The sequence below is a fragment of the Misgurnus anguillicaudatus genome, chromosome 4 (genome assembly GCF_027580225.2).
Source record: "Misgurnus anguillicaudatus chromosome 4, ASM2758022v2, whole genome shotgun sequence".
NCBI classification, from domain to species: domain Eukaryota; kingdom Metazoa; phylum Chordata; class Actinopteri; order Cypriniformes; family Cobitidae; genus Misgurnus; species Misgurnus anguillicaudatus.
Window position 1 is genome coordinate 34,247,018 of NC_073340.2, and position 135,545 is coordinate 34,382,562.

A 135,545-nucleotide genomic window follows, 5' to 3' on the forward strand; every position below is an offset into this window, starting at 1 on the left:
GTTTGTAAAAACTACCTAAATGTTCTAATATAACTAAGGTTTAGTCCTGGATTAATCTAAACCAGTGGTCTCCAACATGGTGCACGGTTGCCTGCACAGAGTCTGTGAGTTGCCCACCAAAGTACATTCTGCCTAATTTTAATATTTATTTATTACATATTTTTTAAATAGCTTGGCTTCTTTTATGTGTGTTAACATTTTAAATAATGATGATACTCAACAAGTAAAATAAAATAAAATCAACAAGTAAAACAAAAAAGGTTTGAGAATATCCAAAACGTAGCTCTCCCTTGCTCAGAAAAAGGTTGGCGACCCCTGATCTAAACCCTGTCTGCGAAACTGCCCTTATGGGGTGGTTTCCTAGACCGGGCTTATCCTAGTCCCAGACTAAAATTAATGTTTGAGCTGCTTTAATTTCAAAACACCTCAATCAATTCAAAATTTTGATTTCACAACAAAATGTTATTAATTTATTTGTGTGCATGGTACAATATTCAGCTTTATTTCTTTTTCGTGTCTTTTTCTATAAATAGTTTTTTGTGTCCGTGGCACGACTTTCTTTTTCGTGTCATTTTATGTATTGTTTTATAATTTTTTCCCCTATTTTTAAATCATTGTCACTTGGGATTGGGGTTAGATTTGGGGTTTGGGTTAGGATGTACTTTTATGTATTGGTTTCTACTTGTTTTTCTTCTGGTTTTAAAACTATTCATGAAGTTGGAGTTAGTTGGGGTTTGGGTTAGGATGTCTAAAAATTTAACAAAAAGTGATTCTAACCCCAACCCCAAGCGACAATGGTAAGAAAATAGAAAAAAAAACAATACATAAAATGACATGAAAAAGTCGTGCCACAGACATGAAAAACTATTTATAGAAATTTGTGCGAGTGACAGGAAAAAGAGTTGAAAAAAGAAAAAAGTTGAATTTCGTACAAACCAAAATCAAATTTTTTGTGACTATAACCAGACTGCCAGACTGATCATGAAATTGTTTCAATATGCACACCAGTATAGTTTTTTGTAAAGTTCGTTTTGTAAAAACTTCTAAAAATGCCCTAATATAACTAAGCTCTAGTCCTGGATTAACCTAAAGTCTGTCCGAGAAACTGCCCCTGTAAGTTTACATTTATTCTGGACTCTTATTGGCTGCATTTTCTTTATTGTTTGGTCCAAGAATTCAATTTAAAAAATATATATTTTTACATAAATATTTTCTGATATTTTTATTTAAAAAACCTTTACATTCAAATAATTTTATGATCATGAAAGCATTTCAATTAATTAAATCAATTTATTAATGTTCATATAATCTATTCATCCAATGTAACTAGTGATCTCTCTCAAGATCTTCCATAGATTTTGTCTTGACCTGTGACATAGCTTGACCAATTCTTCTGTCTCACAGGTAAAAAAAAACGATCTGTTCAGCTATAGGAAATGTCTTTCACACCTCCTAGCATGCAACAGTATCCTCCAGTTATTCAACAGCTTAATATGGGTCTCTCTCTCTCTCTCTCTCTCTCTCTCTCTCTCTCTCTCTCTCTCTCTCTCTCTCTCTCTCTCTCGTTGAGTGACTGCACTTCCCCAGGCAGAATCTTATCTGCGTGGACAGAAACACGATTCCTCAAGAGGCGCACATCTCCACCAAACCATTTGTCTTTTTAAACTTACTGATCAAGCGCTAAGCACCTGATCTTTGAACTATTTATCTATTAAAATTGTGTTTTTTTTCTAAATGTGAGTGACGTATGGCAACTATCCCAGGCAAAATAAATCATATATGATTTATATACAATTTCAGATAACTGCTAGTTGACAAAACATCCTTTTCCACCGTTTCAAGACAAGGATAAAAAGTGTCAGATGTCAGTAGAAAGTGATATTTCCTCTTCCTCTGCTCTGGAAAACAGGATTAGATTAGATTAGATCAGATTATCAGTTGGGATTAGATTAGAATAATCCTAAAACCTAAACTTTTGCTCTGAAGTCAAAGCGGCCAGTGTTATGAAGGAGCACTAGTTTGGGTTGCAGGGTGACTAAAGAGTTTAAATCGCTGATTATGGTTTTACCTCTGGAGGGGGACTGGAAGAACATCACCACCCTTTGAGACCCCCACGGAGAGGCATGCTGGCCAATCCCTGCCCCAGGGCACCTTCACATCACGGACAGAGGCCTGGCACCTGAGAGATGGTAAAGGTGAAGGGTGAGGGCCTCAGGCACCCCGTTAGTCTGGTCAGAACATTCAGCAATGTTATAAGAATAAAACATATTCAATCTCCAAGTCTCATCCATCTGTGAGAGAGATAGCCAAGATTACAACATAACATAAATAGTGGTAGGTCACAAAAAGGGAAACATAAACATTTTGAACATTGAAAATTATAAACAAATGGTCTTTTAAATGCAATAAGAAAGTTACTTTTAAAAAACCACATAATTCTGCATGTTTTTATATATTTATTTAATATGTACTTTAGTAGTTATGCAAATTACGCATTATATAGGCTACATTTACAGATATGTAATATGGGTCTTATTATGAATAAGCTCAGTCTGTCACTAGTGTTTTCAGACAAGAGCACATGGCTTAAACGATAGTGTTCTTTAACTAATGTTTTGCATTTTCATTTCCATTACAAAAACAGCGCAGAAAGTGCGATTATTGTCGTGAAGTTTCGATGTTTAAAGATTCTGGTATCAATCTGTACATCTGAACAGAATATTCACAGGTGCCTGTCACTGCATTTGTACAATTATGCATGCAAATGGAAACTGTTTTCAGGTCGTGTAGCAGAATGATTTTCCGTTATTTTTGTTACAGTATTGCATGTTTATTTATGTGCAATGCGTCGTGTAAAAAAAAATTCCCCATCTTTTACGCATTTGATTGTTTAAAGTAGGGTTGAATCTACATATCAACCCATTCTCATGACTTGCGTAAAAACAACGCGCCTTTTGAAAAGTCGTGTAATACATAGGCTACGATAATGTCCAATTTTGCCTGCATATGATACGCCAGTCCTTTCCCTTCACCACGAATCTTTTCGTGTCATTTTATGTATTGGTTTATATATATATATATATATATATATATATATATATATATATATATATATATATATATATATATATATATATATATATATATATATATATATATATAATTTTAACTATTGTCGGTTGGGCTAGGGGTTACATTTGGGTTAGGATGTCGTTTTATGTAACAGAAACTTGTTCTAACCCCAACTTAACTGACAATGGTAAAAAAAAATAGATGCGCGGTATCATGGAAAACTGAACTAAAATGTGCGCTATTTATACGAAATTCAGGAATGTATTACCCTATTTCTGAGTATTACGCGTAATGTATTTCCCAATGTACTTAAGGAACAAGAATGTGGACTATTAGAATAAAGGCATGTGGAGGCAAATGCGCTGTAAATGCTTTATAATTTGTTCCCAGATCTGCGCTCTTATGTTTTCTGTGGAGGGCAGCAGGGGTCTCTGGTGATGCCAGATACTTTTGTGTTCCAGAATCTCCTGTCACTTCTGCTTTATTCGATTCCCATTGCGCATTCAATTGTAAAGCCATTACGAGGTGTTTCTTTTAGATTTATGTCTTTGAAGAGAGCTGGATTAACTGATTTGTTTTAGCCTAAGAACATTTTTGTTAAATTCTTAAAGCAGACACGAAATTTGGTTGGTCATATAAACGCCAGGGTTTAGGTGCAAACGTTATGAAATATAGAAAATAACCAATTACAGTTTTTATTATTGTTATTTAACAGTTGCACTCGTAAAAATAAAGTTTTTTTCAGGCTGTTTGGTTCCATAAAGAACCTTCAACATCCACAGAACCTTTCTGTTGCACAAAAGTTTACTGTTCTGGAGAAAGGGTAAACAGACTATAAAAACGTAAGATTGTTTTTTAAGAGCCTTTAAATGAATGTTTCTTTGGGAAATAAAAATGGTTCTTACTGCAAATAATCTCTTTTAACATCCTTTATTTTAGTAGTGTGCGAGGTTGAAAATATTCAAATTTGGACATAAATAAAAACTTTTGTTGATCAAATAGAAGATAAACAGTTTAATATTTGAACTGTCGAGACTGTAAAGTAACAAGCGGCAAACTCAATCTCTCACCTACTGGTTTTATGCAGCTTACTGGAATGAATCCCTGGAGCTGTACCTCTGGAAACATCACCCCCAGATCAAGGTTATTACACTATCACTCAGTTCAGTCTGTTGTGTGTAGTAAAAAAACAGGCTGCGGTGCTGAAAACTCAACTACAGTGTATAATGAGTAGCCTACATAGAATAATGAGACAATGAACAGTTAAATGTGTCGAGCTGTTTGTAGAAAGCAATTAGAGGAGCGCGCAGCAGGGGCGCGGATTCATTTAAACGCTCGATTAAACTTGAAATTCTTTTGATAAATGATTGTCAACTAAATATGTTTGCTGAAGCTGATATGTTATGAAAAGGGATAGGTAGTTACAAAACAAAATCTTTTAAATCTTTTTAAAATAAGACATTTTCAGTGCATACTCCAACATTTATATAATTACAGATTTTAAAAGTTTCTGTTTACAAATAAACACAATAGTTTACTGTAGTTAAGATCAATTGATTGCAACAGATACAAACTAAATTATTACAACTAACTATACTGTAAACAAATGGCATGTGTGCGCAAACATTTCTTAATGACTGTTTCGGGTTGGTGCATCTCTGTGGCCACCCGTGGGAAAACCCTGAAATGCACGAGGTGTTTGTGTTTGTTTTGCCTACCCAGTCTCCATTGAGCAAAGCAACAGACAAGTTGATGCATATGGTGTTTAGATCAGCACAGAGTAGGTTAGATAAAAAGGAATTGATGCATACGGACGTTTCAAGTGTAGTCACGTTTTATTTACAAATCAGTCACATTCCATTTAAATAAAATATATCTACATTTCTTATACAAAAACAGCAATCTGGAAAGCAACTGTCATTGCATAGTGTCTGGACATGTTTGCATGTTTACATGGACAAACTATGCAAACTCAAACCATACAATAAAACAGCGAAATGAATTGAAATAAGGCGCAAGCTGCATGCGTCTCTGGTAGAAAAGTGTGTAGAAATGCAGTTGCATTGGTAAATTAACTGTTAATAGAAACAACATCATGTCCATATGTGCTCACAGAGCACATAAAAGTTTAAACAAACTCTAGAATCTCTACACTTCTGTTCCCTCCCGGGTGTATATGAGATTATTAACACTGAAATGGTTGGAGAGTGAGTTGATCAAGCCGCTGTTATTATGGGATGCAGTGTAGTAGTTTAGTCTGTTGGTGTTGAGATGACTATGTTCTGATGGAGGTGCCACCTCATGTCCAGACATGCCATGCGTAAAATCCCCTAAAGGTCCAGAGGAGACGTCTCTGCTTCTGATCCCACTGCTGTTTCCTGCCATTATTGAGTTCATGTTACCAATAAAGTTGTTAAAACAGGGGCTGTGCTCCGCGGACGGCGAAGGAGAGGATTTAGATTCGCTGGAAGTTGGAGAGTTTTGGAGACTCTGCGGTGAAGGGCTCATCAGGCTTGCGGTATCCGCCAATTTGAGCGCGTCCTCGGTTTTGACTGATAGACTGGCGCTTCCATTGTTTCCATCAGATCTTCTCTTTCTCTTCCTTCTGAAGTTTCCATTGTCGAACATTTTTTCGCAGTTGGGGTCCAGAGTCCAGTAATTTCCTTTGCCTAAAAAAAAGATTTTGGTGAGTTCATACACAGTGTAATAAACCTTCAAAATAAAATGAAGCTTGGGAAACTAAATGGCACCACATCTCAGGTTTGTTGCACTAATAAAAACTAACACACTATCTTTTGTAAGAACTATCAGACTTACCAGGGTCGTCCTCATCTCTCGCAACTTTCTTGAAGCAATCGTTCAATGACAAATTGTGTCTAATGGAGTTTTGCCACCCAGCTTTGCTTTTCTTGTAAAATGGAAAATTGTCAGCCACATATTGATAAATCTGACTGAGCGTCAGTTTTTTGTCCTGTGCGTTCTGGATAGCCATGGCAATGAGTGCTGAGTAGGAATAAGGTGGTCTGACCATCTTGAAAAGTTCTTGCTGGCTTGAAATGGAGAGCCACCCGAGATCCGCGCTTCCAAATCCCGTGGGAGGAGGAAGAAACTGCCGCTGGTTCGACCCAAATCCCGACTGAATGTAGGACCCTCCGTTCGGACCCGAGAGGTATGGGGAAGAGGCAATACCCGGACCGTTCATCCACAGGTAAGGGTTGGTTCCGGGTGATGCGTACTCGCCAAGTCCATAGCCGGATGGGTGCGCAGGTGGCCTTTGCGAGTGATGATGGTGGAGGTTCTGTTGGTACATGCTGAAGTTGGTGTCGCAGTACACGGTCATGTCCAGGATGTCCTGCGCGTTATGATGCTGAAGGGGCTGCTGATTCGTCGGCTGCTGCCCAAACGCGTTCATAATCCGTTCTCCCTCTAAAAACATGAAGTAAAGCTGGAGTACAGTGATAGGACCTGCTGGGTGTGCTCGTCACTAAAGAGTGCCTAACTGCGCGCCTGGGGAGGGTTATTTAACCTCTCCGGGAGCGCATGTAATGAATGAACAACCCCACCCACTGTCACGCGTCTCTTCGATTAACTTCATCCAATATGCATCAATTTGGCGTCAAGATCTTTTATGCGATAAGCATGCTTGAAAAGTGCCACAAAGGTGTTCGAAAAATTACATAATTATTTTACTTGTGCAAATGATGGAATGAAATGTTTTATGCGTTTTATTTGTTAAGACGCATTTGCATTTTTGTGTGTATTTTGTTTACCGTAAGATTTAAAAAATAGGCCACATATAGATTAAGTTAAAATAGGCTACAGATAAAACCACAAAAGGACTCTATACGTTAAATGTATTTTACAATTTTGCATTCTTGCAAAGCAGCTTCACGGAAAATAATTTTTAGAAAACAGTAGACAAAAACAATTAAAGACATTTTTAAAACACAGAATAGTAATTATAAAATACATATAATAAACAGGTGACTGTAGCAAAACAAAGTTTAATGTTCCTGGGAAAACTGATAGTCAAACAGATATATGGATGAGACTGTACAGATGATAATGATGTGTTATATCACTCAATATAAAGTGAGTCTAAAGAGACTAAAAAAACTTCATCCCCAGATTATTTAAATATTATAACAATCAGAGTAACCACAAACAGTATCACCTGAATTTACATATACTTGCAGGCTTAAAATACTTCAGTAAACTATTAAACATTATCTTACTCATTTAATTCTTTATCGTTATATATTAAAATCACAATTTGCTTCACTTTGTTATAAAGCATGTGCTTATTGTTAATAAAATCAGAATAATAAAAAATAACAATTATATTTATATTATAAACTGCACCCAATTTATTACACTTATATACAATTATTTTTATATAATATACAATTATATACAATTTATTATTTATTACAATTATACAATTATATTATTATACATTTAATAATGAAAATATTAAGATTTATTAAAATCAGCTTGTTTTATGCAAATAAACTTTTAAGCTTAATGTCATGATTTACTATAACAGTTTGACAGGCAGGCATCTCTTTCACTTACTCTTTTGTCTCCCCCTTGTGGTCAACAAAGGAAAATGCATCTATCAGTTTAAACAAATTAACATAAATTAACTCATGCACAGACACTCATGCACACACACAGACAGGCAGGCAGACAAACACACAACTAGTAAAAGTTATATGAGCCAACTAAAATGATCACAGTTTATTATAAAGTGATTATAAAATGATTATAAGACCAAAGTTGTTTAAAGAAAATGTCATTACTTTATTATAACAGTTTAACAGGTGGGCACCCCAATCTTACTAATCTTTTGTCCCCCCCCCTTGTGGTCAACAGAGAGAAATGCATCTATCTATCAATTTAAATAAATTAATATTAGCACACGCACTCATGCAGACGCACCCATGCACACACTTACAGACAGACAGACAGACAGACAGACAGACAGACACAGACACACAGACACAGACACGCAGACACACACACGCAGACACACACACGCAGACACACACACGCAGACACACACACGCAGACACACACACACACACACACACACACACACACACACACACACACACACACACACACACACACACACACACACACACACACACACACACACACACAGTTATAGTAAAAAGTAAAACGTTATATAGTAAAATGTTATATAGGCCAAATAAAATTATTTATTATAGTTCATTATAAAATGATTATAAAATGATTATAAGACCTACGTTGATTAAAGAAAATGTCATTGATTTATTTTAACAGTCTAAAAGGCGGACATCTCAATCTTACTAATCTTTTGTCTCCCCCTTGTGGCAACAAAGAGAAATGCATCTATTAATTTAAATAGCCTACACAGGCACGCACGCACGCACGCACGCACCCCCCAAACACAACAAAAAGTTATTTGTAACTAAAATTACTAGTTGATTATAAAATAATTATAAAATAATTATAAGACATTCCTTTAAAAAAAAAAAAAGACACGGCAGAAAACATATGAGAAAATTACTGGAAAAAATCATGTAAAGTTATATTGTTGTTGTGCTGCAAAATGCTAAACACATGTGCATAGCAAAAGTGGAACACCACTACAATCATGATGTGAGGGTTTATCTTCTGTTTACTGGGCTGGCAATGGACAAAGTTATCTGTGATGTGGATAAAGTCTTGTGCCTGGACCAGCATAGAAACGAGATGCTTAGACAATTTTTTTTTTCACTGACTTTGGTTTTGCAGTTGTACATTGTTGAGTAGGACTATTGTAACATGCTTTTTATTAGATTTTTGCAATTTTGCAGTTGGACTGCTGACTTTTTTAAGGATGCAAGTGTTGCATATATAGACATTTAAAATGTACTATTACTTGCTTAACATATAGACATATTCACTGAACAAACTTGTGATACAGTTTTTTTTTTAAGTATTTGAAAGTGTGTTGTTATAACGTTCATATATCTGTAACCAGATGCCCCGGATGCTGTTTTCCAATTATTATTTATAGATTTATATGATGTAGCATCTAAAGAATGCTCTTTAGTGTTTTACTGGGTGTTGGACTTGGTGTGTGTGATTCGAAAGCATTGTTTAATTTTGAGTCAGGGGTTCTTTGAATGGAGTTTGAAGATTTGTTTTTTGTGTGAAAGTGACCAAAAATGCTTTAGCAAAAAAGTCAAAGCCACAAGTCCAACAAAGTTTTGTGCTGAGCTTGAGTTTATATAACAACAAAAGGTTACGACTGTAACTTTTAGTTGCTGGACCACCTGAGGCCACAAGGGGGCACCAATTATCTTATGGTGATTTATAAGTTCCCTTGTTTACTTCATAACACACAACGAGACGATTTTTATACTCTTCTTTAACTTGTATCTTTCTAATACTATAATGGATGTTGTGTTATAATTCTTTAACATGAAAATCAAATTCCCAGTGACCTAAACCCATTTGTCAAATCATTCACTCTTTTGGGAAAACCAAAAACATGTTTAGAAAGTCAGACACTATTTGCAAAGCACGTGCCCTTTTTTGCAAGCTTCTTGCTCACTGAAGCACATTTTTGACAGTGCAATACACTTGTTTTGTGTTAATAATAATATACTTATTAAGGTTGCTACTGTATAAAACTTTTAGTTGCTGTACCACACAAGGCCACTAGGGGGACCGATTTGTTTTCAACCTTCTATGATTTTGCTTTTTTTTATGATGCAGTGTCTTGTCATTAATTAATCAAGATTGGATTATAATTTATATGTAAAGGCTAGTGCCAGTTATTATATAAAAATGCAATTTAATTTAATTTGTGTGTAGTTTTTACCATGATTACAGCATATAATTTAATAAATTATAATTCTAAACATGGCTTGATTTGAAATAACAACAATACAATAATACAAATAGAAACGGTTCAGTCTGCAACATGTGCTAAAATGAATGGGGGATGAAAGATGATGTGCACCTTCAAATTAATATAACTTTGATCTAGAAGCAAAATCTGGGGTCTCTTTTTAAAGAAGACACTTATATAGTTTTTTTTCACTGTGACTGGAGTTATGAAAATGAAATAAAAAATTGTTATAGCAGTTTAAGTTTATCTAGAAAATAAAATAATGCAATAAAGTATATATTTTATATTTAAAACCCATAAAAATGAAAATGTTTTACTAACAAAGGCCACAAGGTGTCAACAGTTTGCTGCATACTCACAAATCACAAATTTGCACAAATCGCTGCATCATTATTAATGGTTTTGAAAGCTTTCTAATGATATATAGTTTGTCAAGATTTTGGAAGATTTATAAATATATAATAATATATAATAATTAAAAATTTGTATTTATTCCTTTATTTAACCAAGAGAAATTATATTGAGACTATAGTCTCTTTTTCAAATGATCGGCAAGAAAGGCAGCACTTAAAATGTATCAGCACCCCATACACCATATTACAACCTAACAAAGACAAAAGTTAATACAAATAATAATAATAATAACATCATAACCAAGACACTCAAGACAGTCAGAAGCAGGCGGTTTTAAACATGGTTTGAAAGTGTGGCTTAGGTGCCAAACATAGTTATTATGAATGAATGATTTTTGTGCGATAAGTTGACGCTTGTTCTTTCCCTTTGCCCTTAGGGACCACAATTAAAATAAGTCTTTGGGCTCTATTGCGTTATGCCTGACTATTTATGTATTTTAATGTATGACTCAGAGCACTGTTTCATATTCTATATTTAAGTGGTCAAATACAATCAATCAATCAATCAATCAATCAATCAATCAATCATGCGACAGGCAGAAACAAAACAAGACAGCAAGCTTAATCACAAATATAGCTGAAGGTGCAGTGACATATCATTTAAAATCATTAAGTGATATAATAGTGCCTAACTTCAACTGTTTCTGCAAAGCATTCCAGGTTAAGGGGGCATAATTACGAAAATAAATTTTCCCAAATTTAGATTTCACAGCAGGTATAGTAAAAAGAATGCTGCTTTTTGACCTAAGATTGCATTTATTGTTTTCTACCAAAGATAAAACTCATAAATAAGAATGTAAATAGTTAAATAGTTAATACACCTGTTACTGAACATAGCATAAACATGTTTTTCATAAATCCCATAAAGATGCCATCCCTCACTGATAGTTTAGTTTCACTATCTAAAAGTACAACAAATATTATGATTATCTCCATCGAAACGCCATAGTAAAAACATGTAGGTATTTAAATACAATGTGGGTCTCGTAAATTGAATGAGACAAGAGGAACAGGTTTATTTAGCCATTTTAGAAACAGATAACACACAAATAACTCTGAGTTGAGATCAAATGTGATTATGTGAGCTGATTTGGAGACATGCTGAAAAGAAAGATGTCTTTTAAGCATGTTTTATACTGCTGATTAAAGTGTGAAGGATGAGTTACACATCTTTCGACTGTTTTTGCATAACTATGTGTCTGTGTAGATGGTGTATGTTATCTACGTGAGAGACAGAAGGCGAAATATGTGAATGTTTCCCTTCCTGCAGAGCAACATTCCTTATCCGGAGATACTCGTGTTAAATAAAAAAACTGCATGTCATTGCAAAATTAAATGTAGCCTAATTATCAATTTGGTCATTTTTGATAATAACAGTACATGAATAATCATTTACTAATATCTAAATTCATAATCACTTAATCGTACGATAATTTAAGTAATGTACTAATCAGAAACCAACCGTATGTCACGAGTCACATGAATTCATGCATGAATAACAGCAACCTACACTGTAAAAAAAATCTGCAGAAACCACAGTGCCACCGCAGCTGGGCCGCCGGCAAATCACCGCAGATTCAAAATGATGTTATTTACTGGCAAGAGTTTGCTCCAAACACCAACAAGTCCCCATCTTCACAGAACAAAACCACACAACAACAGCCTCATGCAAAGCACTCCGGGAATCAGAAATCATCATCAAACTTTTTCTGTTTTTTGCTTCAGATTTTGTTCCCCAGAATGTTTTGCTTGATGCTGTTTTTCTAGTTTTATTCTGTAAAGGTTGATGATGATTTCTGGTTCCCAGAATGCTCTGCACGAGGCCGCCACTGCACAATTCCATTCTGCAAAGATAAAGACTTGTTAATATTTAAAACAAACTCTTGCCAGTAAACAACATAAATCCAAATCCACGGCAAGTTACCGGCAACCCAGCTGCAACAACACTGCAATTTCCACAGATTCTTTCCACAGTGAACCATTGACTTCCATAGTGTTTGTTTTTCCTACTATTGAAATCAATGGTGCACCTGTTTTCTGCTTTCTTACAAATATCTTCATTTGTGTTTAGTAGAACAAAACAAATCTATATTTCGTTTTTGGGTGAACTGTCCCTTTAATTGCAGCATTGAGATGAGATTTAATCATGAATACATCACGGGACATTTAATGCAGTTGACTGTAATATTGCATGAAATCCAATGCAGTGCACTTGAAACACAACTGCAGGGGCCAATTTTGTATTTTTGCATTAGAAACCTAAACATTGTTCATACAAGTTATTTTTCTAGAGCATGTTTGATTTGGGTTACCAAAAAAAAGTGTGACTTGATACTTTAAGCATGTATTAATATGAAGTGGTTGCTGTTATTCATGCATGAATTCATATGACTCATCATGACATAGTTATGGTTAGTTCCTGGTTAGCACATGGCTCATTATTAGTTCATATCAAAGTGATAATTACTTTAAGTATTAGTACATGATTATTCAGGTACTGTTATTGTAAAGTGTAAATGAAAAAAAAATTCTGTTGTATGATACTGATATTAAGGCTTCATTTTTTCCACTCTTCTTAAATTCAGCTCCACGCTGCTTGGAAGACCTTGATGAACCAGCTCCTGTTTTATCTGAAAATCACACAAAGAGTTAGCATTTTCTTAAGCAAAAGATAAAAAGGGCACGCCTGTGCATTACACATAAAAAATGTGTGTCATGTCATTGTGAGTATGACATACTTTTTCCATAACGTACGCAACGTTTTGAATCTCTGCTAGATCTGAATATGAGATAACTCTCATCTGAAGTCCAATGACAGTTTCTAAAGAATGAAAATGAAAGATATAAGAACATGTTAGATTTAATCAGATATATTTGACCTGCTCATTGCTGTTACACAACATTTTGAAAGAAGGAATTCTTTTTGTAACTTGATACTGTGTTTCAATGCATATATAATAGCATATAATAAACAAACAGATTTTTACAGTTTACAAACATGTAGGCCTACCTATGTTTTGATCTGCTTTACCGTCCACCCTTAAGACCCAACGACCAGGAACGTTTACATTACTGGAGTACTTAAGATTTGAAATGGAGCTCCCATTGTTTGACTCAGGAATAAGAAAATAATTTGTAGAGTTTATTGTGTCATAACCAGCCTGCACAAACAAACACAAAAAAAGAAGGAAAATATTTTATAGATTATATTATCATTCATGTGTATAGTGTACAAGACATGTTTTTTTTTGGTAACACCATATTTCAATAGTCCACTTTAGGCATGTTATTTAGACTTTAGACACGAGGAACGCATGACGCAAATGTCATCATCAGAACAGTTCACGTGTACTGTACATACAGGCATATGTAGGGCAGGAGAGGTATTGCAATTTGTCGCAATGCGTCTGGTGTCTGGATCTCACGTTCGCATCTTTCTAAGCAAAAGTTCAAATAGGCGCTATCAATCGACTGCAGATTTGAACATTATACATATATATTATCTTAAAACTACACTTTGTGACCAAGAAACGGTAATATTAAGAAACGGCTGGGATTCAGATCATCATAACCTTCGCGTCGTGCCTAACAACGCCCTTCAGCCGTTACTTATTCACGATACAGCACTTGCCTCGAGTACCTTATTGCTTTTATAAAACGGTTACCACACAAAATTAAAGTAAAAAAATATTCATGCAACTTTCATGAAGTTAAATCAATTAAAGCATTCCTTCCGCTAGAAAAAATAGTCCCTGACTGCGAAAAACAACATGAAAGCTCAAATAAAAACAACAAACTGTTCTCAGACTTTGTCTCATTATATGTTTATGTGTTGCTAAGGGTGTTGCTAAGGGCGCAGTGATATTATATAGAACCATTGGGTGAAGCGGTCATAGCAGTGTTTTATCGTGAATAAAGCACACCTATTGACCAATCAGAATCAAGGATTGGAACTAACCGTTTTATAAAGAGCTATATCACACTCCTACTCAAGCAATATTGTAAAGCATGTGAATTACCTCTGTGTATAAAGACGTGCCTTATCTATTAGTAGACTGTAGACTGATTAGTAGACTACCCCTACCCCTAACAATCTACTAATAATGAGCTGACATGTAGTTGCAAAGTTACTAAGGGGGTGTGCACTAGTGATGCGCAGGTCTGTGTTTTTTCCAACCTGCTGGTCCTGCTTTTATGTAATAATTGGCCCGTCCCAACCCGCTGCCGCACCACTGTATCTATTTTTACAACCCGCACCACCCCGCACCCGCGACCATTAAAATAGACATATTTGTAATGTAAATATAAAGAGGCTTTATTTCAGCCTTAAAGTGCTTGGAAACAGCCATTACGTTACATCACCCAGTAAACTGGCAACAACATACGTGAATGAACCATAGAAACCAGCATGGTCATATTTATATAGAGATAGGATAATGATAAACATTTTCAACATTCACAAAGCAGCGTTTGTATTAACGAAAAAACATGCGCATCACTACTGTGCACACAAAAGCTTTAAAGCCTGTAGCCGGCGTATCTTTTCAATTGTTTCCAATAAAAGCTCTGTGTTTTTCAAAAAACCCAGCAGCTGACGTTTAATATTACGCGCTCAAAGACTGCCATCAAAAGTCACTTTACAGCTACTTTTAAGTAAAAAGAATGATAATAGTGGATTTGAAATAATGAATTTATCGATAAAAGTAACAAAATATATCGTCGCTGTCCGATGAAAACCACGTATGTCCATTTTGCAGATTCTGAGATTTTATGACGGATTGAATGTCCAGGTTCATTTCCGTATACAGTATGCTTCACATACCTAAATGGCCAATGAAAAGTTTGAAATCATGTCATTTGATTTTCACGTATATCCATTTGGTGTCAAAGCTGTCAATCACGCCGCATAACTCCCGCCCTGTTGAAGCATCTCGCCGCTCTCGTGAAGTTTCATCGAAGTTCAGCCCTGGATAGCCGAATAAATATAGCCTGGTGAGACAATGACTTTCCTTCATCGAGGTAAATGTCCCCCCCCCCAACGCCAGACGTACATCTAGGAGTGACAAAACTATGGTAGGACTGTGCAAACAAAGTATCTGTCTAGCATCACCATGTCAGTGTATTGATTCATTGTCCCTTCATAGTTTGCAAGATACATTTATTACATTTATAATTCATATTAAATAAACTAAGTGTATTTAATAAACTAAGACGTAGGCTATTTAATAAACTGAGTGTATTCATCTGTCAATATAAAACGCGCCTTGGCCATTCTAATGTATGATCGGAAGAATGCCTATCAACCACCGTTACTGTAAAATTTGCACGTATGTCCATTTAAATTATTATATTATTACACTGGCAAGAATATGGTTACATGTAAAGATGCCGTCCCAAGTATAACCAGGTTACATTCAACTGCTTTTGAAATACCGTGTTTTTTCACTTCCTGAAGTTACCGTTGTTGGACATACGTGAGTTTCATCGGGCAGCGACAATATGAGATAAAATGCCAAACTTATCAGATATATACAGAAATATGCTTTTTCCGCCATCTTGAATTATTTTCATAGACTCGGCCACAGACCTACGTCATGCTGCCTCTTCACTCCGATTGGTAGTCGCTTTGTTGCATCGCTCAGCATTTGCATAAAATAGCCGCCTTGTCTATTTTGGCCCCACCAAAGCTCGTCGCTTGTCGCTGGCAAACGGCCACTCCCATTGAAAATGAATGGTGGCCTGTCGCTCTGTCTCTTGTAGCTAATGTGACTGGGGGGTTATACTTAGAAGTGTAAAGTGAACTGTTTCAGTTTGTTTACCTGCACTATATTTGCTGTCACAGCAATGTCACCATAATTCATCATAATAAAAGACAAATTGCCGTCTGAAATTAAAACCACTTGAAAGGAGGTTTCCTGAAAAGGTGAGAAAAGTTTCCTTGTCAGTAAGTTTCAAGACATAACCTCACTGTGATCTTGCATCTGTGTCTGTCATCACAATCCATCAGATAAAACAAACAACTTACCGTGCCCGAGTGATAATAATATGCCACTTTATCCCATGTTGCAACAAAGACGCAAGTTGCGGTAAAGCTCAGATCAGGGAAATACTGGTTTATGTCTTGAGTAGCTTGGGTGAGGACACTTCCAGTTGTGTACTCTTGATATGAAATATTACCATTTTGACTGATGTCAATGTCCGTCCAGAGAGCGGCAATGACATCTTCACTTCCATTACTGGGCAGAGAATCAGGAACGAACACCGGTGAAGGGTGGTTGAATGTAAGATGCCCATTACTATTGATCTGCATTAAGTAATATGAGATACCAGTGAAAAGCCATCAAACAAAAAAGACAATATTCACTTAAAATGAATTCTTACGTATATCTGGTTGTACATGCGGCCAAAGAAAACAAATGGACTTAACAGGCCAACATAAGTTGAGTTTTCGTCTTCAATACCAATATTATTAACGTCTCCTGCATCTGAGCCAAATGGATAGAAAATCCCTGGGGCACAAAAATTAAAACATTATTCAATGATAATTTGAATCATTCATGCATAAATGGAGCAGTTCATGGTTCATGTACACTGTGTATGTTGTTTTGTTTTGTTGCATGTACTAGAGGTTAAACTGGTTTTAGTTCAGATGTCTGTTTTTACCTGTCTGGCCTGTTGTCACACTATCTGTTAAAGAAGAAGAAGTATATTTTAATGCAATGTCAAATGATTATTGAATGGTATTTAAACAGATAATAAATACAGACTCACTCATTGACAGGATTGATATTAACATCAGGATAATTTTCATGATGACTTCTGTTGTTAGACACCGCCAAAGTAAAAGACAAAATATTCGGGCTCCTTATGCTGTAAATAGAAAGAGCTTTAGTATTTTTACAATTTTTCCACGTCTGCATAATGACAATGGCTACATTAAGAAATAATAAAACCACTGCAGTTTTGACTTTAACTCTTTCCCCGCCATAGACGAGTTGCCTCGACAATTAAGAGAAAACGCTTCCCGGCTGCCAAATACGAGTTTTTAGGCAATCCATATATTCGCTTTTATCCTCCACCTGGTTCTTATAAAACACTGAAGCATCCACTGATCCGAAAACTCAGTGTATGTTTTAATCATCGCTCTGAATCTGATTTCTATTACAAGTCCTTTACAAAAATGCTATTATCTCAGCTTTTTACAAAAAAAGAAATATTTTACATAAACCTACCCTTATTTGAGAGGGGGGGAAAAGAGAACAAACGAAGATACACTGTTTCTATGCACAAAATTTTGTCAATCCGATTGGATTTAATACGATTGAAGGTTACGACGATACCGTTTACATGCACCCTAAACATTGCAATCTGATTAAAATGTTTGTTTACATGTACATTCTATAGAATCCAAAGCGAATGCCTGCGCAAGCGCAAAGCCAGGGTTGCCAGATTCGCGTATCAGAACCATCCCAAATGGACATTCAAAACTAGCCCAAAAGCCTCCCAATGACTATTCACAGCACAAATACCAATAACTAATGAACGAAATACTTTCATCTTTAACACGCAGAAAAAAAGCAACTGGTGGAAACAGTTTAAGCTCAAATCTAAACTCAAAAAAAAAGGAGAGGACTTGGCAACACCTCGCTGGGAACAGCATCTCTTGTCGAGTTCAGGCTTTATTTGTTATTGCCACTGATCTATATAAATGACTGGATTGCGCATAGAACGCTTAACGTAACAGCGTGAGGTGAAGCCAGCGCAGAGTTCGAGCCGCCATCTTGGTATACCCAACCGGCAGACGGCGTCATTGACTTCCATTCAAAAACATGTTTTAAATTTACCCGCTTTACAGCGTATCAGTCACGCAAGATTATTTTTAGGATATGTGTACGTACATTAACTGTTAATTCTGGTGTTATTTGCAATGTTTATGTTTTAATCGGGCAGGAAAACGGATTTATAAAAAACGTTAAGGTGAGTGTGTCTGCTGCGTTCTGTTAATGACACGGGTATAAATAAAGTTTTTTTTGACATACAGCTACACGGTCAGCGTCATTTCTCTAAATAAGTTTAGGTAACTTATAGATAACATAAAACCAGCAAATTATTGCATGCACATACGGTACAAAGTATGATTATTTATTTAGATTCCAGAATGAGCACGTTTGTCATTAATACTAAATATGCTGCGGTCTGTCTGCTGATCTGATACTGTAATGAAGATGAATGTATAATAACTGATTAAAAACTAAAATGTACAACTTTCAGTAAATAACTATGTACATGCTTAGGACGTTTGTATTGTAATAATGTACAGGGTAACTTAAGATATAAAAACAAAGACTAGTAAAGTGATGTTTTATCATTAAAATCTGATCGCGTCCATTGATTTAATAGAATGTTTGGGTATACCAACATGGCGGCACGGTGGCTTCACAGTTGTGACGTCATGCGCAATAAGTCATTTATATAGATCAGTAGTTATTGCGTGTTTCTGTTACGAGAATCATGTGATATAAGAGTTTAAAATGTTCTGTGCATGTGCACAATGTATTTTTGCATCCGATTGAGAAAATATTACGATTCGCGTTTACATGCGTACTTTTCTCCTGCGGATCGGATCACAGTTCGGAGTACACCACCCCCTTCAATACGATCCAAATTTGCATCCAATCGTCCTGCTGCATCCAAGCTGATGGTCCGTTTCTTTCATTTGATATATTGTAAGTCACTCAACAGAAAAAGTAAACAGCTGAGAGCATGACAAGACCCAAAAGGATGTGATAAATGAAAAATTTGAAAACATTGTTTTCTCAGCAGTATTGAAAATCGGAAAACACTGCATCTTTTTTGCTATTTTGACCACGTTTTCCCCATTTCAATTTTCGGTAAATAAATGCAAATATAAAAATTTTTATTAAGAATTTGGCAGAAATGTTGTCGGTTGTTGACAGAATGAAACAAAAAAAAACATTATTTTATTTAAAACACGTACCTATAAATAGTAAATTAATTGAAATGGTCTCTTAATTTTTCAGCGGCTGTATATACACAATCTGTTAAAAGTTTACGGTCACTGATTCTTTATTAATATTTATATCACTGGTTTGTTAAATGCTTTATTCTGATTGATTGAGAAATGTTCAATGGGTGTTGATCATTTTTCTGTAAACCGCACACCTTCCTTGTCAAATGTCTTAAAATAACCCCCACAGCAATGTTTGTGGTATAAGTGGGTATTGACTCTGGTACTTTGAATTATTAGAAAATAATACACACCCACAGTGTGCCGCATTACCACACTGGGTGTGCATTATTAAAGTATAATTTAATTATTTTCTGACTTCATTTTTTACAGTATGTTTTAGAAGAGTTTGCAGAAATATACTCAATTATCATTTCATCAAGTAGCGTCTTGAGATCTCAAAATCAGATGCTTTATAAACAGTATTGAAAAATTCTTATCTATTCTGTAATCTTTCAGATTTTTGCATATTTCAAAAACATAAAAAATAATTAAAACATTTAAACCTTTAAATTCAAATATTTTTAAGATCCTAAGAAACCACTGTGATCCTGTGTGTGTGTGTGTGTGTGTATGTGTGTGTGTGTGTGTGTGTGTGATTTCATTTCATTGCTAAGAATAAATGATTCAAGAGGTTATAAATTGATCGTACCTCCGACAGCTTCTTCGACCGACTGTTTCAACTGCTGGAAGTGAAATTCATAACACAACCACAAAATGTGACACTTATTTTATTTGTTTTATAACAATGGAGGGAGGGACACCAAAACTAGAGAACAAACCAGAAGCTTAAAGGAATTTGCAGCAGTATTATACTCAATAACTTTTGTGAGTTTAAAGAAATATCTGTGCAAACATACTGTAAGTTATCTGTAGACAGCATCTGTGGATGTCAGCTGCTCATACTTCAGTTTGACAAACACAAATTTGAGAGATGCACAATGTAAGCCTTTGAGACAAGTGCACGACAGTAACATCCATGTGGCTCCTTAAAGTTTTAAAGCTCAAAACTTCTACCACAAATATTTGTTTCTTAAAAAAATATGATTATATGGCAAGCAGATGTCATAAATAAATAAATGATGAACCATAATGAATTAGGCTAGTTTTGGAGTGTATTGAACCTTTTCATATGAGTAATTAAACATAAAATGAAAAGAAATTATCTTCTTCATTTATTTCTTCAGCTATAATTCTTTTAAAGCAATTTAAAAAGGGAAAAAGGCAGGGCATTTAATAGAACAGAAATAGTGATCAACAACATTTTACAATTATGCTTTATGATTTAAACATGAATCTAAAAACATAGTAGTTGTCAGGGTGTTTAAAAAAAAGTTAATTGTTAGGATGAATGTGCTTCAGATGTTATCTGATTTGAATTGTGTGTGTGTACCATACACTCAGCTAAAGGATTATTAAGAACATCTGTTCAATTTCTCATTAATGCAATCTATCTAATCAACCAATCACATGGCAGTTGCTTCAATGCATTTAGGGGTGTGGTCCTGGTCAAGACAATCTCCTGAACCACAAACTGAATGTCAGAATGGGAAAGAAAGGTGATTTAAGAAAGTTTAAGCGTGGCATGGTTGTTGGTGCCAGACGGGTGGTCTGAGTATTTCACAATCTGCTCAGTTACTGGGATTTTTACGCACAGCCATTTCTAGGGTTTACAAAGAATGGTGTGAAAAAGGAAAAACATCCAGTATGCGGCAGTCCTGTGGGTGAAAATACCTTGTTGATGCTAGAGGTCAGAGGAGAATGGGCCGATTGATTCAAGCTGATAGAAGAGCAACTTTGACTGAAATAACCACTTGGTACAACTGAGGTATGCAGCAAAGCATTTGTGAAGCAACAACACGCACAACCTTGAGGCAGATGGGCTACAACAGCAGAAGACCCCACCGGGTACCACTCATCTGCACTACAAATAGGAAAAAGAGGCTACAATTTGTACGAGCTCACCAACATTAGACAGTTGAAGACTGGAAAAATGTTGCCTCGTCTATTGAGACATTCAGATGGTAGAGTCAGAATTTGGCATAAACAGAATGAGAACATGAATTCATCATGCGTTGTTACCACTGTGCAGGCTGGTGGTAGAGGTGTAATGGTGTGGGTAATGTTTTCTTGCCACACTTGCCCTTTAGTGCCAATTGGGCATCTTTTAAGTGTCACGGCCTACCTGAGCATTGTTTCTGACCATGTCCATCTCTTTATGACCACCATGTACCCATTCTCTGATGGCTACTTCCAGCAGGATAATGCACCATGTCAAAGCTCAAATCATTTCAAATTGGTTTCTTGAACATGATAATAAGTTCACAGTACTAAAATAGCCCCCACAGTCCCCAAATCTCAACCCACTAGAGCATCTTTGGGAGGTGGTGGGACGGGAGCTTCGTGCCCTGAATGTGCATCCCACAAATCTCCATCAACTGCAAGATGCTATCCTATCAATATAGGCCACCATTTCTAAAGAATGCTTTCAGCACTTTGTTGAATCAATGCCACGTAGAATTTAGGCAGTTCCGAAGGCGAAAGGGGGTCAAACACAGTATTAGTAGGGTGTTCTTAATAATCCTTTAGGTGAGTGTATGTGTGAAACAGAAAGTTGAAGAGTTAAGAGCAAAAATGTTCCTCATCCTGTTGAGCAACAATCATTTTCTCTTTATTAGATTTACAACAGCAAGACTATCTGGTCTGAGAGACTTAAATTGTTTTTAAGGCTTGGTCTTCTGGAACTTGCATGCAGTCATCTGCACATCACTCGGCAGGCCGTGAATGGCCAGCTCATCTTTCAGCAGAAACACAAGTGGATTGACAGATTAACACTTCTTGCATTTGACATATTTCTGTTACTGTCTATTGGGAGTGTCTTTGCATGAATAGTCCTAGTGAGTGTGACTTACTTCCTCCATAAGAAATGCAAGGTTCCCACTCTTGGTTAGGTCTAACAATGAATTGACTTTCATTTGAAGTCCTAACACATTTTCTAAAGAGATGAACACACAAAACAACCAACAACATATAAAAAGGTAGTTTAAGGAGAGGGAGTTCCCTGTGTTAATTCATGACACTATAGTGAGTGAGTATTTATTAAAAATTTTAGGCCTATCTTGTACGATGTAGATGAATTAGTAAAAGATAGGCTTTTAAAAGTAAAAGCTATTTTTGAAAGCTCTGTGTTTAATTTAAATGTGTGTTCAGGGGTGAACATAACTTTTTTGTCCTGGTTCTCAAAGGAGCACCTGGAGATGTGGCTTGGTACTCACACTATTCATAGGACCAACGTCCTGCTGTCATCATCACTCATATTCTCTTGGCCATATCTCTTTGGCTTAAACATGGTAGACGATGATGTACATAAAATAAAATATGCCTCGTTATTGTTTTTCACGCATGTAACCTTTATAAAAACTACTAGCTTAACTCATATAAATTTCAAATATTGTTAAAGACAAATAAAAAGGTCAGTAATAAAAAATAATCAAATTATAAGCAATAGCACAAATAAATACAATAGAACAAAGATATAAATGAAATAAACCATGCTGTTCAGGTATTCAGGTTGTAGTTTTTAGGTACATTAGAGAAATACTGCATCGGGTATTACTGCATAGTCTCTACTGTGTAAATTGGACTAATCCTTATTAAAGTTACAAATGTCATTCAGTCAAGACAGGGAAATTATGATTTTATTTGTCTGTGGTTTGATTAAAAAAATAGCATCAGGTTTATACTCTAAAAATGCTGGGTGTAGTGTCACTTTAAATGCATGGATCCAATATTGTTACACATGCATTTAATTTCTTAACTGCTTATATTTATTTAATGTGTAAAAGACTTTTACTACTATAATCAGGGCATTTTGAATTAATTTTGTAATATTTGAAATAATGTCCGCTCAAGTGTAAGAAAACAAACTCAGTTGGCATTTGCACGCTGTCTTCACTATTTGCTTGTACTAGCAAGCTGTCTGAAGCATTGAGATGCGGATCACCCTCTTGCTTTAGAGGTGTGCGCAAACAAACTTCTCAAACAATGTGTGAGTAAAGTATTGAAATATTCAATATTTTAATTGTTCATTCGGGCCAGTGACTGTTGCATCACTGCTACAACACACATTAATTATCTTACCAATGATGCATGGAGAAATCCCTTATGTTGCAGTTAATTGGGTAACTATGTAACAAAATTCCAGTAACGTTCAAGAAGTGCCTTTTAGAGCAATCTAGAGCGATCAACAATCTTGCAGGCATTTGTTCCCTGGGCAAATTTATAAGGCTCTGCCAAGCATGGAGTCTGGAAAGGAAGCAGGACTGGATGGCCTCCCAATTGACTTCTATAAGGCTTTTTGGTCGGATTTGGGTGTGGATGTGCTGGAGGTACTTAATTCCAGCTTGTCGGAGGGCAAATTGCTTTTGAGTTGCCGGAGAACAGCTATCACTCTTATTCCAAAAAAGGGGAATCTCACTGATATTAAGAACTGGCGCCCTGTCTCACTCCTCTGTACTGATTATAAGTTACTCTACAAGCCACTTGCCAATAGTTTGAATCAGGTTATCCATTTGGAACAAACATACTGTATCCCTGGAAGGTCAATTTTTGACAATATTGCTTTGATTCAAAACATCTTTCACGTTTATTAAATGTGTGATTTGGTTTGCGGTTTAATCTCTTTGTATCAGTAAAAAGTTATCTTTGGATAGCTGCTATTAATGGCTTAATGAAAATGTTAAATAATAAAGGGGAGAGTGGGCATCCTTGTCTAGTCCCCAGATGCAGGATGAAGATATGTGATGTTAGTATACAGAATTTTAATCCAGTTAATGAATGACAGGAATTTCCAATTGACCCTATCAAAAGCTTCTTCTGCATCGAGAGTAAATATGATGGTTTTTCGTTTTGTTTGTTTTTTTGAGTTGATGAATAATGCATTAAGTTAAAAAGTCTTTGTGTGTTGTTGGATGATAGTCTACCTTTGATGAAACTGGTTTGATCTGGGTGGCTTATAGATGGTGTGACCATTTCCATTCTATGCACTACTGCTTGCACAATGATTTCAATGTCTACATTGATTAGGGAAATCGGACAATAACTTGATGGTAATGTTGAGTCTTTATTTGGTTTAAGAAGGAGTGAAATTGTGGCTGTGTTCATGCTATCTGGGAGTTTGATTTTTGTTTTGATTCAGTGTATTTCCCTGCTGTGTCCATAATCACTGTAGCTTTTTCCTTATTTTGTTTGATTTGATTTGCCAAAATTACCAGATTTGTTACTAAGAAAGAAGTTTTCTTGTTTTAGCCTAAGAATTGGGAATTTTGTATGTTTGTTGATTAATTCGTTTAATTTGAGTTTGTATTTTCTTAATGAATTCTATGTTTCTTCTGTTGGATTATTTATGTTAATGTCTTTTAGTAGTTCAAGTTCTGCTTGTTGATCCTTTTCTTTTTTTTGTAAACGGAAAATAAAAAATATTATTTTAAAAGTTATTATTCAATAACGTTTGTGAGTTTAAAGAAATATGTGTCCAAACATAAATTATCAGTCAACAGCATCTGTGGATGTCAGTTGTTCATACCTCAGTTTGACAAAAATAATTGACAGATGCACAATGTAAGCCCTTGACACGAGTGCACGATAGTACGTTTTAATTTGTGTAACTTCCATGTGGCTCCTTGAGTTTTAAAGCTCAAAATGTCTACCACAAATATTTGTTTCCTAAAAAACTATGATTATATGGCAAGCAGATGTCATAAATAAATAAATGATGAATCATAATGATAAGGCTTCTGGTTTTGAAGTGTATTAAACCTTTTCAGATAAGCAATTAAACACAAAATGAAAATAAATTATATTTTTTATCCATTTCTTCAGCTACAAGTCTTTTAAAGCGATTTAACAAAAATAACAAAAATAGTGATCAACAACATTTTACAATTATGCTTTACGATTTAAACATGAATCTTACAAGAGAAATAGTTGTCGGGGCATTTAAAAACAACCTGTAAATTGTTAGAATGAATGTGCTTCAGATATTATCTGCTTTGAATTGTGTGTGTTATGTATGTGCTGTATATGTGAAACAGAAAGTTGAGAACACAAATGTTCCTCGTCCTGTTGAGCAACATTCATTTTTTTCTTTATTACAGTGACAACAGCAAGATGGTGTCAGAGTCTAAAACTGGTTTTTATTTGCTTCTGTATATGAGGGTTGTTTTACGGCTTTGTCTTCTGGACTTTGCGTGCAGTCACCCGCACATTATGTGGCATGCCACGATTAACCAGCTCATCTTTCAGCTGAAAAACAAGTGGAAAGGCAGATTAACTAGCATTCTTGCATCTGACATTTGTATTACTGTCTACTGGAAGCGTCTTTTGCATGACTAGTGAGCCTGACTTACTTTCTGCATAACAAATGCAAGGTTTCCACTGTCTGTTAGGTTCAGAAATGAGGTAACTTTCATTTGAAGCCCTACCACGTTTTCTAAAGAAATGCACACAAGAAGTAACAACATATTATATATACATATATATATATATATGAAATTATGATTTTAAGTGTACTGTTTAACATGAAAAAAAAAACACCTACCATTCACTGTAAAGGCCCATCGACCTGGCACATTTACATTAGTTGTGTTCTTGAGGAATGGGATGAAGTTCCCATTGTTTGACCACGGAATGACAAAGAAATTTGTTGAGCCAACTGTGTCATAACCGGCCTATTTAAAACATAAAACAATTACTTTGTAAAGTGAAACTAATCATTAATTAATATTTTGTAATCCTGATGTAGAAGTTTATTTTACCTCCACTGGATAATTGATCACACTCATGTCACCATAGTTCATCAGAATAAAGGAGGAGACACCATCCGAAATTAAAACAGCTTGAAACGAGACTGACTGAAAAGATTTAAAACATAGATTGTTAAAGCAAAATCAAGATTTACTTAGAAGCTTGTGTCAAAGCTTACAAAACAAAAACTTACCGGGGCTGAATGCTGTAAAAATGTGTTTAAATCCCAAGTTTGAACAAAGTCCCAAGTTGCTACAAAGACCCAAGTAGCGTTGAAGCTCAGATCAGGGTAAATGTGTCTGATATCTTCTGTGGCTCGTGTGAGGACATATCCAGATGTGTACTCATGATAGTAGTATGCAACAATTCCATAGTCATCAAAGTCAGCCCAGAGAGGAGCAATTACATCTTGACTTCCATTAGATGGAAAAGTGTAAGGATCTTCTTGTAAAGATTGGTTGAATGAAAGGAGTCCATTATAGTTGACCTGAATAAAAAAAAATCAAAATCAATCAGACAAACAGCAAAATATAAACTAGTATAAGTGATGATTTGTCAGAGTTGTTTATTTTCATTTAGACTGTAAATAATGGAATTGAAATCTCACATATATTCGATTGTATGTGCGCCCAAAATATACAAATGGTCTGGTTAGGTTAACTGAAGCGGAGTCTTCACCACCATAATTAACAAGAGTTTGAACGTCTCCAACTGCCGAGCCAAATGGATAGAAAATTGCTGGTGTTGTAGAGAAAAGAAACACAAATATACACAAATTTTGAGAAACATGTTACAATTCATGAAATCGTCTTGGTTATACCTTGGTTTCCTGAGATAGGGAACGAGGAGGCACTGCTTCATTAAAAATGCCACAGTGTTCGTGCATATCAATAATCTGTTAAATCAGCCTGTCTGGCGAGTGATGACGTCACGAGTATGATGGAACAAGAAGGTATAAAATGGAGGTGCAAACAGTGCATAACAGCTTTTGGAAAGGCGCTACAGGCACAAGGAGTTATGGCAATGAGACACAGTATCTCATTCCCCCTCACATCCCTATCTCAGGAAACCGAAGTTACAGTCATTACCAAGATGTTCCCTTTCGAGTTAACTTAAAGGCTCTCTAAGCGAATAATGTGCGACGTCACTTCCTGTTGATGTTTGAACTGTTTTCAAACAAACGGAGCGTAGCTAACGCCTCCCCCTCCCTCTCCCGTCCGTGCTTTCATGAACGCGCTCAACCCCCACCCCCAAATCCTTCTTGTCGTTTATTGGCTGGAACACTTTGTTATGTTTTGTTGTGCTAGGTTTGGCCACTATGTTGATATTGCCGTTTGTCGAGCCTGAGCTGTCTACAGAGATCGCATTTTTTACAGTTTGATCAGCGGACAGGCAGCAAGCAGATAGTGAGGAGATGTTTGCTGTATCTAACAAAAAATGTTTTATGGTCTAAAACGCATCAATTCGCTAAGAGTGCCTTTAACGCTGTATCATAAAATGACACTTTGGGGAAGAAGGCCCACTATGCCATAAGAGTCTGGCTGGGCATAATTGATAAGCATTTACCTTCTCGTGGGGGGGCCTTGTCTGAAGTTTAAAATCATTGGTGTAAACATAAGCCAATCATATAACGTTTGGTTATGACATGTGTTATGCGCTGGCTCAGCCACATTGAACTTCCGCTGTAAACCCACGCATGATGGGAAACCATCATCCATTGAGCACAATTCCATAGTGAACATGGCTGTGAACGACTTTTGCAGATTATGTGAAGTAAATCGGACCAGAGCTAGTTGAACACTATCCTTACTGTGTCTTTCCACTCACGTCTAAGTGGAGGAACACCCTTACTCCTCACAAACTTATTTTCTGGTAAATAAGGGACGTCACCAAAGAATGACTGTCCACATGTCCTCCACTATTAACTGTGAACAATGAAATTGGGCACTTACTTACATACTTTAAATTTAAAAATTGTATCGCATACTGTTCATCTCGTTATTTAGCAAATTGTTGAATTTCCCCTTAAATTCGTGCAGCCCTATTGTTTATTGTTATTGTTTTTTTCTGTCTGATTTTGGGTATTATATAACATACCAGGAACAGCAGTGGAGTTTTTAGCAGTTGTAGTTGAATTCGCATTATGTGTTGAGTTTGCTGAAAGAATAAACACATATAAACCACATTAAAAACCTTCAAAAAACTTTGACCTGCTCATCTTGCGCTCCAATTCATAGACTTTTGAATTTAATCGAGTGTTAGATAAGCCATTCAAAAATAATTTGACAGAAAAGACAGAACTGAAAATTTCGATCACAAAAATGTGGTTAAGCCTTTACATTTCATATAACAGTTATTACAGGCCGGGCACATATTCGATTTTTATGAATGTCCTCTCTCAGTGTCATTGGTGTTTACAGTAATCTAGGTAAATTACCATAAAATTATCAGAATTGCTTTTCATGTAAACACACAAACTATTTACACATCAGTACCACAATAGTGGTCAGTTTTGTGATGTATGGTTCAGGTTTCTGTCTGTTTCTGGAATTATATAACATACCAGTTACATTAGGTGCTATCACGGCTGTGCTTGTTTTTTGTGGAGTTTGCCGAAAGAATAAACACATAGTGACAGAACTGATATGAACACCAGAAGATTTTGTGAAACTCCAATGAGTCCCATGATTGCAATGTCAAAGATGAAACCAGAATTTTCTGTAATCAAAAAGAACTTTATTATTACTCTTATTATCAGTTATCTTACCACAATTAATGTAAATAGGTATATTCTAATAGAAAGCCATTTTTTAAATGTATAGCTCTGATTTTGAAACTTTCATAAAAAATACTTTGCTGCCTTAAAATGTTTTGTTGAGTCAACTCGGATTTACAAGTCATTTCAACTTACCATTATTTATCTTGACTAGAGATGAGTTGTTATAACTAGGGGAGAGCGGGGTATGTTGTCACACTTTTCACACTGTCTAACATTTACTGAGCACCATACATCAAAATGGTATAAATCTCATACCAAATGAAAGAAGGAAGTCTTGGGCACATATGTTGTATTCATAACATCTTTATATCTTATCTCATTACAGAGTTGTAGACTGTTGAATAGTGACTGTGCACTTGTGACAATTTGCCCCATCGGAGGGTAAGTTGTCACACTAGGGCGGGTAAGTTGTCACACTAGATTATCTAAAAATAAGAACACAACTACTTAATTGTGAATATTGATTTTAATTTTTAAACTCAAACCAAACTGGAAATATAAACATCCGTGCCTGGAGAATCTGGAAAAACAATTATTTCAATCCAAATAATGCACATTTCAATTAAGTGGCAAGACCACTTTACTTTGAACTTTGGTTCAAATGTTCTATGGCTTTCACATAAAACCAGATAACTGAATGGAACGCTGCAGATAACTTGCTTAACTTAACATGTTTAACCTCTGAACAAAACAGATGCCCTGTATGACTAATAGGACTCATCTCCAGAATCACAATTCTGACACACATAAATTGCCTGGCCTGAGGTGCAAGCATCATGGGCCCAATTGTTGCATTTTACACATTTTACCCAGGTCTCCTTTGGACGACTCTTTGAAAATGGCTCTACACAGACGAGGCAGAAGCACTCTTCATCATCTGATGATGACTCTTGCATGATTTTTCTTCTTTTAGCTGCCTTGTTTTTCATAGGTCCAGATTTCTGCTTCCCTTTCTTTTGAAACAGCTTTTTGCTAGATTGAGGCTTATTCTTTTCTATATCATGTTTTCTGAGCATGTTCGATGTGTTTGTTTGTACAGGGGCAAGTTGTCAGATGTGACGACTTGCCCCAAAGTCATTGAGACAACTTGCCCCATACTTACTTGTGTGCTAATGTTGTCTAAATCTCAAGTTTAGCTCATCATATCACTTTAGCCAAAGTATCAAAAGACACTTTACGGTCTCCTCTATTTTGTGCAAAATAATCATTTTAAACATTCACACCTAACAAAGTTGTATTGCATAAAATGTAAAGTGATTTTTTTTTACTTTTTAAGCAGAAAAATAAGAAAATTGTGCTAACCTCAGATTACAGTGATCTTGACCACATGTGAACAGGAAGTTCACTATAGAAGAAGAAGTCACATAAAGTGGCTATTTGATTTTTGAGATAGAGCCTCTAGTGTTGGAGTTATTAACAGTGTGACAACTTACCCGTGTGACAACTTACCCCGCTCTCCCCTACAGGTGAATTGTTATAACTTATCAAATTAAGTTGACTTTTCTCAACTATATTTTATAAGTTGTGACAACTCATCTCTGTTGACATGACTTGTAAGTTGACTTAAACATTTTAAGGCAGCAAAGTATTTTTTACAGTGTATCTATAATGTTACACCTGCGTTATAAAGTATAATACTTGGTGTAATTGTTTATTTGATTTTTATTAAGAAATAAATGCAAAAAAATTAACATTGCTTTTTATTAATAGGTTTATTTTAAATATTATTTTTTATTAATTTATAATATTAATTTTTAATATTAAAAATAAAAAAATAAATGAACTTAAAATATGAAAATAAACTTACTTGTAATCAACTGACCATTTATTTGACTTACCTCAAATAGGTTCATCCAACATGCTCTTACACCTGCTGTGGGATAAACTGTTGATCAGGAAGTTTTCAGCTTTAAAACCCGGTGATTAACAGAAAAAACACACTTTCCTTACGAAAAAATGTAGATGAAACTCTGATTATAAATGTTAAAAAAGATAAAAAAAAAATTTGTAGATGTAAAGGAATGCAAACAAAAAGTCAGTGAGTTTTGGCCTGAACAGCGCCATACCGCCAACCTTAAATATTTCTATAATCTTTGACAATAGTGGTCCTTCCAGAACTCTGAGCAGAGGCGGACAGAGTACACAGGTTCATTACTTGAGTAAGAGTACAGTTACCCCTTGCTAAATTTTACTCAAGTACAAGTAAAAGTACTGCAGTCAGATGTCTACTCAAGTAAAAGTAAAAAGTACTTGTTTTTAAAAGTACTTGAGTATCAAGAGTACAAGAGTACATTTTTAAATTTTGCATTACTACTGCCACAGTGCACATTGAACCATGTGAGATGATTGACAGCTGTACAACAAATGATAGAGCTCTGAGGTCAAATCTGACACAAATCAGGAAGAGGTGACACACATCTCACTCCGTTCGCTCTTTGAGCTCTTCAGATCGCATAATTCAGTGGAAAATGAATAGAAATCTTATTCTGTAAGACTAAATATTTTACTAACATGTGATAATTAATCATTATTTCTTCAAATATGCGCACCATTGTACTAATAGCCCTGGCGGATTCTGTATATTTTATGTATTTGAATACAAATAAACCGGAGAAGACGAGAATGAATGTTTGATGATTTCTATTCAAAATAACGAACGTTTCAGATTAATTATTTTGCACTCCTGGCATAAATAAGAAATTAATGTCACTGCAAACCAGTTTAATCATACACAGTGGTCAAATGTCGAAGCTGGAGTATAAACCTGTCTTGTGATGCTGAGTTTGTCCAGATCAAGTAAGATTGTGATGTTTTGGAGAGGAATGAATTTTGAACAACAATAATCCAGGATCACCAGTGATCCCTGCCGCTCTCAAGGGGTTGAATTTTTGTAAGGGGTGATGAAGCTCTGTTTTGGTAATCACAGCAAACACTTAAAGTGAAAACTATCATTAACTTGTTTAGAAAATTAAAAGAGTCTGGCGAGGTGGAGCCACGGGTTGTCACATTCCCGGGATGGACCTGCTATGTCTTCATCCATTGTTTCGTCCATGATTTCTTCTCTTATCTAAATCTGATTATTGGGACTTTGGCGGAAAGCTGAAGGTGATAGCAATGGTGTGGTTGAAGGGATCTTGTTTTTTTTCCCTTTCTTAGCACTTCGACCCAATGACAGAGTACCAGTGGGGTGGGTGAAGGGATTTCATGTGCTTTCCTTCCTTAGCGCTTTAGCCCAATGACAGAGTACCAATGGCGTGGGTGAAGGGATCTCTTGTTTTTTCCTTCCTTAGCACTTCGACCCAATGACAGAGTACCAGTGGGGTGGGTGAAGGGATTTCATGTGCTTTCCTTCCTTAGCGCTTCAGCCCAACAATGGAATACCAATGGCGTGGGTGAAGGGATCTAGTGTTTTTTCCTTCCTTAGCACTTCGACCCAATGACAGAGTACCAGTGGGGTGGGTGAAGGGATCTTGTGTTCTTTTCTTCCTTAGCGCTCCAGCCCAACAATGGAGTACTAATGGCTTGGGTAAAGGATCTCGTGTTCTTTCCTTTCTTAGCGCTTCAGCCCAACAACAGTGTACCAATGGCGTGGGTGAAGGAATCTCGTGTTTTTTCCTTCCTTAGCACTTCGACCCAATGACAGAGTACCAGTGGGGTGGGTGAAGGGATTTCATGTGCTTTCCTTCCTTAGCGCTTCAGCCCAATGACAGAGTACCAATGGCCTGGGTGAAGGGATCTCGTGTTCTTTCCTTTCTTAGCGCTTCAGCCCAAGGACAGAGTACCAATGGCCTGGGTGAAGGGATCTTGTGTTCTTTTCTTCCTTAGCACATCGACCCAACGATGGATAACAGGCGGGGATTACTCCAATCATATTCTCAGTAGAGGGAATTCTCCTAATCTACAACCCCTCCAATATATTTATCTTAAACACTGAAAACATAATAAAAGACTTGACATGTTTTAAAATCAATAAAAATCAACAATTTATTTTTTCAATCATTTGGTTATTCAAATTCATCAAACATTAACTAAAAAGATCAGCATAGAAAATAAGAGTTACAAAGTAAAAATCATGCTCTAAGTTTTGAACTTTGGTACACTTTATCTTAGAATTATAGAAATTAAATCTTTTTACCCATTGCACCATGACCTTTAAAATGATGCCACACATGAATATAAAATTGCAATCTCAGAAGAATGTATACATAAGATCATATATATTCAGCAGATACAATGATGTGAGCATGAAGGCTGGGAGGAAGGTTTTATACTGAGAGAATTTGAGTTTAAGATCAAAGGGGTCGAATGCATGTCAACAGCCACACCTGATCGTCAAATGCAGATTAATGGCAACAACATTTTACAATGTCTCTCCATAAAAAACCTCAAAGTTAATTGTTCAACATCCGGTCCTACACATGACCAGTTGGGGATCGTGTGCAGTGACTGGGGGGGGGGGATAAGTCAAGAGTGTTGAGAAAGGGATCAAATATGTGTATTGGGGTGACCTGGGTGTGATGGGTGGTGCAGCAGCGTGTGTAGATGAGATCTAAAAGATTACCAGACCTGTGGGTTGGCAAAATATGACTCGCTTGAGGTCAACAACGCAATCAGGGTGTTGAAGAAATAGTGATCAAAATCATTTTACTTATCTACTGTATATGTATGTGAAACAGAAAATTGAAGAGTTGAGAGCACAAATGTTCCTCATCCTGTTGAGCAACATTCATTTTCTCTTTATTATTTTGACAACAGCCAGACTATCTCGTGTCAAGAAACTTAAACTGGTTTAAATTTGCTTCTGTATATGAGGGTTATTTTACGGAGTCTTCTGGACTCTGCGTGGAGTCACCTGCAGATCACTCGGCATGCCACGATTAACCAGCTCATCTTTCAGCTAAAACACAGGTGGATAGGCAGGTTAGGTTAGATTTGACATTTGTATTATTGTCTACTGGCAGCGTCATTTGCATGAATAGTCCTGATAAGTGTGACTTACTTTCTGCATAACAAATGCAAGATTCCCACTGTCAGTTAGGTCTAACAATGAAGTGACTTGCATTTGAAGTCCTACCACATTTTCTAAAGAGAGGTACACACACAACAAATAACATATTAAAAACAGATTCATAGCATAATATACAGTAGATTACATTAAATATATATTGTGATAAAACACCTACCTCTATTCGCAGAGAAAGCCCAACGGCCCTGAGTGTTTACATTACTTGTGAACTTGAGGTTGGGGATGAGGTTGGGATTGTTTGACATAGGAATGACATAGTAATGTGTGGAGCCAACTGTGTCATATCCAGCCTATTTAAATCATAAAAACAAATACTATATATTCATACAAAACTGAAATTAAGGATAAATCATAAATATTTTGTTATTCTGATATAGAAGTTTCTTTCACCTCTGTTGGATAAACTATCGTACTCATGTCACCATAGTTCATCAGAATAAAGGAGTAGACACCATCCGAAATTAAAACAGCTTGAAACGAGATTGACTGAAAAGATTTAAAACATTGATTGTCACAGCAACATCAAGATTTACTCAACAGAGTTTTGTAACCGTTTGTGTCAAATCGTACAAAAACAAACTTACTAGGCCTGAATGATATAAAAATGTGTTTAAATCCCAAGTTTCAACATAGTCCCAAGTTGCTACAAAGACCCAAGTAGCATTGAAACTCAGACCAGGGTAATGGTGTCTGATATCTTCTGTGGCTCGTGTCAGCACATTTCCAGATGTGTACTCATGATAGTAAAATTCACCGTATCCATAGTCATCCAGTTCAGTCCAGAGAGCAGCAATTAAATCTTCACCTCCAGAAGGAAAAGTGAAAGGATGTGCTTCTGGTATTGGACGGCTAAATGAAAGGAGTCCATTATTGTTTACCTAAATGTAAAGAAATAAAAAATCTTTCAGACAAGCAGCAAAGTATCCAGTGTTGGGGAAAGTTACTTTTAAAAGCAATGCATTACAATATTAAGTTACTCCCAAAAAAGTTATTTAGTTACTTTTCATGGAAAGTAATGCTTACGTTACTTTTTAGTTACTTTTTCTTGGCTGAGGCTTCATCTCTTTCAGGCCTTGCAGGTGTTTTTATGACTGAAAAGTTCTGCATACAAAATTGCATATATTATCACAAAAATGTCAGACTCTGGTCTGGATTCTGACCTGTTTCCACACAGGTGTGTTCGCATGGAGTGCAGAATATGACTACGTTTAATTTAATTCAGTAACACATTTTTTAAAACAAATGAATTAAACTAAAAAGTAACTTGCATTACTTTTTAAAAAGTAACTAAAGTATTAATGTGTACATTTAAAAAGTAATGCGTTACTTAACTTCAGAAAAGTAATATTATTACGTAATGCACATTACTTGTAATGCGTTACCCCCAACACTGAAAGTATCAACTAGCTTAAATGCTTAAGTATCACACAGTAGTTGTGTTTATTTACACTTAGGGCTCTATCTTACACCTGGCGCAATGCAGCGCAAAGCGCGACGCAAGTGTATTTTGTTAGTTTCTACCCAGCACAATAATAATTTTCACATTTAGCGTCACGTTGTTTAAATAGCAAATGCATTTGCGCCCATGTTTGCGCCCATGGGCGTTCTGATCTAAAAAACGAGGTGTGTTCAGGCGCATTGTTGTCGCGTTGCTATTTTGAGGCAACTTAAATATACTACGCCATTGACCAACAAAAACTGGTCTAAAGTCTATGGCGCAATATGTTTTTTGTTATTTAAAGAGCGCGTTATAAATATGTGCTATATAAATGGGACAACAACGCAGGTTTGCTTATCACATATGAATGCTCAGCAGCACATAAACGCTTTTCAAATATAAAAAGATTAAAGGATTGAAATGTAAAAGATTATTATTGAGTCACAAACGAGGAACGATTATGAGACATTAGAAGAGCTGCTTCACCTGTAGCCTGGTAAGTAAATAAATGCTTTGCTTTAAACAAATGCATCTATTTTTAAATGTTTTTTAAATGCTACCCCACAGATTTTTTTTTTTACAAATAAAGTATTTTTACCGTACAAACCTTTTCTTGCATATTTGCAAATTATTTTATGAGATTACAATGATAATGTAGGATATCAATACATTTACAGCAATTAAAAGCCTGCTATTTTTACTTCTATGACTGAAAGAAAACGGCTTTTAAAAAAATGTATCCAAAAAAATAAAATTTTCAATAAAAATGAAAACAACACAATTTTTTAACATTATTCTTAAACTGGGGGTTTTCTTTCTCCGCTTAGTTTTTCAGTTTACAAAGTCCGTCATCAAAATAGGGATTAGACATAGCGCCAGCCAGTGGCGGATGCAGAACGTGACATGTGGGTGGGCATGAATTAAGTCGCGGTGGGCCTGAATGGGTGTCCCGAATCCAGGACTGCATGGGTTTCTCGAAACCTTCTTGTCGTTCTTATGTTATACTGGAGGCTATACGCGCATAGGTACATCACTTTTGAATAAGAAACGATAACAATTGTTTAAAATTCGTCAAAACTTCACGAATCACAACGTATTGGTTATTATTGATTAAACAGCATACACACACACACGAACTTGACTGCACGTCACATTTTTGACATTATAATGCAACGTGACATTAATTAAGCCTTTTTAACAAAAAAATGTGGCTGTCATATACAAAAAAGAACCTGCACACAGTGACAGGAAACATAAATGAACACCAAAAACTTAATACCTTCTAAACAGCCAAATTAAAGTGTTTATTACAAATAAATGAGGCTACTAAATGCTTAAAATGAAGCTTCAAACTTTTTTGAAGCTTTGTTCTGTGTTGTGTGTTTGTACTAGATGCCATAGAATGTCATTTGCACTGTAAAACAAATTTGTGAAGAGCATAAAGCACGTGCAGAGGAGCGCGCATATCAGACGTGAACACGAAAGGAATAATGGTTTTTATTATGCCTTCACCTTATTTCCTGACAGTTTCACGTGTTAGTGAAGATAGTAATGACTGACAAGACGACGCCAAATTTCATAAAATATAATTACCTAACTAAATCTGAGAGAATGCAAACAAATTACAATATTTTTTCCTCCTGATAGCCCGACGGGCAGGGCGCAGATACATTTTGGTAGCCCGACAGGATTTTGCGAGCTCTGATAGGTTTGTTTTGTAGAAAGACTTTCTTTAAAGTGAATTTCGTTTTGTATAAATTGTATCTTAATTTTAATCAATGTTTAACCAAACAATTGCCTCGATTTAATAAATAAGAAGCAAACCAAGAACGTCGGGTGATTGAGTGAACCCACTATATTTCCACTGCCTACGTCTTGAATTAATGTTTTTAATTAATAAAGTAGGCTTATAGAAAGTTATGGTTATTAGTTGCTTAAATGTGGTAAACGTGGCGTGACTTATAGTGCTGAATTGCAGAGTTGGTATGTCAAATAACATCACTGTGATCAGACGCTTTCTTTCTATTTTTTTTACCCCGCTGTCATATTTGTTGTGTGTTTATGTTATTGAGAGGAAAGCTTGCAGCACATATTTATAACGTGGTTTTATTCAAAATACGTTTCCACTTGCTTGCAAGAAAAGTTCTCAGTGATCATGGCTAAAAGCTCCTCGGGAATATTTTTCTCATTAGAACCATAATGTAACGCAACATTCAAACTGCTTTATAAGTCTTTAATTAGTTATCAGGCTTACTTATAATTTTACTGTTTTTACATGTTAACATAACATGTTATAGATAAAATACACCACATAAAGTAGTATATGCACGTTTAACTATACAGAGTACTATTTGTTTTTGTTTTTTTCTGATTTGGCGGGCCAGCTGTCAATATGGGGCCTGCCCATAACTGGCTTTTACACGGGATAAGAGCTGAGACTCTCATTGGTTTATTACACGTTATGCCCAAAACACACCCATTACTCATTACTAGAATGTGTACAACCCTTTTCGACCATGCGCTCGGCGCACAAACCATTTTTCCCGTCGTTAAATTAGCAAAAGTGGCATCAGACATTTAGACCGTGTGCCGTGCACTTTAGTCAATGCGCTTATATCGTTAAAATAGGGCCCTTAGACTTTAAATAATGAAGTTGAATCTCACATATATCAGGCTGTACGGCCTCCCAAAATACAGAAATGGACTGGCCAGATTGACTGGAACGTAATCATCAGTGCCACCAACAACAGTTTGTGCGTCTCCTGCTGCCAAACCAACTGGATAGAAAATCTCTGGTGTTGCATAGAGAAGAAACACAAAAATATACACAAACATTGATTTAGATGTTTACATTTCACAATCATTTATGATGTTTGTTCACTTTACACTGAGCATTCAGGTTGTGAGAAACATGATACATTCAACTCAAGGGTCTTTACCTACCCGAAAATTGTACAATGCCTATTTAAAGAAAAACAGAGAGTATTAAATTCTAGAACATTTTTGTAAAACACAAACAAAATATTGCGCAGGTGTAACAGATGATAGTGTAACTATTTCAATGCATCATGAATCAGAAATATGAAACACTTACTTTGATTCGCATAGAAAGCCCAACGGCCTGGAGCATTTACATTACTTGAATACTTGAGATTGGGGATGAGATAGCCATTGTTTGACCCAGGAATGACAAAGTAATGTGTGGAGCCAACTGTGTCATATCCAGCCTGTTAAAATCATAAAAGCAAATATTACACATTCATACCCAGCCAAGATGAATCATAAAACGTAAATATTTAGAATTCGTGAAACATGAAATTATTTTTTACCACCAATGGTATTCCGATCACACTCATGTCACCATAGTTCATCAAAATAAAGGAGGAGACACCATCCGAAATTAAGACCGCTTGAAACGAGATTGACTGAAAATATTTAAAACATTGATTTTCACCGCAACTTCAAGATTTACTCAACCGAGTTTTATGTCAAAACTTACAAAAACAAACTTACTGGAGCTGAATGATGTAAAAATGTGTTTTGATCCCAAGTGTAAACAAAGTCCCAAGTTGCTACAAAGACCCAAGTAGCGTTGAAGCTCAGACCAGGATAATAGCGTTTGATATCTTCTGTGGCTCGTGTGAGGACATTTCCAGATGTGTACTCATGATAGTAGAACGCAGTAAGTCCATAGTCATCGAGATCAGCCCAGAGAGGAGCAATTACATCCACACTTCCATAAGTTGGAATATTGTAAGAAATCTCTTCTGGTATCGGTTGGTAGAATGAAAGGACTCCATAATAGTTAACCTGAATTAAGAGAAATGAATCAAAGTATGAACTAGCTTGAATGTTATGGTGGTTTATCAAAGTTGTGTTCATTTTCATTTAGACAGTAAATAATGGAATTGAAATCTCACATATATTAGGTTGTATGTGTGCCCAAAATATACAAATGGACTGGCTAGGTTAACTGAAGCGTAGCTTTCATCATTAGCGCTAGTAGTAAAAGTTTGAACGTCTCCAACCGCCAAGCCAACTGGATAGAAAATCTCTGGTGTTGCATAGAGAAGATATTTACATTTACATTACCTTTTACACAAATTTTTGATGTTTGTTCACTGTACACTGTGCATTCAGGTTGTGAGAAACACGATTTGTCCAATTCTTTACCTACCTGAAAATTGTACAATGCCTGTTTAAGGAAAAACAGAGACTATTAAATTCTTGAACACTTTTGTAAAACACATACAAAATACTTCACAGGTATAACAGATGATGATGTTACTTTTTCAATTAATGATGGGAAGTCTGACTCTTGTTGTGAACCAGTTCTTATAGACGTAATGACGTCATTCACATCTAATTCTATTATCCTGAAGGGTAAAATACCCTAAAACATGCTCAAGTAAAGTCGTGTATGGTTAATTTACTATATGTTATTCTATTAAATCATCTATTATCATTTAGTTGTCCAACTGAAGCACCATGATCAAGCTCATAACAACTTAAAATATAATCTGCATATACACACGCACCTAACATTAAACACATTTTAGTCAAATGCTGTTTAATGTAAGTAGCTGTACCATGCTATTTCCCTTACATTTTATGGTAATATTAAATAAACTTACTTTATGTCTTTCAATCATCTCATCAGTTCAAACATGTATATAGTGTTAGCGCAGCAACTCACTGATGTCCAACATGTGTAGCCTACGGTTTGGCTTATGCATGCTCAGTATCCACAGTTCTTGATTCTTAGTTCTCAAATCAGTGTACTGATAATGCCATAAATGTAGCAACCAGTTCCCGACTCGAGAATCGCTGTGTCATCCTATTCGATAAACGCATGCACAGGATTAACGCGCATGACGTGTCCAATAGAAACTGTTCTCAAATCTAAACTAGTGACCCCATAAATGTAGCAACCAGTTACTGACTCGAGAATCGCTGTATCGTGCTGTTCGGTAAACGCATGAGCAGTATAAACGGCTCATCAAGTGGGACACGTCCGATAGAAACCGTTCTTGGTTCAGTGTATCGGTGACTCTGGAATACCAGTATGTTTGCTGCACATGCTCAGTATCAACAAAGTTCACCAGTTATTGGTTCAGTCAGTGTACTGTTGGGGAGAGCTCCTATGAAGAGTTGATATATTAGATACAGATTACTCTCTCTTATTTATGACTGTCGAGCACATCTAAAAGTGAGTAACATGTGGATCATTGCTGTCTCATGACACAAACTTTTTTAAACGATTTATTCCGATTTGGTTTACTGATTCAATTTGTTCACTGAAAAGAATGAATCGTTCACGAACCGGACATCACTAATTTCAATGCATCATAAATCAGAAATATGAAACACCTACCTAGATTCGCAGAGAAAGCCCAACGGCCTGGAGTGTTTACATTACTTGAGGACTTGAGGTTGGGGATGAGGTTGCCATCGTTTGAGTCAGGAATGATAAAGTAATGTGTGGAGCCAACTGTGTCATATCCTGCCTATTTAAATAATAAAAACTAATATTTATACCCAGCCAAGTGTAAAATATGAATATTTAGATATTGTGAAACATGTGAAAGTTTATTTTACCTCCACTGGTATACTGATTGCATTCATGTCACCGTAGTTCATCAGAATAAAGGAAGAAACACCATCCGAAATTAAAACCGCTTGAAACGAGATTGACTAAAAAGATTTAAAACATTGATTGTCACCGCAACATCAAGATTTACTTAACAGAGTTTTGTGTTGAACCTTACAAAAACTTACTGGGGCTGAATGATGTAAAAATGTGTTTAAATCCCAAGTTTGAACATAGTCCCAAGTTGCCACAAAGACCCAAGTAGCGTTGAAGCTCAGACCAGGATAATAGCGTTTGATATCTTCTGTGGCTCGTGTGAGGACATTTCCAGCTGCGTACTCCTGATAGTAGAAAGCACCAAGTCCATAATCATCCAGTTCAGTCCATAGAGGAGCAATTAAATCTTCACCTCCAGAAGGAAAAGTGACAGGATTTTGTTCTGGTATCGGTTGGTTGAATGAAAGGAGTCCATTATTGTTGACATGTATTATAAAAAAATAATTAAAATCAATCAGTCAAACAGCAAAGTATGAACTAAGTATTGATTTTGTTCATTTTCATAAATAATGGAATTGAAATCTCACATGTATTAGGTTGTATGTGCGCCCAAAAAACACAAATGGACTGGCAAGGTTAACTGAAGCGTAGCTTTCATCACCAGCAACAAGAGTCTGAACGTCTCCGACAGCTGAGCCAAATGGATAGAAAATCGCTGCAAAGGAAAGAAACATACACAATCTTTAACAAATATGTTCACATTTCACTCTTATGAAATGTTTGATGTTTGTGTGTTTAGGTTGTGAAAAACACAGGTAGCAATTCATGAATCTTTACTTACCTGGGCTGCGTTTCCCAACAACGTTGTCTCTTAGCGCGCTACGAAGACTCTTAAGTTAAACCTTAACTACAGGTTTACCTTTTCTAGGCGTGTTTCCCGAACTGTACCTTAGCGGGTTTCTTAAGGTATACTACGTACGACGTTACCAGGTGCTGTCCATGGCGATGGTGCTGAATAGGTTGATATCGATTGCTCGACAATCAATTGTTCACTTTATGTAATAGGTACTTCGCTGCGTTATCAGAGAGCGGTGTTATTTATTAAAGAAACATTTCAGAAATAGAAAAAGTTACATTTATTAGGAATATCTGGTAAAAATATTTCAAATTGCAAACAACTAAATATAAACCTTGTATATTTTATTTTATATCAAACCCATGCAAAACTCGCAACTTCATGTCCAAAAGTATAATGCATAAACTGCTCCAATGCATCCATTATTCCTTCACTTTAAAGGATAATTTATATTAGGGGTTCCCAATAAATGCGTTGCACAGGGAAATAAGGTGGGTCGTGCAAGTCACCTGGCTTGGCATTACACTTAAAATGCAGAAAAACAAATTGTTGTTCATTAGTTCACGCGTTTATGTGTTTGGACACTGCGCAAGCAGCGCGTTTACAATGCGGATACCGCTTAATGGACGCATTTCTGGAGCCGCGCCTGTCTGTTAACCTTAAATATAACATAAAATATATATTATATGATATATAATGGGTTGATAAATATATAGTATGATTGTTTTAGGTTTAAGCTTTGATTAGTTTTAATGTGGAAAATTTGTTGACCTTATACAAGCAATTATCAAGTGGAGCATTTTCTTTTTAATGTTTATAAAGAATATGGCATGCAGTTGCCTCAAAGTTATAAAACATTAAAAAAACTTTGATGCAAAGTCGAATTAACATCAATAATAATATTTAGGAAAATCAACAATTATGATTTCGTGATGAATGTGCTCCCGTGTGGCATGCAATTTTTTTAACTTGATTTGTTTTATTTGCAGCTAAAATAGCTGGTAAACTAAAGATTTAACGGATATGAAATGCACAAATAAAATAGTAAGATTCGCTGTATAGCTGCCTGCCATAGTTTCACCAACTCCTCCACCCAAAATCTTTTTTTAATAGTTTCTTTAGCCTGTAATAATAGTTCACAGCTGATGTTCCTTTGGAAAAAAATATAAAAAATCTAACAACCATCAGTGTAATAATTTCTAATTATGTGAATGTTTTATTCTTTAAATAAATAAAAAATGCCTAATTTAACACGGAGTGTACTTCAACTTTTTTTTAAACAGATATTTAGTTATATAGACTGCAATCTACACACGCTTTTATCACAGTCATGGCCCCTAGCGGAGTCAAGTGGGATAAGGTATAGCTAAGAGTGCTCCAGACCAACCTTCCGAACGAACGACTTACAGAAGTGATACGTAACTAAGAACGTTTCGGGAAACACGTATTAACGATAAGGTACAGCTTAAGGTACAACTTAAGAACGACGTAGAGCTAAGAAGGTTTCGGGGAACGCAGCCCTGGCCATTGAGTGCCTATAAAAAACAGAATTTTTATAAGTAGGTTTAAAATATTGCACAGGTGTAACAGGTGATGACTACGGCTTATTTGCTCTAAAAACAAATTAATTTGATCATGATTCCTATATAAACATTATGAAATCAGATATTTAACCCATAAGACACAAATTGTCCAGGGTTGCTGTAAAGATTTTAAAATCTTAATTGACCTAAAAAAAATGCTGTAAATCTATGACAACCAATATTCTTGATGTAAATATAAATCATGTATCACTGATTTTTCTGCACGTTAGCCTTAGATCGTGTAAAATCAGCAAAACAAGATGTCTGACATATTTTTACAAAATGTATATTGTTTTGTAGGGCAGCAAGATATAATGAAATACAGCAAATGTGCATACCGTGATAGTTTGCAATAACTGAATGATGTTAATAAGGTAAAATGTTATGCATAGTCAAAGTTTTAGGTTGATGCAGATAGCATAGAACAACCCTGTATCAGGAAATTATGTACCTATAGTTGCGTAATTTTGTGAGTCTTTTCCGTGACACTGACACGATTTTCACCTTTTTGTGTGAACAGGTCACGTATTTCTGTATACGTATAACTGTCATGCATTTGTTACTCAACTGTTTTGTCCTATTTTCAAACCATTGATGCTTCGGTTTCGGGTTAGAATTGGTGTTTGCGTTAGGATGTCACTTTGTCACTTTAAGTATTGGTTTATACCTTTTTTTCATGATTTATTTTTTATATTTTATGATTTTTAAACCATTGTCGCCTGGCATTAGGGTTAGAGTTGGGTTTGGGTAACCCTAAACCGAAGCAATAATGGTAAGAAAATAAAACAAAACAGCTGAGTAACAAATATGTGACATGTTCACGCAAAAGGCGGAAAAACGTGTCTGTGTCACGAAAAAAAATCACAAAATTACGTGACCATAAGTACATAATTTCGTGATACTGGGTTGTAGAGAGACTGCCGAGACGGAGAGAGCAATGATTTCTCTTCTTCCAGAAATCATGTAAAAAAAAAATATATATATATATGTATTTTTTTTTTACACACACACACACACACACACACACACACACACACACACACACACACACACACACACACACACACACACACACACACACACACACACACACACACACACACACACACACACACACACACACACACACATATATATGTATATATGTGTATATGTGTATATGTATATATGTACAGTGTTGGGAGTAACGCATTACAAAATATAATATATTACAGTAATATATTAGTTTTTGCTGTAACGCAGTAATATAACGCATTACTAATAAAATTTTGGTAATATTTTACTCGTTACAGTCTTAGTAACGAGCGCGTTACAACAATGCATTTCAAAATTAGACTGTTATTTATTTTTTTATTTTTTTGACCAATGCGCGCGACCAGCATCCACACATGAAAAAGCTGCGTGTAATAGTTATGGCTGCGTCCCAAACCGCATACTTCTATACTATATAGTGGGCGAAAATCACTACTTCTCGTACTCTTTGCCTACTATATAGTATGGAAGTAGGCGGTTTGGGACGCAGCGTATGTCTGTTTCCACGTGCTGTATGCAACATGTTAATTTTTACTTTAACTTTGTATTTGAAATGCGATTTGGACGCGGTGCGCGTCAAATATAGACATGTGGAAGTCCGCGGCCGTAAGCATTGACTAAAGTGGTCGCAATCAGGTCCGGTAGCGCCGCACGCGCATAATTTTGCGAATAAGAGCACTAAGTAAAAGCAACCGAAAGTTTCTATCGGTCTCCTGTGCTGCTTAAACCTCAGAAGTAAAGATACTTTTACAAATGTTGCCAGTAAAATCCATATCACACCAGCAATGACAAGGTAAGCTTTGCTATGATTACAGTGCTAGGCTATTCCTATGCTATCTACAGTTTTATTACAAACAGCAACCTAAACTACAACATAACATTAGTGAAGACTTAAACATGGTTATCTAAATATAATTTAGTACATTTAAACATCACTGTTTAAAGTTTTACCAGCCTTTGTATTGGAGCCTATATTCATTGTTTGGCAAAAGCAGTGTTCCTCTGTTTGTCGGTGTTTTATTAAGCAATTATATGTTAGCCTACATGTTATCCTTATATTGTACTGAAATGAGCTGTATTCCTTGAGGCCTGATCCTCCAATAGCACTTTTTGATAAGTTGTGTCAATCCAGTGCATGCCAGGTTTGTGCTGTGAATCTGAATTAAGAGTGATGAAATGAAAAGAGGTTGCGTGTCTTGCCATGTTATTAGGCTATAGGTTGCATTATAGTGGGCTCTATTGTGTTTGGTATGTGTACCATAATTTACCAGACTTTTACCAGATCATTTGTCTATGTTTTTGATTCTGACAGTGATTGTTACTGTATTTTGCCACAAATCTTCACTTTGCCTATTCAAAGCTCGAGGGCCAACACATAACTTCTAGATTTATAAGCAGCAACAAACTACATTTTAACATTTTATAATGCCTAGTCATACATATGTATATGTATATGTATGTATATGTATATATGTATATATATTTATATATATATATATATATATATATAGAGAGAGAGAGAGAGAGAGAGAGAGAGAGAGAGAGAGAGTACAGTACAGTACAGTAGATCTTACAACCTTAAAGTGGTATTGAATTGCATACCACAAAAATATATCACATTTTCATGCCGCCCTATTGTTTTATTTTTCTGTCTGATTTGGGGTATAACATACCGGAAACAGCAGTGGAGGGTCCAGCAGTTGTACTTGTAGTTAAAATCACATCCTGTGTGGGGAATGCTGAAAGAATAAACACATATAAACACCATTAAAACACTTTAAAAGCTTTGACTAGCTCAACCTGTGATCCAATACACAGACTTTTCAATATGACCTGGAGAAGATACAGTAAGTCATATATTAATCTAAGACAGAGCTGATATCAAAAAACTTAAACCTGTATATAGTTATTACAGGCTGAACACAGAAGGTTGTATTATTTGATTTTTTTATTAATTTCCTATCTCAATGTCAGTGGTGTTTACAGTAATATAGGTGAATTACCATAAAATTCACCAGAAATGCTTCTCCTGTAAACACAAAAACTATTTACACATCGGTATCAAAATACTGGTCAGTTTTCAAGTTTCTGGGACTTATAGCATACCAGTTGTAGTAGTTGGTGTGCTTGTTTGTTGGAGGGTTGCTGAAAGAATAAACACATACAAAGACCATTAAAGTAACTTTTAAAAGCTTTGACTTTCTAAACGTGCAATCCAATTTGCAAGATGAGCCATTAAAATATTCATTTAAGACAGAATTTAACACCAAAAAGCGTTTTTAAACCACCTTAAACTAGGGATGGGCGATATGGCCTAAAATCCATATTGCGTTATACATTGCAGCCTTTTGCGATAGCGATATGTATTGCGATATAATAATTTCAATAGACTCGTTTCAGAACAGGTTATATAGACCCTTACAAAAGCCAAACTGCTAAAAAAGTAAGTAAAAGTAAACCGTTATGACCAGATTAGTCTTGTTACCTCTCTTAGCTGGAACTTTTGCCTGGCACACTCTACAGCAGGGGTGTCCAGACTTTTTTGTGTGGTGATCTACTTTTAAAATGATAAAGCCGACAACATCTATCTGCTAAAAAACACAGTAAATTATTTTTATATCACTAAACACTTTAAATGCTTGTGGGGACTATACTGCATATATATATGTGTGTGTGTGTGTGTGTGTGTGTGTGTGTGTGTGTGTGTGTGTGTGTGTGTGTGTGTGTGTGTGTGTGTGTGTGTGTGAAACATGCAGTATATATATATATATATATATATATATATATACTGCATGTTTCACAATTACTAGACCATAATGCCAATTTCGCGCGTGTAGCAGCAGTTAACTTATGTAACTTATGGCTTAAATCCAAAAAATAGATGTTGCATCGGTCTTTTTCACGAGTTCCTCGCTGACGCTTTCATCCATGTTTATTTGGCTGCAGCTCGTGGTTCTAAAGTTCGCCGGTAGATAGTGTCATCAACACGCATTATCGTGCAATAGATTTAAAATCTCTATTGTATGCCAATTTTCTATCGTTTATATTGCATATTGTTTATATTGCCCATCCCTACCTTAAACGTATGATTACAAAGTTAAAGATTGCATTGCATTAACAACATTAAGAGGGGGTGAACGGGAAACTTATTTACATTCCTGTAGTTGCACTTCAATTAGCAACATGTTAGGAACTCATGTTGTTAAAGCTCATCCAAACAAAAATTTGCATGGAAGCATTGCACCCCCTACCCCGCCCAAATAAAAGAAGGACAAGAAGAAGAAAAAAGATAGCAGCACATACTGTCAGGATCCTGCCAGATCCTTGTTTGTATTCAGATCTTGTCAGCATGGCAGGGTTCTGACAGTACAATGTGGGAGATGCGTGGTTTTAGTATTGGTTTATTCTGACCACGCATTTCCCGGGTCTTGTCACTTTTCCCCGATCCCTTACATGTAATGATTTCCAGGTGTATGTCATTTATTTTGTCCCTATTTAAGAGTCCTTGTGTGTGTTGTTCAGTACGGGTTCTTTTGTTTTACTATGTTGTTTCATCCCAGTCGTTGTTGCCAGTGTGGTCTAGTTAAAGTTAAGTGTAGTATGTTCTAGTTAAAGTTTAGGGCCCTATTTTAACGATCTAAGCGCATTGTCTAAAGCGCACAGCGCAACGTGTAAATGGGCGTGTCCGAATCCACTTTTGCTAATTTAACGATGGGAAAAATGGTTTGTGCGCCGAGCGCATGGTCGAAAAGGGTTGGTCCTATTGTAATGGGAGTATTTTGGGCGTAACGTGCCGTAAACCAATGAGAGTCTCAGCTCTCATCCCCTTTAAAAGCAAGTTGCGCTGGCGCTATGTCTAATCCCTATTTAGATGACGAACTTTGTACACTGAAAAACTAAGCGGAGGAAGAAGATCCCCAGTTTAAGATTAACGTTAAATAATTGTGTTGTTTTTCACTTGTATTGAAATTATTTTTTTATTAAAACCTTTAAAACACGTTTTCTTTTAGTCATGGAAGTAAAAAAGCAGGCTTGTAATTGCTTTAAATGTATGGCTATCCAATATCATCAAAAAATAATTTACAAGTATGTAAGATAAGGTTTGTACTCTAAAAATACTTTATTTGTAACAAACAGAAGATAAAGAATTTACAAACGGCTCTCTGCGCGGTTCAGCACTTTGGACAGCGTTTTTTTTAGCAAAGAGTTTTTTTTAAGCATTACTTAAAAATGTTTCTCATCTCACCATTCCTGTTTTCTGTAATATGTGTCTGCGTTTGGGTTCATCCTCCTGCCAAAATCCTGACACATACTAAATAAATAGACAGAATCTTTTTCTTTTCTCCTTTCACTTTCCCTCCTCTTTCCTTCTTCATTCCCCTTTGTCCCATTCTCTGTTTGCTGTGGCAAAGCTTCTTGCCCAATCCCATGTAGTATATGTTTGTAGTATGTGTGCTGAATTGATCATTTGAAATAGAAGACAACTACCTTATTTAACATGTAAATCAAAAACCATTGAACCCATATAGTCTAAAAATACACATTATCTTCTAGATTTTATAAAAAAAACTTCAACTCTTCTAGTTGTCAGTCATTGCCACATATTCAACAACCTGATAAATATTATCTATCAACAATGCAAAGACGAAAGTGTCATTTGTTTTGTATATACTGTATAAACACTGTAAAAAATTTCTGTAGAAATTACAGTATTACTGGGTATTACTGGCAACTAGCTGGCAGTAACTTACTGTAGATTTTACATTTATGTTATTTACTGGCAACATTTTGTTCAAAGTTAAATGAACATGAAACATTTTCAGACTCTATCTTCTACAGTAAGTTACTGGCAACCAGCTGCAAAATTACAGCAAATTTTTTACAGTGAAGTCATGATATTCTATATAACAGTTTTTACAGGCTGAGCACAGAAGATTTTATTATTTTATCTTTTATTAATTTCCTCTCTCAATGCCGTTGGTGTTTATAGAAATCTAGGTGAATTACTATAAAATTACCAGACTTGCTTCTCTGATAAACACACAAACTATTTACACACAACAAAGCACCAAAATTCTGATTCTGGAATTATAACATACCAGCTGTAGTAGTTTCTGCCACTGCTGTGGTTGCTTGTGTCGAGATTGCTGAAAGAATAAACAAACACATTTACAGACCCTTTGAAAACCATTGACATGACCTTTAATTCTCAGACTTGTGCAAGATGACGAGTAATCAATATTTCTGGTCCGTTTTTCCAGAATGTGAAATATCACATTTTACATTATTTTTAACAGCTTAAATAGATTGATCATCTCTTAAATCTGGTAAAGGTCTATAATTACCTGAAACTGTTGATTGTGCCCTGGCTATTAAAGAAAAACAGAAATGTTAATTTGAATAGTCACATTAATACTGTTTTTAAAACTTATGACAATGAAAATCTTACTCAGAGACAGAACTGATATGAACACCAGAAGATTTCGTGAAACTCCAATTATTTCCATGATTGCAAAGTCAAAGATGAAACCAGAATGTTCTGTAATCAAAAAGAGATTCATTATTAGTCTTATTATCAATTATCAATTTTTAAATCTTAAATCTTATTATCAATCAATTAAATTCAATGTTAATATCAATCTCTTAATTAAAAGCCTTTTTATTAAATATAACACTGATTTTGAAACCTGATTAAATGAGCTGCACATTAAGGCGTTATAAAACACAATAATGGCCAAATAATAATGCCATTGATTTTCATATCTATAAGTTAAATTGCCAGGTGATTGCAAACAGCTTAATGTTATACCTGAGTTATAGTGCAAGTATATTAGTTGGTGTAATTGTTTATTTGATTATTATTAAGAAATAAATACAAAGAAATTGAACATTGCTTTCTATTTATAATATGTGTAAAAAATAAACATTTGAACTTATAATATGAACAATAAAAAAAACTTAAAACCAAGTGACTTACCTCAAATAGGTTCATCCAATATGCTCTTACACCTGCTGTGGGTTTAACTGTTGATCAGGAAGTTTTCGGCTTTAAATGTCTCACAACCTTGAGTAACAGAAAACACTTCCTTACGGAATACTATAGATGAAACACTTTGATTAGCGCTTATAAGAAATTGCTAGAAAAGATAACCATCGTCCTGTAGATGTAAAGGAATTCAAACAAAAAGCCTGTCAGCATGGACAGGTGGTGAGTTTTGGCCTGAACAATCTGAAATATTTCTATAATTTTTGACAATAATGATCCTGACAGAAGTTGTGATCAAATGTGATTTTGTTAGTTAGAGCAGGAATGTAACATTTTGTATAAAAAAAAAAATAATAACTCCAGTGTGTGAGTCATCCACATTCATTCAGTGGAAGTTTTAAGCTTTACAATGTCTCACAACCTCGTGATTAACTAATAAAAAACTTCCTTATGAATACTGAAGATGAAACGCTTTAGAAATTGCTAGAAAAAGATAAACATTGTTTTGTAGATGTAAAACAATTCAAACAACAGCATCAAGCCTCTGTCATGCTAACACATTGACTCCAGAGGATCTTATGAAAAACTTTCTATTATTTTACTCAAAGTCAACGAAGATCAAGCCGGACCAAAACATTTTACAGCCGATCGCTGTCAAAAAAATTCAGCGACGACGTCCCAAGGGTGACAGCAGCAATGACAGTGTTCTTGATATAACAATGTAAGTGTTTTGGTTAATGCCATTAATGTTTATTTTGTTTTTAACCACTAGTCAACTAAATGAATATAATATAGCAAATGCACATTTATATAATGAGTCAATAGATTTATAGCATTTTTGTTTCTATAATAAATCTTTGGAAATCAAATTATGGATTTTAATTTTTTATGTTATTATAACCTAAAGATGCTATGTGTATGTGAAAGTTTGTAACAAAAAATAGTGGTTTTCATCTTCACTTTCTTGGTATAGAAAATACATTTTTACCCAAATAACCTGTATGATAAACTACATAGTCATGGAAAATGTATCATGCTTACTGCTAATGGCAGGTTAGTTAGGAAAAGCAAGGTCATTAACTAACAAAACAGGTTGAAACTTCCCAAAATCCTTCTTGTATATTGTGGATATCAGTTTTGTTACCCGTGTATAGATTGTTAGATTATTTTCTGATTTTTGTTTGTTTCTATGGATTTTTTTATTTTTTAGTCTACACGTGTGTATATATATATATATATATATATATATATATATATATATATATATATATATATATATATATATATATATATATATATATATATATATATATATATATATTCGCTGTGTATGAACTTTCTGGCACTGTAAATCAATTCCACCTTGCACAAAAGTGCTTTACAGTAACTTAATTTGAAGTTAAAGGAACATAAAAATATTCTGATATTATGTGCACCAAATAATAGATATTTAAAGTAAAAAAAAAATTAATATAATACATCTCACTACTATTTCTGTTCTTTAGTGTGACATAATGTCCTATGGTGTGACAAACATGAAAGAACCACAGCTTTATTTCAATCTTATACCACGGGTCTGTTGAATGCTGCATTCTGATTGGCTGAGAAATGTTCTATGGGTGTTGATTATTTTTCTGTAAACCGCACACCTATCTTTTCAAATGTCTTAAAAATAGGCACCAGAGTAATGTTTGTGGTAACCGTGGTATAAGCGGAATAATTGACTCCGGTCCTTTGAATTATGTAAGGAATAATTGACTCCGGTCCTTTGAATTATGTAAGGAATAATTGACGACGGGCCATTAAATTATAAGAAAATAATGCACACCAAGGTGGTAATGCGGCACGACGCGAAGCCGCAGGTGTGCATTATTTTCAAATAATTCAAAGGACCGGAGTCAATTATTCCGTTTATACCATGGTTACCACAAACATTGCTCTGGTGCCTATTTTTAAGACATCTAAAAACTTTTATTGAATGGATAAAGTTGTTGTATAGGGGGGGCTTCAGTTATGTTAAAGGTGGGAGGAGGACTAAGTTCCCCTGTGCCTGTTAAGAGAGGTATTAGACAAGGTTGTCCACTCTCGGGTCAACTGTACAGTTTAGTAATTGAGCCCTTACTAAATTTATTGAGAAACAATTTAAAGGGTTTTCCTATACCAGGAGATTTAAGTGGGTCAAATGTTGCTGTTTCAGCTTATGCTGATGATGTAAGAATTTTCATTACCAATAAGCAAGATGTTCAAACACTGTGTACTGGGTTAGCTTTATATGAGAGAGCATCCTCTGCTAGAGTAAATTGGGAAAAAAGTGATGGAATCATTATGGGTCCATGGAATGGTGGGGTACCTAAGCTTCCAGGAGGAATAAAGTGGAATAAAAATTCTTGGGGTATTCCTAGGTAAAGAAAGTTGGGAGGGAATGCTGGAGAAGGTGTTAGCCAAGTTGTCTAAATGGAAATGGCTATTACCTGAGCTATCCTATAGGGGTAGAGTCTTGGTTACAAATAACCTGGCTGCCTCTATGCTATGGCACAAAGTTAATGTACTGGATCCACCTAGAGAAATAATCAAAGTTATACAGAGTAAATTTGTGGACTTTTTCTGGTCGGGTCAACATTGGGTCTCTGCTCCAGTTTTATATCTGCCCTTACAAGAAGGAGGACAAAGCTTGGTGGATATAAGAAGCAGGATTAATACTTTCAGACTTCAAACAGCACAGAGAATACTGTATGAGGAGGACTTGAGTTGGATTCGTGTTGCCTGTGCACTTTTGAGGAAAACATCAGGACTTAATTATGATAAACATTTATTTTTGCTGAAACTGAAAAATGTGGAATTAAGTAATTTCACTCATTTTTATCAGTCTGTCCTGAAGGCTTGGCAACTGAACTTGGAGGTTCAAAGAGATCTTCAATGTCCTAAGGACTGGATTATGGAAGAACCTTTATTTTACAATCCATTGACACAAACCAATACTCTGTCTTCTGAAAGTTTGAGGAACTGCATGGTGAGGGCTGGACTCACTAAGATCAAAGACTTGAGAGAATCCACAAAATGGAGATCAGCTGAATCTCTACGTCACAACATGGGGATTAGATCATTACGTCTTCTGGAACAAGTGTTGGAGGAATTGAGGAATGCATTACCTGGAGCCTGCAGGGAGGCACTGGAACTTCAATCAAATCCGGAAGAGGGGAGTAAATATAAGTTTCCTAGTATAATTGTATCTGCGGCTGCTGAAGAAAACCATGAAGAGGGTGGCACAATTTTATCCTTTAAAACCCCAGAACTTGGACAATTTGACCAAATCAACAAAAAAGCTCTGTATGTTACTTGTGTGAAAGCTACACATCAGACTGTTTTAAGGATTGTGCAGGTTTGGAGGTGGGCAGAAGTGTTTGGATCAGACTTTAAAGCTTCCTGGAGGTCTCTATACAAATCTCCTATTGAGAAACGTACAGCAGACCTGCAGTGGAGGCTAACTCATGGTGCTATAGCTACAAACAGACACGTGGCGCATCTGAATCCAGCAGTGGGGAGGGAATGCCCTTTTTGTGGAATTGATGAGACAGTTGATCATTTGTTTATTTATTGTCAGAGGTTGAATAATCTTTTCACTGTTTTAAAGCAATGTTTTGAAGACATGAACGAAGACTTTTCACCTCAGTGTTTTATTAGTAGTCTTAAATATACATTTGGTGACAGAAGAAAAGTTTGTCTTCTAAACTTTTTGTTGGGCAAGGCAAAAATGGCAATCTGGAAGACTAGGAAAAATAAATTACTAGGAGTGGGTGCACTAGAAGCAGAGCATGTTTTTAAAGCAATGGTGGCTGCTAGAATTAAGATTGAATATGCATATTTTAATTTGGTTAATGACATTCAAATGTTTTCTGATATATGGAGTGTGGGTGGAGTTTTGTGTGAGGTTTTGGAAAATAACATGTTGATTCTTAATTTTTAAAGAAAAGATAAATGATATGCATATATGTATGTGGTGTATATGTATGTACTGTATGTATATGTGTAGGTATATATTTATATGTATTTTATTTATTTATTTTTATTGTTTCTATAAGTATACATATGGTGTGTGTTTTAATATGGGTGTATTTTAGTAGTGTCATTAGGTCTTTTTAGGGAATTGTATTGTTAGATAAGAAAGCTGTTAATTGAAGAATGTTTAATAAAGATGTGTTTAAGCCTCTCTCTCTCTCTCTCTCTCTCTCTCTCTCTCTCTCTCTCTCTCTCTCTCTCTCGCTCTCTCTCTCTCTCTCCATGTCTTCTATTTTGTCTTGTGCCTGTGCCAATTTCTCAAAATTGACATATTCACTATACAAATTAAACAATATGCAAAAATCATCCAGGGGCAAGACACATCAAAGCTTTTTTTACGCGGCTGAAAAAGCCCAGAGGACGCCGAAAGCCAGCTGTTTTATCAGAAGAGCGCCGGCTTTCTTCAGCTGAGCGCTTTGATTACTGTGATACTTCTAATTTGTTTTTCAGTCATTGTACGATGCGCCGGTTGGTTGTTGTGATATTTGTCCCGCCCTCCTCTACTGTGATTGGACGGCCGTGTGAGAACTGACATTGACGAGCGGAGCTTTCACACAAAGTTGAATCTTGTTCTACTCTCGGTGCTCAGTTACTGGGATTTTCACGCACAACCATTTCTAGGGTTTACAAAGAATGGTGTGAAAAGGGAAAAACATTCAGTATACAGTAGGGGTGGCACGGTTCATGAAAAAAATCTGAACCGTTCGGTTCGCTTGTCTCGGTTCGGAGCACGTGTGTGCCGTACGGTTCAACGGTTCATGGCATGCGCAATGTAGCCTCATGCCCTGTATGTGACCCCAGATAGCGTGTTTCCCTTTCGCGAATAGCGCGAAAGAAGAGGTGACTGCTGTGGAGAGTGAGTGCTGCCGGTCATGTTACGTGTAGAAATGGCAAGAGGGAGAGAAATGGAAGTCTGCCCGGAGTTGGAGGATGCGCCAGCGTGGTATAAGTTTGGTGTGTGGAAACATTTTTTATTTTATGTTACCTATGATGACAGCGGAAATAAAACAATAGATACAACCACACGCGACAGCCTTCTCTCCGACCATTTATCTAATCTGAGGTAATGAACACTGTTTTACGTCTTTTCGTATTCAGCGCTATTTTTAGCCTTTCATTGATAAAACGAAAGCGGCTGATTTCCGCGTAGTTTCATTTTGCTAGCGTGTGAAAGTTGCGCGATCTTATTTCATAAACTGCCCCTTAAAGTAATCAGGACAGAAATGGTCAAAAGTGGACAAAAGAGACGGATTTAAATATAACAGGTATAAACGTTATGTTTCTCTCTCGTTCACATATACTCTCTGCAGTATTTAAACAGCCTCTCAGTAATAAATCTTAGAGCTACACTGAAGTTGGCATTTTGATAAATGCAAGTTATCTTTGTGTGCTAAAAAGGCACATAAGTTCATGTAGATGGCAGTACACAATTCTCTTTTTTTGCCAAATAAATGAAAAGCATGTTGAAATCATCAATGTCTTCCCTCTTGCTGTATCAAAATCTCACCTGGCTTTTCTCAGAGATGTTCCCAATAATGTGCTTAAAGTCAAATTCAGTTTGTGCATGATTACATGATATAACTTTTTTAATACTGTATCCTAAATAATGGATAATTAATACATTAATAAGATAATACATTTCTGGAGTGTTAAAAAATTAAAAGAAAAAATAACAACAAGAACCAGACAGAACTGAGAACCGTGACCATAAAACCGTGATACGAACCGAACCGAGGGTTTTGTGAACCGTGCCACCCCTAGTATGCGGCATAGAATTCTCAACGGGCCTGAAAATTACAACCCGACCCGGCCCGTGGCTTTTAAAGCCCGGACCCGATGTAACCCGACACATAAACGTGAATTATCTGTCCGAACCCGACCCGCGGCCCGACGCCGCCGACCCCCCCTCCCTTTTTGTCTCATACACGTAACGTTATGCTATTATCATGACCAGCAGACGGAAATTCAAACCAAGCTTTAATGTTCACGCCTTATAACAATAAAAACAACTGAAACAATAAACTTTAAATATAGGCTATATAAATATGCCTAAAAATGAATTCACCTGCGGCAAGTTTACTTTTCTCCATATCTTCTTCTCCAGGCAACAGGCGTGCACGCAGTGATAGCAATAAGCTCTGGGGCGGATCTGCAACGGATCTGCTCTGAAGCGAATCCGCAACGGATCCGCTCTGAAGCCGGCAGCTCTGGTCTGGATCCGTTGCTGATCCACCCCGGAGCTTATTGCTATCCCCGCCCCTTTCTGTGATGCATGTTGCAGCAGCCAGACCAGACTTTCTTTATGGTGAACAGCAGTGATGATTAATATTTTTTTTCGCGGAGCGTAAAAGATTAAGCCCGAGGTCCGACCCAACCCGACTCAGTTGCTTATATTTTTGATCCGAACCCGGCCCGAATTCGCGGGTCCCGTCGGCTTTGTCGGGCCGGCCCGACCCGTTGAGAACTCTAATGCGGCAGTCATGTGGGCAAAAATGCCTTGATGTTAGAGGTCAGAGGAGAATGGGCCGACTGATTCAAGCTGATAGAAGAGCAACTTTGACTGAAATAACCACTCGTTACAACCGAGGTCACAACACGCAAAACCTTGAGGCAAATGGGCTACAACAGCAGAAGACCCCACCGGGTACACTCATCTTCACTACAAATAGGAAAAGAGACTACAATTTGCACAAGCTCACCAAAAATGGACAGTTAAAGACTGGAAAAATGTTGCCTGGTCTGATGAGTCTCGATTTCTGTTGAGACATTCAGATGGTAGAGTCAGAATTTGGCATAAACAGAATGAGAACATGGATCTATCATGCCTAGTTATAACAGGTCGGCACAGAAGATTGAATTATTTGATTTGTATTTATTTCATCTCTCAATGTGTCATGACCTAGTTTCTTTCTCTCTCTCTTTCTCTACATACATACAGTACATACACACACACTAGCCCGCTCACATTACTCTCCTCCGCAGCTGTTTCCACTCTCTCCTCTCTCCACCAGTCCCTCATCTTCTCTAATTAACTTTGGCTTTATCTATCGATCCCTGCCTTTGTGTTTTGTCAGATTGTTATACAATGCAGACGTGCTCACCTCTGTTCTGGCTAAATATCCAGTTAAACTCCATCTTGTCTTGTCCTGTCTAGTTTGTGAGAAAGACGCTATTTTTGCTATTGGAATTACCCCCTGCATTCATTTGTCATACGCAGAACTGTGGCTCGTGTGCAACAGAGACTGTACCTATGTGGTGTTGCTGCCTGTGATCGGCTGCCTCTTGCTCTCTCCGGGTGCCCAGTGAATCCCGCTGCCCTTTTGTTTGGCAAAGCCACGGAGGATATTTGTGTTTCCATTTTCACCAGACATCTGAAGACATCTCAGTTATTTGTCCATTGTTTTTGCCGATTTGACTTTCCTGTGGCCAGCTAATTAAAGTACTTTGACTGCTATCTTTGCTTTTGAGTCCTTTCTCTACTTAACACAATGTCATTGGTGTTTACAGTATTACCAGAATTGCTTCTCTTTAAACACACAAACTATTTACACATCAGTACCAAAATACTGGTAGGTTTTGAGACATACACTCTAAAAATGTCTGGGTTATTTTTGACCCATAATGTGTAAATATTGGACAGAACACATGCTGGGTTAAAAATGACCCAATGTTGGGTTGTTGTTATGCAACCATGGGGTACAATAACCTAACAGTTGGGCTAAAACCAACCAAAACTAGTCATAAAAAAAGATTCCATTAGCGCCCCCTTTTTTCAGCCATCAAAATCATTTAATAGGATAATATGTTTTGATAATTAACCAGCCAGGCTGTTTTGGACTTCTCCAAAAAGATGGCCAGCCCGCCCCTGGTGTGACAGATATTATCCACTGGAGGATAAAGATGTCACATAAGAGGACGAAGCTTTTTGAATAATTATATAAATAAACACATTATTCTTTTTTCATCATTAATTAAAATAGTTTTTGAATTTATCGCAGGACATACTGTTATAAAGTGACATGAAACTACAGTTAGTACAAAATGAGATCTTTTGTTTTAAAGACAGAATAAATTTATACATAAATAAAGAAGACAGATCAAAGACAGAAAATCAAGAAGAGTGGAGATCCTAAGAGAACGACACAGAAAATGAATTGAATCAACCTTTAAAAGACAAACCATATACAATACTTTAAAAAATCCAGTCAATCCTAATAAATACTAAGATGAATATCAATCATATTTAACCGTGCTGCTCAACAGGGAGGCTCTTACATATAAGTCCCAGATGTATAACCCTATTATTGATATGTTTTCCTCACTTATTCAAATTTTCTTTCTTTCTTGTCATATGTGTGTGTGAGTGTGTGTGTGTGTGTGTGTGTGTGTGTGTGTGTGTGTGGTCTTGGCAAATAAATCCCATTTTTATTCTGATATTGTTGATTAAATTTTGTTGTTTTGATAAGAAATAAGCTAGTACTGTTTGTATCAAAAATAAACTTCATTCTCTGAGATATTCAAAGTTAAATGAAATCCTTTATATCATGTTCTCTTTAATGCAATAATTACTAGTTCGGTCCTTTAGTGTGAGCACATAAAATAACCACAGATTTGTTTTTTTATCTCAAAATATCTTAAAGAACAGTTGGATATCGCAAAAGGGGAGATATAACCATTAATGTTATATAAAATTATTTTTTAAATGGTTTTCTTTCAATTTTTAAAGGAATTTAAACTAATTTTGTCTGTATTTTTTTTAAATGGGGAATTATGTTATTCATAATTTCACATCAAATAAATATAAAAATAAGTGTCTAATAAAAATCTCCCTCATGCTGTTTATAAATCATTAAAAGTTTGTTTTTTATTATTTCTGACCACACGCATTTACAGTACAGTTCAGTAAAAATGTCCACAAAATCATGAAAGAATTGACACATTTATTAACTACTTGTATTGGCTCAAACATCAGACTTTACACTACATAAATTTATTTTTCTTCAGAAATAGTTTTTTTTTACACAAAAACAACTTTAAGATGTGGTGTCAATGCATCGTGTGTGTGTGTGTGTGTGTGTGTGTGTGTGTGTGTGTGTGTGTGTGTGTGTACCTGGTAATTATCACGTTGTGGGGACCAATTGTCCCCACAAACATAGGAATACCAGTGTTTTTGTGACCTTGTGGGGACATTTTGATGTCCCCATGAGGAAACAAGCTTATAAGTTAAACAAAATGATGTTTCTTGAAAATGTGAAGTAGCAGAAGGGTTTCTGTGATGGTTGGGGTTAGGGAATGGGGTAGGTAAGGGGAATAGAATATACAGTTTGTACACTCTAAAAAACAAACGGTGCTATACAGCACCAAAACAGCTGCCCTGGATCGCAACGACAGAAGAACCACCTCTAGTGCCACACAGCACCGGTGAAGAACCAGCGAAGCACCAGTGAAGCACCAGTGAAGCACCCGTGCAGAACCATATAGTGCCATGTAGAACCATATGTGGTGCTATATGGCCCCTCTATGGTTCTACACTGGTGCTTCACTGGTTCTTCACCGGCGCTACACGGCACCAAAATGGCTCCTCCATCGCCACGATCCAAAGCAACTGCCCCGGTGCCACACAGCACCGCCTGTTCTTTTAGAGTGTATGGTACACTGAAAAAATGATTCATTGAATTTAATCAATCCTTTAGGGCAAGTGGTTGCAATCAACCCATTTAAGCTACATTCAAACAAAAGTTTTATATTTTATTTTACGTTACTAATCTTTTTTGTTTAAATGTAGCTTCAACAAATTGATTGCAACCACCCACCCCAAAAAAATCATTAAATTCAATGAATCATTTTTTCAGTGTATAAAATGCATTACGTCTATGGAATGTCCCCACAAAACATGGAAACCAGAATGTGTGTGTGTGTGTGTGTGTGTGTGTGTGTGTGTGTGTGTGTGTGTGTGTGTGTGTGTGTGTGTGTGTGTGTGTGTGTGTGTGTGTGTGTGTGTGTGTGTGTGTGTTTTATATGTAAAGTTTAAGAGTTGAGAGCACATGTTGTGGAGCCACATTCATTTTCTCTTTATTGGTTTGACAACAGCAAGAATATCTGGTGTCAAGAGACTTTGATTATTGTTTTAATTTGCTTCTTTATACGAGGGTTATTTTAGGGCTCTGTTTTCTGGACTTTGCGTGCAGTCACCCGCACATCAGTCGACACCCCGCGAATGACCAGTTCATCTTTCAGCTGAAACACAGGTGGAGAAAAAATTATAATTTCTTGTATTTTACATTTCTGTTACTGTCTACTGGCAGCGTCTTTGGCATGAACAGTCCTAGAAAGTGTTACTTACTTTCTGCATAACAAATGCAAGGTTCCCACTCTCGGTTAGGTCTAGAAATGAGGTGACTTTCATTTGAAGTCCTACCACATTTCCTAAAGAGATGCACATTTACAACAAGTAACATCATATTAAAAACAGACCGAAAGTATAAAATATATATTATGTTGATTACATAAAAACATTAATATTGTGATAAAACACCTACCTTTATTCACCATAAAGGCCCAACGGCCTGGCACATTTACATTAGTTGTGTTCTTGAGGTATGGGACAAAGTTATAATCGGTTGACCCAGGAATGACAAAGTAATGTGTGGAGCCTATTGTGTCATAACCAGCCTGTTTAAATCATAAAAACAAATATTATGTATTCACATGGAGTCATACATAGTATTAATCATGAATATTTTTTATATTGACATAGAAGTTTACCTCCACTGCATATCCCAACCCATCGATATCACCATAGTTCATCAGAATAAAGGAGGAGGTACCATCCGAAATTAAAACCACTTGAAACGAGATTGACTGAAAACATGTGAAACCTTGTCAGAGAAATATCATATTTTATTGTTTTCAAATCCATTAGAATTCAAGAAGTATAAATAAACTTACTGGGGCCAAATGATGTAAAAATACATTTGTATCCATAGTGTTTACATAGTCCCAAGTCGCTACAAAGACCCAAGATGCACTAAAGCTTTGACCAGGGAAATACCGGTTTATATCTTCTGTGGCTCGTGTCAGCACATTTCCAGATGTGTACTCATGATAGTAGTATGCACCAAGTCCAAAGTCATCGAGGTCAGTAACGAGAGCAGCAATTATATCTTGATTTCCATAAGTTGGAAAAATGGAAGGGGGGTCTGCTTCTGGAATCGGTTGGTTGAATGAAATTAGTCCATTATTGTTAACCTGAATTAAAAACAAATAGAAAAAATCCATCAGAAAAACAGCAAATGATCAGCTATCTTAAATGCTTAAAGCGCCAATATTATGGGATTGTGAAAATCACCTGTCATGCAGTGTGTCAAGTAGTTGTAAGTGAATGTTAACAGTTCGCAAAAGCTGCAAAGCTGAAAGTGCACCGTAACAAAAGTTAAAATCTTTCTAAAGAAAAAGTTGACTCTGAGTCGCTGAAACGTATCACCCAAAGTTCGAAGCTAACCGGCTAACTCAGCCTCAAGCTAAGCAGCTAACTCACGTTTATAGTTAGAATATCTGGTGTTCTTATTACTTGGAGTCACAATAAAAGAGCAATATGTTGGTTAACAAACTGCAATTCTTTATCAGTACTCTGTGTCTGTTCGGCTAAAGCCCTCCTCCTTTTTGCACTCCTATAAGATCATTCCCTTATCACACTGTGCGACATGGATCATTTAAACTTGGGTACGACAAGCATGTAGACTGTACGATGATGAGACGGAAGCTTTGACGGCTACGTCACACATTAGCGAAACGCCACCAGCATGCACTAGTGGTAAACAAATGCAACAAATAAAGGACCCAGGTCGTAGCAGCAAACACACTGTGTGGTGATCATGCTGAATTTCCTGACTATCGTAGGCTATCTGTGGACACAAGACCGGAAAAACGGCCATCTTTGAACCTCTCTCACTGTACGACATACTGTAGGACCACCGAAACAAAGATGTGAAACTCACCAAGTAATCAGGGGTGTTCACCGGCATGCCCACACAAAAATCGCCGCAAAACACGCATTCCAACAGGTTTTATCGTAGTTTTTGCCAACTCCATTGACTTGTATTAGATGTGCTGTGAGGTACGGTAATACTCCGCGCCGGGAACTTTGTTTTATTCTTGCAATGGCGGATTAGCACCACCTGGGCTGGAGTGTTTATTATTCAAGCTCTCAGCGGAAGAATGTACGGGTGTGAGGCGTTTGGAAAAATAGGTCCACAAGTTTACAACGAATGGTAAAACCGCTGTTTGAATGCGTCTTTTGCAGCGATTTTTGTGTGAGCATATCGGTGAACATCCCTGACCACTCGCTGAGTTTCACGTCTTTGTTAACGAAAGTTTAATGCATTTTAGAAAGGATTGTTCCAGTGCACCTATAGACCCATTGTAGAGGTGGGAGGTGAAACACAAACACCGGAAAATTCTCGGGGCAGCCGCATATGTCGAAATTTTAGTCAAAACCGTTCTATTTCACCATAAACAATCTGAAAACAGGGCTTTAACTGTAAAATACTGAACTTGTCCTTTAACCTTGCATGCATGTAAACCTGTTGTTGGGGACTCTCCAAAGCAAATATGAACATTTAAAATAGCATAACATTGGCACTTTAAATATTACATGCATACAGCAGCTGTAGTTTATTTACATTTAGACTTTAAATAATAGAATTGAATCTCACATATAGCAGGTTGTATGTCCGCCCAAAAAACGGAAATGGACTGAACAGGCCAACTTGAGCGTAGTCATCATTGCCAACCTCGATTATTTGTGCGTCTCCAGCTGCCAAACCAACTGGATAGAAAATCTCTGGTGTTGCATAGAGAAAAAAGACAAGCACATTTTTACATGTTTACATTTATGATGTTTGTTCACGTGAGAAACACAATTCATCAAATTCATAGGTCTATACCTACCTGAAAATTGTACAATGCCTGTTCAAAAAATAAAACAAAACAGAGAATATTAACACTTGTGTAAAACACATACAAAAGATTGCACAGGTGTACCAAATTATGATGTAACTGCACTCTAAAAATTGCATTTTTTAACCAATACTGGGTAAATAGTATTGGACAAAAACACTGCTGGGTTAAAAATTACCCAATGCTGGGTTGTTTTAACCTAACAGCTGGGTTATTCCCAGTGGGGACAGTGGGGCCTCCAGCCTTAGTCAAACGGGTTGGCACGTATGGTCGGGTTGCGATTTGGCGCTTTCATGTGTTGTGAATAGTATTCCATACAGACCCGTTTGCCACTGAACCTGCATTAACGACGATAGTGGGGCCTCCAGCCTTAGTCAAACAGGTTGACACGTATGGTTGGCTTGCGATGTTGGGGTTTTCTTGTGGTCTTGTAAATAGTATGCAATATAGACCCGTTTGCCACTGAACCTGCATTAACGACGACAGTGGGGTTACAGGCCTTAGTCAAACGAGTCGACAGGTTTCATTTTCTCTTAAAGATCGGAAGGTGACCCTTAGTTACCATATATACCGTCGTAGTGGGCCCCCAATTTGCAAAATCCTCAACTGTGGATAATATAATTATGCCGCAATAGTTAGTCTGTCTGAAACTAAGCTGATTAAACCACATCACTGTGTGACACTTGCATTACATGTGAACGGCCCCAACGCTAATATGATTTTGTTTTTCTCTCCCTGTCTCGTCCTCAACCCCGAGGACAATGGGACAAACAGACCCAGTTCCACTAGATGTGAAAGTCGGCACACCTCTGATCTACTGGACGTCCTTCAACGTGATGCCCAGCTGATGCCTGACCAACTATCACCGACAGAACCAGCTTAATCTCTGCTTAATCTCCTTATCCGTTTATATGTGTGTATATACATATATATCTCCCAAGGGTTTTTCCCTCCTAGGACTTTTTTTATTTCCTCGGCTAAACAGCCCGGGTTTTTTTCTCCTAGGGTTTTTTTTACCCCGGGGAGGCAGCCTTCTTGGGCTTAACTTAGCTTCCTCTTCTAGACGTTACATTAGTAATACGCTCGCTTATAATGTCGAGTCATAGCCGCAGCAAATTTGACTGCTTATGCTATCGTGTATTATGTTATGCTATCTGTTGTTTTTCTGTGCTTTTACTGCTTCTATTAATGTAAAGCTGCTTTGAAACAATTAACTATTGTGAAAAGCGCTATATAAATAAAATTGAATTGAAAAAAAAAATATTCAAACTCACCCTTTTGAAAATTAACTATGGTTTTACTACAGTTGAACACAAAAAAGCATAGTTGGTGTAGTAAAACCATGGTTTTGCTGATAGTAATCAATACACCCAAAAAACATGGCTACTACACTTTTACCCCAATAAAACCATGGTTAATTATCATAAGGGCATGGTTGGGTAACAACAACGCAGCGTTGGATAGCTTTTAACCCAACAGTGTGTTCTGTCCAATATTTACCCAGTATGGGTTGAAAATAACCCAGCCAACTTCATTACAATTACAATTCATCATAAATCAGAAACATGAAACACCTACTGTACCTTGATTGGCAGAGAAAGCCCAACGGCCTGGATTGTTTACATTACTTGTGGACTTGAGGTTGGGGATGAGGTTGGGATCGTTTGACATAGGCACAACAAAGTAATGTGTGGAGCCAAATGTGTCATATCCAGCCTATTGAAATTATTAAAACATATGCATTTATATTGAACTGATATGGAGGATAAATCATAAACTTTATGTTATTCTGATATAGAAGTTTCTTTCACCTCTGTTGGAAAACCTATCACACTCATGTCACCATAGTTCATCAGAATAAAGGAGGAGACACCATCCGAAATTAAAACCGCTTGAAACGAGATTGACTGAAAAGATTTAAAACATCAATTGTCACAGCAACATCAAGATTTACTCAACAGAGATTTGTTACAGTTGTGTCAAAAACGGAAACAGTTTAAACAGGAGAGAAAAAAAACTTACTGAAGTTGAGTGATGTAAAAATACATTGGCATCATAACTTTGAACAAAGTCCCAAGTTGCTACAAAGACCCAAGTAGCGTTGAAGCTCAGTCCAGGGTAATAGCGTTTGATATCGTCTGTAGCTCGTGTCAGCACATTTCCAGATGTGTACTCATGATAGTAAAATTCACCGTATCCATAGTCATCCAGTTCAGTCCATAGAGCAGCAATTAAATCTTCACCTCCAGAAGGAAAAGTGTAAGGATGTGCTTCTGGTATTGGTTGGTTGAATGAAAGGAGTCCATTATTGTTGACCTGAATTAAAAAAGAAAAGAAAAACAGAAAAGTTTCAGCTAGCTTAAATGCTTACATATCACATACGGTCTGGTTTCACAAACAAAGCTTAGCTTAAGCCAGAAGACCTTAGTTGAATTAAGATGTTGAAGCATCTTTATTAAACATAACATAATCATTAATACCCTATGAAGTTCACTTCCGGTCGTCGTTGACTCATCTGAGAAATGAGAAGCTTGCCACCAGCAAGTAGCCTACTCAAGCCCAAGTCTCTAATGCTCAATCATAAGAGGTAGTATCTTAAGATGTTTGTTTTTTACTAATTTGTGGTGTAACGGATCGCAGTTGATCAGTGATACGTATAGATCACGACCCACGGTTGGGCTTGCATGCGATTCGCGGAATAATACGCAAATTTAAATAGGGTGAAAGTTGATCATTTGCACGTGTTTTAAAGGCTTGCATATGTACACACTTAAGTGATTTTAAACAATTTAACCGCTAAAAGATGCTAAAATGAGCAATTTTCTGTACGCACATGTGGTTGAATGTGTCCGGTCCAACTTCAACCTTCAAAGATCGGAACTCTGGATGTATAAACTTGAGAGAGAGTTGTGCTACTGTGTCTCATACTGTAGTCCATTAAAATACATTTGGTGAATAAAGCACTGAAAAACAACATAATTTTCGTTTTATGTGGAGCGATTGTTTATGCTGCTTCATCTTGAAGCGCCGTTTGCATTCATCCTTCGTCTGTGTATGTGTGCGTGTTTAAGTGCACTCAACAAATGTAGGCATGTCAGATTTACAGTTATGTCGCTTACATAATGTAGCCTTTTTTAATGTTTGATGACAAGATAAAGACTTAAGGAAAATTAGGTAGACTAATAATTTAAGTTTAATGATCAGCCTACTCACGTGTATGTCCCACAGCTGACATGGAACGTTATTAACTGGTTCGGGAACTTTATATTTTGGTTCTAACTGGTTCAGGAACGTCAATTTTAAGGTTGAACCGAAAACCGGAAACGTTAAAATACTGTTTCTGTTCAGAACGAACCAATTGGGACAAAATTCTGGTTCAAAGCCCTGCTTGGAAAAGATGTTACTGGTGTGTACCTTAAGACAAATCAATGGCACTTGTGTTTTTAAGACCTTTCAGTGCAAATTATTTTCAGTTGAGTTCAGTCAAACATGTGATTAAGTCTGACATTAACCTTAAGCCTTGTCTGTGAAACTAGTGGTAGATGTGATTATTTTAACGTGTCTTAGACTTTAAATAATGGAATTGAATCTCACATATATCAGGCTGTATGGCCGACCAAAATACGGAAATGGACTGGACAGGTAAACTGGAACGTAATCATCAGTGCCAATAACAACAGTTTGTGCATCTCCTGCTGCCAAACCAACTGGATAGAAAATCTCTGGTGTTGCATAGAGACGAAACACAAAAATAAACACAAACATTGATTTAGATGTTTACATTTCACACTCATTTATGATGTTTGTTCACTTTGTGTGTTCAGGCTGTGAGAAACACGATTTGTCCAATTCAAGGGTCTTTACCTACCTGAAAATTGTACAATGCCTGTTTAAGGAAAAACAGAGAGTATTAATATAAACACTTATGTAAAACACAAACAATTTTTCACAGGTGTAACAGATAATGTATAGGGGCGTTATTATATAACAACAATTTTATAAGCATTCTTTTATGATTACAATCCATCAGAAATCAGAAATATGAAACACCTACAGTACCTTGATTTGCAGAGAAAGCCCAACGGCCTGGAGTGTTTACATTACTTGAGGACTTGAGGTTTGGGATGAGGTTGCTGTCGTTTGACATAGGAACAACAAAGTAATGCGTGGAGCCAACTGTGTCATATCCAGACTATTTAAATCATAAAAACAGATACTATATATTCAAACCCAGCCATATGGAGTATAAAATATGAATATTTTAAAAGTTTCTTTTACCTCCACTGGAAAACCTATCACACTCATGTCACCATAGTTCATCAGAATAAAGGAGGAGACACCATCCGAAATTAAAACCGCTTGAAACGAGATTGACTGAAAAGATTTAAAACGTTGATTGTCACAGCAACATCAAGATTTACTCAACAGAGTTTTGTTACAGTTTGTCTCAAAACAAAAACTTACTGGGGCTGAATGCTGTGAAAACGTGTTTGGATCCCAAGTTTCAACAAAGTCCCAAGTTGCTACAAAGACCCAAGTAGCGCTGAAGCTCAGACCAGGGTAATAGCGTTTGATATCTTCTGTGGCTCGTGTCAGCACATTTCCAGATGTGTACTGCTGATAGTAGTACGCACCAAGCCCATAGTCATCCAGTTCAGTCCAGAGAGCAGCAATTAAATCTTCACCTCCAGAAGGAAAAATGTAAGGATGTGCTTCTGGTATCGCTTGGCTGAATGAAAGGAGTCCATTATTGTTGACCTGAATTTTAAAAAATCAGTCAGACAAACAGCAAAGTATGAACTAGCATGAGTTGTCACAGTTGCGTTAATTTTCATTTAGACTGTAAATAATGAAATTGAACTCTCACATATATTAGGTTGTACGCGCGGCCAAAAAACACAAATGAACTGTCTAGGTTTACTGAAGCGTAGGTTTCATCACCAACAACAAGAGTTTGAACGTCTCCGACCGCCGTGCCAAATGGATAGAAAATTGCTGCAGAGGAAAGAATCCAAATAGACACAAACTTTGACAAATATGTTAACATTTTTCTCTCATTTATAATGTTTGTGTATTTAGGTTGTACAAACACAAGTTCCAATTCAAGAATCTTTACTTACCCGGCCATTGAATGCCTATTCAAAGAAAAAACAAAATATTTAACTCTGAAACACTTGAATAAAGTACATATAAAATATTGCACAGGTGTAACAGGTGATGACTATTGCCGTAAGTATTTGCTCTGACATCCATTTAATTAGATCATGATTCTTATATTATGATCACTATAAGATCAACATCATGAAATCAGATATTTAATTCATAAGACACAAATGGCACAGTTTACAGTGCAGTACAGTACAGTGTAAAATCAGCAAAACAAGATGTTCGACCGAAGCATCATCATGATGTATTTTTACACGTTGTTTTGTAGGGCAGCAAGATATAAAAAAATACAGCAAATGTGCATATCGTGATGGTTTGCAATAACTGAATGATGTTGCAGATAGCAGAGATACTGCCGAGACAGAGAGAGTAATGATTTCTTTTCCCATAAATCATGTAAAAAATTATATTTGTAATATAATTTGCAGTCCTATTGTTTGTTTTCTGTGTGATTATTTTGGGTATTATATAACATAATGGAAACAGTAATGGAGTTGTAGTAGTAGTTGAAATCACATCCTGTGTAGGGAATGCCGAAAGAATAAACACCATTAAAAACACTTTAAAGGCAGGGTTCATGATCTCTGAAAGCCAATGTTGACATTTAAAATCACTTAAACAAACACGCCCCTACCCCAATAGAATCTTTCTTTTGATAGCCCCGCCCCATACATACGCAACCCAGGCAATTATGTCGGCTAGTAGACACGCCCCTTACTGCTGATTGGCTTCAAGTGTGTTTTGGTACTCGGCCAGACTCCCTTTTCCAAAGTGTTTTTCAAAAATCATGCACCCCGCCTTTAAAAGCTTTGACTAGCTCAACATGCAATCCAATTCACAGACTTTTGAATTCGAGTGCAAGATGAGCCATTCATATTTTAATCTGAGACAGAACTGAACACCAAAAAAATGTTTTAAATCTTCATGACTTCTAACATATGATTATAAAGTGAAAGATTGTACTAACAACAACATCAATGGGGGGGGGGCAAAATAATTCACATTCTAGTAGTTGCACTTAATCTAGAAAAATTTTAGGAACTCATGTTATTAAAGCACAACCGTTTCATTTGAAATAGAGGTCTAAAGCAAATGCCGCAGGTGAACTTCGGGTGTGTACGAATTCACTCTTGCTAGTTTAACGACAAAAAAAAACATTCAATGCGCCATGGGCATGGTGAAAAAGGATTGAACCTATTCTTTAATGAATCAGAGTTTCATCTCCAATTCTATTAAACATCTTGAACCATGACGGATTCGCTACACGGTGGAACATGCAAGATTGAACGCTTCTACAGATACAGTTTTATCTAGAGATAAAACGGTTCATTCGTCATTACTGCAAATAGGTCATTCTGATTCATGCAGTTCATAAGACACAAATGTAACATTTGGCACAGTTTAAGTACAGTACAGTACAGTTTTCTGTCAGTGTGTTTTGTCTATTATTTACCCAACATGGCTTAAAAATAACCCATTGCACTGGGTAAAAGATGGGGTCCATTATCTTCAAGGTTTTACTTTACCCTTTCAGATCAGATCAACCATGACATACAAAAGAAGGTGGCAAAGATTTAGAATTATGTCTCTAGTAAACAGACAAACTATTTACACATCAGTACCAAAATACTGGTCAGTTTTGGGACGTATGGTTCAGGTTTCTGTCTGATTCTGGAATTATATAACATACCAGTTGTAGTTGTAGCAGATGTTGTGAAGGGTGCTGAAAGAATAAACACATACAATCATAATTAAAGACCATTTGAAAACTTGACAAGCTCAATGTGTGATCCAATTCACAAACTTTGAATTTGACAGTGTACAAAATGAGTAATCGATATTTCTGGTATGTTTCCGGAATGTGAATGATAGCACATTTGACATTATTTTTGATCAACTCTTAGATGTGAACTCATAGATTTTTTAAAGGTCTATCATTGCCTGTTGTTGTTGGTGGATATGTTGTTGTTGTTGTTGGTGGTGGTGGTGTTGTTGTTGTTGTTGTTGGTGGATATGTTGTTGTTGGTGGTGTTGTTGTTGTTTGTGGTGTTGTTGTTGTTGGTAGTGTTGTTATTGTTGTTGGTAGTGCTGTTGTTGTTGTTGGTTGTGTTGTTGTTGCACTGACTATTAAAGAAAAACAGATGTGTTAATATTAATAGTCACATTAATACTGTTATTAAAACCTACATTGAAGATCTTACTTAGAGACAGAACTGATATGAACATCAGAAGATTTTGTGAAACTCCAATGAGTCCCATGATTGCAAAGCCAAAGATGAAACCACAATGTTCTGTAATCAAAAAGAGCTTTATTATTACTCTTGTTATGACTAATAATATTATATGTGAATTTATTCTTAATACGGTATCACTTTATAAGCCTTATTATTAAACATACAGCTCTGATTTTAAAACCTGATTGAATGAACTGCACTTAAAGCTGTTGCAACAATTGCACTGAATTTCATATAAACAAGTTTTTCTTGGCAACTGCAAACAGTCTAATGTTACACATCTTTGAGTAGTCCTACGGTGTATTAATTGTTTATTTGGTTATTAATAAGAAATAAATGCAAAAATGTATTGAACATTGCTTTCTATCAAAATGCTTCTGCTCCTCTTGTAGAAAGCAGTTAATAATCACTTATTATATAATAATACATGTAAGTGAATAATATCATTTAATATAAAATAATATAAAATATAAACGTTCTTAAGACCAAGAGACATATAAGATATATAGAATAGATATATTTGACTCGACTTACCTCAAACAGGTTTATCCAACGTGCTCTTACACCTGTTGTGGGTTAAACTGCTGAGCATGAAGTCTGCTTTTAAAGGTTTCACAACCCCATAAATAAACCCTCCTCTATGAAATAGATGCAATTCTTTGATTTGCAAGTAGTTGTGCAAATAAAGCTTTGTATTGTAAATGCAAATTAATTTGCACAAAAACATTGTCTTATATGTGACCCCTAATTTTTTTTACTTTTTATGCACTTTATTTTGTTAAAGAAAGAATTGAAGGTTTTGCAGGTCAGGTATTCATCAAGCAAGCCTCGGGGGTGTTTTTTTTGTGGGAATTCCTCACACTAGCTCACGTAGAAAAGCATTGACAAAGACAAAAGAGGTTTGCAACTTAAATTATTTATGTCAGCACACAGTGAACACAATAGCAAAACAATTTGCAGAATGAGGATATAAATGGAGGCTTTCCCAGAACAACCTGACAATTCCTTACGGGATTACAAGTCCGTGATTTCATTTAAAGCCTATCAAATGAAATCAAAATAGTTAAGTTAGTTTATTTATTTATTTGTTGCAGTTTTGCTCTTGAATTTATTACTAAGGAATGTGCTTGCAGAATTCAGATATGGATAAATATGATTTGATGTTATCTGCTCTTAATTCGTATTTCTGTGCTTTCAGAATATGATATGAAAGAAAATGTATTTATTCTTTTTTTGTTAATCCATCAGAGTTTATGGTTTAAGGCAGAGCACATATTTGTCCTTTAATTGATGTTTTTTTTTTTAATTATCACATCACAAACCATTCCACTGTTTTTATCTCGTTGTCTTATGAAAACATTCTCGTTGTTGGCCAGGAATTGATGCCAGATTAGCAAATACTTTCACTTTTAAAAATAATATGCTTATCACGCCATAGAGGAACTAGTTTTATTTGAATGGTTACATAAAAAATCTTAAACATTTAAAAAAACCTTCTTTAGATTATATAAAAAACATGAAAGTAATGGTTCTTCGAAGAAACTTTGACTGAATGGCTCTATGAGGAACCAAATATTTTTCTTTGTGGAATCACTATGAAGAACCTTTTAAGCACCTTTACTTTTTAGTGTACACTGCCGGCAAATTGGCAGAGAATATACAGTATTCTGCTCTTTAAAGTCAATAACTGTATATGTTAGTGAGTTAAGAGTCTTAAACATTTTGTCAGAAAACCTGCTGTGTGCTCTCATCTGCTGGCAGACAGCCTCTAATCGGCTTTGAAAGAGTTAAGATGATATGTTTAATGTTGAGATTTTTTAGGACATATTCCAGAAACCCTAAAATTACAAAAAAAACTTAAAGACATGCATCATATGTGAAAGAATCGTTACCTGGTATAGTTCAACCCTATATCACGACATTGCGTGACTATTTCACGCATGGACCAGCGTGACAATGTCACGCTTTGCCGCGTTTGAGCGTGTGCATGTCACGCTTTCTGTTTGTGTCGCTGTCACGTATTGGTTACTCAACTTTTTTGTCCTATTTTCAAACCATTGTCGCTTCGGTTTAGGGTTAGATTTGGTGCTTCTGTTATATGTCACTTTAAGTATTTGTCACTTTAAGTATTGGTTTATAAAATAAAAAGATACAATACTTATTCTTTTATATTTTCTAAACTTTAACCAATTGTCACCTGACGTTGGGGTTAGAGTTTGTTTAGGTAAGGGTGTCATTTTATGTAAATCTAACCCTAAACCGAAGCGACAATGGTAAGAAATTAGGACAAAAAAGTTGAGTAAGCAATACGTGACAGCGACACAAACAGAAAGCGTGACATGCACACGCTCAAACGCGGCAAAGCGTGACATTGTCACGCTGGTCCATGCGTGAAATAGTCACGCAATTTCGTGATACTGGGTTGTATAGTTTGTACATTTGTATAATGGCAGTGCACTTTCACATGATATGAACACGCATACCAAGTGACGTAACTACCTGTAAATGACTTTATCATGCATGTAGACAAATCCTTCATCTAGATAAAGAATTCCGACTAAAATAACAAAAAGGGATTTCGGAAAATGAAGTAAGAGTGAAAAACAAAAAAAAATGTTCCTGCCTGGCTTACGTCCAGTAATATTTCAGTAAGTGCATTGTTTTTTTACTATTAAACAGAGGTGGACAGTAGTAAAGTATTTTTTACCCAAGTAAACTTTTAGTGTTACTTTATCAGTGTTTTTCTTTGGAAAACATGCTTTACTACATTCTAAAGCATAATATTACACTTTTTACTCCATACTGTCAGGAACTGGAGGACGAATGAACCCAAACGCAAACGATGACGGGAGAACAGAAAAACACTTTATTTAACTAACATAAAACAAAAACCCACGAGGGGGAACACAACATGATATATAAGAATAGAACAAATACAAAATGAACCAGCACAGGAGAATGGACACAAAAAGATTAAATAATAAAAACTAAACAAGATAACAAGGAAAACAGGTGAGGGGAATGAATAAATGATTAAAATGAACGGAGAGAACAAGGGGGCGGAGACAAGAGACGAGACACCGATGGCACATGACTCGATACACAAGGTCATGAGACTTCACATAGAACATGGAACTGCCAGAACCCTGCCATCATGACAAGACATAATATAAAACAAGACTCTATGGCAGGATACTGATACTGTACAAACAAAGTTTTGTTTTACATTTAGGTACATTAAAAATCTAAAGCTTTTTTACTTTTACTTAAGCAAAAGGTCTACTTACTTTTACTTGAGTTAAAGTAAAAACGATTTTTAAAATAATTGGGTATTAATTAAAATATTGGGCCAGATTTACTAAACGGGGCAAATTTACGTTAGAGCGCAATTCCAAAAAAGCGCCCATGGGAGTGGTCATATCTGCGGGTTACTTACTAAAAAAGACACAAATTAACACAGGTGCAACATTTGATTTCCATAATGACCAATCTAAGAGCAAATAAGTTCAGGGTCACAAATAAGCAGAGCTGATCTTGAATTCAACACCACGGACATTGCAGCGGAAAATTCGGGTTGCAAAAATCCAAGCAAACAAAGCCACAGTAGCTACACTGAAAAGATCCGGAGGACAAAAAAATGTATGGTTTGAAACGTCTGGTATTGTGTGACTTCTAGTAACTGCTCTTTTATTTACTTCAGCAAATGACAAATAACATGGCTTGGCAAATAATATTTTTGAATAGTATGTTCATCTGGCATTTTATATAAACTGTTACATGTTAAAATAATCCTCTGCATTGTATCACGGGCTCTCTGATCTCTGTGATCCCACTGCGCAATGTGACGTCGGAGTGACGACTTTTTCATGTAATTTTTGGACGTCCAAATTCGGTCCATCGAAGGGGTTGTTTTGTAACGCCAGGTCGCATTCATTTCTGTGGGTCCACCATGTAAGGGTATAAAGTGAAAGAGACATGATTGTCTCTGCATTTCACCCATCCACTGCAAGTCATGAAGACACAGACAAATACTGGGCAACTATCACTGCAACACCGAAACACTTAATCACTTCCTGCCAGCTGTGGGAATTGAACCAGCAACCTTTGGTTTACAAACAAGTTTCTCTAACCAATCGACCAATGGTTCCTAATTCCAGTCCTCGGGACCCCCCTCCCAGAAAGTTTTAGATGTCTCCTTATATGAAACACCTGATTTCATTTATCAGGCTTCTTAATTAACACACCAACAACCTGATGAACTGAATCATGTGTTTTTATATATGGAGGCATCTTAAACATTCTGGGAGGGGGGTCCTGAGGACTGGAATTGAGAACCACTGCACTAGACCACCAATATTTTAAATGGATGACTGTTTCACCAATCACTATTACATCAGTCTTTAGTGACTCTATACACTTTTTACAATAAATTTGTGTTGTTGTTTTTTTTCATTTCAAATTGTTAGTATGGTCATATACTTTTAATATAATTAACTATTTACAGCTTTTTTATTGTAAATTCAGATGACTTTTTACGTGATTCAAGAATTTTTTATAGGCTATTCATATGTATAATGTATTAATTATGTTAATACAACAATGCGGATATTTGTAAATAAATACATACAGGCCTAATCATGTAATACATATAGGTCATAGACGTCCAAATGACTTCCAAAAAATTACCCAGTTCAAATGTCAAATGTTGACTGTAAATATGACGTCCAAGTAGGGCTGGGTATTGGCAAGGGCCTCACGGTACGATACATGTGTCATGATACAATGTATCACAATACGATACGGTATGTTGCGTGTTACGGTACATTGTAATTCTTTTTTATCAAAAATAACACAAATATAGCTGAACTTTTTTTAAAGCCAAAGTGCTTCCACACGTCGGCTTTGAAAGCTGCAGGTGTTATTAAAATTTCTGCTATTGTCTCACTCCCGCTAACTTCAGAGACATTGGTCGAATGGCTGTATATGACAGACAGACAACTACATCAGCGGCGGAGGAGGTCGTTTGACGCACACAGAAAGATTTGATGGGGATTTAAAATTATCGATAGTAGAGATTGAAATATCGATAAACTATCGGGGGGGGGGGGGTGTATTACGATAGTTAGCTGTATCTATATTTTTGCAGCCCTACATCCAAGTAGGGTCATTTTTGGATGTCCAAATAGTGGACCTAGTTTGGACATCGAATAGCTGTCCAGAATTGGTCATGGACCGACAGACCCAATATAGACATGATCTGCACATCTATCCAATGTCCAGTGTTTTGTGGGATGCCTCTTTTTTAGCAATAATTGCAGCCATTTTAAGCACAAAATGATTTAAGACATGTTTTTTTTCAGCGTTAAATAATGACGCAAATAAGAGTCATATCACACGCGCAAACATTAGTAAATCACATTGCGTGAATTATTTAAATAATCTCCTCCAATAAGTTTTGCGATTGAAAGGAAAACTTCTAGAAATGCATATGCAACACGGTCAGTGGCAAAAATAACTAAACTACACCTTTTCGGCGCTATTATCCACTGCGTGCCATCTTGAGCTCAGATGGGTAAAACTTCCGGTGAGCCACTACAGCTAATAGTAGTCCTATTGTGAGGGATACAAGTCTGCCGTTTTGACTGGCATTTTAATGCTTATTATGAAATCCAGGAAGACCGGCAGAATTTGTGCAGTTAGGGGTTGCCATAATAGATGATACAAACGCAGTAAATCTTTACAAAACAGTTTTAACTATAATGCACGCACAAGAACTGAATGTTTATGTGGCGCACGTGCATCTATGAACTGTATCCACACATCCATCCAGTAAAACATTTCATAGAAACTGACAGTAAACAATAAATACAATAATTATTCAAAAACAACATATTATGCTGATAAAAATACGCTGATTTATTTATTCTGCTACTATATATTTTTACAAAAATGAGATTACAGTACAGAATATATAGCCTACGACATTGACTGTTTATAAATTAATGTTTATAATGGTTTCTGATGTGTTTACGCATACCATTACTTTTGTTATGTTTTAAATGATTTTTTAAGCAAATAATTTCATAAGCTCATGTTCAATTCAATTCAATTCAATTCAATTCAATTCAAATCCAATTCAATTAAAATTCAATTCAATTTTATCTATATAGCGCTTTTCACAATAGTTTATTGTTTCAAAGCAGCTTTACATTAATAGAAACAGTGAAAAGCACAGAAAAGCGACAGATAGCACAACATAATACACGATAGCATAAGCAGTTAAATTTGCTGCGGCTATGACTCAACATTATAAGCGAGCGTATTACTAATGTAACGTCTAGAAGAGGAAGCTAAGTTAAGCCCAAGAAGGCAGCCTCCCCGGGTTAAAAAACCCCCTAGGAGAAAAAAACCCGGGCTTTTTAGCCGAGGAAATAAAAAAAGTCCTAGGAGGGAAAAACCCTTGGGAGATATATATACATATATATACACATATTAACGGATAAGGAGATTAAGCGGAGATTAAGTGGAGATTAAGCGGGTTCTGACGGTGATCGTTGGTCAGGCATCAGCTGGGCATCACATTGAAGGAGGGCCAGTAGATCAGAGGTGTGCCGACTTTCACATTTACCGGAACTGGGTCTGTTTGTCTCATTGTCCTCGGGGTTGAGGACGAGACAGGGAGAGAAAAACAAAATCATATTAGCTTTGGGGCCGTTCACATGTAATGCAAGTGTCACACAGTGATGTGGTTTAAATCAGCTTAATTCCAGACAGGCTAACTATTGAGGCATAATTATATTATCCACAGTTGAGGATTTTGCAAATTGGGTGCCCAATGCGAAGGTATATATGGTAACTAAGGGTCACCTTCTGATCTTTAAGATAAAATGAAACCTGAAGGTCTGAAGCCCCACTGTCGTCGTTAATGCAGGTTCAGTGGCAAACGGGTCTATATTGCATACTATTTACAAGACCATGAGAAAACGCCAACATCGCTACCTGACCATACATGTCTTATTTAATGTATAATATTTTCATAAAATGAAAACAATACTGAAAACATGTAATAGGAGTTTAATATGTTTATTATGGTTTGTTTAAATAACTTACATTCTGTTGAATGAGAAGCATAAGTTACTGCTGCTGTCGGATCGCGTGAAGCTTGATGTGAAGCCATTAAACTCGATAAGTCGATTAAAAATTGCCGTTTAAAAAAAAAACCTCACACCAGGGACAGTTGTGACATCCCTGGTGAAAAACAAATATACTTTATTGTATTTCAAGTATATTTAACTTTGCAATAGTACATTACAAATATACTTACAAAGAAATGTACTTTCTTTAAACATATTTAAAGTATGCTTACAACATATTTGCACATATTTTTTACAATTAAACTTTTAACATACTTCAAAATAATTATACTTTAGTATATTTTCTAAAAGTATACTTTAGAAAAATATACTTAAAGTTAAAGTTTTGTGCAATTTTTAAAGTATACTAAATCTAAACTTATTTTACAATGTATTTTAGGTATACTTTATCGGTATGCTTAAACTTATCATTATAATAATGCACTGACAGTATATTTCTAAAATACATTATTTAGTATTCTTTAGAAACAGTATATTTTAAGCACATTTTGAAAGTATATGGGGTGTACAAATATATATTATTTTATGGAGAAATAACGCGGCCTTAAAATTACGAGAGAGCAGTATGTTCAGTTACATTTTATATTGTAGATGTATACATTTGTAATATACTATTAACATAATAAGGTACACTTTAACTTCACTATAGTCAAGCATTGGATAAACCAATTAACTGTGTTTTACCACAAAATAACCATGGTTTTGCTAATAATAATCAATACACAAAAAAACATGGTTACTAACTTTTACCACAAAAAAAATTGTTAATTTTCGTAAGGGGAATATGAGTGTTTGCTTTTTAATAGTTTTTATGTCAATTCAACCCATTCTCACTCCCCAAGACGTCAAAATCTGAAGCATGTTCAAACGCCTTCAGCGTCAGTATGAAGACGCGAAGGGTGCCCCTATGCGTCACTATGGGAACTCCGTTGCTTTCATGCTAATCCCTCAGCGTCGGATTTCATGCTAACCCCAAGCGACAATGGTTTAAAAATTGGAAAAAAAAATGAGTAGTTACCGTCCAGAAGCAGCATGATCCTACCGATCGTCGCATAACGTAACGGCATCACCTTCGGGGATTCCCTTTCGTCTATATCCGGCGCTGAGGGATTAGCATGAAAGCAACGGAGTTCCCATTTCGTCGATATAGTGACGCATAGGGGCACCCTTCGTGTCTTCATACTGACGCTGAAGCCGTTTGAACATGCTTCAGATTTTGACGCCTTGGGAAGTGAGAATGTGTTGGTCAATTGCATACCGCTTTCAGCTGTACACATTAATTAACAGTTTTCGTAAATGTGTTTCAGAGAAAAGTGAATTCTGAGATTTGAATAATGCATCTGACGTGTGGGATGACATCACGACGCACGTATTTTGATTTGTACCAGTCGTTCAACTTTTCTTGACAGACCGATTCAGTCCCAAGGTACGTTAAAATATCTTAAAATTAATATATTTGATTTTCGTTTGACCATTCTGAAGTTTATCAGTAGACTTATCATATTTCAAATGCAAAATGTTGTCAATACTAATACTAACCTCACGCCCCCTCGTGACGCCGGCCCTGTAACTCTGTATCAAAGAATATTAGATAATTTTATAAAAAATATAATAAGACATTTTAAATATCTGCTATTATTTTCCCATGAAATAAATAATGCAGGTTGGCAAGACAATTCTTTTGATTTTGCGGTTTGTTCCGTGATCGTGGAAAAGTTAAATTACGTGGATTTAGATGCGCTGTTTATATGCATAACATTCTGCTATTACAATAAAGGTATTTAAAATCATTGCCGTACAGTATATGCACGACATAAACTGCTTGATAGCACGTCTCATAATTTTCCATTACTAATGCTTAATGTGTTTATTCTTATTTTTATTAAAACAGAAAAACAATAAATTAGTAAAATTACTCGCTTATATTTAACAAAACGAATAGACGGAAAAAAAATTTACCCGCCTTATAACATAAATAAATCTTAAGATCCTTAGATTTTTCGAAGCAAATTATTGGCTTGCATTTCCTAATGAATATAAAACTACAACAATATAAACATGGACAAACTCACCTAAGTTAAGCAAAGAAATAAAAAGTTTATTATTACAATAATAATTGCCGTACAGTATACGCACGACATAAACTGCTTGATAGCGCGTCTCCCACTAGCAGAATAACAATAATATAATACATTTGGTGCGAATCGAGGTCGGTACATGTTCACACTTTAAACGAACCGTACCAGAGTTCGTTTGGAACCGGACCAAGACCACCTCTTCAGCTGGGTCTTGATGCGGTTGTTTGGTCCGCACCAGAGTTTGATTGCTGTATTCACACCTGCCCAAAAGGTCCCGCACCAAGAGGGGAAACGAACTTGAGTTCGATTCAATCGAACCAAACAAGGCAGGTGTGAATACAACCTAGTACAATTGATTGAAACTCACGATTTATGTGATATATGGAGAAGTGTGAATCAAGATGTCAGACAGTACACTTGGGCTCATAGTACTGAGCATTCTATCTCTATGGCACGTCTTGACAGAATTTATAGTGTTCAGTATCAACGAAATGTTTTTAAATTCTGTAAAATCATTCCAGCGGGTTTTTCTGATCAGTTTAGTTTTGTGCAGTGTTTTTATTAAACATGTTTAGTGTAAGAGTGCATACTGGACTTTTAACAATTCATAGTTAAGTGATGAGAAGTTTATAGATAATTTTAAAAATTTTGGGCAAACTTTTAAACAACAAAAGCATTTTTATGGATCTCTGATGGAATGGTGGGATAGTGGAAAAGTTTTTTTTAAAAGATTTTTGTCAAAGTATACAGATGCATCCCTTCTCAGTGCTGATGTTTCTTCTATAGCACAAGGTACCACAAGCTCTATAATAATAGCTGATATCATGCACAGCCCATAGTTTAAACTGATAAGTGTGTGCTGTCATATTGTTAGAGAAAAAAACAGTGCAAATCACTATTGAATTCCCACCAAACTGTGTAAATAAACATTAAACTGTAAACCTTAAACTGTATGGCTATGCTGTGGTTCCTGTAGGCTTTGCGTGCGTGTGGGGGGGCCTCCATGTCCATTTTGCTTGGGGCCCCCAAATTCCTTCAAACGGCCCTGCACATTAAGTGGAAGTTTTCAGCTTTACAATGTCTCACAACCTCGTGATTAACTAATAAAAAACTTCCTTATGAATACTGAAGATGAAACTCTTTGATTAGCGCTTGTAAGAAATTGCTAGAAAAAGATAAACATTTATGTTAAAAAGTTATTAAGATCGACAAGACTCGCGCTGACTGACAGATGACAGATCCGAAACGCTACACACAGACGTGCAATTACGTGCACTGACAGAATAGTTCAAAAACAACGGTTTTGACAAGAATTTAAGCATAATAAGCATTAGAACAAACTTGCTGAGCTTATTATTGTCTATGTCCATACAGCGTTTGCGCGAACAGAATTGTTTAAAAATAAAACTTTCTCATTAATCTTCATCTAAATTAATAAATAATCAGATATTCGTTTAAAATGTCGAATTACAGTTTGCTTTATTATTTAAAAATCAGTTTTGACTTAGTTCAAAACAAGCAACATGATAAACAATAAGGAAATTAGAAAGATTTAATTCAAATGTTTCAGTTGTTATTTATTTACTTTATTTTTATGTTAATTGCAATTCATGTCATAGTAATCGTCAGTTTAAATTTTGCTTTTAAAATGTTACATTTTCATATTTTTTTATCTATTAACTTATTTATTTTATATTCACCTAGATTGACAATGAAGCTTGCTTTAACTTGAAGTAATTAAAAGATCATCTGTGACCGAAGTCAAACAGAGACAAGGAGTTATTAACGAATATTTTATTATCAGAGTGCAGCATTTTATCAAGGTTTTCTGGTCTTGTGTAATAAAAATAAAATAAATAAAAAACTAAAAGGGTCATTTTTTACAGTTGGGTTAAAAGATGTTTGATATTAGCAGCGTTTTTAAGATTTTAAACTAATTCCAAAACAGCTCGCCTTCCTAAATAAGGGATGCGCAGAAAATGTAATTCATGTCATCTTAAAGATTGCACTCATTCACTTCACACACATGTGCTTTAAGGGGTTTATAATTTAGCGCTGTTCAAGTAAACACGTGATTATGTCTGGCAGAATATTTTCTCTGTTATTCGGATGAATTCGTTATTCGTTTTGAAGCCATTATCCGTGCCCTTCCGAATAACGTATTCGGCTTCGGGCACATCCCTACTGAGTAGTAAAAGAACAAGGTCAGAATCAGAGGACTCGCTGGCTGACATCCCACCAAACCGGAATGATAGCTGCAGGTCAGACGCAAGCTTTGTCCAATACCCTTTTGTAGGTATGTGACAATCTCCGCTGTCGCGGCTGTCAGTTTGGCTCCCCCCGACGCAACTTCGGATTTCCTCAGGAGATGTGCAGAGTAAAAACATTCTTGAAATTGTAATAGACATTTAGTTCAATTGCTAAACTACAAGTGAACGAAATGTCAATGAATTTGAACGACGTGCACAGTAGTTTTACCACCCGCAAAATGGAAAACAATGGGACAAAATAAATGACTTTCGAGTTTCAAATGGCTTTTGTTTTCTTGAGCCCATAGACATGGTCATGGTGTCATTTTAAAGTTTTTTTTTCAAGCTCTTTCTATCTGAACAACTAGTTTTAGCATTTAAATATGCTGAAAATTTTACTCACATATCTACCTTTTGCACATTTTATTTATGTTCAATAGCTATTTCTAGCTCAAGCAAATCCACAAACTTATAAAAGGATTTATTATTTTTTACAAGGTCATCTGTTGACTGCTGAATATAAAACCCCTTTAATATAGGAGTCGAGTCAGCAAAAAAAAAAAAAAAAAAAAAAAAAAACTGGCACTTCTTTTGGACCACTTAAAGGACTGGATTAAACTTCATTTTAGTATGTAGAAATGTAACCATTAAATTGATCTGGTTGCACATAATTAATTTTAGTGTACAGAACATAAAAAATTGAGTAAATTCACTCAATTGATAAATTATAAGTACAATCAAATAAAAAATATATCTCGAGTTAGATAAATTTTGTGCATCTTCTTGCTATAATAAAATTAAGTAAATTCAACATAACTTTTTTCAGTGTATATACATATTAGTCGTAAACACTTTTGTGATTTGAACAAAAATGACTAATAATCTACATGAATAAAAAAAAAATTATTAACTCTTACCGTGGGTTAACACCAGCCCCGCTTGAGGCGTCAAAATTGCATCTACCACGTCTAGTTTGCCACTTGAACATTATTAATGCATTCACTCTAGACGCGCGGAAAAGCAAGCATTTGACGTGCGTCAGAGGCGAAATCCGCTTCTTGTGGGAGGGCCAAGTGCTATGCGGTTGTCTGTTTTCAAGATGGCTGAAGTTGATCGTGCATTCATCGAGAAAGTTACCGGCTTGTATTTTGTCAACCTTACTATAGGGGGAAAATAGTTAAAAAAAGGCGAGTCGATAAACGTCACGTGACTCAAAAGTGAAATGTGTATTTATAACTTACCAGGTTGCCTCTTCCAATCGAGGACCTTTTATTCCTGTCTCTATAGAAATAAGAACTTGTATTGAATAGCTCTGGGTGACTGCTTACGGACAATATCAAGCGTTCCTCCATGTTGAATGAGTGACTCCAGGCAGGGCTGCCCCCACAGCAGCAAGCAGGCTCCTGATTGGTTAACGTGGCGCGAAAATCCGTCAAAGTTCAAATTTTTCAACTTGGGCGTCAGACGAAAATTTAGTTGAAACGCAAAATGCACAAAAAGGAACATTCGCGGAACCGCGCATACCACAGCAGAAGCTCAACTCTTGCAAACGATGCGAAATCGCGTCTACCACGCCATGCTAAATGCCTCATTCATGCCGCGAGACCTCCAGACGCACGTCAACACATCTTCACATTGACTTAACATTGAAATCACTCTTGCTTGACACCTCTACCACGGCTGATGTAAACCCAGCATTAAGATTATTAGGGGTCAAGCCCCAAAGGGGCAAAGGGCTCTATGGTATTTGTTAGTTTTCTTATTATTCTTCAGTCATTGCGTCTATGGCAGCCCCTAGAAGCGTATTTAGGAAGGTTATGAAATTTTGCATACAAATTAAGGATATCAAAAGTTATCACACCAAATTTGGAGTCTTTATCTAAAATCTGTTAGCACCATCAACAGTCCAAAATTTCACTTACGTTTTTGTTTATAACTTCTGATCCGCAAGTCATGGAAACAAAAATTTTCATCTAAATCCTTAGCTCATGATTTGTTGTCATTTTCCATCAAGAACCTTTAATTCACCAAAAAAACCTACTTTTCGAAAAATCATCCTAGAGCTTTTGTCCGATTTCAAAAAAATCAGTATGTAGCATCTAGAGACACTCAAGGCAAAACGTTTATATACACCAATCTGTTGTCATATACCACGTCAACGAATTTTACAAAGGCCGTATCTCTGCCAAACTGAAACGACACTTGGTATTTGTGATGGTCAGGAGCTGTGCATGCCCAGTTTCGTCGCAGTGCCAACTAATGGTCAGACAAACGTTTGCAGTCGAGTCGTTGCAGTCGAGTCCAACGATACCAAACATGCCAGGTTGCCTTAGACTTAGTCCAGGGCTGCGAAATAGAGCTTAAAAAAATCTTATATCTCTACAAAGCAATCGCTTCAAAACCACTGTAGGAAGAACAATGCAATAGCTTCTTTATGTATTATTGACAAAACCACAAAATTCCCATTGGAAATGACCACTTTGAGACACATCAAACTTGCATAAAACTCCCGCAATGTCTCATTTTAAAGAGAAGCAGAGTAGATCTCGATTTATTTTTCTTTTTCGTATTGACCTCATCTTTGGCGTCTTCAATCTTATATAGCTCTGCCGGTGTTAATTATTTGTTCCGCTTTTTGTCATTCAACGTCTTCTCCAAGTCTTCTATTTTGTCTTGTGACTGGGCCCGTTTCTCAAAATTGCCATATTCACCATACAAATTAAACGAGCCTACCTAAATAAACGTTTTCATATGTGTCTCTTACTCAGTTTGCAAGTGTAACTGTGTTACTATGGTTACCAATGTTTATAGACGGTTTCAGCAGTAACAACATAAACAAGTGGCTTTCGTATAACACGTATAACTTCCGGTAAACTTCGTTAAGAATAATTATACCACGGGTCTGTCGAATGCTGCATTCTGATTGGCTGAGAAATGTTCTATGGGTGTTGATTATTTTTCTGTAAACCGCACACCTAACTTTTCAAATGTCTTAAAAATAGGCACCAGAGCAATGTTTGTGGTAACCGTGGTATAAGAGGAATAATTGACTCCGGTCCTTTGAATTATTTGAAAATAATGCACACCTGCGGTGTAACGGCACTCCGCTTCGCGTCGTGCCGCATTACCACCTTGGTGTGCATTATTTTCTTATAATTCAATGGCCCGTCGTCAATTATTCCTTACATAACAACAAAGTACTTTAAACGTAGTTTATTTATATAACAAGCAAAATAAACAACACCTAGATTACCTAGGAAACTAAATCATTAGTTATTTTCGACAAGGTATTTGTTCAAGAGTTCAGTTTAGCAACTAGTCAGACCATAAAAAGAATAAAACCGGAAGTAAAGTTCGAACCAGACGTGTATCGCGTCACCACACGTGTGTCCGATGAAACTGTCTATGCAGTGGAATAATTTCGAACTGTAATCAAACTGACTGGAACTACCTGTGCATTAAACGGTTAATGCACACCTTCCAGCCAATCAGAATTGAGTATTTAAACAGACCATGGTATACACACACACACACACACACACACACACACACACACACACACACACACACACACACACACACTAAAGGATTATTAGGAATACATCTAATGCAATTATCTAATCAACCAATCACATGGCAGTTGCTTCAATGCATTTAGTGGGGGGTGATAATCTCCTGAACTCCAAATTGAATGTCAGAATGGGAAAGAAAGGTCATTTAAGCAATTTGAGCGTGGCATCCAGTATGCGGCAGTCCTGTGGGCGAAAATACCTTGTTGATGCTAGAGGTCAGAGGAGAATGGGCCGACTGATTCAAGCTAATAGAAGAGCAACTTTGACTGAAATAACCACTCGTTACAACCAAGATATGCAGCAAAGCATTTGTGAAGCCACAACACGCACCACCTTGAGGCGGATGGGCTACAACAGCAGAAGACCACACCGGGTACCACTCATCTCCACTACAAATAGAAAAAAAAAGGCTACAATTTGCACAAGCTCACCAAAATGGGACAGTTGAAGACTGAAAAAATATTGCCTGGACTGATGAGTCTCGATTTCTGTTGAAACATTCAGATGGTAGAGTCAGAATGAGAACATGAATCCATCATGCCTTGTTACCACTCTGCAGGCTGGTGGTGTAATGGTGGGGGGGATGTTTTCTTGGCAAACTTTAGGCTCCTTAGTGACAACTGGGCCTCGTTTTAATGCCACAGCCTACCTGAGCATTGTTTCTGACCATGTCCATCCCTTAATGACCACCATGTACTCATCCTCTGATGGCTACTTCCAGCAGGATAATGCACCATCATGACAATGAGTTCACTGTACTAAAATGGCCCCCACAGTCACCAGATCTCAACCCAATAAAGCATCTTTGGGATGTGGTGGAACGGGAGTGTAGACGTCATGAATTGCTAAACAATTATTGCACATAACCTTCTTTTTACTTTATTTGTCTAACTTTATATATTTCAGATGAATATCTAAGATGTTTCATTTTCTCACAGTCTTAAGCGTTTGTCTCCCCCTCGTGGTCAGCTGAGAAATTGACATTTCACACGTTGTATTCGATTTTAATCAGTTGTTTTTCTATGGAAAACATACATTTCAGAGAATAATATGATCATTTTTACATTACTACATTTTATAAATACAATTTTTTGTTTTACATTTAATATTTAAGTTGAACTTCTAGTACTTTCCTACTTTTACTTAAGTAAAAAGTACTTTTACTTGATTAAAGTATGTAATTAGGTATAAAATTAATTTGAATAAGCAATATAAAGAAATAAACAGTATGAATGCTTTAGAATCTATAGTCATTTTACCAAGACAAACACTAAAGTACAGATGTTTGGAAAATGTAAAAACTTAAGTACACTTTTGAACATTTCTGTAGAAATGACAGTATTACTAGCAGCTGTTTGCCAGTAACTTGCTGTAGATTTAAATTGATGTTATTTACTGGCAGCTGTTTGTTCAAAGTTAAATGAACATTAAACATTAACAAGTCTTTGTCTTTACAGAATAAAACTAAAATAACAGCCTCATGCAAAGCAAAGCACTCTGGGAAACAATATCTGGCATAAAATACAGAAAGGGTTAATGAGGATTTCTGGTTTCTTTGCATGAGGCTGTTATTTTAGTTTGGATGGTTTAACTGCGTTCTTCTTTATTTTTTAATAGTCTTAATAAAACTCACTGAAGCATGCATCTGCATTATCCATAAACTAGGTAATTTGGGCAAATATTGTTCTATAATTCACATGATATCATATTAAAAATATATGATTTCTGGTTTAAGGACACTTACTGTACATACATGCCAGCATTTAACTTTCTGTTCAGTCTGTTTTGATGATTATTTATCTTCAACAAAGTGCAATCAAAATGTTTGCACTTCAATACAACACAAATAAAGCATCAGCGCACAACTATCTGAATAAATAGCAGTAATACAGTAAACAGAGATCAAATTACAGCTATAGGGTCAACAAAAAGTTATAGGGCCCTATTTTAACGATCTGAAACGCAAGTGCGAAGCGCAAAGCGCAAGTGACTTTGTGGGCGGATCTTGGGCGCTGTTGCTATTTTCCCAGCGGGAGAAATAACTCTTGCGCCAGGCGCAAAACAATAAGGGGTTGGTCTGAAGTAGGTTCATTATTCATAGGTGTGGTTTGGGCATAACGTCAAATAAACCAATCAGAACGCTATCCAACATTCCCTTTAAATGCAAGGGCACAAGTTCCATGGCGAGTTGCTATTATAATGACGTCTTTACCAGGCGCACGCCAGCGGTTCACAGCCGAGGAGACCCACGTTCTTGTAAGAGCAGTCAACGACAGAGAAGTTGTTTTGTATGGGGATAGTAGAAACCCGCCCAAATCAGCGTCGGTTAAACAAGCGTGAGAGGAAATAGCCGCAATTGTCTCATCTGCTGGCATCCCCAGGACGTTGCGCCAATCGCTTCAATGATGTCAGGAGACGGGGGAATCCCAAGCTTGCCAGCATAAATCGGGCACGCCGTGTAACGGGAGGTGGATCTGCCTCTACACAGGACCTGACGCCAGCAGAGGACATCGCTGCGTCCACCTTCACAGCTGAAAGTGTTTGGGGGCTTTGAAATCGGACCCAAGAAACGCAAGCAAGGTCCAACCCCAAAGAACACTTACAAATCAAGTTCATATACATTAAGGTATCTTATGAAAACATTTTAATTATTATTTACATAAAACAAACGTAATACCGCCACACAACAAACTTATTAAAATGTTTTAATCGTTATTTGCATGAGAATTTTTCAATGCAGACACAATAAATAAAAAATATCACCACAATGATTTCCTTTATTTCATGTGTGAATATTTTTTATTGTAACAATTTATGATTTGCAATAATAACTGTTGCACCTGTGTAGATTAGATAACAAAGTGTGTGCGCGTTGTGCACGCTATACATTATGGTCAAGCATGCGCCCTTAAAATAGCATAATGAACTATGCGCAAAGCACCACTGACTTAAGTTTAGACTAGTTTTTTTGGTCAGTGGCGCAATTGTTTTTTGAAACTGCAAAATAGCATCAGGGATGGTTTGCGCCAGAACACGCCTCCTTTTTTGCGCTGAACCGCCCAGGGAGCGCAAGTTCATTCCCTAGTTTGCCGACGTGCGTCTGTGGAGGGAAAAACCCGCTGTGCGCCGGTGCAAAATACGAATGATACATGCGTCACTGACAAAGTCAATTGTGCTGGGTGCAAGATAGGGCCCATTATGTATTATTTCTATATTAAAATCATCATTCTGACAGCTTTTTGTAAACATTTTCCTCAAATCATTTCATCTTAATTCGAGATCACTGAGGGCTGAGTGCACAACAATACTACCTTTACATGTTTGCGGTCAGTGACCTTGCCGGTCAAATAACAACAGATATTATACTTAGATATAGTTTAGGATCAACAGCATATTTAGTTCATTTCTAGAAGTCATGCAATCTCAGATATGTTTCTTGTAATTTCAAGATTAAGAAACTGCAGTGTAATGTTGCTTTGTAAGTGACTGTCGGCTGCTCCGAGTCAGTGAATGTTCAGATGGGGGCAGTATTACTCCAAATTTAAGTTTCTGTTGTGTAGGCCATTTCTGCAGATGGGCTCTAGCCCAAGTGATTCATGAGTTCTCCTAACATTTTTCCGGTCTCTTCCCTGCTTTAAACACGGAAGACTATTAGGAAAACCTTCCAGATCATACAGAATTATATGACAGATATGAATTATTGATACTAATTCGCATGCAGTCCGGTTATAACAAACGTAAAAGATATGAAACATCACTCAACAGCAATATCAATTAAGTGCAATCCTAAAATATGATTTAAACATAACCCTTTCATTGTTAAGTATGAGAAATTAAATCACATGTTTAAACGCCACAGAGATACCAGAGCCAGCAGTCGATTTCTGATGCGCTTGCCGAGGCGAGGCTGCGCTGGGCGGGGTGTGAGCGCTTAAGTGTCTGTGATTTTCTGGAGCTCATATGGAGCTCATCTACGTCCGAAAGTGTCCGAGCACATTTTTAAATAGACGCTATCTTTATTAACCGACCGCATATTTAAACTTTAAGCACATACATTCACGCCTGAACAACTCTTACAATTACATTTTGTGACCAAATAACAGTAATATTATGAGCATTTTGTTGTCAGGAAACATAGCTGTCATAAGTCCACATATTTACCTGATTTGTCTTAATTAGTTCAGTCAACACAAGCCACTCTGAATGTTGACTGGATTTGAACATAACCATTCATTTAATGTTTTAAACACAGATTTATCTAGACTTAAAATAATATGTCTTCTCAACTAGCTCAAACAAAAAAATTGGTATAACTTATATATTTTTGCCCGTCCAACATTTCATTAATTGGATTTTTTACAGTGCAGTAGGAAAAAAGTAAAAAGTTATCGGGAAGAAAATATTCACAGAAATAGTGATCAAAAACATTTAACTCTTAGCCTATATTTAAACATGAATGTTATATGTATGTGAAACAGAAAGTCGAGAGCACAAATCTTCCTCATCCTGTTGAGCAACATTTATTTTCTCCTTATTAGATTGACAACAGCAAGACTATCTGGTGTCAAGAGACTAAAACTGGTTTTCATTTGCTTCTTTATATGAGGGTTATTTTACGGAGTCTTCTGGACTTTACGTGCAGTCACCCGCACATCACTCTGCATGCCACGATTAGCCAGCTCATCTTTCAGCTGAAACACAGTTGGAGAGAAAGATTAACACTTAATGCATTTGACATTTATATTATTGTCTATTGGTAGCGTCTTTTGCATGAATAATCCTAGTGAGTGTCACTTACTTTCTGCATAACAAACTCAAGGTTTCCACTGTCTGTTAAGTTCAGAAATGAGGTGACTTTCATTTGAAGTCCTACCACATTTTCTAAAGAGAAGCACACACAACAAATAAAATTAATATAAAAACAGATTGATAGCATAATATATATTTAAGCAATATCGCTCTCGGAGTTGTGTGCTATAGCTCTATATCATCAAGGCTGTGTTTAGGCCAGAGGCACAAGGCCGTAGTTAAAAAAACGAAAACTAGAAAACAACAACAGAGTTATTTTATAGCCTCTTTGTTTGAGAACTACTTCTTCCGCCACGGATTTGAGGGCTGCCAGAATGACAGGTAACACTTTCGGCTGCTTTGAATCTCATAACAACTCAAAGGACGGATAGGCGTTTCTTTATATTAACGTTTCTTGGTCACAAAGTGTAGTTTTAAGATTAGTTCAGTCGAGAATATATATTTATTATATTTAAATCTACAGTCGATTAGTAAAGATAGCGCCTGTTTGAACGTTTGCTTAGTGAGATTCGGTACGTATGAGAACCAAAGCATGAGCGGACGTCAGTGTTCACTCGCCCCGCTGACCACCGCCCTCTCTGGGCTACATCTCTGACAGGGATTCCCTGGCTCTCATGTTGGCCTTGTTTGTTTTTGATGGTCAAAATGAGATCAAATCAGCAGTATTTGGTCTCATGATCAAACTAGTACTTGTTTTCTTATTCATATTTAGTGTCTTTTGTGTTGTTATTGTTTTGACGCGAGGTAAAAGTTAATAAAACTATACTTATATAATGTTACTATTGCTTTCCCATTCACTCTTGACGCGACACGAGCACTCAATTATTATTAAACTTTGTTCTTGTCAGTACTATATAAAACTGTTTTTTATAAGTGTCAGAGAGATGTTTTTTGCATGCTGCTTATAAATATACTAGTGGCGATATTCTCATAACATGTTTTAATAGTCATGTCGCGATTAAATAAATGATCAATGTCCACATTTAAAAGCTGCGGTGCTTACCTGCAGTTCCACTGTGTTTTCGCGTTCTGATAAGAGATATAGCTCCAGAAGAAAAACCGAGTGTTTACATTCCTCTTTCCAAGTGTCCACACGATGTGACAAGACATTAATCCCATTAAGTTTAACGTAACATCCAAGAGCGCTGATCTTTGACGGAATAATAACTTCCAATTGGGGATTCACAGACTGATTTATGAGCTAGTGTTTGAAAGAGTGTTTAAAAACAGGGCGTCTGTGTTTTTCCATTCAGAGATGAGCCTGTTAAGGAACTCCATTCACTAGGTGGCGGAATGATACGAAAGGTGAAGCGGTTACAGTGCCGTTATCAGGACAATATCGCATAGCTCTTAGCCAATCAGATTCGAGAACCAGAAAGAACTGTTGTATAAATATGTATATCGCATTAAATATATATTGTGATAAAACACCTACCTCGATTCACACAGAAAGCCCAACGGCCTGGAGTGTTTACATTACTTGAGGAGTTGAGGTTTGGGATAAGGTCGCCATAGTTTGATCCAGGAATGGTGAAGTAATGTGTGGGGCCAACTGTGTCATATCCAGCCTATTTCAAAAAAAAATTTATCTATACCCAGTCGAGATGGATGATAAAATATGAAAATTTAGAAATTGTGAAACATGAAAGTTTTTTTTTACATCCACTTGATAACCGATCGCACTCATGTGACCATAGTTCATCAGAACAAAGGAGGAGACACCATCCGAAATTAAAACCGCTTGAAAAGAGTTTGACTACAAATATTTAAAACATTGATTATAACAGCAGCATCAAGATTTACTCAACAAAGTTTTGTAACAGTTTGTGTCAAAACTTAAAAAAACAAACTTACTGGGGCTGAATGCTGTAAAAATGTGTTTAAATCTGTAGTTTCAACATAGTCCCAAGTTGCTACAAAGACCCAAGAAGCGTTGAAGCTCAGTCCAGGGTAATGGCGTTTGATATCTTCGGTGGCTCGTGTGAGGACATTTCCAGATGTGTACTGCTGATAGTAGAACGCAACAATTCCATAGTCATCAAAGTCAGCCCAGAGAGGAGCAATTACATCCCAAGCTCCATTAGGAAAAGTGTAAGGTTCTTCTGTTATCGGTTGGTTGAATGAAAGGAGTCCATTGTAGTTGACCTGAATTAAGAGAAGTTAACCACAATCAATCAGACAAACAGCAGAGTATGAACTATGATAAGGGATGATTTTTCAGAGTTGTGTTCATTTTCAAATAATGGAATTGAAATCTCACATATATTTGATTGTATGTGTGCCCAAAATATACAAATGGACTGGCTAGGTTAACTGAATCAGAGTTTTCACCACCATAAGGAACAAGAGTCTGAACGTCTCCGAACGGCAAACCAACTGGATAAAAAACGTCTGGTGTTGCAGAGAAAAGAAACACAAATTGTGACATATGTTTACATTTCACTCTCATTTATAATGTTTGCTCTCTTTAAACTGTGTGTTTATGCAATTCATCCAATTCATGGGTCTACCTACCTGAAAATTGTACAATGCCTGTATAAAGAAAAACAGAGAAAATTAAATTATAAAACAATTTTGTTAAACAAATTCAGCATAGTGCAGTGCTGTAATAGATGATGGTGTACTATTTTAATGCATCATGAATCAGAAATATGAAACACCTACTGTACCTTGATTTGCAGAAAAAGCCCAACGGCCTGGAGTGTTTACATTACTTGAATACTTGAGGTTTGGGATGAGGTTGCCGTCAGTTGACCCAGGAATGACAAAGTAATGTGTGGAGCCAACTGTGTCATATCCAGACTATTTTAATCATAAAAAACTATGAATGAATACCCAGTTGACTTGGATTATAAAATATGAATATTTGGGTTTTGTGAAATTTGTGAAAGTTTTTTTTTACATCCACTGGATAATTGATCACACTCATGTCACCATAGTTCATCAGAATAAAGAAGGAGACACCATCCGAAATTAAAACCGCTTGAAACGAGATTGACTGAAAAGATTTAAAACATTGATTGTCACCGCAACATTAACAGCGTTTTGAGTCAAAGCTTACAAAAAACAAAAACTTACTGGGGCTGAATGCTGTAAAAATGTGTTTAAATCCCAAGTTTGAACATAGTCCCAAGTTGCTACAAAGACCCAAGTAGCGTTGAAGCTCAGACCAGGGTAATAGCGTTTGATATCTTCTGTGGCTCGTGTCAGCACATTTCCAGATGTGTACTGCTGGTAGTAAAACGCAATAATTCCATAGTCATCGAAGTCAGCCCAGAGAGGAGCAATTACATCTTGACTTCCATTAGATGGAAAAGTGTAAGGATCTTCTATTATCGGTTGGTTGAATGAAAGGAGTCCATTATAGTTGACCTGAATTAAGAGAAATAAATCAAAACCCATCAGACAAAAAGTAAAGTAGGAACTAGCTTGAGTGTTGATTTTGTTCATTTTCATTTAGACTGTTAATAATGAAATTGAAATCTTACATATATTAGGTTGTATGTGGGCCCAAAATATACAAAAGGACTTGTAAGGTAAACTGGAGTGGAGTCTTCACTACCATTAACAAGAGTCTTAAAGTCTCCAACCCCTGAGCCAAATGGATAGAAAATTGCTGCAGAGGAAAACCACAAATAGACACAAATTTTGAGAAACATGTTTAGATTTCACTCCATTTATGATGTGTGTGTTTATGTTGTGAAAAACACTTACCCGGCCATTGAATGCCTATTCAATGAAAAACAAAATATTTAACTGTAAAAAGCTTGCGTAAATATGTATAAAATATTACACAGGTGTATCAGGTGATGACTATTGCTTACTATTGACTATTGCTACTGTAAGTATTTGGTATGACAACAATTTAATTTGATCACAATTCTTATATTATGATCACTAAAAGATCAATATCATAACATCAGATATTTAATTCTTAAAACACAAATGTAACATTTGACACAGTTTACACTGGAGTACAGTAAAGTGTAAAATCAGCAAAACAAGATGTTTGACTGAGGCATCATGATGTATGTTTACGCAAATGTAAATTGTAAATTATTTTGTTGGGCAGCAGATATATCGAAATACAGCAAATGTGATGGTTTTCAATAACTGAATGATGTTAATACCTGAAAAAGTTATGCATAGTCAAAGTTTTACGCTGATGCAGATAGCAGACATACTGCCGAGACAGAGAGAGTAATGACTTATTTTCCCAGAAATCATGTAAAAATGTGTATTTGTTTTTCTGTGTGATTTCTGTATTATATAACATACCGGAAACAGCAGTGGAGTTTCTAGTAGGGATGTCCCGATCCGATCACGTGATCGGAAATCGGCCCCGATCACGTGGTTTCAGACTCGATCGGAATCGGACGTTATCTCCCGATCAGGACTCGGATACATATGCAGGGTTTAAAATCCATTAAGGTCTTGCTCTGCTCCGCGCCAGTGTACGCGCTGCGCTGGTGCGTGTGAACTGATGAGAAGAGAATAGGCTTGTTCGACTTCATGCAGCGCCGCAACAACCGGCAGCCGGATGACGTCTACGTTCCGCGAGAGCGATTTAAAAGCAAACTCCTCCGTATGATTTCGCGGATCACTCTCGCGGTAGTTTGACGTCACCCGGCTGTCGATTGTTGCGGCGCCGCATGAACTGAAGTCGAACAAGCCTATTGACGTGCTTCCAAATTCATTCATAGGCTTCACACTCGTGCATGCAAGGAACCCACGACAAAACCGGGGTTTTTACCGCTCATTTGAACGACGCGTTGATCGTTTTTGTCACCATGTGCTCAGACGCAGCTCCGCGTCTCACTCAGAACCTCAAGAACGCGCATTCGCGCAGGATACTGTAGAGATGAGAGATAGAGAGAGAGGTAAGAATGGTGCCCACGCCGAGAAAACTTAATAGAAGTCTAGAAACAAAGTATTAAAGTATGTCTAGCCATGTCACTCCTCTCATTACACTAGATAACTGGATACAACTGATTGTAAAATAATGTATTTTGATTATACAGATTAATTACGACCAAACTATAGGTATTTTATAACTAACTGCTGACCAGCTTAGGGAATCTCTATGGCTAATTTATAAGATATATTGCTGAATCAGTATGTTGTTTTTCTTGTTAATTGAGTCTGGGTAGCCTATCTTATGCCTAGAATTAGTCAAGGAGGTTGATTCTTATAACTTTCTTCAAAGTTTGATCAATTGTGCATAATGACATGTGCAACAAATGCATAATAGGGTGTCAGACTCATAGATTTGCATAATTTAAAGTTCAGGTTTTAAAGTTTGGGTCAACATGTGGCACAGCTTTAAAACTGAAACTTATAAAATCCTATCAGAGGTCCAAAATGTCATTGAAACACACCAGTGGCTTTGCTGTCATCAGGATTAAACATTTTACCCCTCGAACCCTCCCTACCAACAGAGAGCATCCCCACAAAACAAATCCCAATTTAACCCCTGTACATATACTATATATATTCTCATTATTTTTTAACACATCTGTAGTTATGCGCTGGCACAGAGTTAGACTCTTTTGACTCCACACAGAAACAGCAACGCGTGCGGCATGACATAAGGAACATCCTGGTTCTGTTTTTTTTTCGCTCTTATTTATTCTTTTTTTATGTATTATAGAAGTATCGGATCGGGACTCGGTATCGGCAGATACTCAAAATCAAATGACTCGGACTCGGACTCGAGGGCAAAAAAACCTGATCGGGACATCCCTAGTTTCTAGCAGGTGTAGCTGTATTTACATGTGTGGGGTATGCTATGTGTGTGTGTGTGGGGGGGGGGTGTTGACGGCAAACAAATTTTTGCATGCTCAAGTTCATTATTTCAAATGTAGGCACCTTGTCTTCAGACAAGCAAGCCCATGGGTGAACAGATGGGCGCAAGTGCATTTGTTATTTCTTTTTAAGATGTCAAATAAATCTATGGTGTCCCCAGAGTACATACCGTATGTGAAGTTTTAGCTGATAATATCATATAATTTTTTATAAAAATGCCACTTTATAGGTGTGAGCAAAAATGTGCCATTTTGGGTGTGTCATTTTAAATGAAAATGAGCTGATCTGGCAGTGCCGTGGTTGGATAGTGCAGATTAAGGGGCGGTATTATCCCCTTCTGACATCACAAGGGGAGCCAATTTCAATTACATATCTTTACGTGCTTGCAGAGAATGGTTTACCAAAACTAAGTTACTGGGTTGGTAGAAGCACTGGGGACCCAATTATGGCACTTAAACAGGGATAAAGTCTGATTTTCATAATATGCCTCCTTTAAACAATGTGGGGCTAAAAATAGCAACAAAAAAATGCACCTACACTCTAGAAATAGCTGCGTTATTTTAAGGCCATGTTTGGTAAATGTTAGACAGAACAAATGCTGGGTAAAAAATGAAACTCAATGTTGGAATATAATAACCTAGCAGTTGGGTTAAAACAACCCAGCATTGGGTCAGTTTTACCCAAGCGGTGTGTTCTGTCTATTATTTACCCAACATGGCTTAAAAATAACCACCCAGCCATTGAGCCGGGTGAAAGATAGGGTCCATTATCTTCAAGGTTTTACTTAACTCTTCCAGATCAGTCATTACCACCACAAACTTGATTAACACAACTATTATGCATGAAACTATACAGAAAATAATTTTTGGTGTGTGTTCTATAGTCGTTATATTCTTTATTAAATGTTAATAACAGAAAGTTGTATTATTTTATTTTTTATCAATTTCCTATCTCAATGTCATTTGTGTTTACAGTAATCTATGTGAATTACCATAAAATATAATTATGTCTCTAGTAAATACACAAACTATTTACACATCAGTGTCAAAATACTGGTCAGTTTTGTGACGTATGGTTCAGGTTTCTGTCTGATTCTGGAATTATATAACATACCAGTTATACTGGTTGTACTGGTAGTTGGAGTTGTTGTGAAGGGTGCTGAAAGAATAAACACATACAATCATAATTAAAGACCATTTGAAAAGCTCAATGTGTGATCCAATTCACAAACTTTGAACTTGACAGAGCGCAAACCGAGTAATCGATATTTCTGGTATGTTTTCCAGAATGTGAAATATAGCACATTTCACATTATTTTACATAATTGGATTAACTTTTAAATGTGAACTCTATCTTAGATGTAACAGGTCTATCATTACCTGTTGTTGTTGGTGGTGTTGTTGTTGTTGTCGGTGTTGTTGTTGTTGGTGGTGTTGTTGTTGTTGGTAGTGTTGTTGTTGGTAGTGTTGTTGTTGTTGTTGGTAGTGTTGTTGTTGCACTGGCTATTAAAGAAAAACAGAAGTTTTAATATTAATAGTTAAATAAATACTGTTATTAAAACCTATGACAATGAAGATCTTACTCAGAGACAGAACTGATATGAACACCAGAAGATTTCGTGAAACTCCAATGAGTCCCATAATTGCAAAGTCAAAGATGAAACCAGAATGTTCTGTAATCAAAAAGAGCATTATTGTTATGACTAATAATATTATATGTGAATTTAATCTTTATACAGATCTCTTAAAAGCCTTATTATTAACCCTACAGCTCTGATTTTGAAACCTGATTAAATGAGTTGCACTTAAAGTTGTTGTAACAATTGCACTGAATTTTTCCTTGGCAACTGCAAACAGTCTAATGTTACACATCTTTGAGTTATGGTCCTACAGTATATTACTGTAATTGTTTATTTGGTTATTAATAAGAAATAAATGCAAAAATGTATTGAACATTGCTTTCTGTCAAAATGCTTCTCCTCTTGTATGAAAGTAGTTAAAAATAAAAAATCATAGTTTAATAATACATGTATGTGGATAATATCAAATCAAATACAATATACAGTCAAATATAAACATACTTAAGACCAAGATACATATTAGATATACAAAATAGATGTCTTTGACTAACCTCAAGTTAGGTTTATTCAACGTGCTCTTACACCTGTTGTGGGTTAAACTTCTGAGCAGGAAGTCTTCTGCTTTTAAAGGTTTCACAACCCTGTAAATAAACCTTCCTCGATGAAATAGATGAGATTTGTACTTGCAAGTAGTTGTTGTTAGAATAAAGCTATGTATTGTAGATGCAAATTAATTTGCACAAAAAGATTGTCTTATATGTGACCCCTAAAATGTGTTAAATTTTTCTGCACATTATTTTGTTAAGGAAAGAAATTGAAGGTTTTGCAGGTCAAGTGTTCATGAAGTAAGCCTCTGGGTTTTCTGGCACAAATTCCTTGCGCTAGCTGACATGGAAAAGCATTGACAAAGACAAAAGAGTTTTGCAACTTGAATTATTTTTGTCAGCACACAATGAGCACAATAGCAAAACAATTTGCAGAATGAGGATATAAATGGATGCCTTCTTAGAACAGCACAACAGATCTGACAATATGCCAATTCCTTACAGGGATACAAGTGAGTGATTTAATGTAAAGCCTATCAAAAGAAATCAAAATAGTTACGTTAGTAAATTTTTTTGTTTGTTGCAGTTTTGCTCTTGATTTTATTGCTAAGGAATGTGCTTGCAGAATTCGGATTTGGAGTCTCCATCTCAAACTAGCTAAAAGATCAGATATACGGATAAATATGATTTGATGTTATCAGCTCTTAAATCAGATTTATGCAGGCCCGGGGTGGGTAATCGGGAGAACCGGGAGAATTCCCGGTGGGCCGCTTCACTTTGGGCCGGTCGAGTTTTTTTTTTTTTACATTTGTCACGTTAGTGAGTCTATCTTCTCTTAAATGACACTTCACACGTTTAGCATTGACACTGCAGTGCACAGCCGCTGCATGGGTTGTACCATGTGAGGGAGTTTTCCCCTCCCCTCCCATAGAGTTGGTTCGGTCCATAGCGCGTCCAAGAAAACTTTTCTCCGGTAGACTGGGCCGGCCCTACCGTAACAATACGCGTCTGAGAGGAGGAGGGCGTAAAAAACAGGTTGAAGAAAAAAATCTATTGGAGGATGATGCTGCCAAATGTGCCAAACTTACAGATTTATTTTCAAGAGGATAACAACAGGTAACTTAAAGAGAAATAAGTCTAATGATTAGCATTAGCAACGTAATTATTGGGCTAATACCATTGTCAAACTATTTAAATTTTTTTAGTTAAAATATTAGCCTTTTGAGTATACATGGCGATTCATAGACTTTGCAAACATTATGCAAGCAGCTTATGAGCAGTAGATAAGCCAGTTCCCCGCTGAAAATGAGGAGGCCATGAGAAAACAATATGAATTAAAGTTATTTAACCCTCAGGTTGTGTTCAGAACCCTATAACAGCTTTTGTGTTCCCAGTCAAAAATGACCAACCTAAAAAAAGCTTACAAATAACTTGTTATGCTATATATTTACCCAATATTGGATTCAAAATTTTTGTCAAATTGTTTTTTTTTATTAGGACTGGGTTTTATATTCCTATTTGCATCTGATTAATCATAGCCCTCATAGCATTAGCAATGCTAATGATTTATCAACCTTTTCTTGTGGAATAGACTCCAAAAAGGGCTGGATTATTTTTTACCATAATGGGTAAATTGGACAGAACACGCTGCTGGGTTAAAATTGACCCAATGCTGGGTTGTTTTAACCCAACTGTTGGGTTATTATCAATCCATGGTTGCATAACAACAATTCAACATTGGGTTATTTTTAACCCAGCATGTGTTCTGTCCAATATTTACCCATTATGGGTAAAAAATAACCTTCGGTCCCAATTCGTCGGTCACGTCGTGACCGACGAATTGGGAACTCGCTTAGAGAGACCAATCTGCTTCGAATACTACTAAAACGCCAATGAACTTGGCATTGAGATATTTGCATAATGCTGGCGCCGCCCCGCCAGGTGCCTATATAAGGAGCACGTGCAAATAGGGAAATCAGCTTTTTATCGCTTCGAAAGCCGGTTTTATCTGACTGAGAAGCTACTCTCTGCTCTTCTGGGAACGGTTGCTGAAGTTGATTGACAAGCAGTACTAACACAGCGGACGCTCGCAGTATTCCACTGCTCTGCATATTTTTTGTTTTGAGTTTAGTGTGTGCGTTGCCTTTCCCTGTGCGCATCATCAGCTGAGCACTTAAAGAGTGATTTCCCTAAAAAGTGATACGTGAGAGCTCTGTGTCTTTTTAAAGACAGCCACTCTCTCGTATATTCGGAGATCAGCGTCCTTTTCAGGATTGCTTTTCGTCCGTGCGATCTTGGATGTGAGGTATAAGGGTTCCAGTTACGGTCACGAGCGCTGTCTTCATGCTTGGGCATCAAGCACTCTGAGGCTGCGTTCGTGGAGAGCTTTTGTTCTCTCTGTGAGAGCATAACCCTCTTGGATTGCGGAGACGACTGACGTTTCTACGGGAATGCTGTCCGCGCCTTTGCAGTGCTGACACCGCCATGGTGCGGCTGTCAAGCGCTCGCATGACGCTCTTCACATCACTACGCTGAGTAGGACGGAGGATGCGTCCTCCACCTACCGGCCTTTCATCCTCAGCCGGTTGAGGCTCCGGTGGAGACTGCAGAGTCGTGTTCTACGATTTCTGCCGAATCCATTGGACCTCCTTCTGGTCCCGTTCACTTCTGCAGCATCAGAGGGATGTCAAATTTTCCTCCGAAGTGGAGTCGTTCCGGAGATGGCAGCCCTGCCCGCTCGAGCGGCGGAAACGGTAGAGTTGGAGAGGTTAACCCCTCTCCGCCCGAACCGTACCGCCCACGTGATTGGTATTTCGGAGCTGCTCGGGCCTCTCGGTCCTCTTCTCCTGTGCCTTTCTTCCCGACGGCACGAAGAGCTGACGTGATTTGCGGCCATCCGGCCATTCAGCTTCAGCTTTCACCCCTCACCTCCCTCACCAATGGAGCCGCTAAGGGCAGGGACCCCTTCAGTGGAGCGGGGGGTTGCGATGCAGCTGCGTTCCTGGAGGGACCACCCAACCCTTCCCTCCCGAGTTTGTAGACAGTCGTCCGGTTACGGGCGCTGTCCGTCAGGCATGCGGAGAGGCGGCTTCAGTCCTGTACGCAATAACGTTGCTACAGGTTTTCAAAGGATTTACGAGGGAGGCCGCGACCTTCAGTCGTGCGATGTCCACCACAGTGGTTCAAGATCGCCACCTTTGGCTGTGTCTGGCTGACGGACGCAGGCGAGAACAAATTCTTGAATGCTCCTGTCTCACAGACCGGCCTCTTCGGCGAGGCCGTGGAGTCGTACAGCTCCGCTGCGCAGACTGAGGCGATCTCTTAGGTCATGCCCCGGCGAAGGAGAGCTGCCCTTGCTAAAAACCACCACGCCGGCTCCTCAGTCTGCCTCTCGCCGTCGGCGTCCTGCGGCGACCACCTCCGTTCCCCTCCTCGGACCCCATCTCGGCAGCGCGGGGGAACCGGTCGTCAGCAGCTCGCTCCGCCCGCTTAGCCGCTTCCCGTGAAATCGGGAGTTTAAGTGGCCAGTAAGCGGGCGACCCGGATTGGCAGAGGATCACTCTTCAGGAGACGGTGATTCGCTCCTTCCCCCGATAGAGGGTCGGGTGGAAAATTCTTGGTTTGCATATGTTCCACCGGCTGTTTAGCCGGTACCCACTAACCACACATAGAGTGCATTCCTCTTCCCTCTCCAGGTCTCCAGAGGATCGAGAGAGCCGTGAGCGGGCACACACCATTTCACCCTACCTCTCCTCTATCGCCAGCGGGTGTTCCGAGGAGTCCGAGCCCTCCACTCAGGAGACCGGACCACCAGCACCCTCATCGGAGTCTGCGCTCTCCGCAGAGGAGACCAGACGACCGTCACTTTCAGCGGGCTCAGGTCAGTGTCACACACACATACTGTAGATGCTTATGCTGTCACAGCAGACGCACCGGCAGTCTCACCTGTCTCGCTTCGCTGCCCCACCGCGGGTACTTTGGTAGTGTCGTTAATTCTCCTCGTACGGTGCCTGGGTGCTTGGCTTCAGTTCCCAGCCCGTTCGTTGAGTTTTACGCACGATCCGCCTCGGTTACGAAATACAATTACCGGCACACCCCCAAAATTCTTGGGCTTTCGTTTCACTATAGTGAAAGTGTCCGATGCACATGTACTGCGTGCATAAGTCGATGTCCTGCTGGCGAAGGATGTTCGAGCCGGTCCCTCTTACCGAGATGATGATATGATGATAGGGTTTTTCCCGCCTTTATCTCATAGTACCCAAAATACGCGGTGGGTTACGATCGATTTGATTTATGCACCGGCTCTACAGAGGTGGTCTTTTTTTTTTTTTGGATGATAACGCCGAGGCTCGTATTTCAATATTCAGATCGGTTTGCAGCCTAAGACCTGTAAGACGTGTACTTATGTGTCCATCTCCCCTCGCCTTAGACTGTTTTTTCGCTCTGCATCGTGGGGTGGGCATATTAATATTAAGTACACCATTCAAGCTGTCTCTCTCTCTCTCTCCGTGTCTCCATGAAAGTGCTAGTCACGGCATTTAAATATCAGAGAGAGAGCGTTGTTCGCATTCTGCTTTTATTTACGTTGACTTATAATAGCCCGTTCTTGGCAGACGTGCACGAACACAGAGAGTTAATGCTTCGGCATCTCGCTCGTTTAAGTCATCAGGTCGACTGGGAAAGAGCAACTTTGCCCGGTGCAGAGGATCCTTTCTTTCAGTATGGAAATAGACTCGATTGGCGTGTTTTACAAGAGCGCGCAACCAGTCAGTTCTGACTTGCCTCGGTTTAATTCGAGGGAAGTACGCGGTCCCTCTGAAACAATTTCAGAAGCTCCTGGACATATGACAGCATGCTGCGGCTGTGACACTGCTCGAGCTGCTTCATATGAGACCGCTTCAGCATTGGTTTTACGATCGAGTCTCGAGGAGAGCGTGGCGCACCGGCATACACCGTGTAAACACTACACCTGCGTGTCATTTAAAATTTCCCCGTGGTAGACCCAGCATTTCTGATAACAAGATATGCCTCTGAGGGGTCTCCTGGCATTCGGTAGCATACGATGCCCTAAGCACGGGTTGATCCGCCACGTATGACGGGCTTGCAGTTCTGGGGTGTGCATAGTACCCCAACTGCCGCGAGCGGTGCGCTATATATCTGGGACGTGTACGCTCCGCTATGGAGATGCGAGAGAAGGATGTATTTGTCGACACCAATAACATTGCGACTGTTGCGTTATTTACCGTTAAGGCGGTTTTGCGCTCTCGTCACCTGTCGCATCTCGCTCGTCATCTCCTCCTTTGGTGTCAGAAGCATCTGAGGTCCCTTCGTGCCATTTACATCCCGGGATCGCTCAATACAGCGGTACGCGCTTCCTGAGCTGCGCCCCCGGCGAATGGCGACTCCACCCCCAGACAGTCCAGCTAATTTGGAAGAAGTTCGGTTGTGCGTAGATAGATCTGTTTGCGTCACCGGACGATACCCACTGTCGCCTATTTTATTCACTAACCGAGGGCAGCCTCGGCGTGGATGCGTTGGCACACAGCTGGCCGCGGGGGGTGCGTAAATACGCATTCCTTCCAGTGAGCTTTATTGCGCAGACACTGTGCAAAGTCAGGCAGGACGAGGAGAGCCTTTTATTAATCGTCCGTACTGGACGACCAAGAATTGGTTTTCATAGTTAATGCTCCTCGCGACAGCCCTCCCTGGCGGATTCCCCTGAGGAAGGACTTTCTTTCTTAGGAAGGGGCACATTTGGCACTTGCGCCCCGACCTGTCCATGTATGGTCGTTGAGCGCGCGCAAGGTTTAGGTGATTTATCGCAAGCGGTATCTAACACCATCGACGCGGTTCGAGCACCGTCCACAGGACGGGCTTACGCGCTTAATGAAACCTTTTCGTCACCCGGTGCTCTTCGCAACGCGAGGACCCAGAGAATGCCCTTTAACATTATGTTTTATATCTTTAACATGGGTTAGATGGTAGGCTGTCCCTCCGCCATTAAAGTTGATATCGCCGCTATTTCTGCTCATCACTCACTTATCAGATCAGTTGGCCAGCATGATTTTATTATTACATTTTAAGAGGCGCTCGCAGGCTAAACCCCTCGCGCCCTCCCTCTTTCCTCCTGAGACCTGTCCATGGTGCTGAAGCCTTCAGGTCTCCGATTTTAGCCTTTGCAGTTTGCGAGTCTGAAGTTTTTTATCAATGAAAACTCTGACCCTGCTAGCATTGGCCTCCATGAAGAGAGTAGGGGATTTACATGCATTCTCTGTTGACGATTCGTGCTTTTAGTTTGGTCCTGCTGTCTCACTGAAGACCCAGACCAGGCTACGTGCCCAAAGTTCCCACCACTCCCTTCAGAGATAGGTGGTGAGCTTGCAAGCGTTGCCTTTGGAGCAGGCAAACCCAACCGAGGCTTTGTTGTGCCCCGTACGCGCACTGCGATTCTACGTGGACCGCACGCAAAGCCTCAGGACCTCAGACCAGCTCTTGTTTGTTATGGTGGCCAGCAGAAAGGGAAAGCTGTCACTAAGCAGAGGATGTCTCATTGGATAGTTGATACTATCGCCCTGGCTTATAATCTTCAGGGTATTCCTTGCCCCTTTAATTTGAGAACGCACTCCACACGGAGTGTTGCCTCATCTTGGGCTTTAGCTCGTGGTTCCTCGCTAACAGACATCTGTAGAGCTGCTGGTTGGGGGACACCTAATACGTTCATTAGATTTTACAATGTTCATATCGAGCCTGTATCCTCTCGTGTTCTTTCCTCACCAGGGAGGGCACGGAGAGCAGACTCGCAAGTCGGCTTGCAGCCTCCGACTGAGGCTCCAAATTGAGTTTCAGTATGAAAGGCTAACAGAGCAAAAATGCGTAATGGTTTGATTTGCTCTCTCCACTGCCTTGACAGCCTTTGTTGCGGAGCATTGGCTGTCAGCCTTTCACTAGCTGTATTCTTACGAACCTACGTGTTTGGCTTGGGCTCCACATTGTGTCCCAACGGGTTCCTTTGTGAGTATTTTCCGTGGGGGTTAATCCTACCAGCCCACGTTTCCCTAAGCAGAGCACTGCTTTGCTTACACAGCCACGGCTGTCATTTTACCTCAACTACGGTTGACTTTCGCCCACCATTAGCCCTTAAGAGGGGCGGTGGCTTCCGCAGCGTTCCTATCCCGCTCTGGTAGGGCGCTTCCCAGTCGCTGGCACTACTGTGGGGTTAAAGGAACATCTAGTGCCCGGCCTTCTGCCTTATCTTTCTCCATTTCCCGAGGGAATTTGGAGGGTTTTTGCAGACACTGGAAGAGGTCAGCCCCTAGTGGCGTTTTGGTAGGGATTCCCAATTCGTTGGTCACGACGTGACGTTGTAGTGACCGACTGAAAGGGAACATCTCGGTTACGGATGTAACCCTCGTTCCCTGAAGGAGGGAACGGAGACGTCATGTCCTGTCGCCACAGGTGCTGCCACCTGCTGTTACGGCCGGTCACCTTTCCGGCTTTCTCAGCGAACAGAAGCTGATTTCCCTATTTGCACGTGCTCCTTATATACGCACCTGGCGGGGCGGCGCCAGCATTATGCAAATATCTCAATGCCAAGTTCATTGGCGTTTTAGTAGTATTCGAAGCAGATTGGTCTCTCTAAGCGAGTTCCCAATTCGTCGGTCACGGCGTGACGTCTCCTTTCCCTCCTTCAGGGAACGAGGGTTACATCCGTAACCGAGACGTTTTACTACATTAACCATGGTTATTCTGTGGTTGCCATGGTTTTACTACAATAACCATGTTTTTTTGTTTTTAACTGTAGTAAAACCATGGTCAATTTTGTAAGGGTAGGTTAGGTGATTGGCTGGGCCATTCTAGCAGCTTCATTTTCTTTCTCTGAAACCAGTTAAGAGTTTCCCTCACTATGTGTTTGGTTAGGGTTTACCCAGCAATAAATATTTCTTGCGTGACAACTTGACCATCAGTTGGGACTGAACCAGCTGATATTATTGCTTTTTTTATTACTGACTGTCTTGGCTCTCTATGACTTTTTGCACCTCCTTTTCTTCAGGGGTCCTATACTTTTGCCTGTAACATTTTACATGATTAGACATAATTTGGAGCTCTTCTGGTTCAACACTGCTGCAACCGTGCTGTATGATATAAGCTTGGAGCTCCATCGAGTTCATCATCTAAATCTTATTCCTATCCAACCTGATCTCACGAATTTCCGTGGCATAGTCACGGAATTTCGTGCTCATTTTTCCGTGGCATTCTCACGGATTGGTTACTCAACTGTTTTGTTCTATTTTCTTACCATTTTAGTTTAGAAAATATAAAAGAATACATCAGAAAAATAGTATAAACCAATAGTTAAAGTGACATACTAACGCAAACACCAAATCTAACCCTAAACCGAAGCGAAAATGGTTTGAAAATAGGAAAAAGCAGTTGAGAAAACCAATCCGTGAGAATGCCACGGAAAAAGACAGTCCGTAGCAGGGCCACGGAAAAATGTGGAGATCTGTGAGAATGCCACGGAAAAATGAGCACAAAATTCCGTGACTATCCCACGGAACTTTGTGAGATCATGTTGTCCTATCTATTTCATATAATCTATTAGTTTAACTCAGAGCATCTGACAGATCCAAACTTAAAGAGGGGGTGGTGTTGCTACAATCTACAATAAAATATTTAAAGTAAAACATAAATCTAAACTAAAATTTTATTCATTTGAAATTATGATGCTGAATATGGAACTAAATTAATCACAATCACAATTAAAAACAGCATTCTTTTGCCCTAGCTACTATCTACAGACCTCCAGGCCACAACACAGATTTTCTCAAAGAAATTGCAGATTTCCTGTCTGAGCTATTAGTCATTGTAGATAAAGCTCTTATCGTTGGTGACTTTAATATCCCAAAAGATGCGTTAGGACTAGCGTTTATGGATGTTCTTAATTATCTCTGTATTAGACAAAACGTGACAAGGCCTACGCATACCCGTAAACACACATTAGACTTAATTTTGTCACTTGGGCTCAATATTACTGATGTAGAAATATCACCTCAGAGCGATGCCATTTCAGACCATTGCCTTGTCTCATACACGTTACTTCGAGATAGGATTGCTCGGTCCATACCACGCTACCGATTAGGCAGAACAATAATTTCCACTACTGAAGATAGCTGTATTAGTACTCCCCCAGACCGGTTCCAAATGAAACATGTAGCAGATAACTGTGAACCTTAAACAACGTTTGTTCTAGAACGTTGGAAGCTGTTGCTCCCATTAGATCAAAGAGAATCAAGGAAAAAATACCAACACCATGGTATGACCAGCATACCGCAGCCCTTAAAAAGGTAGCTAGAAAAATAGAACGAAATATGAGAAGCAAAAAGTTAGAGGTATGGTCTACTTCATGAACAGAGAGTGTTCAACACTATGTATAGGTAGATCTGGGTTTTTATAGCGTATCTAGCAAAGAATGCCCAATCCGTCCTCCACAACCTTTGGTGAGTACGAACAACATATTTGCACCCCGCTAACCACCAAAGTTCAATATATACATATTCATTAATTATTACCATTTAATAGTTGCGTAATAACGTTACCCAGTGTAACGCAGTAAAAGCAAAACATTTTCGGTAGAAATTTACTTGAGTAAGAGTAAAAGTACTCATCCTTAAATTTACTCTAAAAGTACTAGTTACCCAAAAAATGTACTCAAGTAAATGTAATTAATTACTACCCACCTCTGTCTTTACATCACGAACTCCATTAATCTTTAAGGCACATAACTCCGCAGTTTATCCTTGTTTTTCACGTCTCTCAGTTAAATTTGTTTCACTCACCTGTTTCTCCTTCTCCCCCCACAGAACCTGGCAAAGAAGCCCCCGCTCTCGAAGAGGATTACTCAGTGTTCACCGTACGGGAACTCCTGGACTCCAGGCATCAAGGTGGGCACACATCAGCACGTGATGACATCTTTGACCTAGAAATTCTACGAAAGTTCCACACTGCCCACCCAAAGATGTCTATTTTTGTACATCTGCCATTGTAGTCTTCTGTCAGTGACAAACGTCAATTGAACTGTGCTGCTCAGTAGGATCTACACTGTAAAAAATGCAGTATGAATTTAAAACAACAACTTTGTTTTGCAAGTCAATTCAACCTACTATTTTAAGTTTTGACTTGACATAACTTATAAAAACAAGTTGAAATTGTAAACGTTGCAAGTTGAAAACTTAAAAATATATGTTTAAAGTATATTGTTAAAGTGTGTTTTTTACAGTGTTGAAAAGTATCAGTAACATTTTGTTGATAAAAAACATGCTGATATTGTTAAACTTTCTTCTTTGAAATATTAAAAGTAAAAAAAAAAACTTTAAACTGATACTCACTTTCTTTTTAATGCAATAACTACCATTTCTGTCCTTTAGTGTGACAAAGTCCTATGATGTGACACACATAAAAGAACCACAGATTTGTTGAATATTGCAGTGGGGGATAATAGTCATCAATCATTTTTAAATGGTATAATTTTAATCGGTTTTGAAAGGATGAAAATAACGTTTGTCTTGTGTCTTTGAAAATGTCCAACAAGTAATGTGGAAAAATAATGTGATTCATAATTTTACATTAAATAAATAACACAAAATAAAAATATTTAATGTCTAATAATTAAGATAAATATCTCCCATGATATTTATTATTAGGGGGTTTATAATAAAGATAATAATAATAATTTTTATTATTATTATTGTCACACAAGCCACACTTACTGTATAGTTCAGTAAAAAAATGTCCACAAAAACCGTGAAAGAACTTAGAATTTATTAACCATTTATAATTTCTCAAACATTAGACTTTACACTAGGCTACATACACTGTAAAAGTAAAAAGTTTGATCAACTTTAAAAAAAATACTTCAATTGGTAACACCTAAAAAAAGTACGTGAAAATTTTAAGTTAAGAAAACTTTTCAATCCAACTTTTCACTTTTTACAGTGTAAATGTAATTTTCTTTAGAAATTTTTAACAAAGGTTTTAAACAAAACATTTTTACTGTTATTTGTCAACTGTGTTTACAGAAATATTGATCAAAACATTTTACTGTTATGGTTTCACAATTTAAACATAAATGTAATGTATCTACTGTATAGTATAAAAAAAAGTTAGTTGAAGAGTTGAGAGCACAACTCCTCATCATGTAAAGCAACATCATTTTTTTTATTATTTTGACAACAGCAAGAATATCTGGTGTCAAGTGACTAAAGCTGGTTTTCATTTGCTTCTGTACATGAGGGTTATTTTACGGAGTCTTCTGGACTTTACGTGCAGTCACCCCCACATTGCTCGGCATGCCACGGTTAACCAGCTCATCTTTCAGCTGAAACACAGGTGGATAGGCAAATTAACTAGCATTCTCGCATTTGACATATCTATTACTGTCTACTGGTAGTTTATTTTGCATGAATAGTCCTAGTGAGTGTCACTTACTTTCTGCATAACAAACGCAAGGTTTCCACTGTCTGTTAGGTCTAACAATGAAGTGACTTTCATTTGAAGTCCTACCACATTTTCTAAAGAGATGCACACACACACAACAAATAACAACATATAAACAGATTGATAGCATTATATATAGATGACATTAAATATATATATATTGTGATAAAACCCATACCTTGATTCACAGAGAAAGCCCAACGGCCCTGAGTGTTTACATTACTTGTGAACTTGAGGTTGGGGATGAGGTTGGGATCGTTTGACAATGGAATGACATAGTAATCTGTGGAGCCAACTGTGTCATATCCAGCCTATTTAAATCATAAAAACATATGCATTTATATTGAACTGATATGGAGGATAAATTTATTGTTCTGATATGGAAGTTTCTTTCACCTCTGTTGGATAAACTATCGTACTCATGTCACCATAGTTCATCAGAATAAAGGAGGAGACACCATCCGAAATTAAAACCGCTTGAAACGAGATTGACTGAAACGATTTAAAACATTGATTGTCACAGCAACATCAACATTTACTCAACAGAGTTTTGTAACGATTTGTGTCAAACACGTAAACAGTTCAGGAGGTACGAAAAACAAACTTACTGGAGCTGAATGTTGTAAAAATGTGTTTAAATCCCAAGTTTGAACATAGTCCCAAGTTGCTACAAAGACCCAAGTAGCGTTGAAGCTCAGACCAGAGTAATAGCGTTTGATATCTTCTGTGGCTCGTGTCAGCACATTTCCAGATGTGTACTCTTGATAGTAAAATTCACCGTATCCATAGTCATCCAGTTCAGTCCATAGAGCGGCAATTAAATCTTGACTTCCATAAGCTGGAAAAATGAAAGGATGTGCTTCTGGTATCGGTTGGCTGAATGAAAGTAGTCCATTATTGTTTACCTGAATTTAAAGAAATAAATAAAATCCTTCAGACAAACAGTTTTTGTTACAAACATTTCTCAAAATATCTTCCTTTGTGTTTATCACAACAAAGAATGTTTTGTTTGTAATAACATGATGGTGAGTAAATGCTCAGAATGACAGATTTTTCATTTTTAAGGGGCTGTTTACACTTGGTATTAAGATGTGTTTTCATCGATCGGATCACAAGTGGACGAGAGAGACACATTACGTTTACACCTGGTATTTAAATCCGTCTCTTTTGTCCACTTTCGACCGCTTCTGTGCTGAATACTATGAGGGGGTGGTCTGTGAGACGGTGGGCGAGTCTCTTTGCTGTCATTCAAACCCGAGCGGGAGTAATGATGAGTTTATATGGACGCAAACTAATATTATGTCGGAATGCACTGCTTGTTTAGCAAGTAAACATACTGCACAGTGTTTTGTACATGAGTATGTAAGAGCTTTCTTTGAATTTTCAGCGCAATTGATGAAATAGGATCGCGCAACTTTCACACACTTTCAAAACGAAACTACGGAGATCAGCCGCTTAGTTTTATCAATGAAAGGCTAAAAATAGCGCTGTTCACCGAATGTTCACGCCAGAAGTAAAAAAAGAAGTAAAACTTGTCTTTAATACCTCAGATTAGATACATGGGCGGAGAGAAGGCGGTCGCATGTGCGTTCCGCAACTCCAAAGCGATCAGTTTGAAAGTGGTTTCGACCACCTCTGGATGTGGTTGAAAGTGGTCGAAAGTGGACGAGCTCAAAACGTTTTGAACACCGTTTACACCTGGCATTAACGTCGTCCACTTGTGATCCGATCAACGAAAACACATGTTAATGCCAAGTGTAAACAGCCTCTAAGTGAACTATCCCGCTAATGGCTTAAATATCACACAGTAGTTTTGTTTATTTGCAATAAGACGACTTTAAATAATGGAATTGAATCTCACATATATCAGGCTGTATGGCCGCCCAAAATACAGAAATGGACTAGCCAGGTTGACTGGAACGTAATCATCAGTGCCAACAACAACAGTTTGTGCGTCTCCAGCTGCCAAACCAACTGGATAGAAAATCTCTGGTGTTGCATAGAGACGAAAGACAAAAATATACACAAACATTGATTTAGATGTTTACATTTCACAATCATTTATGATGTTTGTTCACTTTACACTGAGCATTCAGGTTGTGAGAAACACGATACATCCAACTCAAGGGTCTTTACCTACCTGAAAATTGTACAATGCCTGTATAAAGAAAAACAGAGAGTATTAACAAAACACTTTTGTTAAACACAACCAACATATTCCACAGGTGTATAAGATGGTGGTGTAACTATTTCAATGCATCATGAATCAGAAATATGAAACACTTACTTTGATTCGCATAGAAAGCCCAACGGCCTGGAGAATTTACATTACTTGAGGACTTGAGATTGGAGATGAGGTTGGGATTGTTTGATCCAGGAATGACAAAGTAATTTATTGAGCCAACTGTGTCATATCCAGACTATTTAAATCATAAAAGCAAATATTACGCATTCATACCCAGCCAAGATGGAGCGTAAAATGTATATATTTAGAAATTGTGAAACATGAAATTATCCTTTACCACCACTGGAGAAACGGCCACACTTATGTCACCATAGTTCATCAGAATAAAGGAGGAGACATCATCCGAAATTAAAACCACTTGAAACGAGATTGACTGAAAGCAACAAAAACATTTATTGTCCCAGCAACATCAAGATTTACTCAACAGAGTTTTATGTCAAAGCTTACAAAAACAAACTTACTGGCGCTGAATGCTGTAAAAATGTGTTTTGATCCCAAGTTTGAACATAGTCCCAAGTTGCCACAAAGACCCAAGTAGCGTTGAAGCTCAGACCAGGATAATAGCGTTTGATATCTTCTGTGGCTCGTGTGAGGACATTTCCAGATGTGTACTCATGATAATAGTATGCACCAAGTCCATAGTCATCAAGATCAGCCCAGAGTGGAGCAATTAAATCCCAACCTCCATAAGTTGGAATATTGTAAGAAATTCCTTCTGGTATTGATTGGAAGAATGAAAGGACTCCATAATAGTTAACCTGAATTGAATCCAAGTATGAACAAGCTTCAATGTTGTGGTGGTTTATCAGAGTTGTGTTCATATTCAATTAGACTGTAAATAATGAAATTGTAATCTTACATATATTAGGTTGTATGTGCGCCCAAAATATACAAATGGACTGGCTAGGTTAACTGAAGCGTAGCTTTCATCAACATCACTAGTAGTAAGAGTTTGAACGTCTCCAATCGCCAAACCAACTGGATAGAAAATCTCTGGTGTTGCATATAGAAGAAACACAAATATACACAAACTTTGACAAATATGTTAACATTTCACTCTCATTTACAAAGTTTGCTCTTTTTAAACTCTGTGTTTAGGTTTTGAAAAACACAATTCATCCAATTCATGGGTCTACTTACCTGAAAATTGTACAATGCCTGTTTAAAGAAACACAGAGAGTTTTAAATTATAAAACACTTTTGTTAAACACAAACAAAATATTGCAGTGATGTAACAGATGATGGTGCAACTATTACAATGCATCATGAATCAGAAAGAAGAGACAGTACCTTGATTTGCAGAGAAAGCCCAACGGCCTGGAGTGTTAACATTACTTGTGGACTTGAGGTTTGGGATGAGGTTGCCATCATTTGACCCAGGAATGATAAAGTAATGTGTGGAGCCAACTGTGTCATATCCAGACTATTTCATTCATTAAAACAAATATTAGGTATTCATACCCAGCAGAGATGGATTATAAAATATGAATTTTAGATATTGTAAAAATTCTACCTCCACTTGATAACCGATCACACTTATGTCACCATAGTTCATCAGAATAAAGGAGAAGACACCATCCGAAATTAAAACCGCTTGAAACGAGATTGACTGAAAAGATTTAAAACATTAATTGTCACAGCAACATCAAGATTAACTCAACAGAGTTTTATGTCAAAACTTACATAAACAAAAACTTACTGGGGCTGAATGCTGTAAAAATGTGTTTTGATCCCCAGTTGCTACATAGTCCCAAGTTGCTACAAAGACCCAATTAGCGTTGAAGCTCAGACCAGGGTAATAGCGTTTGATATCTTCTGTGGCTCGTGTCAACACATTTCCAGATGTGTACTCATGATAGTAGTATGCACCAAGTCCATAGTCATCCAGTTCAGTCCAGAGAGGAGCAATTAAATCCTCACTTCCATAAGTTGGAAAAATGTAAGGATTTGCTTCTGGGATTGGTTGGTTGAATGAAAGGAGTCCATTATTGTTGACCTGAATTAAGAGAAATTGATAAAAATCAATCAGACAAACAGTAAAGTATGAACTAGTACAAGTGTTGATTTTGGTCATTTTCATTTAGACAGTAAATAATGGAATTGAAATCTCACATATATTATGTTGTATATGCGCCCAAAATATACAAATGGACTGGCTAGGTTAACTGAAGCGTAGCTGTCATCATAAACATTCATAACAAGAGTTTGAACGTCTCCAACCGCCAACCCAACTGGATAGAAAATCTCTGGTGTTGCAGAGAAAAGAAACAGAAATATACACATTTCACACTTGTTTATGATGTTTATTCACTTTACACTGTGTGTTCAGAGAACTACCATTCATCCAATTCATGGGTCATCACCTACCTGAAAATTGTACAATGCCTGTTTAAAGAAAAACAGAGAGAATTAAATTCTAAACACTTTTGTTAAACACATACAAAATATTGCAGTGGTGTAACAGATCATGACTAGGGGGTGTAACTATATCAGTGGATCATGAATTAGAAATATGAAACACATACCTTGATTCGCAGAGAAAGCCCAACGGCCTGGAGTGTTTACATTACTTGAGGACTTGAGGTTGGGGATGAGGTTGGGATCGTTTGACCCAGGAATGACAAAGTAATGTGTGGAGCCAACTGTGTCATATCCAGCCTGTTTAAATCATAAAAGCAAATAATATGTATTCATACCCAGCCAAGATGGATTATAAAATTTGAATATCTCGGTATCTGGGTATTGTGAAACATGCAAGCTTCTTTTACCTCTACTTGATAACCGATCGCACCCATGTCACCATAGTTCATCAGAACAAAGGAGGAGACACCATCCGAAATTAAAACCGCTTGAAACGAGATTGACTGAAAAGATTTAAAACATTGATTATCACAGCAACTCAAGATTAACTCAACAGAGTTTTATGTCAAAGTTTACAAAAACAAACTTACTGGGGCTGAATGCTGTAAAAATGTGTTTGAATCCCCAGTTGCTACATAGTCCCAAGTTGCTACAAAGACCCAAGTAGCGTTGAAGCTCAGACCAGGGTAATAGCGTTTGATATCTTCTGTGGCTTGTGTCAGCACATTTCCAGATGTGTACTGCTGATAGTAGTATGCACCAAGTCCATAGTCATCCAGTTCTGTCCAAAGAGCAGCAATTAAATCCTCACTTCCATAAGTTGGAAAAATGTAAGGATTAGCTTCTGGGATTGGTTGGTTGAATGAAAGGAGTCCATTATTGTTGACCTGAATTACGAAGAATCAGTCAAAATCAATAATACAAACAGCAAAGTATGAAGTAGTATGAGTGTTCATTTGTCAGAGTTAATTTTCATTTAGACTGTAAATAGTGAATTAAAATCTCACATATATTATGTTGTACGTGCGCCCAAAAAACACAAATGGACTGGATAGGTTAACCGCAGCGTAGCTGTCATTAGTCGCAACAAGAGTCTGAACGTCTCCGACTGCAGAGCCAAATGGATAGAAAATCGCTGCAGAGTAAACACAAATATACACAAACTTTGAGAAACATGTTTACATTTTGTCATTTATGATGTTTTTGTGTTTTCAGCTTGTGAAAGTTCATTTTCAAGATTCTTTACTTACCTGGCCATTGAGTGCCTATTAAAGGATAAAACAGAATATTCAATATAATTATGTAACAAGGTTAAAATAATCCATCACCTCCTTACAGACCATTTTTAATGTATTATTACAAACTCTTGTTTTCAACAATTATAAAACCACATAAACAAGAAAATCTAGTGAAATCAAACTATTTTAACCTTGTTACACTCACCTCCACTAATTTCAATAGATTCTGCATGACATCATGTAAAGCATACAAAAGAGTAATGTACAATCAAAGAAAGAGAAAAGAAAAAAAAATTCAAATAAAGACAATTATATACTAAATACTAAATATGCTGGAGAAAGCGCTAACATGTAATACACAGTCCTTCAGGGCAGTTGTGCATCGCAAATCAAATGTTAAGAGTTCACAAGTGTGTAAACTCTGTCAGAATACTGACCACAACACAGTTGCTCACAGTAGATATCTAGATAGCTCACTGTTTCTATCATCCTGGACATACCCATGACATCTTTTAGATGACTATGTCACAGGTTATGCCAAACAGTTCGACTGCTGCTGTTGATGGTCACAGTCACAGGTCTCTCAGGAAAACTATTTAGCCTCCATCTGGAGGAGGGCAATGGTAAGCACATGAGTTCAACCTCCTTTGATAGTGATGATATTGAGTCTGTATATGCTTTTGTATGTGAAAATGTCCTAAAATCTAGCAAAGTACTCTTGCAAAATAACAAGAGAACATCTCAAAGTGAAAGTTTGTTCTACACTAATGTATTAGTGCAGGATAAGGTTGAGTTAAAAGGCATGATGGATACTGGGTCGATGGCAATGTATTATCAGCTGCCAGCACAGTACTCATTGAGCCATGTGCATCCCCATGTATGAACAAACAGATAATGGTTGGGCGGATAGTGTCTCCACTGTGGGGAGATGGGTGACTGCCCATTAAGATTATTAACCCCACTCTATGCAGGAACTCAATGCAGGAACTCAAAAATTGCAGATGTTTGCAGATGCAGTAGCACCATTGATGTTAATGATAAGCTGGAAAAGCTAGGGCTTAGCTCCATTCCGATTGGTGATTGCGAAGTGTCTTTGCAGTGTAAAGAGAAACTTGTTGATTTGATTGAGACATACTAGTCTGTCTTTTCGAGACACCATCTGGATTGTGGTGATGTACAGGATTTCTGCCATCGTATAAGATTGACAGATGACCGTCCATTTAGGTTGCCTTACCGCAGAATATCACCTCTTCATTATCATAGACTGAAAGAGACTTTGGATGAGATGGAGGCAAAAGACATTATTCGCAAATCCTGTAGTGAATTTGTCTCCCCCTTGGTTCTGGTGTGGAAGAAAAATGGCGATCTGCGAATCTGCATGGATTTCAGAAGGCTTAATGCCAGAACTGTTAAAGACGCTCATCCGGTTCCACACCAGAGTGACGTCCTAGCTGCGTTGGGGGGAAACATGTTTTTTACCACCATGGACTTGACTGCTGGCTATTACAACTTACCCCTCCATGAACTTGACAAGAAGTATACAGCATTTTCTTCACTGCTTGGACTACATGAATACAATCGTCTTTCGCAAGGGCTTTGTAATAGTCCAGCCACATTTATGCGCATGATGCTTACTATATTTGGTGACTTTTTAAGTATCCTGTGTTATCTCAACTTTTTGTTGGTGTTTGCCAAGACCGAAGAAGAGAGCTCGACTCGATTGGAAATGGTGTTCCGACGCCTGAAAGATCATAACTTGAAATTCTCACCTTCAAAATGTCAGTTTTTGAGGTGTTCAGTTAAATTCCTAGGGCATGTGATTTCCCAGAATGGAATTTCAAGGGATCCAGATAAAGTGGAACCCATTGTCAAGGTGACAGAGGCAGATTTGATGGATTTGGATGTTGTCAAAAATACGCTCCTTTTTAGGAATGGTAATCTACTACCAGCATTTTATTGAAAACTGTTCTGTATTGGCCAAACTTTTGTTTGCTTTGACTGGTGGCCAGTCACCATCAGTTTACATAGTGGTTGAAAAAAAATCCTTGTTAAACACGTACAAACTCAGAAACCCGTCTGGTGTTGTTAAAACTGTTCATAGGAATCTGATTATACCAGTTGACTTTCTGCCATTGCCTGATACAGACGCTGTTGAGGAACAGTTATCCAGTTTAAATGATGATAAACTTGGGAACTCTGACCTCTCTAACAGCACTGGCCGACTCATAGCAAATGGTGATGAGTCAAATGAGCAGAATGTGATACGTAACGAAACTGTCCAGACAAATGATGTTGACTTGGTAACAACTGTTATCACTGAGTGTGACGCTATTGTTGCTGGTGTCGACTCACATGTGGACTGTGATAAACATGATTGTGGCCCTCCTGAATGCAGGAGTGGAAAATAGTATGATTCTGCATCAGGTGTCATTTTGAGTACGGAGTATGACATGGAGGTTGTGGCAGTGCACGAAGAAAACTCTAGCTGTGTCTGAAACCGTTCCCTCGTTCACTATTCCCTATATGGGGAATGAGAGTTGAGTCCACTATATGGGGAAGAAACAAATGAAAATGAGTGAGCGATTTCGGACACTGACGCAAATGTCATGCGTCAGAGAGCTGTCGCAGAGATTCATCAAAAACACCTGTGTGGCTTTATTGATTGTGCTGTGAAATGGTAAAGTTTACTTTCTTACTGTTTTTCACATTTGTCATGTTTATTGTATTAGTTGATAATAAAGAGAACAAAACAACTGCTTATTTACTGCTGTTTATTTATTGTTTAATAAAAATGTGTATTAGATTTTAAATAAAAGATAACGCAATTATTTTTCATTTGTTTATTTTCAAAAAGTAGAAAATAACTGACAACAAAAAATGTTTGGTGTTTACTGTCAGTATCATTCAGCTGATTCAAGTTACGCGTTCGTCTCCTGTTGCATCATGGGAAATATGAGTGAACGAGTGTACATCGAATGTACCCTCAAAATCAGAGTGCATTGTAGGTAAAAAGTAGTGAATGAATATAGGGAATGAAGTAGTTCACTCAGGTTTCGGACACCACTACAAAATGGCCGACACCCGATATAGTGCACTATATAGTGGATAGGGAGCGGTTTCAGACACAGCTTCTGTTGATGAACCTTCTCTACTGTACAACCGTCTACCATTAAGAAAACTGAGTTGTCAGTGAAAATACCTGATCAGAGTGATGGTTTCCATACTGGACATGGCAGACTTGTAAAGCTGTTAAATAGGCTCATCCAGACTATGTCTAATTAATTTGTTAGAGTCTTTTTGAGGAAAACATGAGTTTTTGGTACATTGTTACTTTTGTACTACTTGTTTTTTTGTTATTGTTCTGTTGTTACTGTATATATTGGTGTTTTTTTATTCGTTTATTTTTTTGTATCCTTATAGTGGAATAATGTGTAATTGTGTATAGTCTGTTAAGACTGGGAAAGCTGTTTAATAGGCTAATTCATACTGTTTCTAACCTATTTGGTGTAAATCTCTTTAGAGAAAATGAAGAGAATTATATTTTTTTATCTCCATTTATTTGTTGCTTTAATTTCTTTAAAAATGAATAATATACAATGGGTATGATCTATTAAGATAGACAATTATGCAATCTTGGATGTGATCTTTCGATAAGATTTGAATATGGCATGTCTTTCAGAGGTTGGGTAACCTTTGCCCTTCCTAGTCCCTCAGTGGACAGCAGTACTGTTGGTCAACTTTTTTCAGTCTGTATGGTTCGGGTTACACCTGCTAAGTAATTTATTGGGGTTGAGTATTTTGTGTGTAATTGTCTTTATTTGATTTTTTTTCTCTTTCTTTGATTGTAAATAACTCTTTTGTATGCTTTACATGATGTTATGTAAAATGTAGTGAAATTGTGGGGGTGAGTGTAACAAGGTTAAATTAGTTTGATTTCACTAGATTTTCTTGTTTATGCATTCAGTGTGATTCTATAATTGTTGAAACAAGTGTTTGTAATAATACATTAAAAATGATCTGTAAGGAGGTGATGGATTCACCCTCTCCCCCTTTCCTTTAACAACAAAGTGGTCCAGGCAGCCATATTTGCTGCTCACTTCCTTAGCTGTCTTGTCCTTCTCTCTCCTGAACGGAAGAGGTATGCTATGCTCCATGCTACAGATTAATGACTAGCATTGGTTAAAAATAACTCACACAGAAATACATGGTTTTACTGGTTTTTATCTATTATTTTGTTGTTGTTTGCATATGTAAGATCATATTATATATATATATATATATATATATATATATATATATATATATATATATATATATATATATATATATATATATATATATATATATATATATATATATATAACATACATGTTTCATGCATTTTGGAATGTTATTTTTGTTGACAGTGTTACTGGCATCGTGATGTATTTTTACACAATGTATATTGTTTTGTAGGGCAGCAGATATATCGAAACACACCAAATGTGCAATGTGCATGTAAGAATGTGTATTTGTTATATAATTTGCAGTCCTATTGTTTTGTTTTTCTGTGTAATTTCTGTATTATATAACATACCGGAAACAGCAGTGGATGTTCTAGCAGTTGTAGTTGTGGGGAATGCTGAGAGAATAAACACATACAAACACCAATTAATACCATTTAAAAAGCTTTGACTTGCTCAACATGCAATCCAATACACAGACTTTGAATCTGACCGACTGCAAGATGAGCCATTAATATTTTAATCTAAGACAGAACTGATATGAACCCCAAAAAATGTTGTTAAACCTTCATGACGTCTAACATATATTACAAAGTGAAAGATTTCATTGCATCAACAACAACATCATAACGACATTACGACAAACTAATTCACATTCTTGTAGTTGCACTTCATCTAGAAATGTTAGAAATACACTGCAAAAAAATGATTTTCAAGAAATAATTTTCTTAGTATTTTTGTCTTGTTTTCAGTAAAAATATCTAAAAATTCTTAAATTAAGATGTTTTTTCATGATGAGCAAAACGATCCAAGAAAATAAGTCTAGTTTTTAGACCAAAAATATAAAATTTAAGTGATTTTGTGCATAAAACAAGCAAAAAAAATCTGCCAATGGGGTAAGCAAATTCTTCTTGAATTTTTCTTTAATTTAGTGTTTAAGAAAAAAAGTTTGCTTACCCCATTGGAAGATTTGTTTGCTAGTTTTATGCACAAAATCACTTAAATATTTAGATATTTTTGGTCTAAAAACTAGACTTATTTTCTTTGGTCGTTTTGCTCATCAAGAAAATGCATCATAATTTTAAGAATTTTTTGATATTTTTACTGAAAACAAGACAAAAATACTAAGATTTTTTTTCTTGAAATCATTTTTTGCAGTGTTTGCTGATCCAAAAATTATTTGATCCATGGTGCAAAAAACATACTGTAATCCATTTAACCTATATTGTAAAATTATGTCATTTGAGATTAGGCATTGAGGTCCACCCTATTTCACCAAGATCCACTCAGTTAAAAAATTCTGGGCTCGCCACTGTTTCACCCTAATTTGAGGGGTAAAAAATGGTTAGGGTTTGAGTTAAGGGTAAGTTGGGGTTCACAAAACTGCAACAAATAAATAAATAAACTAACTTAACTATTTCAATTTCCTTTGATAGGATTTAAAGGAAACACTGACTTGTAACCATTGAGTGTAAGCGCTCTCTCAGTGTCATTGGTGTTTACAGTAATCTAGATTACCAGTATTGCTTCTCTGGTAAACATACAAACTATTTATACATAAGAACCAAAATACTGGTAAGTTTTGTGACATATGGTTGATTTTGGAATTATATAACATACCAGTTGTAGTAGTTGTAGTCGTTGTAGTCATTGTAGTAGTTGCTGCTGCTGTGGAGATTGCTGAAATAATAAACACATTCAAACACCATTAAAGACTTTTTGAAACCATTGACAAGCTCAATGTGTGCTACAATAAACAGATATTGAATTTGACTGAGTGCAAGATGAGAAATACATTTTTCTTATCTGTTTTTCAGAATGTGAAAGATGGCACATTTTACTTTTTTTAACATTGTTTAAATAATTTGATCAACTCTTAGATCTTGTGATTTTCAAGATCTATCATTACCTGAAACTGTTGATTGTGCCCTGGCTATTAAACAAAAACAGATGTGTTGATATTAATATTTACATTAATACTGTTATTAAAACCTATGACAATGAAGATCTTACTTAGAGACACAACTGATATAAACACCAGAAGATTTCGTGAAACTCCAATGAATCCCATAATTGCAATGTGCAAAATGTCCTGTAACCAAAAAGAGCTTTATTATTACTCTTATTATGACTAATAATATTATATATGAATTTAATCTTAATACGGATCTTTTAATAAAAGCTTTATTATTAAACATACAGCTCTGATTTTGAAACCTGATTAAATGAACTGCACGTATAGCAGCTAAAATCACTCATCGTTTAAAAATACATGCAAGTACTGTAAATCAAATCAAATATAATACAAACGTACTTAAGACCAAAGGACTAAGGATGCATAACGATTAATTGCGGTTAATCTGTAGCAGAATAAACGTTTTTTATGTGTGTGAACTGTGTATAATACCTTTGTATAGATAAATGCATATATTTAAGAAATGTTTACATGTGTATATACATTTGTAATTATATAAATATAAATACTTAATATATAAATATATATTTTGCTTAGAATTATACATGCATGTGTGCATGCATATATATACATAATTATTATACACAGTTCACACACATATATGATGTAAACAAAAAACGTTTTTTCTGCTATAGATTAATCGCAATTGATTGTTATGCATCCCTACAAGATACAATATATTTGACTTACCTCAAACAGGTTTATTCAACATGCTCTCAGACCTGCTGTGGGTTAAACTGCTGAGCAGGAAGTCTTCTGCTTTTAAATCCTTCACAACCCCGTAAATACGTCAAAAACCCTCCTATATGAGATAGATCAAATTCTTTGATTAGCACTTGCAAGTAGTTGTTGTTAGAATAAAGCGTTGTATTGTATGTGCAAATTGATCAGCACATAAAGATTGTGTTAAATGTGACCCATGAAATTTGTTATATTATACTGACATTATTTTGTTAAGGAAAGTAATTGAAGGGTTTGCAGGTCAAGTGTTCACAAAGCAAGCCTCTTATGTGTTTTTGTACGAATTCCTTGTGCTAGCTCATGTGGAAAAGCAGGGACACAGAGTTTTGCAACTTAAATCATTTTTGTCAGCACACAAGGAGCAGACTCACAAAACAATTTGCAGAATGAGGATATAAGTAGATGCTTTCCAAGAACAGCCCGACAAATCTGACAATATGCCAATTCCTTACAGGGTTACAAATCAGTGTTTCGTTTAAAGCCTATCAAAAAAATTGAAATAGTTAAGTTAGTTTATTTATTTATTTGTTGCAGTTTTGCTCGTGAATTTATTGCTAAGGAATGTGCTTGCAGAATTCGGATTTGGAGTCTCAAACTAGCTAAAAGATCCGATGTACGGATAAATATGATTTGATGTTATCAGCTCTTAAATCAAAAAGAAAAGTTATTTATTCATTTTTGTTAATCCATCAGAGTTTATGGTTTAAGATAGAGAACATACAGCTTGTTCTCTTTATGTGTTCAACTTATTCCCTGTGTTATTATGACTCAACTTGTATGCTTAAATGTTCTGATTCATTTGTATGAATTCAGTATTTGGCTTGATGGCTACATCTGGTGGAAATTTTGTGTCAATAGTCCACTTAGAAATCCCCTTAATGATAAAAATGCTGATGTGTCAAATACTTATTTTTCCAGCTGTATTTATCCTTTTATTGAAGGGTTATTTTTTAAGAAATGCATTAGTATCACCACAACCATTCCATTGTTTTTATCTCGTTGTCTTATGAGAACATTCTTGTTGTATCGCTGCTTTGGCCAGGAATTGATGGTAGATTAACAAATGCATAGACTCGACGAACCAGTTTTGGCTGAATGGTTACATAAAGAATATTAAACATCTTTCATAATGTCTCAAAAAAAGCTTACAAAAAAGTATTAAAGAAATGGTTCTCCCAAGAAACCTGTTTCCAAGAAACAAAAATGTTCGTTCCATGGAATTGCTATGAAGAACCTTTAAAGCAGCTTTACTTTTAAGTGTACACTGCAGGTGCAACATATTTGCAACATTTAATCATAGCATTATTACGTTTTTACAACTACAAAACGTAAAACATTTACAAATCTTTCATAACATAACCTCCTAAGACCTGAGCTTTGGTTTGTCTTCTTTTCAGATTTCTTCCAGCTATTTGGGGTTTAAGAAGAACCAATAAATATAATAACCAAATATTTTTCTTTGAACATGAAGCAGTGTAATTGTCCATGTTTGTGTACAACAGGTTCCAGTTACACAGAATTATTATGGTGCAAACAAAAAAAATTGCTTTTTTGGAGGTTGCAGCCTTTGAATTGGGACAAAGCTTCTCTGTGACGGCACGCATTTCAAATTTCATCGACTGAGAGATGGCAATGTCGCAAATCTTTGACATAGCTAGCGAGAGGCAATGAGCGGCTACGTCCGAAAGCTTAGCTGACTTGTTGCTTCAGAGGAATGAAGGCAGCTCCGTAAAGCTGAGAAACACATCAGGACAGACTTCAATCACAATCACATTTTCCGGGCACGCCCAGGCATAATTGTGGGGCAGGACAATAAAAGGTATCTCAGGAGACAGGAAGTAAAGTAAACATTGGATTCGGACGTGACTTGATGCCTTTATACATTGGAATGCTGCCTCCGAAAGCAAAATTTTTTAGCTTTCGGACGCAGCCAGCGAATAGTCTTTGATCACTATCAGTAAGCACAGGAATGCAGATGGTACAGGACAGAAATGGGGGTTGTGACAGAGTAATAAATTCCTATATTTTTAATCTTACAAAGTCATGAACATTTCATTAGGTAAATGAGTTGAATAAACTGTCTGAAATAAATCAGAAAATATGACTGAATACATGCCATTAATATGAGTAAGAAACGCCAATGCCCACTATATATATATATATATATATATATATATATATATATATATATATATATATATAAATTAAAAACATAACTTTTTAGTCAGGCCTTCCTGTAAAATCTTATAAAACCTATTTACATTTTGTGTTTTGCTTTATTTATTTTATTTAGGGCTGTCAATAGATTAAAATATTTAATCGCAATTAATCGCATGATTTCATGAGTTAACTCGCGATTAATCGCACATTTTTATCTGTTCTAAATTTACCTAAATGTAACACTTTTTACGTTTTAATGCTCTAATCAGCATGGATTTGGATAATATATATGCTATATGCAAATGTATGTCTACAACAGCCTGTTTACATTTTCAACAGAACCATCAGCCATAGTTTTATAAATGTTTTTGCCTTTAGAAGACTTTGTTCTTTCTCCATTTCTATTTGCTGCTGATCATTTGTGACCTGTGCTGGCAAATTGAGTTGGGATGAGCAAATTTTCAAAAATGTGTCATTTATATTTATATAACAATATCAATATACATATATGTTTTTCTTTTATTGTTTAATTTCACATTGAGACAGACCACTTTAAGACTGTAAGATTATGCAAGGTTTTAATATAATGACACAACAGATACTTTTCCTTAACAGTTAACCAAACATTCACTTCAGATATAACAGATTATAGGTCATACCTGCATGAATTCTTGTCAAAACAGATATTTTTAAACCTGTAATTTTGTGTTAGATGTCTATATATATCGAGCCCAGTCTCCTGAAGATGCGTATAAATAGCACGAAGTGTCACGCAGTCGCGAGTTTGTGTGCATGCGCTTCAGACGTCTGCGTCAGACATCCCTTTTGAGCCTTGTCACTCTTAATAACTCTTTTAACATCAATCAGATCCCGAAATTTATCTCTCTTAATAATTATTTTAACATCAAGAAAGTCCTGCGGTCTATTTTCTATAATTTCTGAATGCTTTTTAAAACAAAACTAAAAAGTGAAAGAAGACGCATCTTTGCTTTATATGGATTTGGGACGGTATACCTCACAGAAAACGTGCATTTTAGATGTTTAATGACCATTTAGAGCATTGGATTCGCTAGACGAGAGCTTAATGTTCTTATTTTTATGAAAAGCTCCGACTCATCTAGACAGCGCCGGTCACTTGCTGCGTCTCAATTCATCCAGCTGTGGGTCAAACAGAAATTGCATGTTGCGTTAATCGTGCGTTAATAAAATTAGTGCCGTTAAAATGAATTTGCGTTAACGTGTTATTAACGCGTTTATTTTGACAGCCCTAATTTTATTATATTTTATTTTATTTTATTTTATTCTTTCATGGTTTGAGTTTTATACATTTTATTCTTATTATGTATCCTAATGGGTCTATTTTACTTTTTACTTTTTACTTTTTTTTATTTTATTAACTGCTGTATATATTGGTTCCTTGTCAAGCACTTTAAATTGCATTAATTTGTTTAAAAAAGTGCTATATAAATAAAATTTTCTTGCTTGCTAGCTATTTATTAATAGGATGTACAAATGTACATGTCTGTAAAGCTGTTAATACATAAATAATTCATGTATTAGTCCTTTTAAAACTGCAATATTATACGTTTCAGTGTGTGTGAAAATGTAAGTTAATGTACGTGCGATACAATCACACTTCAGGTAAACACGTGCATGCATGCAAGTATAAACCCTTCATCTAGATAAAGAATTCCAATAACTAAAAATAACAAAGGGTTTTTGGAAAAACAAAAATATGAGCAAAACATTTTTGCTTTAAAATTTCCCTGCCTGGCTTACGTCCAGTTTTTTAACTATTGAGGTGAACAGTAGTGATAGTGGTGTATTTTTTCAAGTCTCTGTAATTTATCAGTGTTTTTTTTTTTTTTTAAACATGCTCAAAAGCATATCATCATACATTTTACTCCACTACATTTTATAAATACAAGTTGTTGTTTTACATTTAAGTACATTACAAATCTTTGTACTTTCTTTTACTTTAAAAATCTTTTCTATTTTAACTAAAGTTTTATTTAAGTAATTGGGTATTAATTTAAATTTAATGTAGTGGAATAAAAAAGTATGAGACTGAGCATTAAAATGTAGTGAAGGAAACGTTTTACAAACAAAAGCCTTCTGAAGAAGTATAGATAAATGAAAATATACTTACTGTAAATAGAGAAAAAACACTTTACTATTGTTCACTTCTGCTTTGTATAGTTCACTTTTCTTTGTATATAAACATAAACCACAAAGCCAATCAAACTTGCAACATTTCTTTAAACCATCCCATATGATTCATCTGTTTGTACATTACACAACCATTGTATGCACTTATGTTTATATTTCTGGATATAACCTCCAAACTCTGTTTGCCTGTTTCATCAGTAGCTGAAGAATATAAGGTCACCAAGGCAAGAGCAGTCAGCACTCTACTTTTGTCCAAGGATAGGAAAGTCCAGCACGCTAGCAAGTTCATCAAGTGCGGCAGGAAATGGAAGCCCCAAGAAGCGGTGTCAGAAGCTGAAGCACACTGGAGACATCAGGAGATTGTCGGAGTGGTCTGCCAGGGCCGCATGGGACTTGGACACTACAGTACCAAAAGGTGGAGCAAGGCCAACACCAAAGGCAAGAGAGAGCTTGTGGCGCAGAGGGTCCGAGAAGCAGAAGAAGAACACCGCCGTGTGAAAGCGGTAGGGCTGGCCTCGCAAGGGCAGTGGATGCAGTGGGATCAGGCTCTTGAGCGATCACTGTCCTGGAAAGAGCTCTGGGAAATCGACCAAGGCAAGTTGGCTTTCTTGCTACGTGCTGTAGCCGACCTCTTGCCAACCCCAAGTAATTTAAAGATCTGGGGCAAGGAAGAAGATCCATCGTGCAAGAACTGTGGAGCAGGGCTTTGCACGCTGAATCATATCTTGACGGCATGCCCCAAATCATTGGGAGACGGCCGATACAGGTGGAGACATGACAAGGTCCTGACAGAAGTCGCCAAATGGGTGGATCTGCAAAGGGTCAAAGCCAACAGCAACCTGGCATCACAGTCTCCAGAATTTATTGATTTCCAGCGTGAAGGCAACCATACTCCCACGGTAAAGGCAACTGCCAAACACCTGCCATCCATTCTACAGCGTGCTTCTGACTGGGAGATGCAAGTGGACCTGGGGAGCAGGTTGGTCTTTCCACAAGACATTGCAGTGACCTCACTCCGTCCGGATCTGGTCCTGATTTCCAGGAATATCAAGACCATCTTCGTAGCGGAACTCACGGTGCCGTGGGAGGACAGGCTAGCTATCTCACATCAACTTAAGAAGGACAAGTACCAGGATTTGATTGATGAGGCTTTTACCAAAGGTTGGCACGCTAACATGTTTCCCATCGAAGTCGGCTGTCGCGGTTTCCCAACAACATCTTTGCGCTATTTCCTGCAGAAAGTTGGCCTGGATCCAAGACATCTGAAAAAAGCCACTAGGGAGATAGCCTTAGCAGCCGAGACAAGCTCAAGATGGCTGTGGTTGAAGAGAGCCCAGAGTTGGAACCCCTCTGCAGGCAAAGGCTAAAAGCTCTTTGCTGCCCCACTCAGGTGAAGCGTACAGGCTAAGGGGCGAAACGCTAGTGAACCTGAGACACCTGCTGACGATGCAGAGGGTTTCCAACAATGTGGACGCTCCACTTCTCATCGTGGAACGATATTCCATATCCAAGTAGCTCTTGCAATTCCTGCTTGTAGCAAAGCATCATTGATGTTTATCTTACCTTTACAAACACAAGATTTTCCACAACCACAACTTTTCGTCTTGCACTAGCCGTGTGATGCGCCAGCGCGAGCTTACGTATTATGTAATCAGTGGGTAAAATAAGTAAACACGTCATCATTTTTCCCAGTAAATATATTTCTAAAGGTGCTATCAACATGAAACTTTCACCAAATGTTGGTAACAGCCCATGCAATTCACACATGCAAGAAATCAAACCATAGATGTCCATTAATTATGTGTAATAATGTTAGTCAACATCTGGTGAAAATTTCATGTTAATAGCACTTTTAGAAATGCATTGGCTGAAAAAATGGTACTTATTTTAGCCGCTCTTATTAAGGCCTAGTCCTGAAAGAATCTAAACACTTTTTAGAAGGCTGGATATTATCTTTTCTTCCTGCTTTCTATGAATGTTTGAATGACTTTCTTTTGTTGTGACAACGTCTAGACAAAAAGGATCTGTTGAAAGGCCACACCTTCAAGCAAACTGAAACTATGTGTAGCAGTAAGTCCCAGCCAACATTGTCTATATAAGTTAGTCACAACACTAGTAATATTTGGTCTAGTCAAACAAAAATGTCTAATAATGTACATTAATATAATGATAAAAAAGAACCCTTAGGATTAAAAGGATCTATTGAATCTGTTAGTTTTTGAATGATTCTTTAGTTATTGGGCTACGGTGCCCCAATTGTGCACAACACAACGAAATTTCAAAAAACAAACGTAAGTTTACAACACAACGGAAATGCTCCAGACCAACCCATACAGAAATGTAATATATGTCAATATATGTAAATTACATATATAATATCAGTGCCCATGTATGTCTGCTGCATATATTAAATATGCAAAATTCATATATGTAAAATACATGGACATATATGGAAAATATATTTCAAAATATTGCAAAAATGGCCGTTTTCATATAAGTGCCATATATTTTCCCATATATGGACATACATGTGAAATATATGTAAGACACATATATGTATACATGCATATATGTACTTATTTCCATAGTACATACTTTCACTTATATTAGGGATACAAATATGCTTCAAATATGATGCCACCATGTACTTTCACTTATATTAGGGATACAAATATGCTTCTTATATGATGCCACCATGTACTTTCACTTATATTAGTGGCACAACTATGTTTTTTTATACAGCCTACACATATATTTGTACTCATTCTACAGAACACACAATTCCAAGTCTTTTCAAATACAAACTTTACTGCATTTTTTCAGCACAGACTTGACAAGTACAAACTTTTCAAGTAAAAACTTTAACTTCAGACTTTATTTTATTTTTAAAGCCTTTTCAAAGCGCTCACTTTTTTCCCTCAGTATACATTTTCAAACTTCTAGGCACATTTAAAACATTCCAAAACTCATTCGCTGGGGAAAAACACACTCATTTTTAGTTAACATTTTTCCTGGACATTGTCAGTCTTAGCTCTGCCATCTTCCCATTCAGGTCTCTTCCAATCTGGCCAGCCAAAACGAGTACTTTGACATAACTGCATCTGAGAAAGTACATTTTCAAGAAAAAGTTTTAAATATTAAGCAGACAAAACACTGGTGGATAAACTTATCACAAAGATAAAAAAAACTTTATTGCAGTTTCTTCTAGTGCAAGTCAGTAAAATTAAGTGACAAAGTACGTGAATAGGCAAGTAAGGCCACACTTAGTGCAAGCATGGCGGCCAGTTTTGCACCAATTTAATTTGCAGGCGAGATGGGGTCATAGTGCCAAACACCACCCTCCTCCACCACCTCTCATCAAAACAATTTTTTACGCAGAATGTGAATTTGAACACATACATTGAAAATTCTTGAATGCACTAACTGCAGCCCCATGAATGATTGTCCATTTGTTGGCAGATACCTCCACGGGTGTGGTTCGAAAGCAGGCACTAAGCCGAAAGGGGTGGTGGTAGCACAGCAGTTAAGGAACCTGGCTAGTATGCTAGCCTAGAATTTGTGAGTTTGAATCCTGGTCACCACCGTTGTGCCCTTGAGCAAGGCACTTAACCCCAAGTTGAACTTTGTAAGTGTACAAACAGTTTAATAAGAAGTAGGGCTGTCACTTTTTATTCGATATTCAAATATGCATTCAAACATGACGTAAAATATCCACTATAAATAAACCATCCGGTTTTTTTAAAATGCCATGTGTAGCGCATTTTTTACAGTCTAACACCTCGTAATAGGGAGGAAGCTGAGAATGAGACCGACGGCAACTGTGCGCAAGAGAGGGAAGATGTGGCTCCGGCTTCTGCAGACTTTTTTTGCTTTTCCTGTGGAAATTTTTTGGATAATTCTGCGGAATGATTTTAAATATTTAAAAAATACATAAGAGAATTTAAGCCGTAAATATTACCAAATTGCATCTAGAATAATTACTTTTTAAAGGCTTACAATGAAAATGAAAACACCAAACCAAACAAGTGCTCTGAATTAAATTGGACCAACACGAATCAGATAGATAGAATTATAGTTTGCATATAAAATTACATATATTATTGTTTATAGTGTTATAGCAGAATAAAAAGCTTGTGTTAAAGGGACATTCCACTTTTGTTGAAAATATGCTAATGTTTCAGCTCCCCTGAGTTAAACATTTGATTCTTACCGAGAAAATAATACGCACTGCCCGAAAATAGTCCCCTGCCATTGAAGGTAACCAAGGGGACTATTTTCGGGCAGTGTGTAATATCACTACGCCTGCTGCAGCCATGTTACATCAGCAGTCACTGATTATTATGCCAGTTTGAGAGTATAGGTCTAACCATATCTGCAAATAAAATAGCAACTTTTACTTTCCGTCGGTCTTAGTACACAATGTAATTACAGAAGAGTCAAGTTTTAAATAGGAAAAATATTGAAACAGATCACGACCCACAGTTCGGCTCGCATGCGATTTGCGGATTAATATGCAAATTTAAATAGGGTGAAAGTTGATCCTTTGCACGTGTTTCAAAGGCTTGCAAATGTTAACACTTAAGTGATTTTAAACAATTTAACCACAAAAAGGCGCTAAAATAAAAAAAATTCTGTACACACAGACGCACATGAATTTGAAAGTGTCCGGCCCAACTCCAATCAAACATGATTATCCCTACGCCCTTCAAAGATCAGAACTCTTGATGTATAAAATACATTTGGCGAACAAAGCACTGAAAAAGCACTGAAAAAACATGTGGAGCGACTGTTTATGCAGCATCTTCTTCCCGAAGCGCCGTTTGGAATTTGTCCTCTGTCCTAACCGGTTCAGGAACGTCAACTTTAGGGTTGAACCAAAAACCGGAAACTACTGTTTCTGTTCGGAACGAACCAATTGGGAAAAAATTCAGGTTCAAAGCCATGATGTAAACTTTATATTAAACAACAACAGCATTTGTCTTGTAAACTGATTTAAAATGATCACGTGCTGATCGCATGTCACATAGACGACAGAGTGAAGTAAGATCTGCTTAACTCAGCGGTAAGTTTTATTTCTCAAATATCAATGGTTTGTGTTCTCTATCATTAAAAACGGTCAAGCAAACAGCACGCGCAGGGTTAATGCATATGCACGCGCGCATACATAGGCTACGTATGTGTGCTTGTTGTCAGTGACAATTACTTTTCACAAACACGCTCAAGCGCGGGATATGTGTGCTTGATTTTTCTCAAAAGTGACAGCCCTAATAAGAAGATCCTTTATAAAGACATTACGCGTATATAGACAGGAGCCATCTTAGAAAACAGTCTCGATAAGTCGAGCAACGAATGTCGTGCTATATACATTTGACACCCCTATAATCCCTCCCACTCTGAAGTGTTGCTGAACTCAATGGAAAAGCTAACCACGCCAAAGTAAAGTGAGCTGACTGACTCAACCTTACCTGTAGGGTACTATGCAATGGAAAAGCGCCAAAACCCCTTTAACCATAAAACAGGGTTAAAATGACGTGCTGTCTCTAACTACAATATAAAAACATAAGATTTACATTACCATAACATCTTCACTCTGAAGAGTCGCTCAGCTTCTTCTAACTCAGTCAAGTCTTTTAGAGAGAGTGATAGAGGTAATGTGATTAGTAGCTACTGAATACACTACAGTTTATACATTTAGTACATTACTTAATTACTTGCCATTTACCTTTCATTATGTACCGTGACTGGATAATCCATCCATTCTCTGACCTTTAATAAAAAAATACAAAGATAAACTTAATAATTAACACCTGTCACCGGTATCAACTGGCAGAAATTCACTCTTACCATACAGCATATGCGAAAGAGCTCAGGAAATCACTCTGATGGGCCTACTAGGGCTGGGCGGTATGACGGTATATTCCGTTACCGCGGAATAAAATGTCAGACGTAACAGATTTTTCTATTCCGTCTATTCCGCCGAATGCAAATATGTGGGCATGGCTAACTCTGCCCTCCCACATGTTAAAACAGACTTCATGATCATCACATCATAGCATCTGTCATATTTATAATATCTAGAGCTTCGTCTCTCATATAGGATAGGTAGGCTATTCATCCTGTCTGTAGGTTTTTGGATATATACCTGTTCATTTTACATACTGCCTATTTTTAATGTAATGTATGCATAAATACAAAATACAATGAAGGCATACTATAGCTTCAATAGTCTACTAAATTAAAAAAATTATCAAGACTTAATCTGTTGTTATCTTCTGGGCATTTTCACTTTAACATTATTAACTTTAAATTCCTCATAATTTAAAAACTGCGGTGGACATTTAGTTAAAAGCTAGAGTGAGTTGCAAATTTCTGTACATTTTTATAATAAAAAAACAATATAAACGGAAAAATATTTATACCGTGAATATACCGTTCCGTGAAATAAAATGACTCATTCCGTGGAATAGATTTTTGGTCATTCCACCCACCCCTAGGGCCTACAAAAAGAGAATAAAAGGGAAAAACACTGCGATTAGGCAAGGTTTAAGCCAAACATTAGTTGTAATTTTGGTGAGGTAGTATTGACTCCAGCCATGTCAAGCTATTAGTGCTTGGCCTTGCAATGTCTGCTTAAACACAAACATAACCCTCTCACTAAAATAAAAGTATAACTCTAACATAAATATAAATATAAGGAATGTCGAAATGCATTAGATATGAACCTTTTAAATATATTAACTAAAGCACACCACCTGTTGCCAGAAAGCTGTTTTTATCTATCCGTGTGTCTCAATCAGCTCCCTTGTTCAGTAGTCAGGGCACTGATCAGGGAGTCAGCCATTTTAAGTGCTGTCTAAATCGCAAAATCCGTTTAGTGCACTGGAACGTTCGTTCCCTAAAAATTCCCACAATGCAACGCAAAAACCAGTAAGCATCAATGGTCCCTATGTTCCCTTACCGGAAATCACGTGACCTTTTCTGAAGCTCGCCAACCGAACATCACGATCCAACTCAATAAACTTTATGAAATGTTACAGAACTTTTATAAAAGACAAACATTTGTTTAGTTGTAAATATAAACACACATTGCTACACAGTAAGGGACCACAATCTACTCAATATTTAAAATAATAATATTGATTTAAAATTGTAAATATATTTATTACATTTAAAATGTAATTGCCTCCAATTTTAGGCACAGATATGTAAGAGAATAATGACAGCATTTTTCACAATGTACTGTTTTTAAAATTAATTCGGAGAGATGTTGGTTTTGCTGGTTGTTGATGAGTAACAGCTGTGAGAGATTACAACGCGCTTAAGCAGCCACGTGACAGAAATAAGTGAACATTGTCCCAATGTGAAGTGAGCTAGGGTCCTTACCAGTGCACACATTATACTGATTCACGACCTCGGGAGCTAGGGAACGAACTGAGACACACGGTATATAATTTACATTCAGATGTAACAGTTACACTACCAATGTCTGTGAAAATGTCTGTAGGCCTACACGTTATTTTTCTAGAACAGTAATGACTAATTAGGCTTTAAACAAACTAGACAGCAAGAAACGTATGCAAAATATATTAAATATTTTAAACTTACTTCTAAAACCCCGCTGTGCTGTTATCATCTTCTCACTTCTGTCAGATTTTCCCGGTCATTTTTGATCTTCTGCGCTTTTGGCCTGAGTGGCGGTTGGCAACTGAAGGGTCATTAGCGCCTCCTACTGGACTGGGTGTAGCGCATTCAATAGGCAGTGGATGAAATTTTTATTATATGCTATGTTCTTTTGACTATTTATTATTAATTAAGCAATACATTTAACACGATTTAATAATAATAATAATAATAATAATATGTAAATTCGCTAAACAAACACTATACTAAAAGATATAAAAGCAACATTAGGTTATTTATTTATTTATTAACTTTACAAATCCCTGCACAAATAAAATAAAAAACTAAACTAAATTAAAATAATAAAATAAAAATTAATAATGTAATTGATTTGTGATTATTAATAATAATCAGTATCAACTTATCACTGTTTGTTAATATACACAGACTTAGTTGGCAGTTTTCTGATGATGGTAAACTAGATAAAATAGCCGTTGATTCCCCATAATGATCATACATTTCAAATCTTCTTGAACACTCACTTACATATTTAAAGATTATCTGACCAGATATTTTTTACTTGCTGTATAAAAGCAAAAACTTGTCTGATGGTGTTCCGGGG

The 135,545-nt window shown here is 36.9% G+C and overlaps 4 protein-coding genes and 2 long non-coding RNA genes across 6 annotated transcripts; all 6 read right to left on the reverse strand.

The window, feature by feature from the left end:
• Nucleotides 1-4,910: 4,910 nt before the first annotated feature.
• foxi1 (forkhead box i1) lies at nucleotides 4,911-6,547 on the reverse strand. The gene is made up of 2 exons (XM_055176642.2): nucleotides 5,890-6,547; nucleotides 4,911-5,741 (listed from the first exon to the last, which is right to left on the reverse strand). Exons 1-2 carry the CDS (start codon nucleotides 6,506-6,508, stop codon nucleotides 5,221-5,223), a joined length of 1,140 nt encoding a protein of 379 aa, XP_055032617.2. The 5' UTR covers nucleotides 6,509-6,547; the 3' UTR covers nucleotides 4,911-5,220.
• Nucleotides 6,548-12,260: 5,713 nt separating this feature from the next.
• Nucleotides 12,261-20,102, reverse strand: LOC129420504 (sushi, nidogen and EGF-like domain-containing protein 1). The gene is made up of 9 exons (XM_055175464.2): nucleotides 20,055-20,102; nucleotides 17,146-17,244; nucleotides 17,038-17,061; nucleotides 16,756-16,883; nucleotides 16,400-16,678; nucleotides 16,194-16,289; nucleotides 13,385-13,535; nucleotides 13,113-13,195; nucleotides 12,261-13,004 (listed from the first exon to the last, which is right to left on the reverse strand). The coding sequence occupies exons 2-9, from the start codon at nucleotides 17,183-17,185 to the stop codon at nucleotides 12,924-12,926; spliced, it is 882 nt and encodes a 293-aa protein (XP_055031439.2). The 5' UTR covers nucleotides 17,186-17,244; nucleotides 20,055-20,102; the 3' UTR covers nucleotides 12,261-12,923.
• A 6,303-nt stretch (nucleotides 20,103-26,405) lies between these two features.
• LOC129420653 (uncharacterized) lies at nucleotides 26,406-28,416 on the reverse strand. Its single transcript, XR_012369327.1, has 3 exons — nucleotides 28,304-28,416; nucleotides 26,814-26,944; nucleotides 26,406-26,693 (listed from the first exon to the last, which is right to left on the reverse strand). It is a non-coding gene; the product is annotated as an uncharacterized lncRNA (long non-coding RNA).
• Nucleotides 28,417-33,415: 4,999 nt separating this feature from the next.
• On the reverse strand, nucleotides 33,416-41,524 carry LOC141349244 (uncharacterized). Its single transcript, XM_073867186.1, has 15 exons — nucleotides 41,228-41,524; nucleotides 41,048-41,143; nucleotides 40,824-40,956; nucleotides 39,627-39,644; nucleotides 39,370-39,503; nucleotides 38,963-39,259; nucleotides 38,779-38,874; nucleotides 38,544-38,676; nucleotides 38,393-38,410; nucleotides 38,114-38,241; nucleotides 34,596-34,889; nucleotides 34,402-34,497; nucleotides 34,169-34,301; nucleotides 33,985-34,067; nucleotides 33,416-33,882 (listed from the first exon to the last, which is right to left on the reverse strand). Exons 2-15 carry the CDS (start codon nucleotides 41,087-41,089, stop codon nucleotides 33,805-33,807), a joined length of 1,683 nt encoding a protein of 560 aa, XP_073723287.1. The 5' UTR covers nucleotides 41,090-41,143; nucleotides 41,228-41,524; the 3' UTR covers nucleotides 33,416-33,804.
• An 18,692-nt stretch (nucleotides 41,525-60,216) lies between these two features.
• LOC129420502 (uncharacterized) lies at nucleotides 60,217-117,227 on the reverse strand. The gene is made up of 37 exons (XM_073866512.1): nucleotides 117,171-117,227; nucleotides 116,048-116,062; nucleotides 115,388-115,684; nucleotides 115,205-115,300; nucleotides 114,962-115,094; nucleotides 114,804-114,821; nucleotides 114,549-114,682; nucleotides 114,136-114,432; nucleotides 113,950-114,045; nucleotides 113,727-113,859; nucleotides 113,577-113,594; nucleotides 113,296-113,429; nucleotides 112,898-113,194; nucleotides 112,714-112,809; nucleotides 112,479-112,611; nucleotides 112,332-112,349; nucleotides 112,053-112,180; nucleotides 110,800-111,096; nucleotides 110,588-110,683; nucleotides 93,439-93,571; nucleotides 93,284-93,301; nucleotides 93,030-93,160; nucleotides 92,624-92,914; nucleotides 67,786-67,881; nucleotides 67,567-67,699; nucleotides 67,376-67,393; nucleotides 67,102-67,229; nucleotides 65,530-65,823; nucleotides 65,319-65,414; nucleotides 65,091-65,223; nucleotides 63,499-63,516; nucleotides 63,264-63,391; nucleotides 61,498-61,797; nucleotides 61,315-61,410; nucleotides 61,089-61,221; nucleotides 60,893-60,975; nucleotides 60,217-60,786 (listed from the first exon to the last, which is right to left on the reverse strand). The coding sequence occupies exons 1-37, from the start codon at nucleotides 117,225-117,227 to the stop codon at nucleotides 60,706-60,708; spliced, it is 4,803 nt and encodes a 1,600-aa protein (XP_073722613.1). The 3' UTR covers nucleotides 60,217-60,705.
• LOC129421159 (uncharacterized) lies at nucleotides 98,041-98,804 on the reverse strand. Its single transcript, XR_008636992.2, has 3 exons — nucleotides 98,705-98,804; nucleotides 98,157-98,246; nucleotides 98,041-98,076 (listed from the first exon to the last, which is right to left on the reverse strand). It is a non-coding gene; the product is annotated as an uncharacterized lncRNA (long non-coding RNA).
• Nucleotides 117,228-135,545: the final 18,318 nt, after the last annotated feature.

What these genes read in the sequence shown, in the direction of transcription:
- LOC129420504 (XM_055175464.2), bottom strand. Translation starts at nt 17,185, where the DNA reads ATGAAAATTATCCTGATGTTAATATCAATCCTGTCAATGA. An exon ending in GCATGTACAACCAGATATAC is followed by an intron (nt 16,679 to 16,755) that starts GTAAGAATTCAT and finishes TACTTAATGCAG; the next exon opens with ATCAATAGTAATGGGCATCT. An exon ending in TTGCGTACGTTATGGAAAAA is followed by an intron (nt 13,005 to 13,112) that starts GTATGTCATACT and finishes TGTGATTTTCAG; the next exon opens with ATAAAACAGGAGCTGGTTCA.
- LOC141349244 (XM_073867186.1), bottom strand. Translation starts at nt 41,089, where the DNA reads ATGAACTACGGTGACATGAATGCAATCAGTATACCAGTGGAG. An exon ending in TTTTACATCATTCAGCTCCA is followed by an intron (nt 38,875 to 38,962) that starts GTAAGTTTGTTT and finishes AAATATTTTCAG; the next exon opens with TCAATCTCGTTTCAAGCGGT. An exon ending in TGATCGGAATACCATTGGTG is followed by an intron (nt 38,677 to 38,778) that starts GTAAAAAATAAT and finishes TGATTTTAACAG; the next exon opens with GCTGGATATGACACAGTTGG.
- LOC129420502 (XM_073866512.1), bottom strand. Translation starts at nt 117,227, where the DNA reads ATGGCAGAAATCCTGTACATCACCACAATCCAGATGGTGTCTCGAAAA. An exon ending in TTTTACAGCATTCAGCCCCA is followed by an intron (nt 114,046 to 114,135) that starts GTAAGTTTTTGT and finishes AAATCTTTTCAG; the next exon opens with TCAATCTCGTTTCAAGCGGT. An exon ending in ACACATACAATCAAATATAT is followed by an intron (nt 92,915 to 93,029) that starts GTGAGATTTCAA and finishes CTCTTAATTCAG; the next exon opens with GTCAACTACAATGGACTCCT.
- foxi1 (XM_055176642.2), bottom strand. Translation starts at nt 6,508, where the DNA reads ATGTTTTTAGAGGGAGAACGGATTATGAACGCGTTTGGGCAGCAGCCG. An exon ending in GAGAGATGAGGACGACCCTG is followed by an intron (nt 5,742 to 5,889) that starts GTAAGTCTGATA and finishes TCTTTTTTTTAG; the next exon opens with GCAAAGGAAATTACTGGACT.